This window comes from Leucopleurus acutus (assembly GCF_964270905.1).
Source record: "Leucopleurus acutus genome assembly, chromosome: 4".
Lineage (NCBI taxonomy): Eukaryota > Metazoa > Chordata > Mammalia > Artiodactyla > Delphinidae > Leucopleurus > Leucopleurus acutus.
In genome coordinates, this window is record NC_139146.1 from 156,783,974 (window position 1) to 156,928,152 (window position 144,179).

The following is a 144,179-nucleotide window of genomic DNA, read 5'->3' on the forward strand; positions in this document are numbered from 1 at the left end:
GTGCAGACTAAGGAGGGTGTGCGTGTGTGTGTGCGTGTGTGTGTGTGCGCAGACTGAGGGTGTGCGTGTGCGTGTGCAGACTAAGGGTGTGCGTGTGTGTGTGTGTGTGTGTGTGTGTGTGTCTATCTTGCAACGCACACGCCTTGAAAGGAATACGCCCTCGTGGCCAGCATCCTCCTGTTTAGTGTAGTGCTGCAGATAAACGTTTCCTCTGTGGCTTGTGCCCTCAACATCGTTTATAGCAAACTGAAAGCTAGTAAGACTGCGCTCATCACGTTTCACTTTTCGTCAATGAGACTAGTTGAGAGAGCTAAAATTGTCAGTAACGTAGTTTGGATGAGCATCGTGTCAACCAGATCTGCCCGTTACTCAACTGCCCTGCCAGGTCCAGGGGGCGCTGGACTCCATCCGGGTGGGACACCTGACCCCGCACCACAGCCAGGAGCCACGACTCCAGGGAGTCCGCAGCTGGCCACAATTTGGCCTCTGTTGCACTTTCTCCGAGGGAACTGCTGAACTGGAAAAGGCCGGGTACCAAACGAGCAGACTTTTAATTAATCTACTTCCGGTCTCCGTTCTACCAGGCACTTAGGTTAGTTACTGCCCCGAGCTCCACCGCGGGGAGAAGATGACCGAGCAGGAACTGTCTGCTGCTTAACACTCTGTGCCCGAGATGCATGGACACGGTTGACTAGTGTTAGGTCAAGAGTGAGGAAGGAAAGGCAAGCCGTGCTTCCAGGCACCAGTCTCACTGGAGCCAAGAAGCCAGGATGAGATTCTATGAGGAGAATAGAGAAAAATGTCAAAGCAATAAAAATTGTACTGGCTTCTGTACCCAGAGACGGATGTTGAAACGTAATTGACACAGAAATGCTATATAGCAGACAAATAAGACAACAACCTATAAAAGTACTAATTTCTATCGCTAATGGTGGATTTTTTAAATAAGTTAGAGGCTTTCATACCTTATATAATTATTAAAATATTAAACTGTTATTTAATATTAACTACAAATTTTTAACCATTAAAATAGCCCATTACTCTATGCAATCATAAAAAAGCTAGCTACATAATGATAAGAAAGATGCATTGTTGAATAAACACGTGGCACATGTATGTAATCACCTTCAATTTTTTAATATATAAAATCATTGTATAGAGTAAGGTGCTATTCGGATCACAAGAGCACACACATTGCTATAAACATAACCTTCTGGGAAGATGCCTAGGAAAGCTTTGAGATGACTATTGTCTGTAATTAGAACCAGTGGCTGGAGGAAACAAGATTTTTACTTTTTGTATCATGACCTTCTGTACCTTTTTATTTTTTTCTATGCAGATATAATATTTTATTTAAAAAATTTTTTGGAGTATAGTTGATTTACAGTGTTCTGTTAGTTTCAGGTGTACAGCAAAGGGAATCAGTTATACGTATACATATATCCACTCTTTTTTAGATTCTTTTCCCATACAGGCCATTACAGGGTATTGAGTAGAGTTCCCTGTGCTATACAGTAGGTTCTTGTTAGTTATCTGTTTTATATATAGTAGTGTGTATATGTCAATCCTAATCTCCCAACTTATCCCTCCCCTTCCCTTACCCCTGGTACCCATAAGTTTATTTTCTACATCTGTAACTCTCTTTCCGTTTCGTAGATAAGTTCATTTGTACCCATTTTCTATATTCCACATATAAGCGATATCATGTGATATTTGTCTTTCTCTGTCTGACTTACTTCACTCAGTGTGATAATCTCTAGGTCCATCCATGTTGCTGCAAATGGCATTATTTTGTTCTTTTTTAAGACTGGGTAATATTCCACTGTATATATGTACCACATCTTCTTTATCCATTCCTCTGCTGATGGACATTTAGGTTGCTTCCATGTCCTGGCTATGGTCAATAGTGCTGCAGTGAACATTGGGGTGCATGTGTCTTTTTGAATTATGAGAAAAGACAGCCTCTTCAATAGTGGTGCTGGGAAAACTGGACAGCTAATGTAAAAGAATGAAATTAGAACACTCCCTAACACCACAAAAATAAACCCAAAATGGATTAGCGACCTAAATGTAAGGCTAGATACCTTAAAACTGTTGAGGAAAACATAGGCAGAACGCTCCCTGACATAAATTGCAGCAACATCTTTTTTGATCCACCTCCTAGAGTGAAGAAAATTAAAACAAAAATAAACAAATGAGACCCAATTAAACTTAAAAACCTTTTGCAGAGCAAAAGAAACCATAAACAAAACGAAAAGACAACCCTCAGAATTGGAGAAAATATTTGCAAACATAGCAACCGACAAGGGATTAATCTCCAAAATATACAAACAGCTCATGCAGCTCAATACCAGAAAAACAAACAGCCCCATCAGAAAACAGATGGAAGATCTAAATAGACATTTCTCCAAAGAAGACATACAGATGGACAACAGGCCCGTGAAAAGATGCTCAACATCACTAATTATTAGAGAAATGCAAATCAAAACTACAATGAGGTATCACCTCACACCAGTCAGAATAGCCGTCATCAAAGTATGCAGATGTAATATTTTTGCAACGTGTTAAAAAGCCCTGTTGTTATATCTCAACCTGTCTTCCTCTGAACAACAGTTGTGTTGTGTCTCAGTCCAGAGCATGCTGCAGTGTCCTGCACCTTAGACTCTGAAAGTAAGAGGGAGAGCACATTGCTCTGTCGTGGTGGAAAATGAGGAAAGTTCACCTGGAGAAAGATGGGAGAGGAAGTGAGGGATGAGCATCCCTGCCAACTGTTTTCCCTCTCTGAAGTTCACACTTCCGCCCACATGGACCTTTTTGTCCAACAGCCATTTGCATTTGTCAGTATATTGTACTGTCTGCTTTTCTAATTATCTCATAGTCACCTGAGTGTAAAGGAAACTTTGCCGATGTTCCTTTGGCCCATGGATACTACAGAGGATGTGACATTTAGGGAGAGAAGGGAACCTGCCAGCCATGAGAGCCCCAAAGCGGGTCGCTAGGCTTCTGCCAGCGCCCTGCCCACTGTCGCCACTGCTGCCATGGGAGCGGAGCAACCGGGTCACAAGTAGATTGTGCTGTGTTCTCGGAAATAATCTGTTACTGGGCTCCCTTCTGGACGGCCAAACTGAGGAGAACCAGCTACAGAGGAAAAGGAGGTGCTTGGGGAACAGCTTAGCCTGCCCCCCACCCCGCCCCGGAGTTAATGCAAACTACTTGAAGATCAGTCTATGCATGAAAAATAAATAAGTAAAAAGGCAATATGTGGCTTTCCAAAATGTCAGCTGAAATGACTCACATTTTCAGCTGATAAAAATAAATGCGTTGGGTAAGTTAAATATTAAGAGTATTGTAAGCATTGTTCTCAAGGCTTTTCCAGTGATGGGAAGATAACGAACCTTAGGTTGGGGATAAAGAGGAAACCTTCGGGGGCTGTTTTCGGGTCTGTGCGTTGTTTTTCAATGCTTTGGTGTTTTTCCAGATTTTTTCCTACCAGGGAATTAGGGCTTCTATTTTTGGATCATGTCGTAGAGCATCGTGTGCTTTAATTTCAACAATTCCTTATACAATGTTTTGCTTGATATTCACATGCTTCTTTCATCTGGATGGCTCAGAGCCCGATTATTTTTTTTTTCCTCCATAAAGCTTCTGCTGCTTAGCGCTGGGTAAGCACAGAGTAATCACCCCTCCTGTGATTTTCACTAATACAGCCACTTCAATACTTCCAGCAGAGAATTCAGAATGCTATGAGCAAAGAGAAAAGTAAGTTCCGGATGGCATGTTATGTGATGGGGTTCTGGACCAACGGAAGAAAAGAGATTCAATAATTCAGATTCCCAAAGAGGTGGCGTTCAGATTGCCTTTTAACTTGCAAATTAACTGTAAGTTTAGTCACATGAAAAAGGTATTATTGAATATTAAAAGAAGCACTTTCTGAAGTTACTCTTCTGTACCAAATTCCTTTCGATGTTTATAGTGCCCTCAGAATTTATAAACAAACAAAAAAATGCAGTCACACACATATACATATATATGTTCATGTATATGTATATATATACGTGAATATATATATACACATAAAATGCTCGAACTCTGTAAATAAATGGAAAGAGATTTCAAGAGAATTTAAAATGATGCTTCGTATTGATGTTGTAATAATTAGAAGCTTAAAGGTAAGTCAACTCATCACCTATATTTATACAGAAATATACGTAATTAAATAAAATATATTTTATTTCTGAGAAAAGCTTATGAAAACCAGATTCAGCTCTCATATGCTTCTGCAGTCAAATTGATTAAAATAAAAACTCACTGAGCTTACCTTGGCCACAGTCCATACTTACAGAGTTTTTTAAATAAAAATAGATCTACCACGAACATGTCAAAGATTCATCTACTTTGAGCTCGGAAAGTTATTTTAAAGGCCATTTGGTAAAAACCTTCTTTCTCTATATCAGGAAAGCTCTATGCACTTTGCTTTGTCAGGGAACAATGAAAATTTTAAATGTCAGCCATTTATTTAAGAAGTAATAATTAGCAAAGTAATGAATTATTGTCCTCAGAAGCCCTGGAGGATTTTAAGATTCCCATGAAGCCAGAGCTAAATATACTTTCCTCTTTTCTCATCCACTAGTGGTTGGAATCTAGCACTTAAGCTCTGTGTGTCTTTTTCAAAACGGTCCACGCATTAAGAAGCCTCTAGATACCGCATTAAACTTTCTAGTCTGTGTTCAGTTACAACTGAGCATCACTGATACAAAAGGAAATAGGGGAGAATGAGAGGCACAAATTCAACTGTTTGAATACCTTACTTTTTATCTTTTCTTAATTGAAAAAGAAAAGAACAAGGTCAGCTCTGGGGACAAAATATAGTGTAGTAGTTAATTGCACAGATTCTTTAGTCAGACTGCTCGTTTCCCACCACTTAGTAGAGGACTGACACTGAACAAGTCACTTTATTTTTCGAACCATCGTCTTCTCTCTTATCAAATGGGGAAAATAACAGATCAATACACTCCAGTGTTGAGAAGATTAAAAGTATTACCAGCCTCACAGGTTTATTGTGAACAGCAAATGGCTTAATGCAAGTGTGATGCCTGAGCAGTGAAAGGCAGGTCTGAAGTGCTCAGAAACTGTGCTGACAGTGCTTTTGACATTGGCTGTTGCTAATATTGCTGTTTCTAGAATCAACCACTACTGTGGCGAAACTCATAGTGTCCACCTTATAGAGGTGTGATGTGTCCACTGGCACCAGATGCGCAGTGAAAAGAGCTGACACCTGGCGGTTTGAGCATCTGGATCAGCACGGCTGGTTTCCTGCTTGGCGAGTTAGCCGGGGTCTGCAATCCCCCCTTTTATAACCATGACCAAAGTGCCTGGCCCACTTTCCTCGGCTAAGGTGCCAGGGGGATCAAAGGAGACCTGTGTGAAAGCGTCTCACAAACTGTAAAGAGCTGCCCACTCTGTCCCTTACTGACTGGAGTTCGTAAGTGAGTGAGCCAAGGACTCAGGTCGGAAGCAGTGGGTGACAAGGGACAATCTGACGATCTCTCGGCTGCGTCTACCTTTCATCTCCTGAATTCTGTCCTTTTCTCTTGTGTTAAAAATTAAATCCAAACCTAACTAAAAGATACAATAATATTATGAATTTTCTAACAAACAACAGTTAAAAATAGTGAAGAGGAAGCAAATTATCCATTAATCCATTCATATAGAGCACGAGCTTTTTTTCTGGAAGGGGTGCTTTATTAGCAACGTAAAAAAATTGAAAATTATCCTCTGCTGATGTGATAAAAACCTTCCTCAATTTCACTGACATTTGAAGCAAAATAACTGTGTTGAATATACCCATTAGTATGTTTATCAAACATATGTATTTATTACAATGGCATTTAGAATGTATCTTGCAGGATCTTCCTTCACATGACAAAGAACATGAAACCTAAAAATGGGCAGAAGACCTAAATAGACATTTCTCCCAAGAAGATATACAGATAACCAACAAACATATGAAAGGATGCTCAACATCACTAATGATTAGAGAAATGCAAATCAAAACTACAATGAGGTATCACCTCACACCAGTCAGAATGGCCATCATCAAAAAATCTACAAACAATAAATGCTGGAGAGGGTGTGGAGAAAAGGGAACCCTCTTGCACTGTTGGTTGGAATGTAAATTGATACAGCCGCTATGGAGAATAATATAGAGGTTCCTTAAAAAACTAAAAATAGAACTACCATACGACCCAGCAATCCCACTCCTGGGCATATACCCTGAGAAAACGATAATTCAAAAAGAGTCATGTACCACAATGTTCATTGCAGCTCTATTTACAATAGCCAAGACATGGAAGCAACCTAAGTGTCCATTGACAGACAAATGGATAAAGAAGATGTGGCACATATATACAATGGAGTATTACTCAGCCATAAAAAGAAACGAAATTGAGTTATTTATAGTGAGGTGGATGGACCTAGAGTCTGTCATACAGAGTGAAGTAAGTCAGAAAGAGAAAAACAAATACCATATATTAACCCGTATACATGGAATCTAAGAAAAAAAAGAAAATGGTTCTGATGAACCTAGGGGCAGTTCAGGAATAAAGACGCAGACATAAAGAATGGACTTGAGGACACGGGGAGGGGGAAGGGTAAGCTGGGATGAAGTGAGAGAGGCATGGACATATATACACTACCAAACATAAAATAGATAGCTAGTGGGAAGCAGCCGCATAGCACAGGGAGATCAGCTCTGTGCTTTGTGACCACCTAGAGGGGTGAGATAGGGAGGGTGGGAGGGAGACACAAGAGGGAGGAGATATGGGGATATATGTATACATATAGCTGATTCACTTTGTTATACAGCATAAACTAACACAGCATTGTAAAGCAATTATACTCCAATACAGATGTTAAAAAGAAAAAAGAGTATTGATATGGAGAGAGTACCCAGGATTTTCTGAGCAGGTCCAGTGTCATCACAAAAGCCTGTGTAATAGAGAGTCAGGGATGTCAAAGCCAGGGAGGATGTGCTGGTAGAAGCAGAGGTCAGAGGTGTGGATGGCAGTGGAAGGTCTCCCGCGTGTTCCACATGTCCTGTCACTATGTGCATCTGTCTCTTTTCCCCTGTTGGCTGTGCTGTGATTCAGAAGTACATCTCAGTGATGTACCTTGTATATGATGTAGGACACCCACCCTGGAATGGACAGCCACAGCCTTCTCTGAAAGAAGGATGTTTCCCCAGGATTAACTGTCATGGAATTTGGTCTCTCCATCAGTCAGAGTTCTGTATGGCAAGCAACAGAATCTTTGGCTGACTTACATGTAAAAGAAATTTAGGAATAATGAGAATCATGAGGAAGACTATGAAAATAGTGGGGAAAACGTAAATTATGTGTAATTCTACTCGTTTCCTCCTTGAAAGGTGACCCAAAAGAGTCAGTTGTGTTGCATGTATTACATAAGTATGTGGATTGGGGGGGGTGACTTTTTTACAAGGATATAGCGTTATTTAATAGTTTTTGGTTTGGGGAGTTCTTTGTGCTGGTAGGTACATTACAGGGTCTAAAGTATTTTCCTGCCTGTCTTTTCACCATCAAAATCCTTGGTCTGTTTCCAAACACTGTTTTTTTTTATTATTATTATTATCACATTTGAACATCAGGAATATGTAAAGGGAGATGGCTCATCCCGAGAAACAGCCAGCAGTGAAGCTCGAAGGCTGGGAAAAGAGAAGGTCAGCAGCAGATGAAAGTCTTCATCTTGGGGGCAGAGAAAAAACCCACAGGAAATGAGTCACGTTTCAGGGATGAGCTTGGGAATACAAACCAAAAACTGATTTATCATGGATTGCGCTGAAGATACTGATTGTACAATTGAGAACAAATGCAGGAAGAAACCCCTGTGGACCCATTGGTTGGCATTTCTAGATCCTGGTTCTACTGTTTCATCTTTGGTCTGTGGCTTAGCGACCACCCCGTGGCACAGGTTCTTACTGACTGTCATTTTGTCTTCCTGATGGTGTGCGATCCAGCATGGGCGGTCTATCTCTTCTGCTCTAGTCTACTCAGGGTACTGGACCAGGCGGACATCCCTCTAACCTACTGAGCCGGGGAGAGAATCCCAGAAAGCTTGAGGTCCCTCCACCTCCGTGACTGTGGCCATGACCCAGGAAGCAGGGAACTGCGGGTTGCAGTGCTTACATAGCAAAATCCACGTGGCTGGAGAGGTATTTGCAGTTAGCAGACCCTGCCATCGGTGGGTAAACACTGGCAGAGTTACCCAGCCCTTTGAGGAGGGCTGCAGGGGTCTCCTGGAATTGAAAACTCTGATTAAAGAGATCTCTTGAGGCATTTGGTTAAAATGCAGATTCTGGGGCCCCGACCCTGCCATTCTAATTGACGGGTCTGTGGTTGTTTGTGCAAATCCGCAACTTTACCAAGCACCCCCTTCCTCCAGTGATTCTAAAGCAGGTGGTCCACATTTAGAGGTCCTCTGTCCGGTCCCCAGGGTACGTCTCATGCTCAGTTCTCCTGGCTTCTCTCCCTTGATGCCAAGGTTGGAAAACGAACGGCAGGAACTCCCCCTGGAAAACTACAAGAGGTTCTCAAGCAGGGCGTATCGGCGACCAGAAAGTTCTGTGCAGACAACATCCAGCCCTGGCAGCAATAAGCTTCCGTTAGCATAGCAGTCGCTTGGCAGGTCCCTGCTCTTCGCGTGACACTCATCCTGGGAAGACACTTCCCTCAGCGTGCAGCGTCCACGGCCTCCTGACGCGGGAGGGGGGGGCATCCAACTCCCTCCGTGGAGGAACGGGTGGGTTTGGCCACATTGCGATTCTCTCTCTCTGTCACCTACTCTGCGGGTGTCACCGCTCCTGGCAGCACTGACGACGGGCCTGGTCCGGCCCACATCACTCATCTCCTGGTTCTCTGGAAACTTCCAGTACCGTGTAGCACTTCTTCCTGGCGCCCCTTCCAGGGAGGCTGGCCACGCCCTAGGGTTCCAGCCAACGGAGGGGCATGTTCGCCTCCAGCCCTGGACATAACCCTCCACAGGGGCTTGCCCGTTTTCTTTCCCATCTGCCGACGGGGTGGGTGTCTGTGCCCGGGGGGACACTGCGGAGGAGAGCGCTTCGTCGGTCAAGCCCTGAATGGCTGGTTATGTGAGAACTAAACGGCTGCTGTGGGCCCCAGCCCTCGGGGGTCTGTTTGAGGATCCGCCTGTCTTAATGAACACGGCACCGGCTGGCAGCCTTGCCAAGGGAGGATTGCTTACGCTAGGGATGCTGCTGTTCTCTGTACCACACACAGCCTCCCCGGGGGCAGGAAGCTGAAGAAAGAGTTTCCCCCAGGCTTTGTCCGTCCAGACTCGGGTGGGCCTGTGCCTGCCCTGACTTTAGGGATCCAGACTGCAGTCAGGACGGCTACTCTTTCCGTAAGCAGGAAGCACAGGTGTGAGCTGGGACTTTGGTCTCAGTCAGAGTCGTCAGGCAGAGGGCTTGGGATGTGTCACGGCAATCGAGCAGTGGACCCTCTGAGGACTGAACCCAGGGCTGTTAAATCCTGTACTATGGCCAGTTCAGGATGCAAACCGACCACCACTGTGGCATCTGCAAAAGAGACACACACAGTTGTCTCCTGCCAGTACTAGGGCAGAACTGTGTTAAAGCGAACCTCACGGTACAGAACCTGTATTCTTGACAACACACACAGTTCTCAAGACCATGAATCAGGTCACATTTAGTCATGCCAAGGGGAGACGTTTAAGGCAACCCTAATATGAACTATGGGAGTCGACAGAGGAGGGCTGTTGACATGGTGAACAGTCCTTTTTTCTCATAATTCTCACAGAGCAGGTTTTGCTCTACTAGGGAGGTATGCACAGACCATGGCTCTAAAGCCCACGGGGCTGCAGGGGATGGAATCTGATGGGGCAGTGTGGGCAGGTCTGTTACCCAGTCCAAGCTCCTACGGTTCACCGCTGGACAGGCCAACAAATCGAGAGCCGAACTGTTGGCACGAGGAATAACGCTGTTACTGGGAGGACAGAGCAGATGGTGGGCTCGTCCCAAAGAACCATCTTCCCCAAGTTAGCATTCAGGCTTGTTTTACACTAAAAGGGGAGGGGGTGTGGCTAGTTGTTGCAAACTTCCTGGTGTCCGAATCCTTTGTTCTTGCAGCTGTTATGCTCTGCTCTGCAACTTTTTATCTCTATTTGAATGTAAAGTGTTACACCTTTAAAGGTCAAAGCCTTGAGAAGAGGCTACCTCGTATATTTCAGGCTGTAGGCAACATTCTTAACTTGTAGCAAAAGCAAAGGAATACACAGGTTACAGTAAAAGAAGCCGCTCCAAGGTGGGGTCTGTTCTTCCCTAGCACAAGTTTCAGACGACAGGGAGTGTTGGAGGCTGCAGTGGGCTGCCGAAGCCTTACCAGCCCAACCGCGGCAGCAGCGATTCAGGGACAGATATTCCTTGATGGGACAGTGATGCCAAAGGTACTGAGATTCCCAAGTGAGATCTGTGATCGAGGCTTCTGTGCAAAATGGTCTCATTTAAAAATGTTGGCACCCTATCCTAACCACATCCCACTTGCAAGCCAGCAAGTTAGCCTAAGGCTGTTTCAAGGATCCTGGCAGAAGACACGACACTCCTAGAATGGTGGTAAGCACTGTATTCCTCACAGCCACGGCAGTAGCCAGAGAGGTCAGTTTCCCAAGTCCCAGTTCCCACAGGGAGACAAAAAGAAGGCCAGAGGACAGCTGTGCGGGCAGCGGGCTTTCTTCCAGGATAGCAGCCCTGGGCTTAGGGAGTTGAATCCTATATACTGGATGGTAAGCATCCCTCCCTCTGCTCTAGAGGGAGATACTGTCTGCATTTCCAAGGCACTTGGCTATACACACACCCTTGGGAAGACAGTGTGGACCAAAGGCAGTCAGAGCCTCTGGTCATAAGATGTGCACACGTATGAGGGGCCCGTGGAGAGCTGTCTCGCGATGAAATCTACCCCTCGTTCTACACATCGCGGCATCTGGGGAAGTCTACCAGTACAGCACTTGGATCAATCTGACTGAAAGATCTGCACCTAGATTTGTTCAATTTGCCTCATACAGCTTTTAAGTCCAGGTACTGTCAACAGGACTCCAAGCAGCTATTAGGCCACCCTGCAGGGCTGACCCTAGGCACGCCCCGCCCCCCCGATGCTCTGGCCGGCGGAACAAGTCCCAGCGACCGCCAGGCCTGTCTTCCAAAGCCTGCGCTCTCCAGCCGGTCCAGCTAGTGATGGCTCAGACTCCACACTGACCGCAAGGGGAAAGTCCAGGGCAGTGTTAGCCATCATTCCTGAGGACCCTGACCACTGAGCTGAGCCTGAGTGGAACACCTCCAGGACCTGGGTGATGTCTCTGACGTCAGCTAAGACCGGGGAATATTTCATAGCAGCCGTCTCATCACAGGGGTAACAACCTGCAGTAGATGCATAGAGAATGCGTCAGTTGCCCTCCCTGAGTAGCCAAGGGTGGCCTCGCTCTGGAGAGATCCAGGTCCTCATGTCCAGGCCTCTTCATCAGTTCCTGGTGGTGCACCGACCACTTGAAGATTTGGTGTTTCTTCCTAATTCCTCCCTGCCCGGCAAGCTGGGGGGCGTGAGGGTTCCTGGTTTAGCTGGAATAAATGAGCCTAGTCTTTTCTGATGGAGGCCCTGCCCGAGGGCAGCTGGCCCTGCGTGCGTGCCCTACAGACCCACACCAGCAGCCGAAGACAGCCATTTGGCCCCGGAAAAGTCCAAGCAGCAGCTACGGGAGTGGGTGGGGAAGACAGACAGGTGTGTAGGCGCTGCAGAGCTGGAGCTACGCCCTGCTGCGCCGACAGAACGCGTCAGGTTAAGGGGAACGGGAATTAGATCACGTTCAGAGTTGCCTGGCAGGAAACGGCAGCCCCAGCAATCAATACAATTCAATGCATTTAAAACAGTTTGGGTAGCCACCTGGGGCCTTTTCCTTCGTGAGAAAGGCTCCAGGGTTGGCGATGGATGATAAAGGCCATGAATACCCTTCGCTCTGCCGTATCTCCTGGGGTCAAGGTGCTCCCCCCACAGGGGCCACTGACCACCGCGGCTGCTCCTCGACCACCCACCGTGAATCTGTGGTCCTATTTCAGTAGCCGTAACTTCAGCCTTTTCCCAGTTCTCCCAGACCACTCACCTGCAATAATCAGGTATAGGAAACACAAGGGCATTTTTTATAAAACCTAGAGACATGGGTTCTATTCCCCGCTCGTGCCCGGGCGAGCCACTGTACGGGGACTCGACAGGAGGAAGCTCAGTCAGGAGCCCTTCACCCTGTGATCTGGGGCCAGGTCACTCCCGCAAGGGAACCCAGGCGGATGAACCAGAAGTAAGTCTGAATTTTCTAGGTCTTCTTGTATCTGGGCTGCCAACCCAGAGGCTGTATAGCTGTGCTGGCCTGGTTTCTGCTGGGAGACAGAGGGAAGCATCTTGTGCGGAAAAGCTCAGAGGAAAATCCAAAATTTTCAGATGAGGTCTCTTTTTCCCATTATCCTTTATTGGAGTGTAGTTGATTTACAATGCTGTGTTAGTTTCAAGTGTACAAAGTGATTCAGTTACACACATACATATATATACACATTCTTTTTCAGACTCTTTTCCCTCATAGGTTATTACAAAATATGGAGTAGAGTTCCCTGTGCTATACAGTAGGTCCCTGTTGGTTGTCTATTTTATATATAGTAGTGTGTATATGTTAATCTCAAACTCCTAAGTTTGGTAAGTTTGTTTTCTATGTCTGTGGGTCTGTTTCTGTTTTGTAAGTAAGTTCATTTGTATCTTTTTTCAGATTCCGCATATAAGTGATAGCATATGATATTTGTCTTTGTCTGGCTTACTTCACTTAGTGTGATAACCTCTAGGTCCATCCATGTTGCTGCAAATGGCATTGCTTCGTTCTTTTTCATGGCTGAGTAATATTCCATTGTATATATGTACCACATCTTCTTTATCCATTCCTCTGCTGATGGACACTTAGGTTGCTTCCATGTCTTGGCTATTGTGAATAGTGCTGCTATGAACACTGGGGTGCATGTATCTTTTCGAATTGTGGTTTTCTCCAGATATATGCCCAGGAGTGGGATTGCTGGATCATATAGTAGCTCTACAGTTAGTTATCCTTTTCATCCTTATCATTTTCACTACCCAGGAAGCAGCCGAGGGGAGATGATTCCTTTCTTGAGACAACTGCACTTAGTAATCATGCTTCCTTATCAAAGTGTGTAAACCGGGAGGAGGTGATGGGGGTGGAGCCAAAAGAAATTTTAGTCAATTTCTGAGAAGGCTGTTCCCGTGGTCAGCAGTCCCAGGCGCTGGTGGGTGTAGGAAACAAGGAAGGCCAGCTGAAGAACTTACCTGTCAGCACATAGCTGAGTGGATTTTGCAACAAAAATACACCATTGTTAGACTGCAAATGTTCCCCAAACCTGAAGACGATATTCAGTTTACTTTCAAGGGCTATAATAATGTGACATCAGTGAGTTGATCTGCCTGGAACTTAAGCACTGTGACCTGAAAAGTGTCAACACTGGTGGTGCAGCCCAGTGGCTTCACGCGGGGTCGAAGTGTGACGTGGTCTGTCTGCAGGGAGGGGGGGTGCTCCAAGCCATTTGGCCACTCTCACCAGGAGACAAGTGGGGCCACTTTCGGTGGGAATCACAAGCCTAGCGGCAGGGGTAATCTCTGACTCCGAACCATATTGGCGCCTGGCCTGCGATGGCAACTGTGTTACGTTTGGTACAATGATGGATCCAGGCGGTGATGGCGGGAATGTGCATGCAGCCTCACTCAGCCCCGGGAGTCCTGGCGGCATCCTCGGAGAACAGGCCCTTGTCAGAGGCACCTACATGCGGTGCAAATAGCATCAGAAACTGTGACTTGTTTCCACCGTCAAGACCCCAAATACGGGAGCCTTTAGTCTGCTGGTGTGTAGTTTTTGAAGGAGCTAGAGTATTAGCAGCAACCCAAAGATAAGTGAAAATACAGCAAGACCCTGGGTTTCAGCTCAGCTGAACCGTCAGTGAACCAGGCCCGGACGTGTTGGAAACCCCTGTGAACCGAGGGCTCGGTTGAACCGGTAGCTTTGCTGTTAAGTGGCCGAGGGCGTGTAAAGCTGCCCCCAAGGTGACAGTTGCCACTTTTTCCTGTAAAGCCGAGAGGCCGAGGGGCCGGGCTAGTTGTGTTCCTGAACAAGCCATTTCCACTTCCCAGGGGAGGCTGTGGGCCCTTCCCACCCTGTTACTTGTTGAGACTGAGTCGAGCTGCCCCAGTGGAAGCGGAGGCTGGAGAGCCCCACGGCCCTCCGGGTCAGGCGTTCGGCTTTAACGGAAGACTCACAGCGGCAGACCAGTAAGGTGGGCAGTAGGGGCTGCAGGTCGCTGTCGGGGGTGACAGGTCTGACCCTCAAGGGGGACTCTCGCGGCGAAGGCTGACTCTCTGTCAGGGCGCTAATCACCAGTTATCAGACCAGAGACCTGCAGCCGAGGACCTGCAGCTGCGGAGTCGTGGTGTGCACGTCGCAGCAGGAGAAGCCCCTCGGGCGCTGAGGCCCAAGGAAGCAGGGGGCGGACAGGTCGACTCCAGACGGACATTCGGACAGGCGTGTAACCACAGTACAGTGAATGAGCCTAAAAGGCCCCCACGGGGCGCATGTGCGTCCCTTTTCCACTGCGATTCTTGCCTAAACCCGTTAATGTAATTCACACGCCCGTCGCACCGGGGAACCAGCTGGGTGGGCGACTTGTAAGCAGCACAGTCGTAAAACCTCAATTCCCTTCACTCTCCCCTCCCCACCCCCCAGTATTCAGACCCCTGACTCCACACACACGCACACACACACACACACCAGGGGCAGGGAGACCCAGGCCTCAGCCCTAACCGGCTCTCTCCCGAGAGGCGCGAGTAGCAAGGGCCAGGGGATGCACAGGGGGAGGGCCGCTCCAGCCCGCTGGGCAAGGAGCCTTCGCTTGCAGTGTGCCGCCAGCTCGTGGCTCCACAGAGGCCTCTGAAGCCTTGGGTCCGGCGCCCTGGAGCACGAGGCCGGGTGCTCGTGACTGACACCGTCCACCTCGGCCTGGGGACCCTGCTCTCAGCAGCCCAGCAACGCTGAATCCAGCCTGGGCCGTGGGGCTCGCTCGCTCCAGCTGATGAGGGGCTGACTTGCATAGCAGTGGCTTCTTTTTAAGGGGATCATTTTAATCTGGGGCACGAGTTGCCCTATTACTAAGAAAACATCCTGAAATTCTTGCCCAGCTGATGTGCAAGGTCTTCCAGGGCTGTGGGTCTGACCTCAGTCATTTGTCTTTGTCAGTCTGTCTAGTCACTTGAATCAGCAGCGTAAATCCAATTCAGGGCGTGAAAGGTCCAGACACTGCCTGCCTGACTTTGCTAGGGTTGCCAGAACAGCGTATCCAGGTGCTGCAACTGCAGGAATTTACTGTCTCCCAACCCAGGAGACTGGAAGTCCAGGATCAAGGTGTCGGCAGGGTTGGCTCCTTCCGAGGGCTATGAGAAATACCTGTCCTGGGCCTCTCACATAACTTCTGGTTGGTTCCGGCAATAATTGATATTCTGTGACCCGTGGAAACCTCAGCTAGATGTATGCCTTCAGCGTCACGTGGGTTCTCCCTGGGTGGCTCTGCGTCCAAATGTCCCCTTTTTCTAAGGACACCAGTCATATTGGATTAGGGGTCCAGTCTATATGCTCTGGGTGACCTCATCGCAACTAATTACGCCTGCTATGACCCTATTCCCAAATAGGGAATGACACCGTCTACCTCCACATACGGATTCTGGGGGGACACGGTTCAACCCACAGCAATGCCTTATCTGTGGTTTCCACAGGAGTTTGTGTGTCTCCGGGCAATCCCCACCACAGAACCAAGCTCCCTTATGGAAGCCAGGACTACGGAAAAAGTCCAAGACCTCTGACTGTCATCTCTGCAAAGATCTAAGGTTGGCATGAAAGTCTGCAGAAAGAGCTCAGCCTCAGACTCCCTTGTTGCCATCCTTTCCCCACAAGCACGATGCATCCGCAGGTGAACTAGCCAACGTTTCCGTTTCACCTGGTTTCTGCCCACAGGGCATGTGGATTGTCTTCCTTTTCACTGAGTGTAAATGTCCCTCTCCATTACTGTTGTCTGAAGACGGCTGGAACCTTGCTCTAGTCCAGGACTGTTCTTTGTACTGGTTATGACGATGACATACATCTAAGGCTGGCAGCCTGACTGGGGAGAAAGGCTCTCATTCAGAGGGTGTCAGCAACAACACAGCCACTGTTGAGACAGCTGAATTTGCACCTCCCGCCCGGTGCATGACATGAAACTCCACCCCCAGTCCTTCCTCACTAGCAGACAATAAAACAGATGACCACTTACTACCCTGTGGAACGTGAAACTTGGTCACCATCTTTGCTACCGAATCCCATGGACTCTTCCTTCAAATCCTGTCGATTGGCCCACAAGAGCCTCGTCCATCCTCTTCTATGAAGCCGTGCCTCCATCAGCATCCCATCCTTGCTGCCAAACCGTCAAGAAGTAGAAGAGTGAGATTTTACTCTACTTGTGAGGTAACAGGTTAAATTGCTGTAGTGTCGTGAATTCTGGCGGAAGACGCGAGATCCCTGGGTCAGAGGCAGAAGACTTCACCACTCAAAACGACGTCAGGAGACACACGGAGAACCAGCCTCATCTTGCACTGGCTTCCTGGGCCCTCACTTCCGGAGGACAATGTGATCTCTGCACACACAGTGGGCTGCATTATAGGACAGAAGCCCTGAGCTTAGGAATGCAAATCTTGCGTAACGGGCAGGAAATACGGCTGCGCTTTTGCTCTGCGGGAGGGCATTATCTCACTTGCTAAGGCTGCCTGCTGTACAGACGTTCTTGAAAAGACCGTGTAAAGCAGAGGCAGCCAGTCCTCCTGCTTCTCTACAAAATGCAAGGCAGTGATGGAAAAACGTCTCCTAGCAACCTGCGGCCAAAGCAAATGGACCCCAGAGCTCGCGCTACTCACCGTTACACTTGGATAAGCTGAGCGCAGTTTTATTCTCAAATGTAGGTTTTCAAAAAATGTATGGCTTTGGTTTTATTTGTGATTTGGAAAACTTGAATATGAGTTTTGTTGGAAATAGGAGTTTTACAGACTAAAGAAATGTATTTTGGTTATACCGGGACTGTATTCAACGTTAACTTTTTCAAAAGGGATTTTGGATACACTGACCTATACACAGCAAAGGCCTGAATTAAGAGTTTGGGCTCCTTTTTCTCCCCACTGTTGTGTTGGAGGTTCCCTCCGTCTGAAACGGCAAGACCCGCAACAGAACAAATGTATTAAATAGTTTTTACTTGATTCGATGGTTCATTTTCTTTTTAAACAGAACTCATTTTTTTTAAACACAATTCATTTTAAATTTTAAGAAGATTTTTATTTAACACTTTTATTACAATATTTATATGGCAACAATATCTAACAAGCTTCTGAGACACAGGATAAATTTTTGATAGACTTTGCGACTCTGCCAGAAGCAGATCTCAAAATAAAGTGTTATTTAAAGCAACTGTGAAAGTAATCAGAAAAGAAGTGTTGTTAGTATCAAGGTTTTCAACACGAGGTTCACCAGCTATCCTATTTCACGTAGAGGAAAAATGAAAAGAAGTACTTGAACTAGAAGAAAAAGTGGGATACCAAGAGCAGTGCACATTTACCAAAAACTTGAGAAAATGTATTGAGAGATATGTTAAATATTTGCTAAAAAGAAAACTTTAGTTGCTCATATGTGAAGCCCCATGAATCAATCATTCCATAGAATCAGGAGCAAAAGAACTTCTTCCCTTTTCTCCTCAAAAATCAAGGGGTCACATCTATGCCCAAACTCACAGACTTCTTCTAGTTCTTCGTTCTCTTCTCATTTCAAGTAGGACTTGCTGTTTTTTCCCTTCTAGATAATGTTATTAGCCTGAGGGTCTCTGCTACCTCCCTGCGGTGGCCTAGGAGTACATTCCAGGGAATCCCCTAACCTCTGGAAATACACATCAGTCTTGGGGTGTAAGGGCATATGCACATTTTTAGAAGGGTGATGGCCTATATCTTTTATCCAGTTCTCAAAGTGATTTGTGACTCAGTGAAGGTGGAGACCCACTGGCCTGTTGTAACAGTTTCTAGAGTCAAATATAAAGAAGATTCACTGGGGTAAGTGAAGAAAATACTAGAATTTCTATTCCTATTCATGCTTGCTTAAAAATAAGCTTATTACTATATTATTTCAGACTGAGAACAACATATTATATATTTATTAATCATAAATATTAATAATACTTATAGGATAAAATTTATTTTTATATACTTATAATAGATTGTCAACGTTCTAAAGATCTTACTAATGGTGTGCAGAAGCCAAACGTCTGGAGAACGCTGCTCTAGATTACTAACTATCAAGTTGTGTCCTTAAGCTCTTGCAGGGCATCTTTAATTTGTATGTGGGAGGAGGTGAAGGAACAGTACATTCTCAAAGACTAAAACGTTTTTATCCACTTCAATTTTCCGACACACAATTTATCTGGGGAAGAAAGCAGCTCACTGTGATCGAACAGCCCTGGATGCCACCTCGTGGGGCATCATTGTTTCCAAAGGCACCGAATTCTGGGAGCATTGTCACTGTAACTTTCCAAAAGGTTCAGCTTTACCTTTTTATTCAGGCGTGTAATACGATGGATAGTCCGACTTCTGTAACAGCATTTTGTTTTGCTGTAATTTTCCCTGAGATGACCTCATAGCTCTTCCCTCAATACGGATGGGTTTGGCAACCTTTCAGACTAAACAAACATCTTAGCTGATACTTTATAAGATTTGGGCATTATGCAAACTCGTTTTCTGCCAAGTGATCTTCTTCACGATCTGTAAGGTTTAGTTGCAATTTAATAGATTTTTTGTTATATACATGTTTGTTTTAGTTTTTAGATTCTGCATATACGTGATAGCACACAGAACTGGTCTTTCTCTGTCTGACTTACTTCACTAAGCCTGATACCCTCCGGATCCATCCACATTGTTGCAAATGGCAGAATGTCTCAACATTAAATACTTAAAAAAATTGAAAGGCAGCACAACCTTATCGAAAATCTTCTAATCTCCAAAATATCTGAGCTTAAGTCCTAGATCTGTAAATTAAATTTTGTCCTGATTTCGATCCCTGTGTTTAAATCTTAGATATTAACATTTTCCTGAAACTAAGCTTATTACGATGAAAATGAATTTGCACTGATAGTAAAAGAAGCCTAGCGTTTAGAATATCACATTTTTCCCCGTTTGGCTTAGTTTTAAAATTTGAAAGCTATGCGTTTATGAAACCTATGCTATCTTGGTTTTGCAGGCACCGAATACAGGAAGAACAGTTTTAGAAGTAAAAGTGTGTGGATTGTGTGTGTGTGAGTTGGTCAAAACAGATGCAGGTGTGACAGGTCAAGGGCAAGGCTGCTTCAGGAGAAATATAGGTGGCAATAAAGTGTAAAATGTTGCAGGTGGCTTAAAGTACGAACACCAAGTGAGTACACGTCACCAACACCATAAAAGAAGCATTAAAGGGAGCCGCACTTCTGCAGTCTGGAAGCGAACAGGCAAAGAGCAAAAGGAAACTAAAGGCAGCCAGGACTGCAGAGGGCTAATCCCTTCCAGAAGTTCTCGCCTCTCACAGTGGGACGATTATTCTTCCCCTCCTCACAAGAGAACACAGATTTCCCAGGATTTGAGGAAGAATTCCAGCAGAGAATGTAGGTCGCAACACTGTAAACTCTGGTTTACATTTACCTCTGGGTGTTCTCTGCTGAGTAAAGCAAGCTGTCCCTGCTTTTAGCCTCTGTTTGGACAAGGGGATCGCACTTTCCTATCGTCTCTGCAGCAACCTGAGGATTGGTTTTGCAGGAGTGTTATGTGTTACGTCCTCCATTACAGGATTTGCAAACCCTCTGGCCCAAGCCCCTCCGGACCGCCCTCCCCGCGCCCGTGTGTCACGTGTGGCACACCGCATCCTTCACCCTGCAAACCGGCCTTCACTTCTCTTGTTCCCACGCAGCCGGCTCCACGGGGAAACGCGCCCAAGCCCACCAGCAGGCACGACAGTTCTTTATGTTCTGTGGTTCGGGGAAGGGCCGTGTCCTGTAGAGTCCCTTCCACTGAGGAATGACGACTATCCAGGTAAAGCCCACCATTTACAGCCACAAGCATCCAGCGGCTCATTGGGCGTGGCTTTCCAGCCTCACGCAGCCTTAGGCATCGCTGGGGCTTCGCAGGTGGCGCTCGCGGGGCGAGGGCGAGTCTGCCCCCAGCCACTCCCCAGGTCACTCCTCCTTGCTAGCCCACCGGCCCCGGCCAAGCAGCCTGCTCTGTGCCTCACCATAGCTGCCCCGGAGGGACTGGCAACGTCAGGGAGGAGGGATTTGGAGGACAGGCCAGTAGAACGCTGCAACAGCCCTTCCCACCCAAGAAGTCACGGAAACAACAGAACCTGAAGAGCAGCTCCTGGCGTTCTTAGGAGGAACCGGTGGCTTGGGACCCACATTATATACATTTTAGGACAGTTCACTTGGCAGTAAGATTCGGAACCCTTGGCTCCCAACCCTGTCAGAGACCCTCTGTGTCCATCCTTTTCTGCATCCTCAACCCCACGCCAGCCTCAGGCCCCCGTCCGGGTCCCTCACTTTCCTTGCGAACATACCCTCTGGCTCCGTCCCTGCCTACCCTCAGTGGTCTGGCCATGAATACGTCTCCCTCACCTCCACCCGCCAAAGTGGATCAGACAGAGATGGAAAAGGGATTCCTTAAAGTTTTCAGCATCCAAGTTGCAGATTTTGAGTGCATTCCATCATGGAGATGTTGTATGTCCATCTTGCTGAAGGGCTCTGAGGTATCCCATAGTTAACGAGCCTTTGCAGGCTGGTCTGGGGAATCTATCACAGATGACTTAATGTTTTCGAGAAAATACATTTTTGGTAACTTTTTATTTGGATAAAATATCAAACTTATGGAAAGGTTGCAGGAATAGTACAAGGAATTCCCATGGAGCTTTTGCCCAGATTGTCCACATTTTCCTCCATTGGTTCTGTGTGTGTGTGTGTGTTTACACACACACAGAGAGAAAATATTTTTTGAATTCTAATTAATTTACAACTTTTGGAACATAAATTATTAGCAAATTTGGGTCTGCTTAAATAGGTGATAAATAAGACACATTATTTTATGCTTTTCAATTTCCCTTAATTCCTAATATTTTCCCTGTAATAAGGGCTCATTTCCAGAAAGAAAAATGTATTTAAGTCTTTACTTTCCTTTTAAATACTTTTATTAACTTCATATAATTGTGAGACTATGTTTTCCCGAGGCCTGTGATACTCTCCAATGATAGGATTGGTATTTAATGAGCCCTGCTCAGTACCTCGAGACACTGGAGCATCACTGAGTAAATAATAATTATTGTGATATGTATAGTAATACGCCAGGGATGCTAGAGGCCAGCCAGTAATGGCCTTTATTCCCGAGGTCACCATGGACTGGCCTGGGGGCTAGTGGAGAGAACTGTTAAAAATTCCAGCTGACTTACCCCTCAGATCCCCAAATAAGAGTTCAGTGTATCTACAGCTCTGCTAATACTGATTTAAACACTGTAATGTTCAGCTTTCTCTTGCTTCGAAGTTGCGTTCTTTTTAAAATCAGATCCTTATCTCCAACCAAACTCTGCACGTTACTTAGTTCACCAGAGATCTTAGACTAACATTATTAAAAGTTCACTTTCCAGAAAAATGTTTTGAAATTTCTACAATGAAATCACAGCATAATTTTCTTCATCCATATTAACATCCTCTTTAAAAATATCATTGAATTAATTTCACTAGAATAAAAAATTCACAGATGTGTACTTAAGACAAAGAGTCCTGATGGTTCCAAGGACATATATACACACCAAAGTGTTGAATACAAACACTTAAAAAGTAAGCTATCAGCAAAAAGAACAAGTCTTATTTCCCACTTCTGAACTTCAGATTTTCCTGATGGAACTTTAATACGGCTCAGCCTGGCAATGGAGGGCGTCTGCTGAAATAGGTCCAAATTACTGCTGTACGTTATGATTCATTCCCTGAATGCTGCCTTTACTCCATGTTGCTTCTGGGTAAAGTAAATTAGAATAATATTATTGCATTTTAATGTAGGCTGTAACCCTCTTTTATCCTGAAGGTTATGACACAAAAATGAATTAATAGAAATGAAATTGCTCTTATGAATTAAAATAGCCTTTCCCATATATAGACTTTTTAAAATGTCAAAAAAGGAGATATTTATTGTTACGACACATTACGTTGTGGAGAATATTTTTATAAAATCATCTTTGATATTTACAGAAGAACTACTTTAGATTCATATTGCATCTAACCCATAATGGCTTATTTTCTCTAAAAAAAAGAAAAAGAAAAAAGTGCAACAGAAGAAGCCTCAATCTGTTTTGTTATGTATGCTAACAGTTAAATGAAGAAATGTAACAAAATGCAGACTTGAAAGGTTCAAGGAGTTTGGGGTATCGAAGACTATGGTTTCTATTCAAGAAGCGTTTTTAAGGCAACCAACACTACGAGAAGCGCTTTGATAACCAGGGTGTTTGGCCAGGGCAGAAGGCAGGCGACTCCACCAGGCTGTACAGGTCACTACAATCGCCCGATATATGAACAAGGTGCTCAGTTCTGAGTATAGGTTATAAGCTATTCTTATATATCAGAAATACTCCCCCAAAGTCACTTTTTGAGGCTTCCTTCTTTCCTTCTTTCTTTCTCTCTCCTCTCTCTTTCTTTTTCACTGAAGAGTTGAACATTGAGGTGAATACATTTTTGTCATGTTAAGTGGAAGGAAAAGCAGGTGGTGACATAGCTCCCAAAATGTTACCACCCGCTCCTGAGCTCGCTGCCATCTCAGTGTGCTCTCAGAAGGTCCACACACGCTCCAAGGACTCAAACCCAGAGACTAACAATTGGGTGTGTATTTGGCTAATCTATTCCCGATGCTTTGCCTAAAAAATTGGCATTGGCTTCCTCAACATCTTTCTTCTGGAACCATGGCTTTGAAGTTGTTCCTTGTTGATAAGCTTCCAGAAAATGACAGATTCCAGGAATGTCACTAGGAAAGTTTGGTGGGAGTTCCTCCCTTGATCGAGGTGTAAACACAAAACCAGGACAGTCTTTGAGTAATCTGGAAATATTGAAACACAAATATTAATCATAAAACTTAAGACTGATGTAACTGTCTAGTCAAGAAAAGGTGACATAACTAAAGGAACATTCCTAAGAATATTTATAAACCAGCCATCTTCAGTGTCACTGACAGGAAAAATCCTAATGATGTTCATAAGCATCTTCACAGAAGAACGGCAAGGAGTCAATGCACAGTAACAGAAAGCCCTACCAAATAATGTAGTTCACTCATATTGGGAAAGATAACTATCAAATAGTCTTGTAAAGGTATCATCTATAATCTACAGAACAGTGCAATTCGCAGCAGTGAGCAAACAAAACCCAAACAATGCAAAAAGTCTAATAATAGCAAAAAATACATGAAAATAATGTTATAGAACTGGAGGAGTGGAAAGAGATAAGACATTGTCCATTCATTTTCTAAATATTACTGAGAAGTAAGCTTGGGCAAGACCTTGTGAAAGAAAATGCTATATAAGATATATATCTACATATAAAATGTGAGAGTAACTTTGGGATCACGCAATAGCATGTTTATGAACTCTAGGTTAGTAGGACTAAAGTGAGATTTAGTTGTATATATCGACACTCTACTTACTATCTGATATTTGCAATATATTTTCTTCTTAAATTCTTAAGAATTAAATTTCACCTTAAATTCAGATGTTCTACAGGCTTTTATTATTTGCTGCATTTGTCCATGATGATAAACTCATTGGAAACTCTAATCATTTTGATTAAGTTACTGTCTCCTCTTCCCACTTGCTTCCCTAGCTTTCTGTCAAATGCAAACTTAATAAGCATCTCTCTGATCTATTATTCAGGCCGTGGATGGAAACTGGCTGTAAACCAGCTTCTGCAGAAAATCTCTCCTCGTATCTCCCCTTCCACTCCCCAGTCTGCAGTGAAAAGAGTGACGATGCTGCACGAGACTTGGGGACGCTGACGCCCCTCTGTGTGCTGAGGAAACCGCTGTACAGAGGTGCAGGTCTCGAGGATCACAGACCTCAAGCAGAATACATGGGAGTGTTCAATCAACTAATTTTTATCAGTGCACCAATAAATATGTAGCCTGCAAAATCATAAGACTAATGAAATGATGTTTTAGTCATGGATTTGTAAATATTTTGAGTACCTATTATTTTTTAAGGCATAGTATTTGGTAATCTATAATGAAAAATTACAGAATTCCACACAATTGAAAGTATAAGCTTCAAAGTCTGGTAGATGTAGGTTTGAATAACAGCAAAGATGTCAGATTTCTAGCCTTTCAAATGGGGATTAAAATAATACATGTCTCTTAAGACAGCTGTGAAGATTAAATAAATTGAACAAGATTAATTAAACTCACATAACACCCGTCATATTGGCAACAATCAGTCTGATAATATCAGTCACTGGGACACAGAAACCTTCAGACACCGTGGATGCTATCGGTACATATTACCAATATATACCAATAGATTGGTGAAACCAATCTGGACAGCTAACGGATGCTTAGTAAAGCCGAAACTGGGTATAGCCCACGATCTGGGAATACCATTCGTAGGTATATTATCTAGACACATATGTTTAAGAATATTTATCAAATCACGTTGTGTAATAATGAAAAACTGGCAATCCTCTAATTACCCATGGATAGAAGACAGACTGGCTTATTTATACTCTAGAATACATATTGTGTCACATGCACATATGGGGACATGCTAGATTTATCTCGTACCAGCTTGTGAGAAACAGCTGTTAAACACTCTGGAATTCTGCAAGCCAGTTAAACCATCGGTAGCCTGAAACCTGCCACGGTGATAGTATTTACACCTTAAAAACTGGTAAAAGCTAGAAGTCAGGGAGTATCCACTTCACTCCGCAGGCTGGTTTACCAGCACACCACTGCGTTAGGAATACTGTAAATAAATGAACCAGATTTTTATGAACTGGATTTATATTTCATCAAGAAAAAAATCTCAAAAACATAGTATTGAGTGGATTGAAGGCAAGTTGTAAAAGGGAACGGGTGGAATCTATTTTCCTCTGGTTTTATTCTTCTATCTGGAGCATTCAGAAGTGGCTTTAAAGCAAATCACTTGAATGTATGAAGAGCCTCACTCCAGATCGCACATCTGGTAAGCCCTGTGCTGTCGGACATGTCTTCTGCCTACAAATCCCATGCTTTTTAAAGAGACTTACAGATGTTTTGTTCATTAAATCATCTTTTTAAAAAGATCCAAATCTGTAAGGAAAACAGGTTGGAAAAATAAAACCATTTAGAAGAAAGCTTGCGTAAGATCCAAGAATAGTAGCCACAGTCCCAGGGCAGATGCTCACATGTGGAGGGAGGTTTTCTTTACCCTCCTGACCGGATGCGGTTTCCTGCAAGCAGCTGCACCAACTCTCCTAATTCGGTCATCGTCCCATAATCCCTTGTTCTCCTTGTTCCCTGGTGGACTTCAAGTCCTGCTTCTGTGCCACTGGTCAACTTTCCCGCCCGCACGGGGCACCTGCCAGTTTTGTCTTTAATGATCCTGCATCACTGCACGCAACCCTCCCTTTAATCCACTGACCCCAAACTCAAACGATATTGAACCTAGTGTCTGCGTTCTCTGCACTTCAGTAAAAACAAACAAAAATGCGGGAACTGTCCCCTAGAAGAAAACTCCTCATGACATTTAAAAGAAAGGAATGTCTAATTGCCATTACATTCTAAATTACTGATCAGAATCTGGAAGTGGAAGTTTGAAGGAAATGGATAGTTTTGGTTGTGCGTATGCAGTCTGTGTCCTAAAGTTACATGTGCTTCATAAATATATCAAGGAAGTTAACACTTCCTAATATTATTGTATTGGGAAACGCCATCCCTGAATTCAGTGTACTATCAATAAAGCTCTGCAAAGAAATAATTACCTTTCATATTTGTATAACTTCTCATAGAATCTCCACTTGCCCTGATCTTAAGGAACACAGGATGAGCTGAGATGAGCACCTGAGGGTGTGCCCAGGGCGGGTGAGGAATGTGTCTGTGAAGACGCGGCCTCTGCCTTAAGGTCTGATGGGCGAAGGAGGAAAGCAGGGGATGACCCGGGAGAAAAACGCAAAGCACGCGTCCCCCATTCAGGAATCGGTTTGGCGAGCGCGACGCATAAAAATGAGGCCGGGCTGCGGGAGATCCATGAAATAAGGAGGGAGTGGAAGAAACCTTGGCGGCAGGGTCTGGCGGGACTCTGGTCAGAGGGAACACGTGAGTCCGTGGTTGCACGTTTAATTTTGTTCCGGCTTGTAAGGCCGGGGGACGGATCTGGCCTGTGCTTCACGAAGAGAACATGGGTACCACGTGGAGGGGAGCCTGGGTGTGAGTAGCGCTGCGTGCAGCACACTCATCTGCAGCGGGGGCGGGGCACGCACGGGGAAGGTGAGGGCATGCCAGGGTGCTGGTCCCAGGAACCAGGTGCACGGTGGCTCTCTACCACCCAGTCAGGAGACTGATGGAGCTTGGCCGGTGGGAAGTGGGTGTCTTCGGGGTGGGGGGGGAATCAGCTGTTCTAATAGGATCACATTGCCTGTAATGGGCCAATTAGTCACCCGAGCAGAAATACAGGTCAGAGCTTACGAGTGGAGATTCTCAGTGGAGAATCATGGGTCGGGCTGGAGATCAAAGTTCCCATCAGGCTGACGCGCAGTTTAAAAAAAAAAAGTTAAAGTGAGGATGATACAAGTTACGGCTTTTCTCTTCCTTTAAGATGATCTAAGCAAGAACAAGTTATGAAGAATGAAACAAACCAATAGACAAACACGACGACTGCGTATGAATGAAAATAGACTCCAGGCACTGAACGGGATCCATACCTGTAGGTGGTAGGGCTGACGTTGATTTTCCGGGGGACACTGCAGGACTCGAACTTGTTAGCCAAGGTGACGTTATTTCCAAAAAGGCAGTAACGGGGCATCTTAACTCCGACTACTCCGGCAAAAACCGACCCAGAATGCAGTCCAATGCGCATCTGAAAGCGAGAGCAATGCAACGTTCCGGTCATGGGTGAACACTGCTGCTAGCCAGCGCCGGCTGCGTGCCTGTCCAAACCACCGGGCTCCTGGCTCTGCCCACAAGCCCTCCTTCCTCCAAGCCTGCAGCCCATCCCCTCTCCTCGCCACCTCCTCAGCCCCGCCTCTTCACGCTGCTCACAGAGCATCCCTTATCTCAACTGTCCTCCGCATCTGAATCGAAGCCCCCCACGAACGGACCACAGTCACCATGGTGACCAAAGTGCCCGTGGACTGTTGACGTGAACCTGCTCTGTCCGTCGGTGAGAGAGACCTGACTTCCGGCGCCCAGAAGTTGTTTCCCAACACGGTCGGAGGGGGCCAAGAAGCCAGTGCTCAGGATGCAGAGGGCGGGTTTTTAGGTGTTTTGCTTTAAAAGGGCCTTTGTGCCAAACACTACCTCACTACTCAAATGACCGGGTGCAGAAAGAGAATTGTAATATTTAGGCAGAAAATGACGGAGGAAGCGGAAAGCTGGCATTGCTGACGCCTGCGTCACAGTGACGACACACACGTCAGTCAAAAACATCTGGACCCGAGGAAAACCAGAGAGTCCTGCCGCATCAGGATAGGCTGAGGTAAACGCTGAGGCACCCTGAAAGCTATCAATGATCTGGAGAGCAGTTAAGACAATGTTTTAAAGTGGGATCTTCCGGAAGCTCCAATACCGGCCGATCTCAGAGGAGGTACAGATTTTAAATTACTGCTGCAACGAAGCAAGTTAAAGGGGGGATGTTTCAAATGACAGTCAGATACCCTGCACGTTACTTTCAGTTCTATGTTTAGCTGACCATTTGAAACAAGTTTTATTAGATGTGCGTATTGTACACAGAGGCCAAGTACTCAGTGACTTAGATGTCCTTTAGAATCCAGAAGACTCCAGATCTCCCTAGTTTTACAGCTAATTTCAGATCTCTTCTAGAAACTTCTGAGAATCATTGGCTTATAACATGTCAAATCATGAATTCTGCAAAATTTTCAAACAGAAGCCCTACATCATGAATCAGGATATTTGTATTAGAAACCAAAATTGTGCTGATAGCTGGTGCTCTGACCTACAATATTATATTAGTTTCAGGCGCACAACACAGTTATTCCATATTTTATAGATTACACTCCCCGCAGAGTTGTCATAAAATAACTGTACTCGCTGTGCGGTCCATGACATCCTCGTAACTTACTTATTTCACACCCAGTTGTCTGTACATCTAACCCTCACTCCCACGTTCCCCTCCCTCCACCCGCTTCCCTCTGGGACCACTGGTTTCTTCTCTGCACCTGGTAGTCTGACTCTCTAAATCTCCAAATCTCCCTTGTACTCTTTCCTCACCTAAAAAATGCAGGGTTGGATTCTTTTTAAAGTTCCTTCTTCATCCAAGTTTTACTTTAAGCAGAAAAACATAAATGTCTGTTACATTCTGGCTTTTTCTTCCTTAGGAGACTACGGTTCTATATGTAAACACTATGACAGTGAACAATGTAGACACATAAAATAAGGTGACAAAAGGCTATCTTCTGCTTACAAATATCAGGCAGAATTTTAGAAGTTTTTACTGACTTTGGGCACTCTTCTGGTTAAATCAGTTTCTCTCTTTGTACCTAGTCACTCTAGCTTTTTTTTTTTTTTTTTAACATCTTTATTGGGGTATAATTGCTTTTCAATGGTGTGTTAGTTTCTGCTTTACAACAAAGTGAATCAGCCATACATATACACATGTTCCCATATCTCCTTCCTCCTGCGTCTCCCTCCCTCCCACCCTCCCCATCCCACCCCTCCAGGCAGTCACAAAGCACCCAGCTGATCTCTCTGTGCTATGCAGCTGCTTCCCACTAGCTATCTACCTTACGTTTGGTAGTGTATATATGTCCATGCCTCTCTGTCGCTCTGTCACAGCTTTTAATACGACAAGTTTACCATGGCGTTTTACTGTTTCTTTTGCATAATTAATATGGAAATGCGTAAACATTTCCTCTTCGTAAACATCCAAACAACGCAGACAAAGCCAGTGTCTCTGCTTCCTCCCCTGTGCCCCAACTCCCCTCCCCCAGCCCTGAATCTCACTCTCAACCCCAAAGCTTCCTTATACGGGAACTTTTCAAATTTACAAGCACAATAATGGTCCAAAGTTTAACAGGCCCGTCACGCCCCCAGTGGAAACCTGCTGGGGAGTCTCCCCTTTGGGGCCACTTTTGATGTAGCCCCTCTGCACTCAGGTTCTGGGGCTGGGAGGGAGGCTCCCAGAGCCTGTGTCGGAGTTCACTCTGCACCTTCTGACTCAGCCTGGCCCTGGTCTCCATCATGAGATAGCGTCCACCCACCCACCGTCTTCCAAGCCTCAGTGGGTGGACGTTAGTGAGGAAGTTGGTAGGAATAAGTGCATAGATGGTTTGTACATACGACACGCTGGAGAAAACAGAGTTTGTAAAGAAAAAAGGGAAATATTTCCTATTCTTTCACTGTGATTCCATGCCGTGGGGCAGGAGGGTAAGAAACACATGACTCCAAATCTGGATCCGTGAGAGACTCGACTACTCTTGTCTAGCAGTGAATTGTGGATGCCTTCTCATAATGTTGTTATACAGATTTTAAATAAGATGATGTTTAAGTCACAATCTGCTTCCTGTGATACACATTAGTGCTTCTCTCTCTACTAAAACTACTCTGCACTTCTGCGTCTGTGATATTTCATGAGTAGCCCCTAAGGCTGTCAGGTATTTCCTAGGACTGCAGGTCAATACAAAGAAAAAGGTGGTTTAACATCTGACTTTACAGCTCAGTAAAGCTAAACTATTATCACCCAGGTAATTATCTTTGAAACTAGCTATAAATAATTCTTGCAATTGCGAAACTCTAAAAGTGTATTTCTACAAATATCAAAAACCCCCCATGCCACTAACCCCCCTGCCCCAAACATACACATCTTATTACAAAATCCATTTATGTGGAGATCACTGGTTTTATTATTAATCGGGATATTTTAAGCATTTACTTTGATGCTATGAGTTTCCTCACCAAAAAAAGACAAAACAACAACAACAAAACACAAAAAAACACATAATTCTCTTCTAAAAAAGTATAGAAGTTAAGCATCTGGAAAAGTCAGATACTGTGAAACTTTTAAAGCACAGTGGAAAATTATGTCTCGCTCTTCCTATTGAAACCTGGGGTCTCAGTCTTCTCCCCTGTGGGCAGGCTTAGGGTTGCTGTGACCATTAGGACAAAATGGATGTGTCACAGTGTATCTCCTCAGGCCAGGGCATAAAGGCCATGCAGTGGAGGCAGACCTGTTCACCGGGACGTGGCCCCTACGTAAGAAGTGGGACGGCCCTGAGGCTGCCCCAGCAGAGCGTGACAGGTGAGCACCTGGGCTGACAGTCCCAGCTGGGCCCCGCCCTCCGCCAGCCCCACCCAGGGAACCAGGCCGGCGAGGGAAGCTCTGGTTCAAGTGGTGTAATCCCAGCTACCTGACGCGCCCTCGACCGCTGAGGTGCCGGATGCTGTGAGAAAGGACGAGGTATTCCTGCTTTGCCTCATCCAAATTCCGACACACAGAACCAGTGCAAAATCAAAGCTCTGTGGTTTCACGCCACTAATTTAGGGAAGTGTGTCACACATCGGTATATAACTGGGATGAGGGTTGACTTAGAAGACAGTTGTGAAGGCTTACGCATACGGCTTCTAGTAACGGTGCAGAAAGCCCTGGCTAAACTTCCAAGTTTTTTCCTCCTTCTCTCTCTATTTTATATCATGCCACGTAGGATTCCATATTACTTCAAAGACCCATTTCTGAAGGTCATCAACTGAGACTGTTCTATGGCAGACTCACTTCAAGTGGGACAAATAAGGATATTCCACTCACGTTTTATCTATTAAATCAATGGTTAGCATGTTAATTTTATTTTCTCATCTGCTATAAGACATTATTGTTCTGGGATATGGCTCGTCTAGAAATTTTGGAATTTTATGTGTCCTGGAAAATATTGGTGGGTTAGCAGCCCACTTCATTCTCGTGTAATTCCTCCCCTGCAGGGCTCAAAAAACTAAACATTCCATTTTCCAAAGTCCCTTGAAGGTTCTAGATGTACTTAGGTGTGGTGAATCGGAAGCCCTTGCCTGAGCTCTGGAAACCTGCATTTCTGCCTGCGCTCCCGGTGTGAGCACGGTTGGGGAAGCCTTTGTGTTTTCTCTCCCCTGCTTAGCAGGGAGCCCAGTGGCCAGTCATTCGTTTTGGAAGAGTCGTGATGCGGTATTTCCACGTTGCTGATGCAATTACAGTAGCTGCAACTTTCTTCTGCAGCCAGCAGTGGACACAGCTGCTTTCCGAGCACAGTGGTTCCCTGCCTGGCTGTGGCTGTGTGGTTCTGGAACCAGCTTCCAGGTCACGGAGGAAGCTGTGGTTCTGAAGTGCAGGTTTGGGAACCATGTTTTCAAAGCTCAAGCCATGGATGGCGTCTTTGGTCTCTAAGTGACCTGTAAGCCATTTAACACCGCGTAGTAAAGCAAGAGGAGATTCGCTCTCTGCCACTAAACCCTGAGGGATGCACCATTCTGTTGGGATCTAACTAATCAGCATTTACTGTCCTGACATCTCCTGGCCAGGACGTGATACGCCTCACCTTGATGGGCTCTCCGTGGGGAGACACCACTTCATCAGACAGCTCCATCATCTTCAGGGCCATCAGTGCGATCCGAACAGCGTGGGTGTCGCTCTCTTTGTGCAAGCCCCCAGCCACACAGTATGCATCACCGATGGTCTCCACCTACGCACAAGATTCTCCACGTTACAAGCAGAAGCTGAGGAAGCACCACAGGGCATATCATAGAGCAGAAATTAAGAATCATGCAGCAGACACCTGAGCGCTCAGGGCCCATGGAACATCAGAGCAAATCACAGACTCTTGGAAAAGGCTTTGCTTCCCAGGAAACGCACAAGGTGAGCGGCAGTGCCGCGCTGTGAACACAGTTTCGGGAGGGCTTCTACTCCCAGGATCGCCACTGACTCGCCTCCTTCTTTCCCCACCACGTGAAAGGGCTTTGTAGAAGCAAATGACGTACTTTGGGTTTATACTAAACTGTTTAAGATACGGGGTGATTTTATACCCTCTCAGCGTAAAATACAGTGTTCTGAACAAAGTCACTACTGAGTCAAGGCCCTATGAATTTATTAAGGATGTGCCTGGTTAAAACTGTCATTTTAGCTTTTCAAAAGGACATTTGGGGTTGTCATAGCAACGCTAATCGCAAAGTGTAGAAACCAAGGTGTCAAGCCCAGAGGCAGACAATGGTGACTGGAAGCTATTGGAAATCAGGCTCTTCTGTAAATTTCATGTACATTACTATCATTGTCATGATTGCTGTTGCTACGCGTGATTTTTATCTGTCGGTGACCCTGAGTACAGAAAGCTAATGGTTACCTTAAATCCACAAGTAAGCCACCAATTTGTAATAGGTACATTTTTCTCCTCTAAATATTAATTGTAACTTATCAGATCATATCACTGTTCTGATCCAGAGCTTCCAATCTAGGGGGACGGAGACGAGAGAGGAGAAGAGAACGGGGACAAATTTCAGTGACTCCCTATTTCATGCAGAATAAATGCCGGGGCCCTTAACATGCCCCCCAAGTTCTTGCCCTGCCTTTCTGCTGCCCCCAATCCATCTCCTAACTCTCCCTCTTGGGCACTGTGTTCCAAGCCAGCGGCCACCTGTTTCCCCTCAAACATACCAAACACTTGCTACTCCTTGGTCTGGAACAGTCTTCCTGCCGGTGGCCACCTGGCGTGTCCCTGGTCTCCTCGGGCCCTGCTGACACCCACCTGGCGAGGAAGCCCGATCCCGCCCACGGCCCGTACCTGCTCCATTTCCTACCAGGAGAACACACCAACAGGGATGCTGTTGGAGTTATGCCCGTTTGTTGGCTTTTCTCCCAGTAGGACACAAGCTCTCGGAGTCTGTCTCATCAGCTCCTCCATCACTGGGGCCCAGGCTGTTCACCAAGGACACAGCCCGGCGGCCAGGCATCCCGAGAGCATCTCCTCAGCACTACAGGCAGAGAAGCGCTCAGGCTAACGGCTCACCTGTCACAGGGCTCAGGAAGTGTTACTAAGTAGGAGAAGGGCACCCTCGCCCCTACTGGGTGTTGGGTGCTGTCCTCTGTGCTGCTGCAGCCCCTGCAGAGGTGAGAGTGGTATCGCGTCCCCAGTGTCACAGGGAATCTGCCCTGTGCGTCTCTGTGTGTCCCTCCTCTGCCCGCCCCCTGCCGTGGACTCTTTTCACAGGGACTGTACCCCCTCCCACGCTGGCCAACGCTGGAGGACCAGTAAGGATGTGCTGAAACAACAGACAAATACACACTCAAATAAGCAGAAAATGACCGAGAGATTGAGACAGAAAGCAAATGTAACTGAATGAAGTCCTGGTCCAGCCGGGTCCTGGAATAAACAAGCCTGACTGTTCCTTGGAAGCCACCACGGGCACAGGTCAGCCCCTGATGAACACTTTCTATATCTTAAGGTTATTCCGAGGTGAGGACCCTCCCCCGTTTGTTCACAGCATCTCCAGGTGTTTCCACGTGGAGTCGGCATGAAGAGCCGGTGAAACGAGGATGCAGGCTCTCTGGCTGGGGCTGCGGCTGGGCCCCCAGGGGTCTCTGCGCCCGCACCCTCATCGTGAGGTACAAGACTCTGACCACTGGGGAGAATGACCCATATTTTAAAGTTTCAACAGGGCGAACCGCGCAGCAGCGGGCAGCTTCTGCGAGCAGTCACAGCAGTTTGCAGAAGACAGGGAGGCCTCCCAGTTCTGAGAGGAGATATTCTCAAGGCATAAACTGTCTACAAATAAATACAGTGAATTCCACAAGGGGCCATGAGGCTCAACCTAAGTGAAGCCAATCATTTTATCTGTAATTATGCATGGACCTCTTTTTTCCTAAGGGAATCATAGCTCTGTCTGGAATTTCCTGTTACAAATTTTTTAAAAGGCAAGTTTGACTCGAGCATCTAGATTGGAACAAAGGAGGGGCTTATAGAGTCCCATAAATCATTTTTGTTTCCTCTTTAATCATTTATTTGTTTTCATGTTGCATTAAGCTCTGAAATGCCAGAATTTTACGTGGCAAATTAAAAGATGATTCAAGCCACATAAATGAGAAGCATGCTTTATTCCTTATGCCAGTATTTAGGACAACGTAAAATACTTTAAATCAGCAAGAAAATATGTTTTACTTCTAAAGAAATAAGCTGAACACAAAGTGTCTTCATTGGTTCTCTTAGTAACAAAAGTTACATTTAAAAAATAGTTTATTATGTTTCAGGGACAATCTCCGTGCAGCCTCGGAGCCTAGAATGATGGCTGCTACCCTGTCGGCACTCAGTGCCTGCTGGCTGATGAAGGACAGATTATTTTTTTTACCGTAATCTTTGTAACAGTCGTGTTCACGAAGATTACGGGACATAATGCATGTTATTCATGCATATAAACTCTGTGGGTGGGTATTATATCCTCTGTTTCAGAAATGAGAAAGGTTATTTAACTTTCTCTGCTTACAAAGCCAATAAGGCAGTAAAGGAGATTGGAAGACAGCCCTCCTTCTGCCCTCGGCCTGGGTACAGTAACCCCCCTAAGCCGCTGACTTGGGTTTCTCTTCCCCGGCTGTGAAAAGGATCCCGTTACCCTGTACTGAATGAATCCGTTCGAAGACAATTTGTGCAGTCCTCGTGCTTCTTTCCTTCTGCAGACAGAAAGGATACGTCCTCCCTGTGCAAGGCTGACCTTGAAATATCTCACCTTAACAGTTCATCTTGGGTCTCACAGTCGAGTCTCAGGCTCACTGTCTTTTTTTTTTTTTTTTGCGGTACGCGGGCCTCTCACTGTTGTGGCCTCTCCCGTTGCGGAGCACAGGCTCCGGACACGCACGCCCAGCAGCCATGGCTCACGGGCCCAGCCGCTCTGCGGCATGTGGGATCTTCCCGGACTGGGGCACGAACCCGTGTCCCCTGCATCGGCAGGCGGACTCCCAACCACTGCGCCACCAGGGAAGCCCAGGCTCACTGTCCTTTAAACTTCCCCTCTCTGAGGGTCCGAGGCCCGCCCCCTCGCTCTGTCACCCCTGCACTCTGTGCTTGTTCTTTGGCACAAGCTCGTCCTTTCTGGAATGCGCGGCTTCGGAGCCCTTTCGGGCCGGAGGCCACGCGCACGGCCGAGGCACGCCGCCTGCTCCCGGGCCGGGGCCCCTGGCCTCGCCCTGCCCCCCCGCAGGCCCCTACCTTGTAGACGTCCAGCTCCCCGCACTGCCGGTCGAAGCGGGTGTAGAGCGCGTTAAGCATGGTGATGACCTGCAGCGGGGAGCACTGAGAGCAGATGGCCGTGAAGCCCACGATGTCCGAGAAGAGCATGGTGACGTCGCCAAACCGCTTGGCCTGCACGGCCCGGCCCTGCCACAGCTGCTGCGCCACCTCGCAGGGGAAGATGGAGCACAGGAGGTCCACCGTCTTCCGCTTCTCCTCCTCCAGGGCCTGGTGGGCCTGCTCCAGCGTGGCCTTGAGCTTGCCCAGCCTCTTCTTCAGGCCGTCCTGCGCCCTGGCCTGCTCTCCGATCAGGACCACGTCCCGCAGTGCGTTGTGGATGGGGATGTCCGAGAGGTAGAGCCCCCGGCCCGTGAAGTCCTCCAGTCTGTCCACGCAGGGCGAGCCCAGGAACAGGATGGCGCTGGACTCCACCATGTAGATCATCTGGCCTTTGAGGTCCATCACCTGCGTAGGAAGAGGCACCAACCGTTGTGGCCTATTCAAGTTCCCAACACCTTTTTGAGACAAAAGGTGAGGCGGGTACAGGGATAATCCCCTTGGTTTTTGTGGCTGTACCGTGAGGCTTGCGGACCTCAGTGCCCCGACCAGGGGTCGAACCTGTGCCCCCCCGCGGTGGAAGCGTGGAGTCCTAACCCCTGGACCGCCAGGGAAGTCCCTCCTTTCATTTTTAGACTTGATTTTTTTCTACTGGTCAACAAAAACAATATGCTTTCTTATTGTTGCAATTTACTATGAATTCTAAAATGCATGCAGACATTTGGAGAATACACTGCAATACAGGCTACACAGAAATCATGATTTTCGATCAACAGAGCCCCAAATTCTTGCTTCAGGGCTCTCTCACTGTGTGGCACGCTGATGCTTCTGCTACTGCATTCTGTGGACAGCAGCAGAAAGGATGGCACAAGGAGCCCTGAGCGAGGGGGCTTCGTGTGTTTGTCCTGGATGACAGGGTTACTTGTGTGAATGAGACAAACGTGTACATGTGTGTTCACGGCAGCAAAGTGGAAGGCAGCCGAGGTGTCCTTCAGTAGTGAACGGTTAAACGGAAAACCACACGACGGGATACGACACAGCCTTTGAAAACGTGGAACAGACAGGTATCTAATGACATGGCAGGAGGCCCATAGGTATCGTTTAGTGATTAAAAAAAAAAGTTGTAAATAGTATATTTTGTTTTAAACAAAAATGTGTAAAATTAATGTTTTTGAGTTTGCAATGAACATCTTTAAGTATTACCTATTTTTTAAACACTTAGCTATACTACTTTTATGATAAAAAGTAATAAAGCTGTTTTCATTTGGGGGGGACAGACAGCATGTCTGCTGGTTTACGTGTGTCCAGAAGTTAGATGCGTCATAAGCCTTTCTTTGAGCTCGCTTGTACTATCGGCTGTGATTTCCCAAACATTTTTCTAAATCATTACCATGGTTATCTGTTATGAGAGCAGAACACTTTTCCCCACATTCTCTAACAGTTAATCAAACAAGTTATGGATTTTTTTCCATGTCTATTAAATACTGAAAAAATCCATTTAGTTGCCTCCTGTAAGAAACAAGTTGTTTCTTTGTTGTAGAATCCCTCTTATCATTCCATATTAAGTCAGCTATTTCATGATGACTGCAACCATACTTTTACATCAATATTTTTCTAATTCAGTTATAAAATACTCCATAAAGATTGTAAAAGGTAGACTGCATTCAACAAATATCTGTGCAGTGATGGCTTAAGTGAGCAAAAGCAAATGAATGCAGAAAGAATCTTGTCTTAAATTTATCCCACCCTTAGAAGTGTTTTAGAATCGTCTTAAACAGAAATGCTGTATTAAAACATCTCAAGTAATGCGTACATTTTCACCTTTTTTATTTCTAGTCTTTAAATATGAAACAACGGATTCCATATTCACAACAGTGTAACGTTCTTCTTACCCTGGAAGATTTCTTCACGGCGTTGTCCCACCTCCTCACGCGGACCACAAACTGCATGTTCAACATGGTCATGATTCCGCTGAAGTTCTGGCTGATCTTTGGAGTGAGAATCTCGAAGTACTCGTCAAAATGAGGCTTCCCTTGCACGTCTCTCCTGCTCATCAGCCTTCTGATGCCGTTGCCCAACTGCAGGATGGTCATGTCTCTGTCCAGCATGAAATGGAAGGGGAAGGTCTTGCAGAAGAGCGAGGTGGGGATCACCAGCGAGGACGGGGGCTTCCCCGGGGGTGGGGCCGGCCGGGGGGTCTTGACGTGGACGGAGTAGAGCAGGCAGGGCTGGTCCATGAACTCGCTGCAGTGCTGGTGGAAGCAGGGGGGCGTCGAGGACACCTCCACTTCGGTCTCGTACAAGATGCGAGCAGCTGCCTTAACGATGCCGGGGAGAATCAGGGAAGTGATCCTCTTGGGGAAGAAATAGTAAACATTTAAGAAATTGGGATCTTTATCCAGGCACAGGATGGACGCGTCCTCAAACCTGCCCTTCTTCTCTGCTTCCTGGCAGTGACTGCTTTGTCTCAGAAGGGTGCTGAAGCTGTTTAAGAAGTCTTTCAGGGTTCCTCCGACCACCCCTAGGATGTATTCATCTTCTTCGTAGCATATTTTAAAAAGCTCCTCACCGAGAGATTCTCTGATGATCTCCACTGGGACTCCTGAAAGCACATAATACATTTTCTGCCGTATCAAATGCGCCATCTTAGCAGAGACGTGTTGTTACTGGTGTTAATATTGTTCTATCTGACGAGTTAGTTTGCTTTATATCGGCTAATAAGATTTCCAACCAAAATTAACTACCCGTGTTTAAATTATCTACATAAATTAGTTTCTAAAATTTGGACAACTCCTAATATGAATCCCAAGTCAGTTAATTATGAAAGAATGATCAACTGAGTATAATATATGACTTTTTATCTCCCCGAAGCTTAACTATAAAAGAGCAATTGGAATCACAGGACCAAGTCCATTTCAGAAAAAGCTCTCCCACCTTGTTAACAACGGAAACAGTGGTACATGTTGCTGAAGGGGTCTTGGCCCCCTTGGAGTATAAGCATCAGATACAGGAATTAATCTAAATCACTGGTGGTGAAACTCAATTTTGTCATTTTTCCTTAGAGATGATATGAAGTAATTTTTTTCCAGTAAAACAGCATTCTTGTTTGATGTTACCTGACTGAATAGGTGTTTGGAATATATTATCTACTTTGCACAGCTTCTCCCTCTAATGTCCTTTGTTCTTTACACTCTGTGTACCACATTCTTCTCATCTGTGACTTAGGGAAACCCGAGTGCCCTGTCCACAGCACTGCCATGGCAGGGTTGGCGGGCACGTTAGGATCGCGCCTGACCCGGAGGAAGGGCTCAGTACAAGTCAGCCATCGCCACCGTCATCATCATCATCATCAAGTTCTTCATATCTTGTACTTTGAGAAACATCTAACCTGTTGGTTCACGTACTCAAACTTTGCAAAGGACAGTATGACAGAGTCACTCATCTGCTTGTTTCCTCCAAACTAGGATTAATATGAGAGCGCTGCTCACCTTTTTTCCCATGATTGCTTCCAACCTTTAAAAAAATTACTTCTTTTACTTTGCTGAGTAGAATTTTTCATGCATAAATGAGGAACACTTAAAGCTCAAGACCAAAGCCTGTGAACGCCTATGAGTCAGCCTCCCACGCAGCTTTATCTACTTCTCAGCAAATAAACATTGTAAGAAGAGGAAATGTTTGAGGTCAAACAAAGACATATAGTGCAAAAAAGTTATTCTTTGTGTTAACACAAAACATGATATTGAACATTTCACACTGGAAGCTACCAACAAATAAATAGGAATATTTTAAAGAAAATATTTGTTCTCCAGCTAAATATTTTCTAGGAATAGAAAATCTTTGTTTACAGGTAAAACATTAGTTCTACAAGTATAATTATTTCCTAATTGCATATACTTAATTCTATTACCTGCTGCAATCGCTTGGTCTGCCATTATTTTTTCAAAGTCTTCTCTTTCCAAAGATTTCCTGAAATTATTTCAATATCTTAAATTATAAACTGACAAGTGAATGCTAAAATTTCAGATTATAACATACAGGAATGATGACAGAAAATAATTTAAATTACCTTTTACTTTATTATCCACTCCTGAGGCAAATCTTGACTGTCAAGTTTACAGGAAAGGAGCAGTGACATGTACAAACCCAAAACAATGTTGGAAAAACCCCGAATATACCTGATTTAGAGTGTTTCATCATTTCTTATAAAGTACATTTACCTTTGAAGCTAACTTCATATTGGCTAATAGTATAGAGGCTGTACTGGCAGAAAACCAGTGGTATGAAATGGCCAGGAAAAGATGATAATAAGTCAGCATGGGGTTTTCTGATAACCCAGCGAAGAAGAAAAATCTCTGTACTGAGGGATTTCACTTTTAAGTAAGTTCTTAATTATTTTCTAAAGCAAATACATAGTACATCCTGATTTTGAGTTTTTGGTTCTATATATTTAACTCTCAGACATCATTGCATTAAACTTTTATCCTTGATCTTACATAAAAATTAGTAACTAAAGAAACCTATTCCTTATTCAATTTCTGCGCTGCTTTATGTAGCGCAAAAGTTGATAATATAACAGCATACATTTTGACTGATAGAAGGTTTTTGTAATTTCAACTGTTTGCCTAATTGTTTTTTGATGATTTCTGACAGTGAAGACTGATTATGGCCAAATTTGCCAAACTACTGAAGTGATTAAAAGACACCCAAGTTCTACTTGTGGTTCAGCTTGCCATTAGACAAGCCAAGAGGAAACAGGCATGAATTTAAAATGTTAAAAAGGTTTCAGTAACGCTCGATACATGTAGAGAAGTTTCAAAAGGAAATCTTTTTGAGAAGGAAATTGCTCTGTTGGCTACTTGATTGCATAAAGGTATACTGCTTATAATTATTTAAAGTACTAGGTTATTAGAAATATATATTTCTGTATGTTCTTATCTAAATAGTTTGAATTACATCTAGTTTGAATCTAGAGACCCCCCAACCCTTTGTTATATATTATGTTATGTTTTCAGTCTTTACATTTGCTCCTTCTTCTCCCTTAAGCAACTTCTGGGTTTTTTTCTAAAGAATGAGAGCAAAGCTGCTCAGAGACCTCTTCTGCTAACTCCCAGCAAAGCTTAGCTAATCCAAACAACACATAGTGCGATTCAAAATAAGCTCCCTGGGACTTCCCTCGTGGCACAGTGGTTAAGAATTCGCCTGCCAATGCAGGGGACACAGGTTCGAGCCCTGGTCTGGGAAGATCCCACATGCCGCGGAGCAACTAAGCCTGTACGCCACAACTACTGAGCCTGTGCTCTAGAGCCCGTGAACCACAACTACTGAAGCCCACGAGCCACAACTACTGAGCCTGTGCGCCACAACTACTGAAGCCTGTGCGCCTAGAGCCCGTGCTCTGCAACAAGAGAAGCCACCGCAATGAGAAGCCCGCGCACCGCAACGAAGAGTAGCCCCCGCTCGCCGCAACTAGAGAAAGCCCGTGCGCAGCAACGAAGACCCAATGCAGCCAAAATAAATAAATTTATTTAAAAAAACCTAAAAAACAAAATAAGCTCCCTCTCTTTACCCTCAAAAAACAAAAAAACAAAAAAAAAAACGAGAAGCTGTAAGCCTGCATGGACACCAGCAAATGTGCATATATTGTACACAGAGACACACACACCAGCCACAAGTTCACACGTGATGCTGTGATGTGATCTAAAGGTCCTAGAAAAAGAAACACACCCAAAGCTCTCTGTGCAACCAACCTAAAGAGGTATCATAACGGGTTGTACTAAAACTCATTCACTTAACAGAGGTGGCAGACGGGGCATTTAAGGTACCCTCAGCGGGCAGCAAACTGACTGCAGTAGAAACAGCAGCTGACCTGCCAGAAAGATGGGGAGAAAGGCCCAATGTCCCGAAGAACTAAAGAAAGACAGCAGAGAGAAGCCATTTAGCATATCAGCAGGCAGTCTCATAAGAAAAAAGGTCCTTCATCTTATTTCAACAGTGGAATAGTGATGAGGACAATTTAAAAGTGTGAGCAGCTCTAAGAAGTCAGGGAAGTGGTAATAGATTTTTTTAAATTTCCAAATAAAATAATTTTTTTAAGTTTTGAGAATTTCTTTTTAAAGAGATACGTCTCTGGGAACACATCCTAACGGAATATCTGCATCTAGCTGAGGCACATTTCAGGACACAAGGCCCTGAGAATAAATTCTGAGTAAACTGTCTGGCAAAGCCCTAGGCAGACAGACATAGTAGCACAGCTACAGGACTTGTTGGCTATCTTATCAGCCTGCCTGAGAATTAAGGTCAGAGGCGTTCTGGAATGCTTTCCGTATCACTCTGTAAACACAGCTTCTGTCAGACACATAGGTTCACACTCTCTCTTTTTGGACCTGTCTCTGACCCCTTCTTGCCTTTGCCTGCTGCCTACAGTGTGGGACCAGTTAGTCAGCAAGGGAAATTCAGCCCTGATGATCCGCAGAGCCGATCAGCCACTCCTGAGCAGCAGACAGATGAATGAACTCGTAAAGTATTCCCGACAATGATACTGGCTTGCAAAACTTCCAAGTTCGGGTCTGAAAATTTGAACTCAAGTGTTTATTGTATTATTTGCACATGAAATAAGTCTTTGATTTCAGGAAAACCAAAACAAGGCCAAATCAAGTTGTCCAGCGGCAGGAAATGAGCCGAGATGTACTTTTAAAATGAACTCTAAAAGTCAGGTTGTTCTTTTTAAAAAAAATTACCTTATATATGAAACGGCTACAGAAAGCTTTCTTAAAGAAAATTTCAAAGACAGAGTAGAAGAACAAATACAAACGGAACTGGTATTCGCACACCAGTATAACCGAACCAGTTAGGAAAATACCGAAACACGTCCCTGAGTACTGCCCCAAACCCCTGAGTGGTCCTCCTCTTGCCCCTGTATCCTTTCCCGTCCTCCTGATGCAGGAGCTGAAAGTTTAACCTGTGGTCGAGGCTACGGGGGAGGGACAGGCAGGCCCCAGCCTCTCAGTAGTGTTCTTCAAGCAAGGACTCTGCTCTGACCCACGCCTTACCTTTGTAACATTTCAGAATATCCCTTGCTAGGAAAGAACAGGCCTTCTGGGAGCTTTTTAAAAGCAACAGCACAGGGCAACATGGTTAAACTCATGGGCTCTGAAAAACCCGGGCTTGAAACTCAGTTCTGCCTTTGCCTGAACAGCTCTACGAGCCCAGATATTTTATAGGAACCTGAGCTCAGTGATATATAAAATGTGAAAAATGAATACACTTGCTTTCATATGAGTGTTAGCCCAGTTCCCGGCACACCAAAATGATTCAAAACACACGCATACATCACTCAGTGGTGGTTATTAGTCGCTGTGTCAGCGATTGCAACCGGAGATTCATGCAACTAAAGTGATTCAACTTACCTGCTTTCCTTTATTTTGTGTTTTGCCAGTGTTCTCTGAAGGGCAAGGTTCAGCCGCTCAAACTGAAAATTGAAAGGAAAAGTTTTAAACATTCCCTTAAATAATCATATTCTTGAAGATACATACTTTACAGAAAATTGGTGCTGAAAGCTCCTTATGAAGAAGCAGAAGCAGTTACTTTAATAAGTGCAGTGAATTGACACTGTGAAAAAGGGGATAGATTCTCTACGGGCTTTTCACACTTGGGCAGAAGCAAAGCTCTCAGACTCACTTGAGTCTGGATGTGGGCTTTGCCCTCAGTGGGCGCTCACTGACAGCCACAGAGCTGGAATCAAACAGGAGACCTGGTTTGGTGAAGTCAAGCCTTCGTGGAGGAATCGCGGGCACCCCTTCCTCGGGGGCCGGAAACCCCTTGGGTGTGTGGCCAGGACTTCAGTCTCAGGGGCGCTCAAGCCAAGAGACTCACACTCCTTCCACAGACCCACGCCAGCTACCCCAGTGACCGCCACCCTTCCCACAAACCCGCATTTCTGTCTCATGTACGGTTTACGTGTCGTGCTCTAGAAAACTCCCGAGTTTGTCTCTCCCCTTTCTTTTTTTTTTTTTTTTTTTTTTGCGGTACGCGGGCCTCTCACTGCTGTGGCCTCTCCCGTTGCGGAGCACAGGCCCGGACGCGCAGGCTCAGCGGCCATGGCTCACGGGCCCAGCCGCTCCGCGGCATGTGGGATCCTCCCAGACCGGGGCACGAACCTGCGTCCCCTGCATCGGCAGGCGGACTCTCAACCACTGCGCCACCAGGGAAGCCCCTCTCCCCTTTCTTTTATCCCTTAAATCCAATCTGTCACCGAGGTCGGTTGATCACTGATTGAAACAAATCTCAGATTTCCCCGAACTTGCACTCATTTCCTTTCTTTGAACGAATAATCTTCACCAAATACTTGCAGTGTTCTTCTCTTCTATTGATTTCTGAGTATCTCATGAATCTTCCTAGATTGCAAAATAGTTGTACATAAGCCTGCATAGTTTTAAACACTGGCTTCAATACTATTAATCTCTCTTAACAGCTTGTTGATAAGTGGGAAGTAAAGCACTGGTAATTTCTTTGCATTCCGTAAGAAATCATATGTATCTATGTGTGTATATAGCCACCAGTGCTTTGTGTAGTTTATGCAGAGGACAGTGGCGAATTCCCTGGCTATATCCCAAGTTGTGAAATTCCTTTTTCCTTGAGAACTATTTATATTTCTCTTGGAATTTCCACTGGTCAAGTGAGACAGTAAAGTTAAGCAAAATAGACCAAGCTTCTGTTTTAATAAAATGAGTCATGAAAATAAATTTTGGTGTTTTTTTAAAATTTATTTATTTATTTTTGGCTGCGTTGGGTCTTTGTTGCTGCGCGCGGGCTTTCTCTAGTTGCGGCGAGCGGGGTCTACTCTTCGTTGCGGTGCGCGGGCTTTTCATTGCGGTGCCTTCTCTTGTTGCGGAGCACGGGCTCTAGGCACGCAGGCTCAGTAGTTGTGACACGCGAGCTCAGTAGTTGTGGCTTGCAGGCTCTAGAGCGCAGGCTCAGTAGTTGTGGCGCACGGGCTTAGTTGCTCCACGGCATGTGGGATCTTCACAGACCAGGGCTCGAACCCATGTCCCCTGCATTAGCAGATGGATTCTTAACCACTGCGCAACCAGGGAAGCCCCAAAACTTTTGGTTTTTAAAGAGCATATAGAGCTTAGAAAAGAAATGTGAAATTTCTTGAAAGAAAATGCAAGGGCTGGAAAGAAACGAGAACTTAGATTTACCACGTAGAACCATTTATCTGACGGTTCCGGTAAGGAGAGAGAGGACACATCTGCCTCAGGAGGAAAGAAGGGCTGGAACAGTGGGCAGATTCCGACCAAGGGCCATATGCCTGGCAGGTGGGGAACGGCTTTGGCAAGAGAAATGTGGGCCTGTTCCTCAGAGCCCTTGAATCGGGGAAGGAGGAAGGGAACATTAAACCCGAGACCGTAAACAAGGCAGCTCAGCCGGGGGTGCTCAAGGATCTTCAGTTTCTCAAGGGCCTTTTTTTTTCTCTCATATATTGCTTTTTATGTCCACAAGCTATATTTTTTTCCGTGAAACCCTTAAAGTCTGTGGATTTTTAATTTTCAGTAGCTCTTTCCAAATTAATTTCATAGAAGTTTGTAGCAATTGGCACTCTTATCAGTTATATATGCGACTGCCAGTTTCAGCTCCGCCCCATCCATCTTTCCGTAAAACCTATTCATACGGGAAGAGGGGTCAGCCGCGTTAATGAGGGTCACTGCCTCTGCACGAGCCTGTCTTTCAGGCATTTGCTGCCTGACATTTGTTTCTTATTTTCTGTCTTCTCCACTAGAATAGAGACTCCAAAATGGCAGGGAATACCTGTTTTGCTCACTACTGCATGCCCAGCACCTAGATAGTACCTGACCACGGGAGATGCTCACTACAGTGATGGGAGAATGAATGAATGAATGAATGACCATCACCCCCGTGCCCCCATCAGCTGTTCAGTCTTGAAGGCTTGGTCTATAACATTTCCATCAATGAGGAGATATAAGCCAGTACAGAGGTGTTGCTCTTTCAGCTTGTTCAAAAATGGATTTAGATTGTTTCCAATTTAAAATAGTTTGATTACATTTGTTTACATATGAATTGCTGCTCTGACCAGGAACTTCGCATGAGCAGTGAGAAAAGAGAGTCCATCCAATTCTGGCACCAAAGACGTTTTCCTTCCTCACCCCGAGCGCTAGTTGAGACACCACCCTTCTCTCTCCTCCTCTCGACCTTTCGGTTAAAACACCAAGTACATGGTTTTATCCTTGCCAGTCTGTATTCTCCCTGGTCTATCATTTCCTTCCCACTGCCACCAGGAACTTCTTTTTCTAGTCCTTTCCTCCTAGCATATATGCTGCCATTGTAAGCAAGGAGAAATGGTCCCTCTCCCATTGCTGGGGTTTGTGGAACAGGTGTCTTCCAGACTTTCCATGTTGAATCAGAACTTAGGCCCTGCTGTACAGCACAGGGAACTCTACTCAATACTCTGTAATGACCTATACGGGAAAAGAACCTGAAAAAGAACGGATCTATGCACATGGGTGACTGAATCACTATGCTGTACACCTGAAACTAACACAACATTGTAAATCGACTCTACTCCAATAAAATTAAAAAAAAAAAGAATTTGCTTTTCTAAAGAAGAAAGTCCCAAAGTCCTAGCCAAGCTGCAGTAGCATAAGCTGGTGATACTGTGGCTCACCAGGCTTTCCTGTCTACTTTCATCACCCACCACTGCACCTCTGGAAAATTGTTATACATTCAAAACAAGACAAAACAAAAGCAACAAGCTTTTCAGACAAAACATGCATTGGTAAAGGCTGCTGGTGCATGGTTTCCTACCTTGGTGCGAGGGCTTCTACAATACAACCTGAGCCTACACCCTGAGATGACGCAGCTCACAAGAAATCCACGAACAGGACTCAACGTTCCTGAGACCTCAGGCCTCATGAGACAGAATCAACCACTGCAAGACAGCCCCCGAGGATACTCATATATTAATACCTCAGGTACAACTGCTGTTTGATGCCATATTGTCGGGAAGACTCTGAATGGAATTTCATTGGTCTGGTTTATGGATATGTTGCTATTTCAGTTGGTTTTTAACTTTTCTACAGTGTTTCTTTTTTTTGGCCTGGAGGCTATATTAAGAAAGTTTATTTTTATGTTAGAGCAATGAAAAGTCATTGAAAGGTTTTAAGTATGGCAGGAGCTGGGATGGGGTGTTTTCTACAGCTTTTAATGATTTTCTAGACCAAGGATATTTCCCTCATAAGGATGTTGTACAACTGCTTCTCTTTTTTTCTTCTTGCAACCCAATATTTTGCAGCACATTTAGAGACTTCAGGAGGGCCCTCAGACCCTCTTAATCTCACAAGGTCTTGGATTTGGGATGATGTCCTTTATATAAGCATATCTGACTCAATTGATTCAATTCAGGAAGTGGGTTCTGATTTGCTACAACTGTGGCTAATACCACATCATAATTTCTTTAAAGACATTCTGCCTGAGGAGCTTACAGGATTACTGGGGAGAATATTCAAGAAAAATCAGCTAACAATGTAAGAGAAAGAGCAACAGATTAAAAATGAGGTGCCGAGGATATTCCAGTCTCCTCAGTTATCTTTTACTTAAAGCAAGTGGCCTTTTATGTGTCAATTTCTTCAAACTAATGAAAAGTTTGCATTAGATGAGCAAAAGGACTTCTGTAACCTACGATTCCACAACTCCGGAAAGCCATCTCCCACCCTAAATCTGCTAAGGATATCCTTGTCCCCCCATAAAACATAATTGGGGAGTTAAATCTGATTATCGAAAGCAAGAACTAGGGTACCATCAAATACTATTTGGAGTCTCTTCCTTTGGGTTACTGATAGAACTGAAACTGAACAGTAGGCTAAGCATTAAATCTGTCCCCTTGAAAAGAATCGGCTTAAAAAAAAAGTCCTACTTAATCAAAGACACGTAGATGTTCGGACAGGGGATGAAGTAATCTACACGGCCCTGGGACGTTCCCTGTTTTAATGAAAATGGCCTCAGTTGTGGGAAAAGAGTCCTGGTCCTTGATGCCAAGGGTCACCTCCTGCCTCTTGGAAGGCCTACGTCCTCGCCTTCCCTGCTACATGACAGCGCACTCAAACCTTGATGATTATTCCTGTGAGCTCACGAACAAACAACACAGATCCTTCTAAGTAAAGAAAAGGAAAACAGGAACATATATGTTTGGTGTTCAGAATGTTTTGAAAAGAGGTTCCAACATGTGTATGACTTCTATTGTAGGAACTCAAAACTTATCAAACAGAATAATGACGCCAACATGGTAATGACAAGACCCAGGGAAAGCATGGAAGGTCTCCAGCCGTCCATCCTCACCATCTGTTCATCCCTGTGCATCACGCTCTGTCCTTGAAAATGAGAGTACCAACCGCTTCCCAGACTGTGATGCCAGCCACCTGCCTGAGAAGGACTACATCCCTCACCCCAGCCAAAGCTGGCTGGCTAGTGACTGGAGCAGAGAGAGAATAATTAAATATTTCCATCTCAAAGGCCACAAACCAAAGGACTACTGTGTTTTTTTATATTTGACATAAGTTCCCTCAACGTCCTGCTAATTCTAATTTATCCATCCTTCAAGCTTCCATTCAAGTCTCTTCTTTGCCACTCAAGTCCATATTGTTGACAGCAGTAATGGCTCTATCCTTCCAAAGCTGTGTGACTTTGGTCAAGTCACTTAGCCTCTCTAGTCCTTCTTGGGAGTGAAACAAGTTTCTCTCTGACGTCCCTTCCACTCCTAAAAGTCCCCAGTCTGTGGTTCTTCAGTGCTCCACACGGGCACAGGGGTGGTGTGGAGTCAATTGAAACTCATCCGTGGACGATGAGAGCTGGAGCCTGATCACATCAATCCCCAGCCTCCCAGTTGATGCGAATTTATATAAAACCGTGAACACTGACAGAGGGAGGAAGACGCACCATGAAGCCTTTCAGCAGCTCTTCTCTTTGACCCCAAGGGGCAATGCACCCTCCACATGCCCCATCCATTGCAAAGATATTTTACCTGGTCTGTGCTCTGTCCCCAGGTTCTTCCCCCCCCACCCCCGCGTTTCATTGGGAACTAACTGACATACATCACTGTCTAAGCTTATAGGGCACAGCACGACGGCTTGATTTACATAGAGTGTGAAATTACCACGATAGGTTCAGCTAACATCCACCTTCTCCTATAGATACAGTAAAAAGAACAGACAGAAAAACAAAGTCTCCTTGTGATGAGAACTCACAGGATTTGCCTAATGACTTTCCTACACATCACACAGCAGGGCCAGGTAGTCATTTATCTTATAACTGCCAGTCTGTACTTTCTACGAGTTGTTGCTGTTGTTCTTAAGATTCCACATATAAGTGAGACCTTACAGCATCGGTCTTTCCAGAATTCCCTTAAGGGCTGCGCTCCACATCTCAAAACGGCATCAGGCTGTGCAGCCCAGCCCACAGAGCTACATCAAGATGTGTCTGAGGGCTTCCCTGGTGGCGCAGTGGTTGAGAGTCCACCTGCCGATGCAGGGGACGTGGGTTCGTGCCCCGGTCCGGGAAGATCCCACATGCCGCGGAGCGGCTGGGCCCGTGAGCCATGGCCGCTGAGCCTGCGCTCCGCAACGGGAGAGGCCACAACAGTGAGAGGGCCGCGTACCATAAAAAAAAAAAAAAGATGTGTCTGAGCTGAGGGCAGGTGGGTGTCACGGGCAGGCCCGTGACCCTGACTCAAGGAAGCAGGCCAGGCCTGGCGTGAGTGGAGGCTTCAGACTCTGAACCAGCAGGATGTGGCGGTCTCCCCAGCTCAGCAAGTTGCCAGGGAACAGATGGTGCTCTTAGGAAAACCCAGCAGGGAATAAGTTATTCTTCAAGGAATTCGGTTCTAAAAATGTAGCTAACGGATCCATAAAAACTAGCTTGGCATCCATGAGTAGAAAATGGGTCCTTGTGGGTGGTGAGAGCTGTGGATCGTTTCACCGAATGCCCGTGCAGACTCTAGGTGTGAGCATTTCCATTTTCAGGTACGGATGCGGAGGCCAGAGGGTGAAGCAGCGGCTCGAAGCCATAAAGCCTGTCAGAGTGCAGGATGCTTTGGAAAAGCACGCAAGATTTTAAACATTTTCAGGTTAAACACAATTTAAGAAAATGACTGCTTTAAAAAAATGTTTTTAAATGTTTCCAGAAAACAGTCTACATCGACTGTAGCCTTGAAAGTGGAGGGCAAGCGTTCACATTTTCCTTAGGAAAACGTCCTCTTGCCATTTTCAAAATCTCAGTAAAATCTCGAAAGGCCAGGGACTCACCTCCGGGAAAATCAGTTTGCAGATACTCTCGGCCAGCGTGTGCAGGTAGACGCGGCTGCGGCTACTCTTCCTCTGAGGAAGCCCTCCGGGCGGCTTCTTCGCGGGGTCACCGGGACAGAGGCCCTGCCCTCCGGCCGGAGCTGCGGGCCCGCCCCCTGCCGCCTCGCCCGCGGGCTCTTTGGGGACAGGGCCCGGGGCCAGCAGCGAGAAGGGGCAGTCCCCCGTGATCTGCAGGTCTTTCAGCTTCGCGCAAAACATGGTGATCACCTCCTGGCGGCTGTTTTACGGGGACCGACCCACAGAAGCCACTACGGGACCAGGGACACTGGTGACGGGAGCGTCCAGGGGCAGCAGAAGGTCAGAACAGAAAGAGGGGCGACTCTGGATTCCTGCGGAAACAGAGAAAGGCAGGTGTGAGAAAGCAAAGACCATCCAGTGCTATGTCACTTTCAAGTAAGAAAAATTCTGGTGCAAATGTCAATGAATGGACGGAACATCTGGTAAAGACCTTGATTTAATACGGATGCATCCTAGTATACTAGTACTTCCTTTTAGTATTTTAATATTGTTCAGACGGAATGCAATTTTCTCCAAAATGTCTTTAGCACGAACTACTGATTCTCATTTTTATAGCCCAATTGGTCCTGTGTGATTCCACAAGAGTGAAACACTAGGGTTTTATGGCAGACGCTGAGTCTCCATCTATGTCATGTCACTGCTGGTACTGCTACGTTCTCATTGTGCCGTCTCTTCTGAAAAATCAGAATCGCATGTCTAATGTCTCCTAAACATACCTAAAGAAAAAAATATATATAATGAGGCCCAAGTATATGTGATTAGATCTGAAACACTGACTTTTACATGAAAAGAATTACATGAAAAAAATTAATTGAAATGATTACTGGCAAAGAAGATACTTGTCTCTTTAAATAGTAAAATAACTTAAAAATATCACCAAAATGAAAAACACGTAATAGTTTTTCAAAGAACTCCTGATTCCTAAGACCATGCCATTGGATTTGCCAGGGTCTCTGGATCCGAATCCAGACAACACCGGGGTAAACTAAGAAAGCCTCTCTTCCTAGGGGTCCCTGAGGTCACCCGCACGACCCTTCTGGCCGACTTTCCCTCTTACTTTTGTTTTTGTTGATGTTCTGACTGAGTCTCCACACAATTCGCAACCCACGTCTCATTAGTTACTTTTCAGTGGAACCGTGTGGTTGTAAATTCAGCTTATCCACAGTACAATGATCTTGGGCTTCCCTGGTGGCACAGTGGTTAAGAATCCGCCTGCCGATGCAGGGGACACAGGTTCAAGCCCTGGTCCAGGAAGATCCCACATGCCGTGGAGCAACTAAGCCCGTGCGCCACAACTACTGAGCCTGCGCTCTACAGCCCGCAAGCCACAGCTACTGAGCCCGCGAGCCTCAACTAATGAGCTCGCGTGCCACAACTACTGAGCCCGCACGCCTAGAGCCCACGCTCTGCAACAAGAGAAGCCACCGCAATGAGAAGCCCATGCACCGCAATGAAGAGCAGCCCCCACTCGCCGCAACTAGAGAAAGCCCGTGAGCGGCAACGAAGACCCAATGCAGCCAAAAATAAAAATAAAGAAAATAAATTTATTAAAAACAAAAGCAGGGCTTCCCTGGTGGTGCAGTGGTTGAGAGTCCTCCTACCGCTGCAGGGGACACGGGTTCGTGCCCCGGTCCGGGAAGATCCCACATGCCGTGGAGCGGCTGGGCCCGTGAGCCATGGCCGCTGAGCCTGTGCGTCCAGAGCCTGTGCTCCGCGACCGGAGAGGCCACAGCAGTGAGAGGCCCGCGTACCGCAAAAACAAAACAAAACAAAACAAAACAAAACAATACAATGATCTTGATTAGCTTGGGTCCACCAACTCTTTCCATACTTGGAAAATCAAAAAGCACAAAAAAGGTGAAAAAGAACCCATGGTTACTTAACCCCACTAAGTGCCTGGTACAGGGCTGGGAACTCTGTATTTACATTTAAGCCGCACAGCAACCATTGGGAATAGGTATTATTATCTCCAATGGGCCAGAGGCTCAAAGTTTAGGTCATTCCATTTGAGATGCTAGGAAGTGCCAGAACTAGGGTTCAAATGTGCGTCCTTCTGCCTCCACGGCCAGTGCCTTTCGATGAACCCAAACTCACTTTACCAAGTGAGACTGGCTTCTAAGTAATCAGGCTTAGTTTATACAGTAGGATTAGTTTATCTTAAAGATACGGGTTTTGTTTACATTAGAAAGCAAACAAGAGCATAATTCTCCTGCTCACTGGCTCGTGGTACTTGAATCATCCGGGGTAAAATCTTATGTCATGGGTATGTATAGCTGCTTCACTTTGTGTAGAGCAGAAACTAGCACACCATTGTGAAGCGATCATACGCCAATAAAGATGTTAAAAAAAAAAATCTTATCTTTCCGTCTTTGGAACTGGAGTTCGATTATTTTTTCGTCTTTTCTATGCCCCTCCGTGCTCTCAATATGTTCCTAATATGTATAAGCATCAGCTTGTAACTTGTCACAGATAAGTTACTAACAAGCTTAAAACAATGGACAATTCACTTCCTAAACTGGGACAAATAAGGAAGCTAAATTCACATCTGACAGCCCCTGGGGTGTTGCTGGGTTATCGGGTTTGAGGAGGATGATGGATGCTGACTGGCCAGAAGAAGCTGCCAGGACTCTCTGTTTCTTGTTCTTTTTTAAAATTTTTATGTTATATTGGACTACAGTTGATTTACAATGTTGTGTTAGTTCCAGCAAAGTGACTCAGTTATACACATATATACCTATTTTTTCAGATTATTTCCCCTTATAGGTTGTTACAAAATATTGAGTAGAGTTCTCTGTGCTCTACAGTGGATCCTTGTTGGTTATCTATATAGTAGTGTGTGTATGTTAATCCCAAACTCCTAACTTATCCCTGTCCCCCGCCTTTCCCCTTTGGTAACCATAAGTTTGTTTTCTATGTCTGTGAGTCTGTTTCTGTTTTGTAAATAAGTTCATTTGTATCATTTTTTAAGATTCCACATATAACTGACTCTCTGTTTCTTAAAGTCAAACCCCAAATCTGTGATCACACGTCATTCTTTTTTTGGTTTTTTTTTTGCGGTATGTGGGCCTCTCACTGTTGCGGCCTCTCCCGTTGTGGAGCACAGGCTCTGGACGTGCAGGCTCAGCGGCCATGGCTCACGGGCCCAGCCGCTCCACGGCACGTGGGATCTTCCCGGACCGGGGCACGAACCCGTGTCCCCTGCATCGGCAGGCGGACGCTCAACCACTGCGCCACCAGGGAAGCCCGATCACACGTCATTCTTATTCTGCGGGCAGAGAAGGGCACTGTCTCCGTCAGTGGGCTGCCGAGTGGCCCAAAGGTAATCTGGTGATGCAGGAACGGTTACTTGGGTTCTGAAAAACCTACAGATCTAGGGCTCTCAACCAGGCTTCGTTTAAGATTCAATTCTACAAGTGTCTGCTTCTCAGTCTTTAATGTATCTCAACATAACTGTTACTGTTTACTAATTCCTGTCCTCACACACACTGTAGATTAGGGTCAAACCTTCCCGTAAAGAGCCACAGGTCACTTCAGCTTTGCAGTCAGTGGCTCCACTCCCCATTGCTGGCAGGAAAGCGGCCACAGCAGAGACACAGAGGGCCGGGCATGGACGTGTTCCCATAAAAACAGGCTGCACTGGGCCCACAGGCCACAGTGTGCTGACTGCTGTTTGCAAAAAGCTGAGCAAATTAACTGAAGCATTTAAATCCAAATATAATTTTGACTATAGGGTCAGAGTTACTTCCTCACCTCTTCTCCCCATCCCGCCCCTAAAATAGAGAACCTCTGTGGAGCCAGTTCTGTACAACTTGGAGATAATAAAGGAGAGTATAGTAGATAATATTAAGTAAATATTCATTCATAAGAATTATAATACCATTATTTCATATGAATTTTTAGGAAGAAGAACCGTATTAACTGAATGCCATGGTTTCAGTTATGTAAACGTATAATACGATAACTAGAAAAGAGGGCACTCAAAAAAAAAAGAAGGCCACAAAAAACACAAGATTATATGTTGGAGCCGATGCAGGTCTGGAATTTCTTCCTCAAACAAGTTATCCTGGTACCTATTAGAATTTTAGTATTGGACCTAGGAGTTTGACATAATGTAGTTTATGAAAATTCTTCCATTATGCTTAATCTTCTCATTTAAATTGGATTTCAACCCCTGTCCCCAAACCCAATATTTTACCCTCATCTTCTCTTCAATCTCACTAGAGCAGGATACAACTGACCAGCCAACGTTCCTGGAAATTCTTTCTTCTCCGAGATGGCGCGATGCTCTAATTTCCAGCCAATGTGCCTAACGTGGTTTTTTTTTTTTTATTAAACTAAAAACAGCGACAGGAAACAAGTTGTGCATACTTCAAGATCACTTAAGTGTTTAGTCTCATTAAATCACATACGTATCAACAAACTAATTAGCATCCTTCTCTGCTCAGCTGATGAGATTACACTATGAACAGATGCACCCAGTGCTGATACCTTGGAAACCCGTGTTTGTCTTGCGTTTGCCGGGAAGACAGACTACGTTCTTCAACAGAACGAACGATGATTTTCACGTGTAACATTAGCAGCAACTTCAGAAACGGTTGGGTCAGTTCCTGAATCCAGTACAGAGCTGGGTGTAGAGATGGTAGTGACAGGGGAAGGAAAAAACAAGTGAATCAAAGTGATAAATTTGGTGACAAGGCCTTGGCAAGCAGTGGGAGAGAGATTCTCAGAAACTCGGAGAGGTATTTGCCATCCCCAGGGTTGATGATTAAACGGCCTCCAAGTCCATTGACTGCTCTCTCCCTTTACTGGTAAGTGATTAACTCCACTAGCGTGAGAATAAAGACCCATGTACTGGCCTCAAATTAATAACCGGGAGGCAGAAGGAGTGGATCTATGTGTGTGTATAACTGATCCACTGTGCTGTGCACCTAAAACTAACACAGCATGGTAAAGCAACTAGACTCCAATAAAAATTTAGAAAAGTGATGAGGATGCCTTGCTGTGCAGGTAACGGGATTCTCCATCATGAACCTCTAGCAGAGAATGAAGCCCAAAACCCTTGTTTCCACATGTAAAAAGAAAACCTGAAGAAAGCACCCTATGCATACTCCATCACACAGAAAGCCTGTTTTCCAACAGCAGGTCATATGCCAGACTTAGCGCCCAGCCATGCCGAAACCTGTGATTCAAGAAATGAAAGTGTTTTAAGATTAAATTCCAAAGTCCAGCTTTTGAAGAGTAGCTGAAAGAAGGGAGAACTTCAAAACAAACTGCCTCGGTAAGGATAAAGTGTACCAACCCCGGCCCAAGCTGTAGCAACCATTTTCATAAATAAACGTCAAGGAGACAGCTTCATGTTCAGAAAATCGAACGTCTTCATTCCTTAAAAGCTGAAAAATTATCAAATAAAAATCCAAAAATCAGGCCTTTAAAATGTGTTTCTTTTCACCTGGCAGTAAGCAATGTTTATAGAACTTTCCCCTGCGATAGATCAGGACAGCAGGACAAAGTAGTAGAAAAGCTGGTGAGAACTTCCAAGTCTGTGCAGTGCTGGGCAGAGGGAGGGCCAGCGAAGGCCCCACTCCCAGCTGCCCAGTCCCCTCTGCTTCCCCTTCTGGTCACGGCCCCTGGGCTGCGCTCACCCCCTCAGACGAGATTTATTCCTGTGCCTACGAGGCCCTGGCTTTGCTTCTACCGTGTCACTCAAACCTCCGTTTGCTAAATTCAACCGTGCGCTCCTGAAACTTAAAGCTCTGCACACACCTGACTCCCCGTGCTGCTGGCATTTTGCTTTTCATAACCTCCGCTCCCACGGATTCTCTGATGCACTGGGTTGCTTCCTGCTTCATTACTTCATTCCTCCATTTGTTCACTTTCATTCTGTTCAACAAGCGTTTATGGACGGCCTAACTGTGTGGGACCTTCTTCCAGACGTAAGGGCAGAGCCACACACAAAAGACATCACAGCCACATGGAGCTTACAATCCAGTAGAAAAACTATTTCTTTTTTTTTTTTGTAACTCCTAATTTACCCCTCCCCCACCCCTTGTCTCCTTTGGTAACCCAAGTCTGTTCTCTATGTCTGTGAGTCTGTATCTGCTTTGTAAATAAGTTCATTTGTACCGTATTTTCGATTCCACATATTAGCAATATCACGTGGCATTTGTCTTTGTCTGTCTGACTTACTTCACTCAGTGTGATAATCTCTAGGTCCATCCATGTTGCTGCAAACGGCATCATTCCGTTCTTTTTTATGGCTGAGTGATATCCCATTACATATTCGTACCACATCTTCTTTATCCATTCCTCTGTCGATGGATAATTAGGTTGCTTCCATGACCCGGTTACCGTAAATAGTGCTGCTGCAAACACTGGGGTGCGTGTGTCTTTTTGATTTATGGTTTTCTCCGGATAGACGCCCAGCAGTGGGATTGCTGGGTCATAACAGCAACTCTATTTTTAGTTTTAAAGGCACCTCCATACCGTTCTCCACAGTAGCTGCACCGATTTACACTCCCACCAGCAATGTAGGAGGGCTTCCTTTCGGAAAACTCCTCCTGACACGACAGTTCCCAGTGTGATGTGTGCTATTAAAGGACAGGCACACTGCGATCTAGGAGGGACACTAGGGATCCAAACCCAGTCCCAGCAGGAAGAGACCGCGAGCTGAACGGGGGCCACGAGCCAGGTGAAGAGAGCCCCAGAGAGAACAGCGCGCTTGGAGGCCAGGACGGACCCAGTCACATTCCAGGAACTGAACCAATCCCGGCCCGGCTGGAGCAAGCGGTCGGGGAGCTCCCGGGGAGGCCAGGACGGTGCAGACGCGAGCGTGTAATGCACGCCGCGTAAGCCACCGCTCTCTTCTGAGGGCAATCAGCCGAGTGACTAAGAGGTGAGATCGGGATCTTATTTTTAAAAGATTATCTGAAATGCAGGATGAGGGCTGCATCAGAGTTGGGTGGGATTACGGAGACACACTGAGGATAAAAAGTGGATCAACCCCTGCAGTGTTTCAGAGACAGAACCCACAGGCTGTGTCTCCTGGGGGGACGTGGTGATGAAGGGAAGGGAGCCCAGAGTCCCCGGACTCACCTTCTCAATACCCCAGCCCCGCGGAGGGGAGACCAGGGTCCAGGGACGGCCACCAAAACGGTCTGCGGTTCACTTCGCAGGATTTGGTCATTAGGCCATCACTAAGCCCAGATGTGCAGTTTTCAATATTGCGTAACCCCTCGTGGGGGCTGGATGCTTCAACTCTCCTACTGAAACCCCCTTTAGGGAAGCAATTCTTCCTTCTTCAAAAGCCCAGACGCGGGCAAGCTGACTGCCGTTCAGATTCCAGGCCAGGGACTCACCCTACTGGGGCAAGGCGTCTCTAGCTCTCAGCAAGAGTAGAGGTTGCTTTTCTTAAATATTTTTGTTCCTAAGAGCCAGTACTGGTCAACCTCCCCCAAACTAAGTGGTCAACTCTAAAGTCCACGGCGACCTCAGCTCTGGGGACCCAAAATTCCAGCATCCCCCACTGGAAACAACTGCCTCACTAAAGCTACACTACGGGACATAACTTATGTTTAACACACTACATTAATCCTTTCTTGAAAAAAGGCGGCTGTGATCCATACCTTTCTTATTGCATTCAGCAGGCAATTCAGTGACAAGTTTGAAGTAAGAGCGAAGTTTAGTGCACTCCAGAGTAGGGAGGTTTTTAACTCTAAGACTGATCATTTTTTGATTCTCAATTGTTACAGCAAAATGTCTACAGGATGCTTTATAACTAATTAAAGAGTAAAACCTTTGGGACTATAAATCCTGAATATCTGTGCTTTTAACGATCACCACTGAAATCTGAATGCGTACAGTTACTATCTCTTCAAATTAAATATCATTCCCACTTATGGCAGGTCACGAGGAAATCAGATAAACATTTCGATATTTTGTTCCCCTAACACATGAAATAATCTCCAGCTACTCCTCTAATCCCTATCATAGTTATACTGCTCAAACAGTTCCTTACAAAGACATAGTCATCTAAAAATACACTTACAGGGGCTTCCCTGGTGGCGCAGTGGTTAAGAATCCGCCTGCCAACGCAGGGGACACGGGTTCAAGCCCTGGTCCGGGAAGATCCCACATGCCGCGGAGCAACTAGGCCCGTGAGCCACAACCACTGAGCCTGCGCTCTAGAGCAACAAGAGAAGCCACCGCAATGAGAAGCCCACGCACGGCAATGAAGAGTAGTCCCCTCTCTCCGCAACTAGAGAAAGCCCGTGCACAGCAACTAAGACCCAATGCAGCCAAAAATAAATAAATTTTAAAAATTAAATTAAAAAAAAAACATTTACAGAAAATATAGTGATTATTATGAAAAGGGTTAAGGGAGACGAGTAAGGCCTTTTTACTCTATGAAAAGCCATCTTGTTTTCATCTATTTGCAGATAAACACTGTGTATTTCTGTATTGTGGTTTGGCTCATACTAATAAATAGGGGAATAATGTCAGCGTAAAGTAGCGGTCACATTTGAAGACGCCCACCCACCCCTGCAGGTCCCCTCATCTCAGTCTGAACACACGCCCTGTCTTGGCAAAACCTGTTACAGAGTTTCCTTTATTGGTTCCTTGTCTCAGCAGGCTCTGTGCTTTCCTATAATATAGGCCCTTCCAATCAAGCTACCTTTTTTCCCTTAGATCAGTCCTATAATTACTGGAGCGCGGTATTCATCAGAATTCAGCTTGTCTTTTAAACTAATCTTGTATATTTGTTAGGACTGTTATAGCTTTTGTTAGTGTCCATAAGTGCTGACTGGTTTCGCCCCAACATATTTTCTTCCCATAAATCCTTTCATTTTTAGTGTGTAGTTTTGCAACATACAGCTTTTTAGGAAGTTATGTTGTATAAGAAGTGCCTATATTCTCAGCAATGTTGTTTGTTTTTTTTGTTTTTTTTTTTTATTTTTTGCAGTACGCAGGCCTCTCACTGTTGTGGCCTCTCCCGTTGCGCAGCACAGGCTCTGGACGCGCAGGCCTAGCGGCCATGGCTCACGGGCCCAGCCGCTCCGCGGCACGTGGGATCTTCCCGGACCGGGGCACGAACCCGCGTCCCCTGCATCGGCAGGCGGACTCTCAACCACTGCGCCACCAGGGAAGCCCCTCTCAGCAATGTTTGATTTAAACTTACAAGTAAGGTGGGAATTCCCTGGTGGTCCGGTGGGTAGAATTTGGCACTTTTACTGCCCAGGGCCCAGGTTCAATCCCTGGTTGGGAAACTAAGATCCCCCAAGCTGTGCAGCCAAAAAAATAAAGTAAAATAACAGGTAAGTTGAAAAGCCTACTTAACTACACGGGAGAAAACCCAATAAAGTACATTCTCTAAGGCTCTACAGATCCCGTTATGACTTAGGTCGTAAACCCTGATGAAACTTTCCAAATGGACCCCACGTGAGGAGCTGAGGCTCCGGGACCAGAGGCTCCACCTTTGCTTCTTCCTCTACCCTTTACCAGCTCTGTGACGTGAGTCAAGTTCTTAGTCTAACTTCACCTCCACTCTCTCCATGTGGAAATAGGCATCCTAATAACAACTATTTCATCCACGTGTTGTGAAGGTAAACATATAAAGTACTTAGGAAAGCACCTAGCACAGTACGTGCTGAATAAATGTCAACCAGCACATTTCCTTCTCAGCAGTCGTGTGATACTGAACCGTTTTCTTAACTTCCCTGAGCTTCTGTTGCCTCACCGGTAAAATGGTATGAAACAGGGATATACGAGGGATCAGAGAAAATATATGTAAAGGCCTTCCACAGAACAATCACACTCACAGAAGGTCACTAAATACATGATTGACAAATGTATTCTATCTTCTCAGAAAGACAGGTAATATTTTCAAGCTACGACATTTTTTCTCTTCACTTTTCAAAGCCAAGGGAACTCTGATTTATATCAGGTGCTTGGTGTCCCACAAATATAAAAAACATTCTCCACTTGAAGAACACGACTGCACACCAAGAAAGTTGTTATCTATGTCAATAGTTAGGGCTCCTTTCATTGAATTACCAAATAGTAGAGTTTACAGCACAGCCCAGGGCACTAAGATGCCATTCTGGTTTCATCTTATGTAATTCTATCAGCTAATAAGTTGCATGCCAAAGTTCTTTAATAAAATATTAGAATAAACATCGAAGAACTATGCTAGATTTTAAATCTCTTTTTCCACTCATTAAACCAAACTCGTTATATCAATCGAGAAAATATTATGTCATTGGAGTGCATACTATTTTCAATAAATACACATTATTCCCAATGTGGCAATTTTTTAAACAAAATAAACTCATAACAACCAAGGTAAAATAGAAATTCCATGGTATCTGATTTTCTTTTCCTAGAAGTGCATTCTGGGATTGACTGTCATATCTGTGCAGCATCTGATTTAACATTTTGAACAACGAGGAGGCAGTAAGGTGGCTTCTCCTTGATGGGAAGGAAGCGTGACCCTACGAGCACAGAATTCACTCTATGGGGGAAGAAAGTCAAATCATCTGGGCTCTAACCTGTCATATTTGGAAGGAAGATGATGGAAGAAGACACAACAATGACTCTGGATTCTTCTAATCCAGCCCTTGGAACTTTTCCCAAGATCCTTGAGAAGAAAGACCACAAACTAACAGAGTCATAAAAAAGTAAGATCTGTGAGCATTGCTGGAGACAGAACCTTCCCAGCCTCACCACGAACAAATCAATCAAGATGCGTACGCCTGGCCACACAGGCACCAACAAAGAGAAAACCAAGGAGACCCGAAGAAATGCACGGCAATGGAGGCGCGGGTGGTGAGCCAAGGGGAGGGTCAGATGAAGCTAAGCCAGCCCTGAGCAGGCCGCTGGGCACTCGTGGGGTCGGCCTGTGGGTCAGGTCCAGCCTTTGAGCTAAGAATGGTCTTCACATTATGTAATGGAAGCAAGCCAAAAGAACGTCTCATGATGACCGAGCACGAAATGAAATTCAAATTGCGGTGTCCACAAATACAGCTTCACTGGAACACAGCCCTGTTCTGCCGTAATAAGAAACATAGTTGGTCTCTGCCCACTCTCGCCCTTTTCTGTTTCCTGGCTCGCAGCTCCGCAAACCCTTGGAATCTCCAGAGGGATGGTGTTTTTTACGCAAACAGGTAGCTGGTGGCTGGAGGCCCCTGGGCAGCCTAGGACGGGGCCTCCTTGCCAGGGAAGCCAACCTGAGATTAGAAGGTTGGAACTTTGCATCCCTCCCAGATCTCTCGGGGGCGGGCAGGGGGGGTTGGAGGTTGAGTTAATCACTAATGGGCAATGAGTTAATCAGTCATGCCTACATAACGAAGCCTCCGCAGAAAACCCCAAGCGCAGGGGCGAGCTCCGGGCTGGGGAACACGTGGAGGTGTAGAAGGATGATGCGCCCAGAGCTCACGGAAGCTCCGGGTCCTTCCCCACGCCTGCCCTGTGCACCTCTTCCATCTGGCCGCTCTTGAATTGTATCCGTTTACAATCAACGGGTAATATAGTAAGGAAGCTGCTTCCTGAATTCTGTGAGCTCCTCTAGCATAATGTGGACCTCAAGGGGTGGGCCGTGGGAAGCTTCCAGTTAGAGTTGGTTGTGGCATGAATTTGAGATTAGGCTCTGAAGTTGGGGCGGCCTTGTGGGGCTGAGCCCTTAATTAATCTATGGGATACGGTCTCAGAACTGAATGAAACTGTAGGACACCCAGATGGTGTCGGGAAATTCCTGGGGAGGAAACACACACAGTTGCTGTCGGAAGTGAAGTACTGATGAAAGAAGGAAGACGGGGCTTTTCAATGTTTACAAGTTCATCCATTTACCTGTGGCCTAAGGCTGCTGCTTTGGAACAACAGTGGCAGAGCTGAGTGATTGCGACAGAGACCCAAGGCCAGCAAAGCCTAAAATATTTACTGTCTGGTCCTTTATAGATTCCATTTGCTGACCTTATAAGACATCATATACATTATCTCATCGAATCTTCACAACCATCTGACGGCGAGCGAGTGTGTATATGTTACACAAGAAGAACCTAAAATGTAGATTAAGGAACTTGTGCTCGGTCATTGCTAGTGAGTGGCAGAAACAGGAGGTGAACCCAGGCCCATCTGGTTATAAAGCCAATGCTCTGGGGTGACGTTGAAAAATGGGGGACTTTTATATACCATAGTGATTATTACTCAAATTGTTCTGGCAGTACATACGGTCGGGGAAAACAAAGGTTAAATTTATCTGCTAAAATGGAAGGTCAGACTTTTGGGCCTGGGACCGAGGGAATGAAGACATCCCAGAAACGCAGGTGGGAGGGGCCCTCTTGGGACCCCCGTGAACTCTAAGGAGACCCCGTTGTGCAAAATTTCACTTTGAGCCTCTTTGGTTTTAGGAATCAAAGTAGAATCAGAAGACAACTAGAGGGGCTTCCCTGGTGGCGCAGTGGTTAAGAATCCACCTGCCAATGCAGGGGACACGGGTTCGAGCCCTGGTCTGGGAAGATCCCACGTGCCGCGGAGCAACTAAGCCTGTGCGCCACAGCTTCTGAGCCTGCACTCTAGAGCCCGTGAGCCACATACTACTGAGCCCGCATGCCACAACGACTGAAGCCCGCGAGCCACAACTACTGAAGCCCGTGCGCCTACAGCCCATGCTCCGCAACGAGAAGCCACCACAATGAGAAGCCCGCGCACTGCAATGAAGACCCAACGCAGCCAAAAATAAATTTATAAAAAAAAAAGACAACTAGAAAGACTGTGGTTGTCTCTGACACACTTAAAGCATCTTTATTGTAAAGGAGAGGAATAAATTATGGGAAAGTATATTTTTCTGAGAAATTTTCTTTTAAAATCCTAGGGAAAAGGCTAATAACGGTGAAAAAAAACCAGAGCTGGATTAGAGTAATGTTGACACAGAAGAGAGTTAGATTTTTTGAGTTAGATCTTCCCTCTTCTGTGATTCACCCAAAGCTCCCGTCCTGGAGACCTCGGGCGGGGGGAGAGAGGTTTCTCTGGCAGCTCCGGGGGAGTGGGGTACACAGGCCACTGACTGGTTAGAGGCTGCCGGGCAGTCACGGGCCTTCTAGAGTTTTCCGTTCAGCTCTTTCTGATTCTTGAGACAGAAAATGGTCTTCTGTCACTGACACTGAGACACAGTCCTTGAAGCTAATGCTGGAACCAGGCCAGCCGAAGAAATGCAGCAAATTCCAACAGAAATTCACTTCTTTCTGAGTTTCTACATTAGGATCAGTTCAGAAGAAATCATTACCAGAAATGACACCTGGCTTCTGAACACGGATTTGCAGGTGTGTGTCTGGACACCCCAAGGGGCATGTTGAGAGAGCAGGTTCTTTCCCATTAAACCCCAAACCACGACTACATTGTTTTAAGGCCTTCTCATCTCTGACCAACTGAAAACAGGGAGGGTCCGAAGAAACTTTCCTGTTCACAGCGAACACGAACAATGTGTCTCCTGCATTTCAGTATCTTTTACACAAGAGTCAACATAAGGACACAGGCACTTACATGATACAAGTTCAGAACTTGAGGAGACCTTAGAGGCTGTTAACTGCAGTCCTTCCCCCTCGCAGATGGCGGAACAGAAATCCAGATTCTCGTGACTTGGCCCAAACCCCAAAGCTCCTGAGGGACAGAGGTCGCTCAGCAGCTGACGCCACGTGATCACTCCACACACTCTGGTCACCTCCTCAGCTGAAAGGCAGAGACGCCCCTCCATCGTGGAGGCCCCGCAATGGCTGCGATGCTTCGAGAATACGTCCACGCTCCGTCCTCTGAGTTCCAGTCCCACCCCTGTTGATCTGAGAGTTACCACACGTGCTCCACGTTAGTCCAGTCGGAGGGTCACCCGTGCTCTCACCTCGCACCAGCATCAACACTCGCTGCTGAACTGGCTTGGCTGTCTACAGTTTCTGAAACATTTCCCCAGGCTCTTTTCCACGATTTTCTCACCACCTTTTGCACTTTCTCAAGAAGCTATCTTTAGTCCTTTTTTAATTCTCTAAACATATTTTCTAAATAGCCTGACTTACTCATTACCCTGTCTTTGCCACTTAATTGAAAGTTAAGTATGTTTCCAGCCTTAATCTAACTAGCCAACGTAGATCACGATTTAGCAAACTTTAGGCTCCTAGTAAGTTAATTTTATGCTGAAATTAAAAGACAGGACTACCGGCTTGGAGTCATCTGGTATAAATGTGGATGGGATACAGATATATTAAGTCCTTATTATATGGTTCACTCAATCTTTTCCCTGGATCCTTCTGTACGTGCAGCACAAATACACATATGTAAGCAACACACAACTGGAGAAGAAATCATTTTCAGAAAGTTTTCCTACGTATTTTCCTTTTCTATCTTATTATTTTGTATGAGCTGTCCTATTCGTTTTTACTATTTTTGTCCAATTATTTTCCTTTTCTTTTTTATCACTTCCATTATTTTATTATTTAATGTTTACCTTTTTTGGAAAGGAAGAATCTCACTACACATAGAAATGCATGAAATTCACTGAGCTCATTTGAAAATGACAAGAGATTGGACATGAAGCCATGAGCGAAAGGGCACCCCATGGAGGAAGTACAGCGAGGTGAACGGGGCAGGGGGAATGCAGGAAGTTGTGGGAAAGGCAGGAAAGGGTGGTGCTAGAGATACTACAAAATTAAAGTTGGCATCAGTGGCAAATGACTAGGTCTGAGAAGCAGGATGACTCAGGTTCTGTCTGGAAGGATGTTGGGCCATTGATAGAGGCCCCAGAAGCCGGTTTGACAAAGTGATGGTCAGCTGTGCTTTGTACACGTGGACCTTGAATTCTTAGCGGGACATCTGGGTAGAGATGCACCTGAAAACTGAAGTCTTTAAGGAGTGTAAAACAGATTAGAGATATGAATCTGTGGTCCTCTAGATAGAGGAAGCCGTTTAAATCTGGACTTTAACTCAAACCGTTCAATGTCAAAGGGCCGCAGAAGAGAGATAAGACAGCCACACGGATGACTGGGGAATATTTGTACTTAAGAATTGAAGAACGATGTTAGGACTCAGATGGAGAAGCAGAGATCAGAAAAGTATGCTGAGAATGAAAAAGAAGAGGACACACGTTCAAACAGAGGGGTTTGTTGGGAGACCGAAGAGGGTCGGGGGGTGTGGTGGTCAGCGAGGCCTGCTGTAACTCAGCACCACAAACTGGGTAACTGGGTGCCCGCGACAACCTTAACACGTCGTCTCAGGTTCTTCAGGCTGGAAGTCAATGGCAGGGTGTTAGCATGGACGAGTTTTGGTGAAAGCTGGCTTTGTGGCTTGCAGATGTCTACCTTGTCACATGGAGGGGGGCAAGAGAGAAGAAAGAGAGAGAGAGCGAGCGACAGAGGGAGAGCGAGGGAGCGAGCGAGCGACAGAGGGAGAGGGAGACAGAGGGAGAGGGACGCGATAGTTCTCAGGTATCTCTTCTTAAAAGGGCACTTAAGCCCATCATGAAGTCCTGTAACAGGGAAGAACAAGTCTGACTCCGCTTTGGAGCTGCTTCTTTTACTTTAACCTTTGTGTTCTGTTGCTTTTTGCTACAAGGTAATCGCTATAATCAAGTTGCCTATAAGCTTAAATTATCCATAATGGCCCATCTCCGGGAACCCGGCCTCCCAGGTCAGGAGCATTAAGCTAAAATAACTTTGTTCAGCTCGCAGGCCCACCTGTGAACGTCTGCAGCAAGGAAGAAATTCGTACATCCCCTCCGGAGTCTGAAGCGGAAATATCTGCAACAACCTATTACCTTTTTCATTGTACTTTACCTCCTCACCTCCCTCTCCTTGTTCTATAAAAGAAACTAGCATCCAAACCTGGTGAAGATGCTTCCTCAGGACCCTAGTCCACCATCCTCTCAGTCTGCAGGCTTTCCGAATAAAGTCCCTATCGCCTGCGTCCACACCGCGTCTTTCGACGTATTGTCCCGTTGTGTGGCAAACGGAGCGAGCTTGGACTCGGCAACACTCCCACCCCCACCTAAACCTAATACTAGCCAATAAACATCTCTTTATGTTCAATAATATTAGTCATGAGACAAAAACCCATTCGAATGTCTAAAATTTAGAAGTCTGACAATGCCAAGACTTGATGCTGATGCGGAATAACGGGAATTTTTTGTAAACTGCTGGTGGGAAAGTAAAAAGGAGCAAACCACTTTGGAAAGCAGTTTGGTGGTTTCTTAAAAGGTTGAACACACCCTATCATACCACCCAGCTATTCCATTTCTAGGTATTTACTCATGAGAAAGGTAAATACATATACAAACAAAGACTTGAACACAGACATTCATGAAGCAGGTTTACTTGTAACAATCAAAAACTGGAAACAACTGAAGTGTCTTCGATCACGTGAATGAATAAGATGTTGTATAGCCATATGTGCAAAGGACTGTTATCCAGCAGAAACGTGCAACAAAGAAGATAAATCTCAAAATCATCATCTGAGTGATGGGACTGCACACACAAGAGTCCACACTGTAACAGTACTTTGTATAAAATCAAGACACTGCAAGCAAACCCGGACTTACGGACAGCAGATCAACGATCGCCTGGAGATAGAGGAGGGGTGCTGATTGGGAAAGGACACAAGAAATTGTTTAGGGGTGACGGAAACGACTTCTATCTTGATTGTGGTGACGGGTTAACGGGTGTATACACCTGTCAAATCTTATCCAACCGTATATTTTTTGTATTTGAGGTTTATTTTAAGTGTCATACCTTAGCCAGGTCATTAAAAAGAAAAAAAAAACCAACTCAGTGGAGGACTAAAAGAACCTAAATGAACTAAATTCCAAAATAAATAAATAAGAAGCCATGGAAGAGATGAGACCTGGGCTATTTTCATCCCAGATCAAGTGGTGGAAGGTGGCAGAATCTCCCACAGGCCGGGGTCAAGAGTGGCTGCTTAAATGTCTATCAGACTTTTAGCTGCTGGAGGAGAGATTAGATCACCAAGGACCCCGAAGCTAAGATGGGCTGGTCCTCCACCTCGCAGCCTAATATGTGTATGTGGTACATGACACACACACCTGATAGACGACATGAGAAGAGGAAGAAAATGTGACCCACGGTCAAGAGAAAACAGTCAACAGAAAGAGACCAAGAAATGGCCAAGATGTTGTCACCAGACAGGAACTTTACAACACCCGTGATAAACATACTAAAGAATCCAGTGGCCTAGTTGAATAGCAGGCATAAATAGGGAGCTTCCATTAAGAAACCGAACATAGAGAAAAAGAAGCAATCGGAAATGCTAAAAATGAAACATCACAGCAAGGGAAATAAAGAATTCCATTTACCATCAGAGGAAAGGATCAGTGAACACGAAGTCAGGTTAACAGAAGTGACCCCAACAAAAACACAAAGAGAATAAAGAGTGATAAAATGGAAAAGCATCTGAAATCTGTAGAACAATATCTAAAGGTCTAACATACATGTATCGAGAGTCCAGGGAAAAAAAGAGAGGAAATGGAAGCAGAAAAATATTTGAACAAATAATGTCTGGGAATATTCCATATTTGATGATAGCATCAAACACAGATCCAAGAAGTTCATTAAACCCCACACATGATAAATACAAAGAAAACTACACCTAGGCATAATGTTATCAAACCTCTGAAATTCAAAGATAAAAAGAAAACTTTCGAAAAGCATCCAGAGGTGAAAAAAAGAAATATAATAAAGAGGGAGTAAATGATTTTTGCTTACTTTTCTCCAGAATAGAGAATAGCAGGTAATGCAAAGAAACGTATGGGCTGAAAGAAGAAAACTGCCCTCTTTACCTTAAATTATAAATCCAACAAAATCTTCTTCGAGTTAACATGAAAAAAAAGAAGTTTCCTAAACACTACAGTCATAACTTTGGTGGAGAATTTAGATACTTTAATTTAACTGAATTTCTATCATTTGTATTAAATGTATTAATTTTTTTCTGGTTTTATGTGTTTCATTTGGAAGTTCATAGATCATCAAAACCTAACTCTAAAGCTCATAATGCTACAGAGTCTAATCTATTTCAAAAACAAATGCTACTGATTCTATGTAAAATCATATACAAACCAACAGAAAAACTGATATGTAAGCCATTAAGGTGGTAAAGCATAGTTTTTTTTAAATTAAATTTAAAATTAAATTTAAATTAAATTAATTTATTTATTTATTTATTTTTGCTGCATTGGGTGTTTATTGCTGCATGCCGGCTTTCTCTAGTTGCGGCAAGCGAGGGCTACTCTTCATTGTGGTGCGTGGGCTTCTCATTGCGGTGGCTTCTTTTGTTGTGGAGCACGGGCTCTAGGCTCATGGGCTTCAGTAGTTGTGGCACGTGGGCTCAGTAGTTGTGGCTTGCGGGCTCTAGAGCGCAGGCTCAGTAGTTGTGGCTTGCGGGCTCTAGAGTTCAGGCTCAGCGTCTGTGGCGCACGGGCTTAGTTGCTCCGCGGCATGTGGGAACTTCCTGGACCAGGGCTTGAACCCGTGTCCCCTGCATTGGCAGGCGGATTCTTAACCACTGAGCCACCAGGGAAGTCCTAAAGCATAGTTTTTAGAGGATGGATCCTGCCTGGCTAAAAAGACTGGTTCCACCACTAATTCAATGTATGACATTTAGGCAAATTATTTTTCTACTCTTGACTTTGTTTCCTGACCTTAAATTAAATGATAAGGGTAGAACATTCTCAAGGGTTTCAAGAAAGGTAATTGCGTTTTAACAATGCTTGGAATATAGTATGTACTTAATGAATGTTGACTATTATGACCTGAAATTAGGTTTACATTAGCCCCTTTATGCTACTTTGTTCAAGGCTTGGTTAACAAAGCAGTAGTTGTCAAAGGGCTCCAAGTTCTGCGCACCCTGGGGTGCCCCGAGAGCCTCTCCTAGGAGGTGCAAGGTCAGAACTGCTTTCATAACAGCACTGGGATACCATGTGTCCTTTCCATCCTCATTCTCTCTCAAGTACACAGCAGCTTTCTGGAAGTTAACACGACATCTACAAGGTCGTCATTATGCAGCTAATGAAATGCATGCCCCTACTTCTACACAGTAGGTTAGGGTATGAATGTGTATATTCAGGAATTAACCCGTTTGTTCTCCGAACTTCTACTGTGGTCTTTCTCCCTTTCATGCGTTATACTTGCTCTGATCTCTGTAACCTCATTATTGCCCCAAAAATCATTATTTTGAAATTCCCAAGTTCTTCTTATATCTACATGTAAACACAAGAAGTAACTACCCCTTGGGATTTTGTTTTGCAGTGATATTATATTATATTAGCTTTTCTAAAGTTAAAAATTTTATTTTAACAGTTATTTTAGAATTCAATAATACTTATTCTAATGTAAAGAAAAAATTATTTATACTTTTCCTTTACTTAAAGACAGACTTTTTTGCTTAAAAAGAGGGAACTGGAAAATTTCCTCAACCCACAGCTGCACCATGTACATCTGCCATGGTAGCCTGACAGCTTCCCAGTACTGATGAGATCAGTGGTGATGTTAATTAATGTGATTATTTTGATACTGTATAATATAAAATGTAAAGTTTGTCAACATTTGGAAGACCTGCAAAACACGGGGAGCCAGTATTTTCCAGTGACCACGATGTTCCAAATTCATGCAGGAATAAAGGTTCCATTCACAGAACAATGGATTTTAATGGTTTCAGATCCCATGTGGCAAGTAACCTTTATGAAATGATCACTTCTCAAATTTTGAATTTTTTATACCAAAAGAATATCTACAGTTGTCTTAAAACATATTAAACGCCTCCTCTCTTTTCAACTATGCATCACTGTAGGGCTGTTTTTTTTCATACTTCCACTAGAGCAACCTGAATGTGTTAAATATAGAAAACATATTCCTTTTCACTTCAAACGATTGTATATTGACTGTGGGTTCTTCTACCAAATGCATAGTTACTGCTCACAGATATTAAACTTTAAGTTTCAATCTCACTAACCGTGTGGACACACCACCGCTTTACCTTCACATCACACTGCTCTCCATCCGGCAGCGCACACTTCTCTCCAATGCCGGACAAGACCATAGCTTTCTCCTTTAAAGCTGATATTCTGCTCTGGACTCCATCACAGATGCTTTCTTTAAGACCTTTCTTTCTAATTATTCTACCTATGTAAAATCTTTAATCTTTCTGTCTACCTGAATTCCTGAATTTACCCATCCATCCAACCATTCGTTTATTCATTTGTTCATACATCCTGCAAATTATTTATTAAGCACCTATTACTACATTCTAAGGGCTGAGGTTTCAGGAATTAAAAACAAACAAATACAAGGAAGCCAACATTAAACCCTAAAGGAGGGTCTCATGTAGGGGTTGGTGGGTGAGCAGGATAAAAACACACAAATTCAGTGAAGTGTGAACTACCATGACATGTTGTGATGGGGACACAGAAAATCTGCATCAAATGCTGACACGGTACATTGGTAAGTGCTTCCTCAAATGAATGACTCTTAAGCTGAGCCTTGTTGAATGAGTAAGAAATAACAAGGCATAACAAACAAGAAAAGCTATTCCAAGGAGCAGAAAAGTAGGCGCAAAAGAGAAAGACAGAACAAGAAAGAGTTTGGTGACAAACTGCAGCTGTGACAACATGGCTGTGACACAGTATTCTAGTAGGAGGGTGACTGAGACATGGGAGCAGAGTTAGAGGTGAAGTGCGGCCGTCAGATCACCCAGTGGGAGCTGTGAGCGCTGCGCCGTTTCTACACCGCTTTACACGCGTGTGACACGCAGCGCGCAGCAGCGCTTCTCGGTACCCAAGCAGTGACCAACGCTCATTTGTCAAAGACAGCTAACGCAGACAGCCACAGCCGAACGCCACTTTACTGTGTGTAAAACAGACTGACGGCACACAGCTCCCAACACCCACTGTGCACTGAAACAGAGCCAGGACTAAGACAGGAATAACTAACAGATTTTACTCCAGTTGGATTTAGACAGATGATCAAGGCTGGTGAGCAAAAATGTTCTAACCATCCCCAGCCAAGACGCTTCTTCACCAGCGACGAAGGAGACTAGCAGGGAAGGAGACGTGTGAAAAACAGCCCTTCCCAGGGCTTCCCCGGGCCTCCTCGCTATTTAAGCGCCCTGCTGCCCAAGGCACCCGACTCACCGGCCTTTCTTAAGCCCCACATGCGACGTCTACCACTTTCCTTTTTCTCTTGACTTTGAAAGTCTATATTCAGGAAACCATGGTCTTGATTGAAGGCAGAAGGCAACATAATCAAAGTGACGTCTGCTCTTGGGCAAACAAGCTTGTGCTGCTTTTCTGGGTAAAACAGTTCCCCGTGGCCTCCAGAGATACACTCCGCGGGACCGCATCAATCCAACTGAACTGGCCGCAGGGCAGGGCTGATGGGAGAGAAACCTTTGTGGGGTGTGGCCTCACGATACCTGCGGTACACAACCTTCTTGCTCCTGGCCAAGCCGGCAGGTGAGCTGCAGGTGACAACGCAGCCTAAGTCAGGATCAAGCCTTCGAGCGTCAGAGGGAGCGGGGAAAGAGAAGCATCGGAAGAGAGCAGCTTCACTTAGGACGGCCTGCTGTGCAACAGGCTCTGTCAACATCGCGGCCCTCTCACACACCACCGGGAACCTTTTCCAGCACAAGATGGCACAAGAAGAGCTTAAGAATATTACTCTAAACCGTCCCCACAGAAAAGATCCACAACAGAGGCTGTGGCACATTGTTACTTGGACTAGAGACGAACAAAGAAGAGTGTTAGTCATTAGTGACTGCAAATATTTTAAGACACTGAAAAGTGAAATTTTACCCAGAGTTTGCACTGGGAGGATTGCCTGTTGCTAAGCACATTTGGAAACGTACAGCGTTGATCCAGCGTAAGAATCTCTTGCCTCAAATCTTGACCTATCAGGTCTCGACTATGTGACTGTGTTTATCCAAGTATCTTCCACGTTACATTTGTAATCCTCGAAATTCTGAGCTAACCCATATTGATTCAGTTTTATATTCACCAATACACAACTTAAAAGTTCATATTATACCAGTGAAACGTTGAAATTCTTTGTCCTATGTTGAATTAAGTTAATCATATGAGCCAGGTGTCATTTAACTACTTGTAATAGAGGATATCTGAAGCTGCAAAATGAAAGAGAAGAAGCAGCTAGCAATTTCAGTGCGTTCATATAAAATTAGACTAGTAACATAACCAAACTCCTCTAATAAAAATATGCATCATTAAAGTCCTAGGGTTTGTCAGCCTCATGGATGGAAACTCCTGATGCAGTGTGAGGACTCAAACAATTTCCCTAAGTCTAGAGATGCAGCTAAAACCCTGAAGGGTTGGAATTGACCATGAAGGTCTAATGAAAAGTAATGCAGATGCCACACAACCTTTCCCCAAAACTCTGAACAACAAAATGGTTCCGAGTCACCTAACAAAGAAAGGTTCAGTGGACATCCTGGTCTAGGTGTCACCTAACCCCTTTTAACCTTAACTCTGTTTATCGGTATTTCCCAGCACTCACTGCTCTGAGATGCCCACTTCACATCACACATTCCGACCGAACGCTCGTGATCCCTGGAGCACTTTTATTACGTGTCTGTGAACAGAATGGGAGCTAAACTGAAATGGCATCTCCTCCCATTGGGGAGAAGTCAATTCAGCAAGTGATTACAGCGGAAGATAAGACGGTGAAAGACAAGTACCATATGACATCGCTTATAGTGGAATCTAGAAAAGTGATGGAAATGAGCTTGTCTACAAAACAGAAACAGACGCACAGACACAGAGAGCAAACTTACGGTTGCCAAAGGGGAAAGGGGTGAGGGATAAACTAAGAGTTTGGGATTCACAGATACACACTACTGGATATAAAACAGACAATCAACAAGGACCACTGTATAGCACGGGGAACTCTACTCAGTATCTTTTAATAACCTGTAATGGAAAAGAATCTCAAAAAGAGCATACATATATATACCTGCATATATATATATGACTGAATCACTTTGCTGGACACCTGAAACTAACACGACACTGTAAATCAACTATACTTCAATAAAACAATTATAGCCAAGGATAAATAACAGCATAGGGGATGAACAGGGAGGTGCAGGGAAACATAACAATGCCCTCGATTCAGACCCGGAAGAGCAGGGAAAGTTTCTAGGAAGTAGAGCCTAGCTTGAGATATAACGTCTGAGTAGGTACCGGCCCCTCGAAGGCCCAGCAAGGGGCCAGGGAATCGGGAAGAGGAGGGGAGGTGGCCGTGTTCCCCACAAAGGGATGCTGCAGAGTGTGCGGTGAGAAGTGGCACTGCCGGTTCTCCACCCATAGGTTCGTCCCCCCCCACACACACACACACACGCACACTCTCACACAGGCCCTCACACACGCACTGACAACCTCACACCCCCTCACACTCATACACTCACACAACTCCCACACACTCACCTTCACACACACCCTCATACACACTCACACACCCCTCACACTCACACACGCACTGACCTCACACACACTCTCCTACGCACACACACTCACATACACTGACCTCACACTCACACACACTCACCTTCATACACCCCCTCATACAAACACCCTCACACAGACACACACTCACACCCTCACACACAGTCACTCTCACACACCCCCTCACACTCAGACACAGGCACTGACAACCTCACACACCCTCACACGCCCCCTCACACTCACACACACACTGTCACACACACTCACACCCCGCTCTTCCCACTCTTTAAATCCCACAGGTCCTGCAAAGTCCGGCATCCTCATCCTGTTGTCGAATCTCTGCTCAGCGCCAGACCTTCCCTAGAAAGCCTTCTTCAGCATTTCCCTCCTGTGGGACGCTGGCTTTTCAAGTTCTTGAGAAGTTTCTAAAACTGCAGCACAAATATTAAGCTCCTGGTAACGTGCTGACATATGTAATTCCAAGGCTGTTTCTGGGTGGTTATCTCCACGCACAGACTTTAAGCCCCTTCAGGCAGGAATGTCATAAACTTTGCATCTTCCTCAGTAACACGCAAAATCCATAATACACTTCATCCTGAGAGGTACAGAAAAGTGACTAACCTCTGAAAAGTGTGTCACAGAACATAACGTAAGCTGAAGCTTTCAAAGACTACAAATTGAAAACAAATTCTTTTAATTCTTGTTACTACTGCCAGGCACAGCGGTGCTCACGGCGTTTATTAGCTATAGAGGAGAGCAGGCTGACTGCGGGGGGCGAAGAAATTCAGATGAAGGTGACTGACTGGACCAGCTGGTTTGGCTTCATCTCAGTTCCTCGAGAACGTATCATTATAACGGCAAAAGCAAGATAAAAGTCAAGTAACAAATTTAAGGCCCAAGCCATAGTATGATGTTCAATACCCTAAATGAGTTTAAATCCATTAATTGGGAAAAATTTCATCACAAAGTACTGAAAGCGCGTGTGGATGTGATAAGGGAACAGTTACAATCATCTTTTAAAATGTTCCCTGAAAGGAGGGCTGACAGGGAGCAAAGAAGCCAGCCATGGTCTCAATTTTCAAAACAAAGAAGGTGGATTCCAACTTTAGCCTTGAGAGCTAGACACTGATTCCAGGCACGCCTCCCACGAGATTCTTAACATTATCATCTGTAAGCGCCCCAAATGTGAAGTGTTGTTACCTACCAGCTAGGGAGAGGTCAAAGGAACCCATCATTACAAAGGAACCCAGGGCTATTTCTTTTTGTTTTCACAGGGTTACTTCATAGCTCTTCTGCAGAAAGTGGAAATCCAGTGCAGCAAGGAACCTGACTGAGTCTGTCACAGAATGCATGCGCCCCGCCCACAGGAAGGAATGTAAACGCTGAGGAAGGAGAGTCGCTCGACTATAACGCTGCCGGAATGGCCTTATAAAGACCACTCATTTGTGGGCTCCTGCAAAGCAAGGGAAGGCGTCTAGGACCAAACGTCCTGCCCGTTCTCCACTCGGCATAGTTATTGGATGAAGATATTAACTGCATCCTGATCACATCTGCTCATGCCTCTAAATGGGGAAGAATAGCTAATCTGTATCATGGAACCAACATCCAAAAATATCCTGACCTCCTGGAACAACAGGCTAATGAAAGGTGAAGGTTACATTTAATTGCAATAAGTATTTTTTAAAGTCCCAAATCTAGTAGCCAAATGTACAAATCGAGGAAAAGAAGTATACTTGCAGAGAAGTATGCAAAAAGATGCCTCATTAAACAGTGCAGTATGGATGCCAAAAATGTAGAAGGGGAGAGGACAGATCTGACTTTAGAATGATTTACTATGTGGTACCCAGAGGAGACAGCCAGACAAGTCCAATGATGTTAGTCCGTTCCTGTTTGCTCAGCTCTCAGGACCACACTTTCAGAAAAACAGGAATTCATCCAAAGGAGAAATTCCTTGATGATAATGGGATTCTCGACCTATGCCAATTAAGGACAAGTTGAAGGAAATGAATATTACCACAGAGATCACAGACATATTATATCTCTGTTATGTAGAAAAGCTTTCTGTATAAGTATTCTAAGAGGTAAAAATTGGGATATGAATATTATAGAGGCAAATAGTACAGTTCACTATAAGGAAAGAGTTCTCAGGCTCAGAGCAGGTCAAATAAAGGAATGCCTCCCGCGTTCAAGATGAATCTTGATCAACAGCTCGCCTAAATTGATCTTAACATTCTCCTTGAATTTGGAAATAAGATCATCTGCTAAAAGTGAAAAAATAAAGATAATTTGGACTGGAAAACCTGGAGAACTCCGGAACATGTCTTATGGGGAATTTGATAGAAATTATCCAGGAAAGAATAGAATAACTTCCGAGCAATGTTAACCATCCCTGAAGCTGAAGGTGGAGTGAATCAGGTGCTGGTAGGCCTAGTGGCAAGAGATGAAGGGATGGAGCAGAGCTGACGTGGCTGTCCAACGTCAGTGCGCTGAGCAAAGAGGAAAACCGGAGAAAATCGGGACTGGCCAAGGTGCAGAGTCACAGGACAGGAGGGTGTGCGCGGTGCTGAGCGAGGGGCTTACTGGAAGGACAGGAGGTGGGGTCAGAACGAGAATACGGAAGGCTCAGCTTTTTCAGCTGGGCAGCCCTGAGTGATGGGAAGGCCCGGAGGGCGGGGGGCGAACACCAGTGGATTCCCAAAGTGAAGCAGCGCAGGCTGAGGTCCTGGGGACCCAGCGCGCAGATGCTGAATGAAGTTCCCAGCAATGGCAGCTGATCAAAGTGTGGGAAGCAAATCCTCTGTTGGCGTAGGTTCCCAAGGGAAGTGGAATATTCAGGAAGTCAACAAGCACTGGTCACAGGGAGAGGGTAACACCCGTGAAGCGTGTAAACTTAGAAAGACCCGGGGTAGCTGGGCGATGCTGAAAGGATTAACAGTTAGGAGCAGCTCTGAACAGCCTGCAGGCCCCATGGGAGAAAAGCACAGGCATGTGTGTAGGACCAAGACCACAACAGTCCACGTAGGCTCCTTGCAAAACAGATACTAATCCTGACATGGTATCGTCGAACAGAATACCTACAGCACCAAGGCATCAAAAAACTAAAATCAATAACTAGGAAGACACCCACTATGTGCCAGGTACTGCGAATCCAAGGATGAATACCCTGAGGGAGATCTGGGTTTGGTAGCAATACAGACATCTGAACAGGTGTTTGTTTTTCCACTGCAGTATGTTGATTTACAATGTTGTGTTAGCTTCAGGTGTACAGCAAAGTGATTCAGATGCACACACACACACACACACACACACACACACACAAATCTTTTCAGATTCTTTTCCCTTATAGGTTATTACAAGATATTCCCTGTGCTATCTAGTAGGTCCTTGATGATGATTTGCTTTATATACAGCAGTGTGTATCTGTTAATCCCAAACTCCTAATTTATCCCTCCCCGCCCCTTTCACCTTTGGTAACCAGAAGTTTGTTTTCTATGTCTGTGAGTCTGTTTCTGTTTTGTAAATAAGTTCATTTGTATCTCTTTTTCCCCAATTCCACATGCAAGTGATACTGTATGACATTTATCTTTCTCTGGCTTCCCTGTCTGAACAGGTATTTTTATTTTTAATTAATTAATTTTTTTGGCCGCACTGCGCGGCATTAGTATCTTGGTTCCCTCACCAGGGATCAAACCCATGCCCCTTGCATTGGGAGCGTGGAGTCTTAACCACTGGACCACCAGGGAAGTCCCTAAAAAGGTATTTTTAATGTAAGGTAGCAGAGTGAAAGGGGACACATAGCTATGTCAGACCTGGAAAAAATTCAGGATTAAGAAGCTTTCCTGGGGGTGCCCAGACCCCTTTCCTGGGGTGTTCACTCCCAAAGCCACTGTCTTCTGTTGGCTTCTTGCTAATTCCTACTGTGGTGAGAAGGAAGAAGTGGTACCCGAGTGAATTAACTTAAGTTGCCTTTGATTTTCTGAAAGGGAGAGTTTATTTTAATAAAAAGATTATTAACGGCCAGAAAGGATTCCAGGCAAGCATCTACACGCAGTTGATAATCACATTTCTGTGGCTGGGCCTGGGGGAGGGGGGATCATGGCCCAAAGCCTCTCAGGGTTCATAAGGGCGTCACTCTCCTACTGCTGCTGGGCGGGGACTGGCCTAAAGCTCAGTCCTGGCAAATAATTCTGTTCATACCCTGTAAGCCTGAAGGCTGCAGAAGAACAAGCCTGTGGGCCTAGCACTCAGGGGAGAGAGAAATAGATGAACTAGGTCAGATGCTTCCAAACTGTTTGAGAGAAACAAAAGAAGCCAATGTGAGTCAGGATAGCCAAAAAATCACTCCAATGCCAAACGAGTCAACTAATCTATGCGCGGCTGAATTGGTTCATCTAAAGACCCAAAACTTGCCAGAAGATTTTCTTGTATCAAGATGGAGAGCCCCAACCAAAACTGCTGCACAGGCCCCTAACGAATGTTTACTGAAAACATCTAGATGGCCTAGGGACTAAAAACAAGTGAAATTATTGATATTTTAGAAAGAAAAGCAACTGTTTCTACAAATATGCAGAAAAGTAATAAACTGTAATGTTTAAGAAGAGTTGCTTGGGTAAATATTTATAATTAAGTGGTATAAAAATCAATGATACAGAAGTTATATATCCTAGCAAATAAAAGGAAAGTTAAGCAACTTCCTGGAAAATCTAACATTCCTAATGGAAATAACAATTTGAGTTATCACTTACTTCTTTAGTCTTTAGTCCAATATTAATTTAAAAAGTTTTTTAAAATAATGCTTTAACACAAGATCATTTTATAAACCATAGTTATATGAGATTTGAGGACCACACCTTGTGAAGCTACGTCTCCTTCTACATTCTCAAGAACGACAAAAAAAAGTATCTTGGACATGTTATTGTATACCCGGGTACCTAGTAGCAGGGACTTAAAGGGGCTTTTTATATTCATACACTATGAAACACCACACCAAGCATAAGTACTTTCTATTTGTGTTGGGTCTCAAAGAGAGAAAAATAAAATTCTTATTTTCTCTGTCATACATTAGAAAAAAGATCCTACAGCACAAGGAAAAACAGAATACCCATCTATTCATTACAAATTTCTATTAAATAAACTCCAGCTACTTAAGTTTCCTCGCTGATACATTTAAAAACATACAAGTGGGTCTGTTTTATATGAGATGTTTAATTGTATGTTTAAAAACATACAAGTGGGTCTGTTTTATATGAGATGTTTAATTACTGTACCAATAATTATTCTAGAATTTTCCCTACTACTTTATGTCTACAGGCTTTATGTAAAGAGCCTACTGTTTTGACGTGAAAAGTACAGCTTATTTATTTTAACTCCGTGCTTCTTATTTTTCTGTTGGGTCATAGATCCCTTTAGATATCTGAGGACTCTGGATTATCACCCTAAAAATGCAGAGACTCAAACGTTTAAATACAATTTCAGGATCCCCGGGAGCAATCCACAGACCGAGCTGTGTAATAACTGAACAGAGAGCACAGACTGCACGGGCAAACTCCACCAAAAGCATAACACTGTTAACATGGCTTTTTGACAAATTAAGATTTGCTTCTAAATTTTAGACATCATATTTCTGTTAATTGCTGTTATTATTGATTTTTGTCACTCTTCATAATATAGTACCTGAAATGACAATTCCCAAAGAAAACAAAAAAACATAGCCGTCTTAGGAAAAGCAACAGATTAGCTCCACACTAGGAACCAAGGTATAAAAATCTACATCCACCACTGAAGGCTCTAACGCTTATCCACGTGTCATCAGAGGGTCAGCGATGTTCCTCCCAAGAGCAGTTCTAGTTAGGAGGTAAGCATTTGATGAAATCACTATCACAGGGCTGACCCTGATATGTTATAAGTCAAGCTCTAATTTAAAACTGTATATATGACCCGTTCTACTTAAAATTCCAGGGGGTTTCAGTGTGTTGGAAACCAAGACGCCCCGGTCACAATTAAGCGACACGTTCAACCTTCTGGCTTACTTCAGAAGATACACACTGTCCACCAAGTGCAAAATGAAGGCGCATCCCTGGGAAACGAGGGAGTAAAGGAAAGACGCACGGAATGCATAACCTGAAATCACATGACCACTCGCAGCGGAGCGGCCACACAAGTGCCGCCGCGAGGCTGCTCGGCCCACCCCGGACAGGCTGAGGGCACCGGCCCGACGCCAACCGCTCCCCAGGGCGCCGCGGTCACAGTGGGCATCGGATCCCCAAGCAGTAATTAACACGCGCGCACACACACACACAGACACGCGCGCGCGCACACGAACACACGCACAGGCACACGCGCGCGCAGGCACACACACACGCACACGCGCGCGCAGGCACACACACACGCACACGCGCGCGCAGGCACACACACGCACACGCACGCAGACACACGCACACTCCCCGGCGGAGCCCGGCAGCCCCCCTGGAAGTTCGCGGCGGCCCCGCTGAGCGATCCCGGGGTCGCAGCCGCCCGGCCCCCAGGAGCGCGAAACGCTCACGCGCAGCGTGGCCGGACGAGGCTGCGGTGACGCCGGCGCGGCCTCACTCCCCGCGGGCCCTCCGCCCTCGGCCGCCGCGGGGCCCCGGGGCGCGGTGCTGCCCCCGGCGTGGGAACCGGGCCCGGTCCCGGGAGCGCAGGAGGGCTTCCTGGGGGGCACGCGAGGGCCCGGACTGGGGGCCGCGGAGAGGGCCGCCCCCCGGGAGCCCGGGCCGGCGAGGGCGCGCGGCGACCACTTACTCGGGGGCGTCTCGACCTCGGGCTGCGTTTCCGGCTCGCCGGCAGCTCCGGGCGCGCCTCGCAGATCCGCGCCGCCCGCCCAGGAGGAGAGTGGGCGGCGGGCGGCAGAGGGGGGCCCGGCGGCGGCACCTGCCGGTCCCTGCACCGGTGTCCCCACAGCCGGCGGCCGCCGCGCCTCTTCCCGGCTGCCGCTCAACAGGCAGGGCGGGCGCGGCGCGCAGCAAACCCGGTTCCCGCGCGGCGCCCACGCTCAGGCAGCCCCGGCCCCGGGCTCCCGCTCTCTCTCTCCCTCTCTCCCTCCCTGTCTCCTCCCCCCGCTCTCAGCCCTAAGGATCCCTCGCAGCGCCTCTCCCTGCGGTCTTTTCGGAACCCCTCCCCTTCCCTGCACCAAAAGACTGAGAAAGAAAGCAGCGGTTGAAACGCACCGTGGTGAGGTTACGCCGGGCTCCTGTCCGCTCGCGGCGCGCCCTCCCCGCAAGTGTCGGTCGCCTGGGGGGGCGGGTGTGCTCCCGCGGCGGCTCCCTGCCTTCTGCGTGGACTCTAGCAGCCAAAGTGTAGGGAAACTACACCGAAATCTGCTCCTGGAAAGCCAGCTCGGGGCTGAGTGTCACCCACTGCGACCATACTAGGGCAGGGGGACTGAGTCCTCCAGCCGCCCAGTCGCCTTCCCAGCAGTTCCTGTGTGGAGACGGAGACCAGGGAACAGGGACAAAGGAAGAGAAAGGAGAAAGAGGGAGGGAACGCAAGGAAAATTTGGCCGACTTAAAAAACAATGTTTTCCACTATGCACTGGGCCGGAAAAACCTCAGTTCTCCGTAGTTAGAAACTCCAGCATTTCTGCTGGGAAATTGATGTCTCTGCATGGATGGTTTTCGTGCCCTGGTTCTCAGGTTAAAGCCAATCTGCTCCTTTGCAAATGCAGTTCTATGGCTGCCGAGCATTTACATCTTTCCAGTAAGGTCCTGATTCTGCTTGCTTCGGTACATTTAGTTCTGTTTGTTGGATGTGCGGTGTGTGTGTGTGTGTGTGTGTGTGTGTATTCCAGAACAGAAAAATAAGTTCTTATATAAGCGTTTTGAGTCACCTTTCCGACCTCAAAAAAGCTCATTATGCTGTTTCATTTTGAATTCATAATTAGTCATGATTATTATGCGATCTTTCTTCAAACCCAGGAACTCTGAGATACATTGTTCGTGGTTATCTCCAATTCGTATATTTCTCCCCAAACTTACCCACATAAATCTCTCCATTTTAGACTCATCTCGCAGCCTTGACAACTATGCTGTCCTCCAGACAAACATCAGTCAGAATAAACATACATTTAAATAAGAAAAAATACATTTAAATAAGAAAAAAGGGCGTTTAACTAAAATTTGCCTTAGTATCGGGCAACTGGTCCAGAGCTATAAGTGCATTTTTTGGCTCTGCCATCTCTGAAACCATCTGTTTCTCTACATCTGATGCATGATAATCTCTTAGGTCAAAAGGGCTTTTGACTTCAGAGAATTTAAGTGCTAGGAGGAAACAAATAAGTAAGAAGTACCCAGTATCGCATAGTTGAAAGAGGATTTCATAGTATTTTAAGAAAGATAAAGCTAATGATTTGAAGCTCAGAGGAAGCACAGATACCGTCTGACTGGAGACTATTTCATATCAGGATGGCAGTAGAGTCAGGCCTTAAAGCACGGATCATATCTGGGAAAACATAAAATAGAGGAAGTTTTTGTCTTTTGTGTTTTTCAGGCAGCGGCGAACTTGTGAGCAAAGGCTTGGAGGTGGGAGGGTAGGACCCTGCTGTTCAAAAAGGGAGTGGTGATCACAAGGGTCGGAAAGGCCACTGTTTCTGCAAATAACAGACGCTGGAGAGGGTGTGGAGAGAAGGGGACACTCCTCCACTTTTGGTGGGAATATAAACTGGTGCAGCCACTGTGGAGAACAGTATGGAGGTTCCTTAAACTAAAAATATTGATAGAGCTACCATACGATCCAGCAGTTCCACTCCGGAGCATGTATCCGGAGTGAGCTGTAATTCGAAAAGATACATGCTCCCCTATGTTCGTAGCAGCACTATTTACAACAGCCAAGACGTGGACGCAACTTAAATGTCCATCAGCGGATGAATGGATAATGAAGATGTGGTGCATGTACACAATGGAGTACTACTCAGCCATCAAAAGGAATTAAATAATGGCATTTGCAGCAACAGTGGATGGACCTAGAGATTATCATACTAAGTAAGTCAGAAAGAAAAAGACAGATACCATGTGATATCACTTATATGTGGAATCTAAAATATGACACAAATGAACTTATCTATGAAAGAGAAACAGACTCACAGACATAGACTTGTGGCTGCCAAGGGGGAAGAGAGTGGGGGAGGGATGAATTGGGAGTTTGGGATTAGCAGATGCAAACTATTATATATAGGATGGATAAGCAACAAGGTCCTACTGTACAGCACAGGGAATTATATTCAATATCCTGTGATAAACCATCATGGAAAAGAATATAAAAAAGAATGTATATGTATATATATAACTGAATCACTTTTCTATATAGCAGAAATTAACACAACATTGTAAACCAACTATACTTCAATAAAATAAATTTAAAAGGGAGTCATTTGCAAAGTACACCAAAAAAAGTGTAAGCAGATGAGGTAGAAAGGTAAGTTGAGTCCAGACGGCCTCATCTGCCCGCCTTCTAGTTGTCCTGCATTGCAGCCTCATATAAAACCTGCTGTTTCCTTTTTTGTTTTCCTCTACTGTCATTACTCTTCTCAACATACCCTTCGTCCTGGATCATGACTTGCTTGACCCATTCATTCTTGCCTTTACTGGCCTCAAATTCTAAGGCACACAGACTCCTTGGTAAGGACTACATTGAACCTCAGTGCTTTCTACCAGGACCTACCCAGGTTCACCAAGGGGAGCTCTCAGGTAGAGAGTCCTGTGCAGACACTTCCTCAGAGACATAGTGAGTTCAGTTCCAGGCCACCAAAATAAAGCACATATCACAATAAAGCGAGTCACACAAATTTTTTGTTCCTAGTGCATATAAAAGTTACATTTACACTGTAGTCTATGAAGTATGCAGTAGCATTATGTCTAAAAAACAATGTATCTGCCTTGACTAAAAAAATACTTCGTTGGGCTTCCCTGGTGGCGCAGTGGTTGAGAGTCCGCCTGCCGATGCAGGGGACATGGGTTCGTGCCCCGGTCCGGGAGGATCCCACATGCCGCAGAGCGGCTGGGCCCGTGAGCCACGGCCGCTGAGCCTGTGCGTCCGGAGCCTGTGCTCCGCAACGGGAGAGGCCACAGCAGTGAGAGGCCCCCGTATCGCAAAAAAAAACCCAAAAAACTTTGTTGCTAAAAAATCCTAACCATCAATGAGCCTTCAGCGAGTCTTAGTAGTAAGTCAAAGATCACTGATCACAGGTCACCATAACAAAATACAATAATGAAAACGTTTGAAATATTGTGAGAATTACCAAAATGTGACACAGAGGCATGAAGTGAGCAAAGGCTGTGGGAAAACGGCACAGATAGACTTGCCCGATGCAGGGTTGTCACAAACCTTCAATTTCTAACAAAAATGCAATAAAGGGAAGTACTAAAAAGGTCTGCCTGTGGCCCTCCCCTGTTCTCTATAGGGTGTGTGGGGAAAGCAACCAGCCTGGGGCACAGGAACCACCAAAGCGTGATTGTGAGAGACATTCTCTAATCTGGATGACTGATATGCCCTGAAAAATTACTAAGAGTTCCTTGATGTTGGGAAGTAACCTTTCCAGCCTCAGTGCTTAGCGATGAACATGGATCACAGGAGGGATTCGGTAAGATCATTGACTGGATAAATGAACGCCTGAATATTTCATCACCTTTGAGATCTGTTCTGTCTTACAGATGACGTGTAGGTTAAAACCTACCTGCCTCCACTTTACTGAGAATAGGAAAGTTGTCATGACAACTTCATCAAAATGTTAACAAGGACAAGTATTCAGTTTAAAGCGACTTGACTTTCCGTAACTTTGTCTCTCAGGCAGAAAAGCTCAAGTTTTTCTTCTCGAGAGGCTTCGTTTTTCCTGTATGCACAATTGGCAACAGCACACAGGCATTCAACTGTGTATTCTGTTCGCATTTGCAGATGACAGTGGCAATCAGAGGTGCGATCTGACTCCTTGCTACTCAGAGTGTGGCCTGTGTGTCTGCAGCAGCAGCGTGACCTGTGATCTTGTCAGAAGTACAGGCCTCAGGCCTCACCCCACACCTACCGAATCAGAACTTTATTTAACAAAATCCTGGTTAACTCGTATGTGTATTACAGTTTTGGAACCACTGGTCTGCAGTCGGCTCATTAAGTGTGCTCCACCTGGAAGTGGGTTTTATGAATCTGTTTAAACCTGGGGATTCTTAGAGCAAGGCTCGCTCTTTTTTTCTGGGATGTTATTACCGTATCAGTTCAACTAATGGAACTAATGGATTCATCCTTTTGGCTTCTTGGTCTAGTTCATAAACAAAAACCACAAGTTCACAAGCCAAGGGAATTTAGAAAAGGGAGAGGGTGGGAGGGAAGGAATGTGAGGAAATTGTACGCTAGTGTACAGGGACTTTTTAAAAATATGTCAGGGGTAGAACGTCTCTTTACTTTCTAGCAAACAGACCATTACCCTTACTGTTTATCCCATCAAGGTAACTTGTCAAACTTCATGATCTTTGTTTTTCTCTTTATTATTCTCTTTTCCTCCTTAAGGTCATTTACTTTCAATTTGTTTGAAACGCACCTAGTTAGATGTCTTTTGCCCTGGTAACCTGTGATCAATCATTGGGACCACATTAGCATCCCACGTCTCTTTTGGAACGTGAGGTTTTAATTAAGAAAAGCAGAACGCAGGAGGTCGGAGTCCCTAAGTTTCTGGTCCTGACATACATGTTCAGGAAGCAACGTGGGCTTTAAGAGATTCCAGTGGGGATGGAAATAGAGTTCATTATATTTTCTCAAAACAGATGGTGTTTGTCAGCGTTCAGTACGGTGGTTGGCAGAATAATGCCCTCACGCCCTGCACCCCGGCCCCAAGATGCTGTGTCCCGATCCCTGAAAACTGTGAATAGCTTATGTTTCGTGGCACATGGCGAGGGGCAGTTAAGCTTGCACACAGAATTAGGATTGTAACCGGTGGACCTTGAGGTGGGAAGATGACCCCAGATTACCCGTGTGGGCCCAATCACAGGGTCCTTATAAATGAAAGATGGAGGCAAGAAAGTCCGGGTCCGAGGCAGAGAGAGTCACAGGGATGCAGTGTAAGGAAGACTTGCCCAGCGATTGCTGGCTTGCAGGTGGAGAGGGGCGAGTAGCCAGGGATGTGCGCAGCCTCTGGACAAGGGTGAGGCTAGAAAGCCCTTCTTCCTGAGCCTCCAGAGGAGAGGCAGCCACGTGAGCGCTCTGCTTCTGGTCCAGCGAGACCCATTTCAGACCTCTGACTCCCAGAATTGTGAAGCAATACACGTGCGTTGTTTTAAGTAAGTAGATTTGGGCAATTTGTTACAGCAGCGATAGGAAATTAATACCGATTTTGGTCCTGGGAAGTGGGGTGTTGCTCTAAAAAATACCTTAAAATGTGAGAGTAGCTTTGGAGGGGGCAGGCCGGAAGAATCTCGTGGAGAATAATTTTTTAGAAAGCCTAGGTTGCTTTGAGTGTACTGTTAGTAAACATACGGCTGTTCGCTCTTCTCTCAACGAGTCAGAAGCACGGCAGAGAAAACCTCCATCATCTTAGAGCATCCCTAACAGGTCACAAATGGTCAGCTGGAAGAAGCAGGGGTGGTGAAAGCACTGCCAGTGAAGGCACAGCTATTGGAAAACGGGGGAAAGGAGATCCTTATACAGTGGCAGAAACTCAGCAGAATTGTAGTCCGCAGGTATGCGGGAACGGGGGATATTTAGGTATTTACCAGAGGCCAGTTCTGAGCAATGTGTTGGAGACACAGGCTGGTTTCCTCTTGCTGCTTCTGGTAAAAGGTGAGAGGAGAGAGAGAGCGTGAAGGAAGAGAAGGAAGCAAAAAGGAACCAGGACTTGGTGAGTTGGGAAATCAAATCGTCAGCTTATCTGGATGCTAAGGCATGGCATGCCACCCTTTTCTGGGTAAACATAACGTACGTGTGCTTTGGCGATCCTGAGAGGTTTTAATTCTCATATTTGAAAAATCTGTTAAATATATTGACTCAACAGATCCCCATATTTTAATTTGATGTCCTAGAGTAATAATTATAGTGACATTTTTGGCCCTGATATCACTACATAACCCTGGTATTCATAAATTGTTTGTGCTTCAAAAGGAGGCCAAGGGGCTTCCCTGGTGATGCAGTGGTTAAGAATCCGCCTGCCAATGCAGGGACACGGGTTCGAGCCCTGGTCCGGGAAGATCCCACATGCCACGGAGCAACTAAGCCTGTGCGCCACAACTACTGAGCCTGCGCTCTCGAGCCCGCAAGCCACAACTACTGAGCCCGTGTCCACAACTACTGAGCCCGTGCGCCTAAAGCCCTTGCTCCACAACAAAAGAAGCCACCGCAATGAGAAGCCCACACACCACGACGAAGACCTAACGCAGCCAAAAATAAATAAACAAAAATAAAAAAAAGGAGGCCAAAATGGTATTCTATAGATCTCAATATATTTAATGCTGCTTTTAAAGTGCTCCCCCCATAGGAATAACTTACAACTGCATTGACTAGAGGAAATTGAAAGGAAAGCATAAGGTAGAAACAGTGACATGGAAAGTTCCGAAGATGAATGGGTTAATGGATACTGCAAAATAAAGATCTGACAAACTACTTCAAAGGTATTTATTACGTGTAACTATGTTTACTCTATCCAGTAAAAGATATTTCACACGAGCAAAACTGACAAGTTTAAGAAAAACAGGTATGTTTTCTGTAAAGAGAGAAGAAAAAAAAGAAGTCCACAGCTAAGGTTAAGCGCTCATTCTAACTTAGTTAAAAAATACACGTAGTTTTCAATGTTGCTTTTTCTTCCCCTGCATCTTGCTCTTGCAAGACTTCTAGGCTTTCCAGAATTGATCATATGAAGACAGATTCTGTTTTCTGAGTCCTTGGCTTTACTCTTTCTTAAATAGAAAAGCTATACTAGATGCCAACAAAGAAGTCATCTGAGTTACTTATAATAACTCCAAACTGGAAGCAGCTCAAATGCCCAGCCACAAATGAGTGGCTGAGCAAATTATGCTACATGCATACGATGAAGTAGAACTCAGCAGAGGAAAAGAAGAAACTACTAACCCACGCGGCAACACAGATGAATCTCAGAAACATTGTGCTGAGGGAAAAAAACCAGACACAAAAGAGTACATATGGCATGTTTCCATTTACATGACATTCTAGAAAGGGTAAGACCAATCTGGTAGTGACAGAGGGCAGACCCCTGGTTGCCTGGACCCAGGGTGGGGAATTGCTGGTAAAGGGACAGAAGGGACTTTCTTGGTGCTGGGAATGTTCCACATCATGATTGTGGTAGGGGCGATGAGGGTGTATGCATTTATCGAAACTCATCGAATATTACACTTAAAATGGGTATGTTTTATCGTATGTACGTGTATCTCAATAAAGTTGGCTTTAAAATGAGAGCTGAAAACATCAACAACAAGCAAAGTTATTAAGAGAAGGATGAATGAATTTTTTTCTGGGGTTCTAAGATGTTGTCAGGAAAGAACCATAGTAGTTGGCACTGCAAGATGTAATTATGTATCAGACATTATTCCAAGCACTGTATGTGTTTGGTCACTCCTTTCCTCTAATAATCCTTTGAGGTGGGCTCTACATTCAAGGAAATTGAGGTATAGGGAAATTAAGCAATCTCCCCCAAATCACACAGCTAGCAAGTAGCAAAAGCAGGGCTCAAACTCAGGTGGCCTGGTTGGGAACCCTGGGTGGGAATGCCTCTGGTCATTCTGCAAAGAGCTTGCTAATTACGCAAAACAAAAAACCCCAGCTCAGGCTGATTAGATCAGATTCTTTGGGTACTGGCAGGTCCCAGGAACTTACATTTTAACAAGCATGTGTAGATCATTCTGATATTTGAGGATCACGATGAGAAACCCCAAATATATCTTGGTAGTAAAGCTGTCTTAGTGAAAAAGTGCCTGGGCGGGGACACATTCCCGACACCGTTATGCAGTGGGATTCTCAACATTGGCACTCCAAACTGTTTATATACTCCTTTAGTTTCCTTGTCTGACTTTAAGCTACATGTGAGCAGTGGAGAACATGAGTTTCAACAGCTTTATTTCCTAATGGCAAGGTTAACTAAATTGTAGTAACGGATTTCCATTTATTTATGCATTTATAGAATGAAAGAGAGGGAGAGACTGAGGCAGAGAGACAGGGAAGGAAGGAAGGGAGGAAGGAAGGGGGGAAGGAAGATTCCTGAAGCAGGTAGGCAAGGCATTGGAAGTATATTCGTAAAGCTGCTTATAAAAGAAAATATTAAGGAAATCACACTCAGGTAACCTCATCCCAATTCTTCAAACGTCATAAAGCTTGACAGGTCCCTGCTTCCCTTCATGGCAAAGCATATTAGAAAATAAGCATCAATTACGTGTATGCCTTTTACAAAGAGCTGAAAATCCCTTAGCACCTGCCATGTCTGGTCAGTGGACTTGGAAGTAACCCCAGAGCTCCTGCAGGTGAAGCTCCCAAGCATCTTCCTCGCCAGGATGCGAGTCTCCTATTTCAGGTGGTCCTGCATTAGCTGAATTGAAACAGAGTTAAAAACATCACAGCCTTAAAAGCATATCACTTTTAGAAGAATGCATTTAATCCAAATGAGGAGAGTTTTTATATGCGAATCCAAATATGGGAAAATCTATGAGCCCTTAAGTTTTAAGAGAAACATTTCAAAGCCACACGACCTACTGACCTACGGGAAAGAGCCAGCTGTGTAGAAAGACACGTTTGCAACTTTTCAGATACCGGTGAAAGGAACGAAAAGTATAGTCTAGTCAATAAAGTGCCCTCTCTCCTTTCAAATATTGTAACAGATAAACATGTTTCTGCTTCCAGTATAATACTGCATAATTTAAAGTTGCAAAATGGTATGAGAAAAGTAAGATGCGTCTCACTGAGCAGTCCCCGGGAGGGAGGCCTGCTAATCTCCATTGTTCACTCGCCCTGATGATGCGCTCTGCTAGCGAGCCAACGCGTCTGTGCCAGAAACGTCTAACCCACGGGTGCCACTGTCGCTTTTGTTTTTCTCTTTACTTCCAAGGACAAGATGTTTCCTTTGATCCCTGCTCATAAGTGTTCCAGGTTTGCTTCTCCTTCTGGCAAACACGAAGCACATAGACCTCAAAACTGCCAAGGAGACTAAGATGGTCTTAAGGGATCACCTTGCCAGACGGGGCCCAAAGGCATATCCTGAGCCCTGGTTCAAAACAAGAAACTGACTCAAGTTTCCATGTAGAGAGAACTCTGTTTTGACATAAAGGAAACACAAATTATGCAGAGGCAGACTTGTTGAAATCTCGCTTTCTGAAAATGACAGGTATGGGTGCTTCTCTTACATTTATAAAATACTGTGTTTGAACGGTCGACAATATGACCTAGGGGAAGTAGTGTCTTACCAAACTCTCCTTCCTTTCCAGAGGATCTACTTTGGTCTGATTATAAAAGTGATGCAAGTGATAAAAGGGGCTTCCCTTTCCAACACCTCAGGAGATGTACAGAGAAACCATCCCCAGTACGGAACACCTGGCAGGGCTGGATAACATTTAAGCACGATGTTAGGGCTGAAGCAGGCCGGATGTCCAGGAAAGGGAACAAGCTGCAGCCAGGAATAGAGAGAAAAAAAGGCTTCACTGGTAGGAAGCAGAGTAGCTGGAATTCCTCGGCTGTCATCACCTGTAGCTGGTGGACAGAGGACTGGGCCAGTGGAAGCAGGTACAAGGGGACAAGACAGAACCAGCAGGGACAGGAAATGATACCACAGTAGAAATCCTGCAGGCGTGTTTTCTCTCTTCAGTGTTGGCTCAGAATGGGGAGAACACAGTCTCTCCCAAGTATTCCTGCACATGCACGGTTTTGGCTCAGAAACGCATAGACATTCAGTGGCTTGAAACTCGCAGGAAGAACCCTGAGTTTAAAGTGGTCCTGTGTTGGGAGCACTGCAGGAGCCTGGCAGAAGCAAACACAAATTCTCACCAGAAAAAAATAACATTCCCTCAGAATCACTCATTCATTCAAATATTTTTATTGAATACCAACCCCGCAGCAGGCACTGTTCTAGAAACTGGGGACTTAACAGGTGTAAAACAAAGACTTTTGTTGTCATGGTGCTTCCACTGTGGTGGACAACTAAAAATATGAACAAACAAAAATATAGGACATCGGATGGTGGTATGGGGTGTGAGAAAAATACAGCAGAGAAGCATGATGGGCCGGGGGTGGGAAGGGGGGAGGGGAGGGAGTTAACCGGCTCTAACCAACAAGTCGTGGATGTTGTTTTAATATCTCAGTCTTATTATGACCCCTACGTCAGATTGTGTTTCTGCAGGAAAACAGACATCACTTGACCCTTGATGCATTTTAAACAGAGCTGTTGGAAGGCCTTGGCGAGGAGTGTAGGGACCGGAGGAAGATATCAGTGATGCCAGGTGCCTGCTTCTTCTCTCTGCCGTCTAAGCCTCAGTGAAATCACAGGCCGGTCTCAGCCCTGTTGCTGAAGGATTCTGGGAACCGTAGTTCCCATGCTCGCTGTAATTAGGATTCTGGGAACCGTAGTTCCCATGCTCGCTGTAATTTGGAGTCTGGGAACCGTAGTTCCCATGCTCCCTGTAATTTGGAACGCTGCAGGCTAGTGCCCTCCTCAGACAGTCATTAATTTCCAATAAATCGTTTGTGCTTTACTTTGAGCTGCTCAGTTACTTTTCCAAAACTTTTACATTTTCCTTGTGAGCCCTTCTCTACACCTATTTCATGGTTAGCGGCTCGACACACAGCAGTCACACCAATTTGTCAGAGACCCACTGTTAGCATATTATACGCTTTCTAACACCCCGTGTCTAGCTTCCCCTTCACATGGGGCGAGGGTGGGCCTGCGCCATCTCTGCAGCTCTTCCTGTTACAATCTGTAACCATATAAGCATCGTGGGAAGGTTAGGGTGTGGGATAAAATTCAGAAAACAGTCTTCTCTTTCCTTTCTCCCATATGTACTAGAAATATGCTTGCATAAACCAAAAGAAGGAGTCATCTATTAAGTAGAAATTAAAATTCTAAGCTCACATACCTGTAACTTAACCTTGATTAAAGTTAGGTTAAGAAAAGAGGGTAAAACTTCAAAAACGACACCTTTAACAGAAGAATAACACAGTTATTGATGCTAGTTCTTTGAGAACAGGTAAAGAAAGCACTGGATAAACATTGCCTTTTGTTCAGGCTAGAAAATATTTCTATATCTGTGTGCATATAACAAGTTTCATTTATATTTATTCTGTATTTTATGTCAAAAAGCTATTTTATTTTAATTGTATTTTCTAAAACAGGCAAAGAGCATTCCTATTTTTTCTAATATTTTCAAGGGCTTCGAGCTGTACCACTTGACCTTGTCCCACAGGTCCTTTAAGCTATCCTCACTCTTTCGTGCTTTTTTCTTTTTGCCGCTCTAACTGGATGAGTTCCACTGTCCCACCTTCCAGCTCACTGGCCCTTCCTTCTGTCTTATCTAGCGTGCAGCGGCCATGGCTCATGGGCCCAGCCGCTTCGCGGCATGCGGGATCCTCCCGGAAGGGGGCATGACCCCGTGTCCCCTGCATTGGCAGGCGGACTCTCAACCACTGTGCCACCAGGGAAGCCCCGGGGTGTCAGTTTTTTGAAATTTATTCTGCTTGGTGCTCTCCTAACTTCCTGTATCAGTGATTTGGTGTCTGTCATTAATTCTGGAATGTTCTTCACCATTATGACTTCATATATTTCTTCTGCTCTGTTCTCTCTTTCTTCTCCTTCTGGCGTTCCAATTATACATACGTTACACATTTGAAACCTCCCCACAGTTCTTAAAAGTTCTATTCTTTTTGTTCATTCTTTCTTTGCCTTTACATTGTGAAGATCCCGTTGACCTAGTCTTCACATTCCCTGATTCTTTCCTGGGCTAAGTCATATTCTACTAATAAATCAGTCAAAAGCATTCTTCATTTCTGGTACACTCTTTTGGATTTCTATAATTTCCTTTTATTAAAGTTTTTATTGGAGCATAGTTGATTTACAATGTCGTGTTAGATTCAGGTGCACAGCAAAATGAATCAGTTATACTTACATATATATCCACTCTTTTTTAGATTCTTCACCCATATAGGTTATCGCAGAGTATTGAGCTCTACAGTAGGCCCTTATTAGTTATCTATTTTATATGTAGTCGTGTGCATATGTCCGTCCCAATCTCCCAGTTTATCCCTCCCCACCATCTTTCCCCCTTGGTAACCGTAAGTTTGTTTGCTTCATCTGTGACTCTCTTTCTGTTTTATAGGTAAGTTCATTTGTACCCTGTTTGACTCTGTCTTAGAGTCCCCACTTCTCTGATTACATTACCCGCCTGTTCTTACATGTTGTCCCCTCTTCATTAGACACCTAAACGTCCTAATTTTAGTTATTTTAAATTCCTGCTCTGATGACTCCAACATCTGGGTCATATCTGAGTCTGCTTCTGACACTTCATTTGTTTCTCCCGACTTTTTTCTTGACTTTGGCATGCCTTGTGATTGTTTGGAGAAAGCTGGACATGTTGTACTGAGTAATAAAAACAGAAGAAAACAGACATTTAGTGTGAGGATTTATGTTATGAGAAACGTTGGGGTTTTCTTGATGTTTGCTTTAGCTGTAGGCGCCAGAGGCTTCAGATTCCTTGAGCGTTCTTGTTTTTATCTCCTCTTGATTCTGGGCTGCATGTTGCAGCAAATCTCAACTGTCATCCACTCTTGCTGTACAAGAGCCCTGTTGGTGTGGTGGTGAAGTGGGGGAGAGGAGAAGTGTTCTATAATCTCAGGGTGAAATCTCAGCCCCGTAGCGGGATGGGACTTGCACAAGTGTGTCTCCAGCAGCACAGCTTTTGTTTGCTCCCTTGGGTTATGCCGGAAGGTGGAAGTCAGAGGAATGCCCTTCCTCCAGAGGAGATAAGGAGCAGGAGAACCCTTTTCCCTGGAGAAGACACCGGACGTGTTTCACAGCCACGGCTGGGAGGCATTTTCCTCGGAACTTCACAGGATTCCTAGATGTGAAATCCACAAAAGCGTGGGGATCCTTTGAAGACCGTGGACTCACCCTGGTCCAGTTCAGCATTTTCTTCTTGAAAAGACGGGAGTGATAACTTTTAAGTTCTTTAGAGCTGTCAGAGCTGAGACTGAAAGTTCTGCTTATGTTACGGTCAAGATAGTCAATATACAAAAGAAAAAAATACCGTTCTTCTTTGGTTTGTCCAGATACGTTACTTTTAATTTAAGAAGAAAATGTTTTGAAAATAGACATCGTTTGAAAAAATACATATCTCCATAATATACAAAAGTTGTCTTATTAGAAAAAAATGAACAATTCAAAAGTTATATAATTTCAGTTATTTTTAGTATCCTCTTGCACTCTCAAAAGTGCTTGGTTTGGACTATAAGTTATATGAGAAGACTCAAGCACCTGCAGTTACAAAGCCCTGGAAAAGTGTTTGACTTTAATGCCTTCATTTCGTCTGCAGAGACTCACTATCTATTATCATGACAAGATCCAAATATTTGATAAATATAAAATCGTGTCCTTGGGTTACCAGAAAATAACATAGTCTTGTCAATAAGTAAATTATGCTTGTCTATCTTGTGTGCAAACTGCAAATATCCCCATCAAACTGTTGAGACTGTGGTTTAACATCTGCTTCTCTAGATGGAGCTAACCAATTTCTGTGATGAGGAATTTTCTTGGATTTGTATTAAATCACTTTTATTCCTAGGTGAGAATAGATGTTAACAATAATAATTTTCTTAGAAGTTATGGAAAAGGAAACATCTGACTTCCTCTGTTTATGACAGAGATTTCCTACGCCCCACATTAGAAAGGCCTGCGCTTCAGAGCGCTTGTCTTTGTCAGAAGAAAATTTTTATCACTGTCAAGTTAGATACATCAAAAGAACGGCAAAGATGAAAAAGTGGACACTAAGGATTTTTCTCTTAAGTCTTGCTCTTGAAAAAGCCAAGATCGCTCCCCTTTGGGTATTTGAGATTATAGAACAGAGGGTGCAATGGAAAAGGCCTAAAACATCTGCTTTGAGCATTCCATGCTGAGATTCAGAAACGGGGAATATCACAGGAGACACAGGGGAGGACTGTGTCAAAGATAACTTTTTCAGGTTGAGTCAGTGATAATTTTTATTTATTAAATAAAGTCGAGACCAGGTACACATTAACAAAATACAGTGGTGAGCAAAACAGTTCAATACTTTGCCAATTGCTCCATAGTTAGTGAGATGGGAAGCAACAGCCATACAATTAAAAACAGCTCACGTGCTATGAAAAAAAAGTGCAGAGAAGTATGAGAAAAGGAGAACCTGATCTTTGCAGGTGCAGGTGGAAGGTGGAGTAGTGGTCAGAGGGGGTGAAGCTGGAGCTGAGATATGGAGGGTGTGTGGGAACAGAACAGAGTGTCGGGGAAGGAAGAGTGTTTCTGACAGAGGGAACGGTATACGCGAGCGCCCTGAGGACAGGAAGTGCAGCATGTCAGAGAACTGAAAGCAGATGAATGTAGCTGGCGTGGAGGCTGAAAGGAATAAAGAACCGAGACTAGAACGGAGTAAAGAATAGAGACAAAAGACCGAATGGAGAAATGGTGGCCTAGGCAATGCACGAGAACAGCATCCTCTGACTTTGATCTGTGGTCCAGGGAGAAGTCAGAGACCACACTCTGTTGTCCCCACACCCGTTTTGGACCCTGCTTGTACTCCGTTCTCTTGTACATCTGTACTTCTCCCCAGAAGGCATCTCCACCTCCTAGATGTGTTGCAAGCAGCCCCAGTTGCAGCGCCTTGCGGACCCTTCCATGGAGGCTTCTTCCCACCCTCCAGAGATCAGACAGGCCAAGAGTGGTGCTGACACTGTCCTGGATCCCAGCTCCCTCGCCCGCTCTCACTTCCTTTCATGTGTGAGGTCTTCCCTTTTGAAGCCCAAAGCCTGAACACAAGTTGAGCCTGCGTCTTGTCTGTTTTGTTCATGTGAGTTTTTAGGACTTAGATGCTTTATTGCAGCATTTTGTGTACCCCTGTCTGCACTATTTGACTACAAGTTCTTTGAGGTCTGAGCTCCCTTGACTGGTCTGAATTTGAGCGTGGAATTTATTCTTCGGAGTAGAGATGCTTTTCCTTGTCTGCCCCACACGGAGAATGACGTGCCCCGAGCCACACACTCGTGGTCTAGGAGGGATGAGGTTGAGACCAGCGAGGGCACGGTTCACAGAGCCTTATGCCACTCATGGTGCTGTCATTCCTCATCTCCCGCTCAAGGAAACACTGCCACACGAATTAAGGGACACCGCTGTAGGGAGAATCTTGACTCGGGTCTATTGTCACTTATTTTTCAAGAAAATCTTGCACATACTTGAGTGCTTTACTAAAAAGTAAAATTTTGAACACACTTCAAGACTGATCTTCACATGCATACTATTACCTATAGGATGGATAAACAGCAAGGGCCTACTGTAGAGCACAAGGGAACTATTCAATATCCTGTGATAAACCACCATGGAAAAGAATATGACAAGGAAGGTGTATATATATGTATAACTGAATCACTTTGCTGTACAGAAGAAATGAACACAACATTGTCAATCAACTATACTTCAATAAAATAAATGTCTTTAAATTTTTTAAAAAAATAAAAAGCTGATCTTGACAAACCGTGACTTAGAAGTTCTCTGAATGAGACTGAGTAAATCTTCTCTTAACAAACTGAGGGACAATCTTGACATAAAAATTGAGAGTCATATCATAGTCATACTATCCCATTTTCAAATCTTCAAAACTACTGATCCAAAGATTGATATTAAGCCCTTTACAGGCTCTCAGGGCTCCAAGCGTCGTGAGAGTTGCACCCTGCACAGCTCCAGAACCCCAGTCACACGTAGCCTTCAACTGTACGGTTTAACTCAGGGTTGAAGAGTCTCTGTGGCTTCTTCCTAGGGGAGGATGTGATGTGTCAATTCCAGGTTACTGATCACTGCTTTACCAACAGTGCATTCCAGATGTTTCTAAGTCCATTCATTAGATTAGTTTTCTATGGTCTTTTGATGACAATATTATTTGAGAGGAAATCAAATTGTCAGCTATGGTCTACCCATATATATCTGTGAATGTATTAAAACTTCTAAATTTTAAATAGCTCTTTGTTTAAATGATTGCTGTGGAGTGACATTTTAATAGTTCTATTGTTATCTAGTAAAATCTTAACAGCATGTCATATAATTAATTTAGAAAACCTCAAATCATTGATTTCTGGTTCCAGGGGCAGAACTCTCATTCTCCCCGACCAGTACGCTTCAGTCACAGAGGTTACGCCTCTTAAGCTCTCTGGTGGTCAGCAAGGCCACACAATTATAGCATAAGTCATTTTAATTCTCATTTCAAATATGTCGTTATTCAGGAGAGATTGACAGTGCTATGGTCTAGCTCGTGAACTGGGAGCCTTTCTGGGCCAGCAGAATATTTTCTATGGTAGAAACTACAAGTTTATTCAAGGTGTGTAATCAGTGATTTGTGTAGCCTAAATATATTTTAATGACTATACAGTCACAATTATACCACATGTACAATACAAAATCAACAAATAGCAATTTTTTTAACATAAAGAGGCTTTTATAATTAGCCGTCAAAGACTTATTAACTTGATTCAAAGTGAGTTTTAAGTGTGGACTCTGCAAAGAGACATATTATGTGCCGGTACCAAACACGCTTCTGAAGCCAATATTTTCAGATGTGTTTTATTTTAAATAAATAAATTTATTTGTTTGTTTATTTATTTATTTTTGGCTGCTTTGGGTCTTCATTGCTGCACGCAGGCTTTCTCTAGTTGCGGCGAGCGGGGGCTACTCTTCGTTCCGGTGCACGGGTTTCTCATCGCGGTGGCTTCTCTTGTTGTGGAGCACGGGCTCTAGGCGCGCAGGCTTCAGTAGTTGTGGCTCGCGGGCTCTAGAGCGCAGGCTCAGTAGTCGTGGCGCACAGGCTCAGTTGCTCTGCGGCATGTGGGATCTTCCCAGACCGGGGCTCGAACCCGCGTTCCCTGCATTGGCAGGCGGTTTCTTAACCACTGCACCACCAGGGAAGTCCTTCAGATGTGTTTTTACCGGAGCTGTAGTTTTAAGATCTCACATTGTAGTGCTATAGACAATGAGACATTACTGAATTTTTCCATGGCAGTTGGAAATCGATTCCATGCTGTTTGCTAAGAACTGTGCACCACAGTAAAGCTGCCAAAGGCTCCCAGCCAGGGGATACAGTGTAATACTCACCAAGCAGCTTATGACAAGTATCAGAACTGGGGCCGACCAGACACTGACTATTACATGATAACTAAGATGAATCTGTTGAAAATGTGACTTGAAAAGGGGGCAGATATAAAATGTGGTCCAACAGACGGAATGTATAAAACAGAAACAGCTGCTTACTGTCAACTTGTTGACTTGAACAAATCTCCTTTCCTAGTCATTAAAACACTTTTTTCAAGGTCACGTACAAAGTTTGAAATAGCTATTTTGTCAACACACATCTGCATGGTCTCAAAAAGCTACGTGGTGCGATTTTACGATACAATTAGTGAAGTTTCATCTGGAAGAGTCCAAAAGAATGCGAAAAAGAGGAAAATGCCTTTCAGTAAGAGGCAAAAGGATGTGTTCTAGAAGAATAATGATAACTTTCCACATTAGTGCACAATAAACGTCCATTTTATTACTGCTTTACAAACAGTGATGAAAAGATTAGCTGAGATATGAGAAAATAGGCTGTAGTCATGGAAGTGATAAAACAACGTTTGCATAAGATTTAAAATCACCTTACTCCTTCCTTCCTAAATTAACAGTTTATTTGAAATGAGTGTAGGAATAATTGCTAAATAAGCATTTAGTGATTCACAATTAGCAAACACTTCATTATTCTTGGATGGTAGTGAAGGGTGACAGAGAGAGTACTGGTAGGACAATAATAATTTATCATTCCATAAGTAGTGTTAATACCTGTAAAAAAATAGGTTGTTGCCTATAGCTTTAGTGCTTATAGCATAAATTAAGTTCTGAGGAAGATTTTTTACGTTCAAAGATAAAATTTATGGACAAGATTCATCTACTTTAGATAAAGTAGGATGAAATACATTTGATTATTGGTATTTATCACCTACGTAGACTGCTGGTCTCAGGGTGGCAAACAGGTAAGTGATTTGAAGGGGCTTCCTGGGGCGTTGTGTTGAGAAAGATTCTGAGGACTGACTGAGAAAGTATATAATGATAGTGATGTTTGGGGTGAGTGTGGTGATTGATGGCCCATATACCTAATATTTATTACCCCTAGAGGTTGTATAGCTTAGAAATTAATTCAAAGACAAAACTAATTCTATTACTTATATATCCCTGAACATATATTCAACATTTAAACTTAAAGAAATTTAATTAAGTGTGCAGTGAAGGTTTAAGTTCTTTTAATCTCTAAATCATAGTTGGTACTTTCTGTGGTATATGATAAATTTTATAACATTTTCGTGTTTGGGGTGCCTTTTGGTTGGGAAGATAAAATGAAACAAACGTAGTAAAGCTGAAAGCACAAGCCCCACTCTTGACAAAGTATTTACAATAACACTTGACATACAACCAATAATCCAAAATTTCCCATAAGCTGCTGGGATAGAGGGCACTAGAGTGATTTTAAATTGGAGTTTACAAGAGCAAGACACATAAGCAATGACGATGAAGGTTGGCTCTAATCTTAAATAAGTAAGAACTGTTTGAAAGGGGATCATAATTACTGTCTGAAATTGTAAGGTATAGAAAACAGAGTCACTGGACCGTTGGCAGTGTCAACGCTCTGATTCCTGGCTTCTCATCTCTAGACAAATCTTCTAGAATTAATGTTCTTGTAAGTATGTGGATGTTCAGAACTTTTGGTTAATACCGAGAGCTCCATAAAAAAGATCACTGAAATCCATTTGGAAAATTTAACTATTTCTCCACCATTTAAATGTATCTGCCTGAAGGGAAAAATACATATATTAGGGTTAGAGTTAAGGTCACAGGCTAACTCATATGTTAATAATGACAGACACCTTGAAAATGATCAATGTGAAAAACAACAGTCTCACTCCAACAAGTTCTATTTTCCTTAAGTTTCTTTTTGAAAGGAGCTGACCCTTATCTGATAGCTGGTTTTCAAAGGGAGAATGAGTCATGTCAAAAATGTTGTCAATTTTGCTTTTATGAGATTTGGCAAAGGGCTTTCTATTTTCTTCATATTTTATGAGATCTCAAAATAGATTTTGGAATTTCCCCTCCTAGGGTGAACACTGTAATACCAACTTGTGTTTAAAAGATACTTTCAGTTTTCAAAGAGCTTTCACCCATAGCATGCAGCTTTCCCAGCCCTGACAATCTCCTAAGGGAGGGAGTCGAGGTGTTAGCACCCCTGTTTCAGGGTGAGAAAGTTAAGACACGGCTGATTGAGGGGTTTTCCACAGACACATGGTTGCTAGGAGTGAAGGTGGAAGTTGAAACCCAAGCTGCCTGACTCATGATTGAATTGTTCTTCTGACCATGTTATGTTGAGGGCGGTGGGAAAACCTGTGATCCTTCCTCGGGAACGATCGCCCTTCCTCTAGGACAGAGTAATAAAAATAGGGGGAGGTATGCGCTTAATAAAGGCCGAAGAAAATCTCGGCAGGAAAAATGGTTCTGTTGTGCTGCCTTATCTTTTCAGCTTTTCCCCTCTTCTTTCACACATCGCCCAGATGACATCAATCGTTCAGCTCAGTTTGATCCTACATCCTGATAAGTCCCGGACGTACAACTTTAGCTCAGATTTCCCTTCCTTCATAACTTTAGACCTAAGTATATACTCATCTACCGGATGCCTCTGCTGGAATGGCTTCCAGGAGAGCCAGACTCAAAATTCCCCAGATGGAATTCACCATCTTCTTCCCCAACCTGACCCTGCTCTGTATTTCTATGTTGGGATTGACACCTTTCTTCTCGGAACTAAACAAGACTTGGGAGACTTCCCTGGTAGTCCAGTGGTAAAGAATCTGCCTTCCAATGAAGGGAACGCAGGTTCAATCCCTGGTCGGGGAATTAAAATCGCTCATGCCTCGGGGAAACTAAGCCCGCGCGCCACAACTACTGAGCTCGTGTGCCTCAACTGGAGAGCCCACGTGCTGCAAAATACTGAGCCTACACGCTGTGGAGCCCAAGTCACAACCAGAGAAGAGAAAACCCACATGCCACAACTAGAAAGAAGTCCGTACCGCATCGAAAAATCCCACATGCAGCAACAAAGACCCAGTGCAGCCAAATAAATAAATATTAAAAAAAAAAAAAACTAAAACTTGGCTGCATCTTTACATCTTTCCCTGTTAATCCCTCATATACAAGAATTCCCCAACCACTGCTGATTCAATTTTCCAGACACCTCTTAAATTCTGTTGTCTTCTTCCTCCTGCCTTTATTCAGGTCTCATAAATTTTCACCTGGATTAAGGTCCACACGTCCTTCAATCTGGCTTCTCCCCAATCCAGTTTCCACACTGCAATCACCCAGCACATCTTACCCGGCGCATCTGTGATGAAATTCTCCCTCCTTAAGGTGGCCTGTAGAGCCTACGTGACCCGGCTTCATCCTTGTCCCTTTCTGTTTCACCATCTGAGATCACTCAACACTGCAATCAGTGTAAGTCTGAGGCTGTTCCAACTTCTATCCTCGTTCTATTGCTTTGTTTACAACATTGATGGGTGGTCTCACTCTTCTGCTACCAAGTCCAGTTCACAATGTGGTGTCCCTCCCTGCCCTTTGGAAATTACACACCCTTGCCTGGTGGACTTGGCCGTATGGTTTACTTTGCCTGGTGAGATGTAAGCAGAAGTGGCACGTGTCACTTTGGGATGACAGCTCTGTGCTTCAACGCGATGTTTGCCTTCTGCCACAAGACAGGCGATGTCCCGGATGAAGAATGACCTGTCAACTTGTGTCCTGGAGAAGAGAAGGCAGGGAGCACAGCAGAGCTGATACCGAACGGGGTACTTGGCCTCCTTAATCAATAGAAATGGACTAGATGTGCACTGCCTTGTGTAAAACAGATAGCTAGTGGGCACCTGCTGTATAGTGTGGGGGGCTCAGCTCTGTGCTCTGTGGTGACCTAGATGGATGGGATGGGGGTGGGATGTGGGGAGGGAGGGAGGCACAAGAGGGAGGGGATATAGGTATATGTATAGCTGATTCACTTCACCGAACAGCAGAAACTAACACAACATTGTAAAATAATTATACTCCAATTAAGCAAAAAAAAGAAAGAAAGAAGGAAATTGACTAGAGGCCAGACAAGAAATTCAGGCAAGGCTTAGCTGGGGCCCCTGCTGCAGGAGCGGGAGCCTGAACAAGCAACAGGGGCCCCTGCTCACCCCCCGAGGCGGGGCGAGCTGCCTCCTTACGTGGGTGAGGGCAGGGGCGTGTCCAGGGGTTGGGCAGGAGGCGGGGCTTAGGTGGTCCGCCCACCCCTTAGGTGGTGCTGAGTGCAGGGGGCGTGTGCAGTGCCCTGTTTTTGCTCCTGGCTCTTCAGAAGTGGCGGCTGGGTTTTTGATCTTTTTGTATCTTGTTGTCCATAATTTGCCCCAAGTGCACATGCACGCAGTTATTTTTAGTCCCTTATGGTTTCTTTGTGTTTTGTTGCTCCAGGAGAGGTGTGTCCAGGTGCCAGCAGTGCAGCAAAGGGTCCCAAGTCCCAGGTCCCAGCCTGTCTCAGAGCTACAGCCAACCCATGATGGACACATAAAGCCAGGAGACCTGGAGGTCTTTTCTGTTATTTCAGTATGATTTAGCCTCCTTGACTGACGCACGTGTCTGCAAGAGTCTTCTCCTTTTGGCTCAGCTAACTCCCCCCATTCACTGTCTCACTGAAATGTCATTCTCTTCAAATCTACTTCTAAGTCCTCGATTGGGTACAGCTTTTGTGTTTCCATAGCACTCCGTACTCCGCATAACAATAACACTCACTGCATCGCAGTTATTCTGTCATTGTTTGTATCCCCTCCTAGATGGTGGACTCCTTTCTTTTTCACATCTTTATTGGAGTGTAATTGCTTTACAATGGTGTGTTGGTTTCTGCTGTATAACAAAGTGAATCAGCTATACATATACTTATAACCCCATCTCTCCTCCCTTTTGCGTCTCCCTCCCACCCTCCCTATCCCACCCCTCTAGGTGGTCACAAAGCACGGAGCTGACCTCCCTGTGCTATGCGGCTGCTTCCCACTGGCCTCTTTGTGGGAACAGCTCCTTTCTTGCTCTTAACCACTTTATTTCCACCTCTTAGTACCTAGTGCATAAGTGTTCCACAATAGCTATGTTGTATGAATGAATGAGAAATAAATAAATGGAGGAAAAGTAGTCAAGAGTAAACCAGTTGTGTGGGTCTATTTCTGTTTTGTATATAAGTTCATTTGTATCATTATGGTTACCAAAGGGAAAGTGGGGAGGGGTAAATTAGGAGTTTGGGTTTAACACATACACGCTACTACATATAAAATAGATATCCAACAAGGACCTAGCCAAGGGAACTCTGCTGAATATTTTGTAATAACCTATAAAAGAAAAGAATCTGAAAAAATATAGATATATATGTATGTATAACTGAATCACTTTTCTGTACACCTGAAACTAACACAATATTGTAAATCGACTATACTTCAAAAAAAAAAACAAACCCAAAACAACAAAAAAAGAGTAAACTGGTTCTCACATGCAAATCTTGTGGAAGGTTTTCAGCTTCAGAGCTGCCTGAGCAGCAATGATACTCGGGGATTTTTGCTGCAGTGACAGACAGAACGCTAAAAGAAAACCTGTCATCACTGACCTCTCACCTGCACTAGCCTCACTCTCTGTTCTCACACATTTCAGAGTACAGAGCTGGGAGGAAAGCTTTATTCGTAGACTATAGCCTCAGCTACGCTTTTGTCCCATGAATCCCCTGAACGTGCTCGGTGTCATTGTTGCAGTCACGCCCCGTGATGACCCCACGGCCCCGGTGGGCAGTTTATCCTCCAGCACAAATGCCAAGGCAGACCTACCGGAGGCAGGCAAGGAGGCTCGGCAAATCGGTCTTCCTTACCTAGGCTGAGGGACACACCTCCTTCTTCATCATGTGTGTTTTTATCCAAGATGGTAGACAGTATAATTTTAGTCTAGAACTGTGACAATTTTAGTTTTACATTCAAACCACTGCATAGCTTGAGGTGCATATTTGCGTTATATGTTGCTGACTCTTTAGTGACATACAGGCAGTAGGTTCGTAACACATATTTATTTTCAGTCTATACTCTCCTCTGACTATTGTTTAGACTTTTCCTTCACTATCAAACGTCTTGAAAGCATTAGCAGAATAATTTACATTGTTCACATTCATTCTCTAATATCTCATTCACATTTTAGCCCATCGCTTTTTTATTTTTTACCTTTCAGACTCCATTCAAACTGACATTCACACACAGACACACAGAGACAGACAGACACACACACACACACACACACACACACACAGCCAGGTCACAGTTTTAACGTGAGGTCATGATCATCCCATGACAAAATTCTATTAAGAGAAATTTCCTAGAATCTCTCTCTGCCTCATTGATATTTTTCTCGTCTGCATAAGCCCTTTATTTTTTAAAATTGAAGTATAGTTGATTTACAGTGTAGTGTTAACTTCTGCTGTGCAGCAAAGTGATTCAGCCATATATATATATATATATATATATATATATTCTTTTTAATATTTTTTTCTATCATGGTTTATCACAGGATATTGAATATTGTTCCCCGTGCCATACAGTAAGGCCTTGTTGTTTATCTGTCCTATATATAATAGTTTGCATCTGCTAACACCAAACTTCCAGTCCAACCCTTCCCACCCGCTTTGGTAACCATAAGTTTGTTTTCTATGTCTGAGAGTCTGTTTTGTAAATAAGTTCATTTGTATCATTTTTTTAGATTCCACATATAAGTGATATCATGCAATATTTGGCTTTCTCTGTCGGACTAACTTCACTTAGTATGATAATCTCTAGGTCCATCCATGTTGCTGCAAATGACATTATGTCATTCTTTTTTATGGCTGAGTAGTATTCCATTGTATATATGTGCCACATCTTCTCTGTCCGCTCGCAGACACTTAGGATGTTTCCATGTCTTGGTGCCTAAGCCCTTTAGATTGTTGATTTGTTGGGTGGTCTAGTCAGCTTTGATTCAGTCTTCCTAAGATGATGTCTTGGGTTACCCTTCTGCACCACACCTTGTAGTCCACAAGTGAGAGATGCCCTGCACTGTAGTTGACCCAGGCTCCCAGATACTGCACCTGGACCTGGCTCAACATTTCAGGTCCTGATTTCTTAGGAGGGGAAATTGGAGAATCACATGCTCATGGCTCCCCTCCAGGAGCCTTGAGCACCTCTGGAGTCCTGCTGGGATCTCTACTTGACTCCAGGGCTCTCTGATAGTTTAGCTTGAATGTGACAACCTGGAAAACAGGCATTTCTGAAGAAAAGTCATAAAGTGTCAGGAGTAGGAAAGACCTCATGCCACACAGACAAATACCTCATCTCATAGGTGAAGACTCTGAAAACCAAGGCATGTTTAATGGTTTACTGGAGCTAATTAGTGGAACGTGTGCAAGTAGAAGCCAGGTCTCCTAAGTTTTTATTGAGTGCTCTATTATTTACGCCATCTCATCTTTTCTTTTCTTCCTTTCCTTCCTTCCTTCCTTCCTTCCCTCCTCCTTCCTTTCTTTCTACTAACAGTGACTATTTCTCAAATAGTTTCTGAGCCTCATTAGACTCACTGCTGTTGACATTTTCAGTGAAGCCTAGCAGGGGACCTGTTGCAAAGCCCGGGCTTTCTGTACACGGGGTCGCTAGTGGAGAATCAATTAAATAAACTGATACCTCAGATGGACAAGTTGGATGGGAACATAGGAACCAGAGTAGGAGTTTACTGAGAATTAAAAATAACTCAAGGTTTTCAGCCTGGAAAAAGGCTGACGGTACAGATGTGCCTGGGATAATGTGGCATTAAGGATTTTTAGGAAAGAGGAGAGGGAAGAGTATGCATTTCCGTTTAAAGATATTGAATTTGGGATGACAGTAATTCATCCAAGTGGAAATATCTGTCAAGCAGTGGAGATTAAAAAAAGAAGAGATGAGAAGAAGAAGAAATGTCCGGGTTGATAAAAGACGTAGACTGGGAGAGGTTCGCTCTTATTTGAAGAAGGAAGACTTTGCTGTCTTCCTGCAGAAGATTGGAGGTGGAACTGTGCACAGTGTCTGCAGTATGAGCGCAGCTCTAGCCACAAGGACTTGTGCTCGTCAGCTTCCCATTGCCTATGGGGCCCCTGTCTGCTAAAAATTGACTGTTTTTCCTTAGGATAAGACTGATAATAATCTGAGTTTTGTATTGAATAGTTCTCTACTTCTGCGGGACTTAATATTCTGGTGTGTCTCCGTAACTTGTAAGGCAGATTACAAGTAATGCATATGAATGATTTATCTGTTTATTTTATCTGACCTTATCATTATTACTTTTTTTAAACCTTTTGAACCCCTTCACCTATTTCTCCCATCCCCATCCCAGCCTCTGGCAGCCCCCAGTCTGTCCTCTGTATCTAGGACCCTGGGTTTGTTGTTGTTGTTGTTTGGTTTAAATTCCACATGTAAGAGATATCTTAACGATATTGGTGTTTGTCTCTCTCTGTCTGGTTTATTTCACTTAGCATAATGCTCTCCACGTTCATCCACGTTGTCACAAATGGCAAGCTTTCATTCTTTTTTACGTCTGAATAATATTCGATTATATCTATATACACCTCATCTTCTTTATCCACTTATCCATCGAATGGCACTTAGGTTGTTTCCATATCTTGGATATTATAAATAGTGTTATAGTGAACATTGGGTGCATAGATTTTTTCAAATTAGTATTTTCATTTTTTTCAGGTAAATACCCAGAAGTGGATTTGCTGAATCACACAGCAGTTCTGTTTGTAATTGTTTGAGGGGCCTCCGTACTGTTCTCCACAGTTGCTGCACCAATTTATATTCCCACCAGCAGTGCATGAGGGTCCGCTTTTCTCCACATCCTCACCAACACTTGTTATTTTTTGTCTTTTTGACAAGAGCCATTCTAACGGGTGTGAGGTTATATCTCATTGTGGCTTGGATTTGCATTTCTCTGATGATGGATGACGTTGAGCATCTTTTCATGCACCTGTTGGCCATCTGCATGTTGGTCTTTGGAAAAAGGTCTGTTCGTATCTCCTGCCCATTTTAAATCAAATTGTTTATTTTTTTGCTATTGAGTTGGATGGGTTCTTCATATATCTTCTCCATTCAGTAGGCTGCCTTTTCATTTTGTTGATGGTTTCCTTCGCTGTGCAGAAGCTTTTCAGTTTGATGTAGTCCCACTTGTTTATTTTTGCTCTTATTGCTTTTGCTATCAGATTAAAAGAATTATTTCGAGACCTATGTCAAGCAGCTGATCACCTATGTTTTCTTCTAGGAGACTTATGGTTTCAGGGCTTATATTCAAGTCTTTAATCTATTTTGAGTTAATTTTTGTATATAGCATAAGATAGTGGTCGAGTTTCATACTTTTGCACGTGGCTGTCCAGTTTTTCCCAATAACGTTTATTGAAGAGACTGTCCTTTCTCCATTGTATATTCTTGGTTCCTTTGTCGTAAATTAATTGACTGCATATGAGTGGGTTTATTTCTGGGATCTCTTTCTCTTCCATTGATCTATGTGTCTTTTTTTATGCCAGTAACATACTATGTTAGTTCCTAGATATTTGGGTTTTTTTTTTTTTTTGGTTTCATACAAAGTTTACAATTATTTCTTATTTTTCCATTAAAAATGCAACGTTGGAATTTTGATAAGGATTGTATTGAATCTGTAGATCGCTTTGGGTAGTATGGACATTTTAACAATGTTAATTCTTCCAACCCATGAGCATGAAATATCTTTCCATTTATTTGTGTCTTCTTCAATTTCTTTTATTAACGTCTTTTAGTTTTCAATATAAATGTCTTTCACCTCCTTGGTTAAAATTATTCGTAGGTATTTTGCTTTGTTTTTTGGATGTAAATGTAAAGAAGATTGTTATCTTTTTTTCTCTGATACTTCGTTTTCAATGATGTTAATGGTGGACTTGTCACTTATGACAGCTGGGTTGCACCCCGCAGGCCTGGAAGCACAGCTTTGAGACCAATGAAAGAGTCCAGAGTCAGCGACAGAAACATCAATGGTTTATTGGACAGGGGATCTTACACATATGAAGCAAGGTCCTGGAGCGACACCCCCCAGGTTGCTGTGGACGGGCTGGCAGGACAGGACATGGCAGCAGTCTTTGCTACTGGGGGGAGAGGGAGGTTACCAGTTATAAGGGAAGTTGACATCAGGTTGGCTCATGGGTTTCCAGGGAAACCAGCAGAGGGAAATGTCCCTCGTAGCCCTCACAGTAAGGACCAACATAGGCAGATATTTTCCCTTTGATAGACTATCACAGTGGATCAATAACTAGCTGGGAGGAAGGGCGGGGCGAGCACACAGGCAGTTACTGATTGGGCTCTGAGATTAAGAGGGAGGGTCGGGCATGTGAGTGGGTGTGGATCAGACAGGGACTGGTGGGGCAGGGGATGCACAGAGAACAAGAGCAGCCCTCGTGAGTGGCCTGGCCATGCCATGGCCTCTATGATGTGGAGGTACCTGCCCTCTACACCTGCTTTATTAAGAGTTTTTATCATCAGTGTATGCTCAATTTTGTTAAATGTTTTTTCTGCATCTCTTGTGATGATCATATGATCTTTACACTCTGTTTCGTTAATGTGGGGCATCACATGGACTACTTTGCAGATGTCAACCCACCCCAGCATCTCTGGGATGAATCCCACTTGATCACGGTGCACAACCTCTCTGTTTTATTGAAGATGGCCAGCACCAGTTTCTGTTGCAACAAAGCATCTTGTCTGACACGCAGGGTGACTTCCTGTTATTTCCGGGAGCCTAGAGAGGTATGGTTTCTGCCAGTAGCACTGGGGGTGGCAAGGATGGAGGAGGGGATATATTTAAAGATGAAGAGGTATTTGAAGATCTTAAGGGGGTCAGACTCAATGGTCTGTGGAAGGTTAGATGTTACATTGTAGGGGTCAGGGAATGAGTAGCTGGTGAATTAAAGGAGGCCATAATACAGACGAGTTTGAAAAGTCTGAAATTATTATTGTCTTCAAGTTTGGTTATGGAGAAGGTGTGCATGTATGAGTGGTGGGGTTCAAACATCACTGTGAGAAAATCAAGCACGGCGGAGTTGGGGTAAATCAACCGAACACATAACGAAGTGTGTTGGTGGGAGTGGGGTGACCGAAGGTGGAGAGAGAAGCATTATAGCCACTGAAGCAAATAGAATAAGTTACACACATTAAATTTTAATGTGATGGGTTTTACTATCATCTTCCTCATTTGTACTAATACCACAACAGAGATAAATTACTTTACACCAGGAAAAAAGTCAACTAATTGCTCCCATTAACCTATTTTTGATATAACCCAAACATCAATGAAAGCAGGATAATTATTGTTTAAGAGGGTAATTTTTACCAGTTCTTCCAGATACCTAAACTGTGAAACACTTTTGACATCTGGAAACCCCCTGTGTGGGATTAGGGAAATATGCCCAACTAGTGTATGAAAATCATTATTTAATGCAATGATTAGGTTTCTTGACATTTTAGCAGACCTCATTTATTTTTCCATGAGAAATCATATTTTAGTCACATATAGCATTCGAGGCAATATGATTACATATAGAATAGCTTTCATCTTCTTCCTTTGCTGTTACCACAGCTAAATCAGCCATATTGTGTGTGGGATCTTGAGCAAACTTCAGCTTTCAACAAATCTGTGAAACGTTGCTGTTAATTCCATGAAGAGCCTTGCTCGCTTTTATGTTTCAAATATAGTTTGAATTAATTTGAAGTAAGGACACTCTAAAGTCCAAGGAATATAAAAAATTAAGTTATCAAATGTAGAGTCTACAAGAAAGCGAATCCTAAAAGGGGACATTAATTCTTTCAGCTAATTTCTGGACAAGAAAGGTTAACATATGTGGACATAGACACAGAGTGGATTCCATGGCTTCGTGGAGCCCTAGTCTTTCTGAAAGGCTCACCATTCTGTCCTCAGCACACGTGAAATTCTCAATAAATATTGGTGAGTAAGTGAATAAATGAATGGGTAGATGGTAGCTTTAGAAAATAACTTCATTACATGACTTATATGTAATCAGTTTCTATAATTTCTTTTTTTAATGTATTTTTTTATTTTTTAAAATTTATTTATTTTGGGCTGTGTTGGGTCTTCGTTGCTGTGTGCAGGCTTTCCCTAGTTGTGATGTGTGGGCTTCTCATTGCGGTGGCTTCTCTTGTTTCAGAGCACAGGCTCTAGGCGCGCGGGCTTCAGTAGTTTTGGCACATGGGCTCAGTAGTTGTAGCTCGCGGGCTCTAGAGGGCAGGCTCAGTAGTTGTGCACAGGCTTAGTTGCTCCGTGGCATGTGGGATGTTCTTGGACAAGGGCTTGAACCCGTGTCCTCTGCATTGGCAGGCAGATTCTTAACCACTGCACCACCAGGGAAGCCTCCTTTTCTATAATTTCAACTCATTATACAAAAATTCCAGGGATGGAATGAGTATGATCTCTTTATCTCTACAAAACTGTGAAATTTGTTTACCAAACAGACTAACATTAAGAATCTCTGCATCTAGCATGCATTGCTAATCTTTTAGCAGGATGCTTTGGGCATTTATATATATATATATATATATATATATATATATATATATATAGTATCACACACACATAATTGTAAATATATTTGAAGCTAAAAAAACTTGCTTAAGGTTCTTGTAGGCTCTTAATAAAATTAGCCATGCTTTTTTTAAAAAAAAAAAATAAGAAAAGCTTATCTTAGAATAAGCCTAGTTTTTATAATAGCAACTTGTTTTTGTACGTGACAATTACCATTTAATGACCCAGGACCCTATACCTAAAGAAATGTGTGACTTTGAAGATTTTGAGACTGAACACATTTCTTTACATCCTTTAAAAGCTTTTATTCTCTGAGAACTGAATATTTTAAAAACTGTGCTATCATTTGACCAAACTAAGTCAAGAGATATACTGGAGAAAAATGGAGGGAAAGGAAAAAGTGCCGTTTTGTGTGGTTCTAAACTTGTGGAAGAGCCATGATTTAATACTATCTTAAGAAATATAGAAACTTGCATTTTTCAAAATATGTTTCATCATGATGAAATTTCCACAGACCACATGTCCTAAGATGGGAGATATTATCTCTAGTCCAGAAAGAAAATGTCAGAATGTCAGAAGGATTAATTGACCTGATATCAGTTGCAGAATTAATAGAGAAACAAATCAGGGGCTAATACTCAGAGTCCTACTAAATAAATGTTCGTTATATGCACCTTATTTTCTTCTTTTATGCTGTGTAACCTCCTAGCACCTTCCAGCAATGGAATACAATCGTAACAGTATCATTAAGGGACTGCTGTATTCAGGTCATCATATTAAGTGGAGAAAGACATTAAGTATGTTTCCCCTGGTTTCCCCCAACACCAATAGAGAGTGGATACTTTTGTTACTAGTAAAAGAGTCGTCTATTTCCTAGACACACTGCAGATCTTCAGAGTATGGGGATCACATAAAAAATAAAATGACCCCAAACAATAGCTTATGAGTGTGTTATTTCATAACTGTTGGAAGCTACAGGATTGAGCAATAAAATATTTTACTTCCAAGTCAGAGGTGTCCTTCAAAAGGTTTCATGGGTTACACTTTTCCTTACATCATAATATTTTCAATATCTTTCCAATTCTGCCTTCTTCAGACATTTACTCCTCCTACAGTGTGTAGGAAGAGGCAAGGTTTATCCAATAAATCTTTCTAGGGCCGGGTTTTCATTTTTATGTCCTCTATTAAACAAAAAATGCCACTTACGTCAATTGCATTCAAGAATATTCATGACTGAAATAAGGGTTAGGTTTTGCTCTTATGGTCCTATCTAAATGAGAAAAATTAATTTTCTATGGGAAAGAAGAGGAACTACAGTTCTAGAAAGTATCTAATGCCTGAGGAGATCTTAAAGTCAACTAACTATAAAAACAAAGGAAGGAAGAAAAGTCTTTAAAGACTGGTCCCCATGTCTACTCAACCTTGAGTAAGAATGTTAGATGCCTGTTTTAGATACACAGAACGAAGAAAAAGATTCCATTTTCCTGCTGGTCGGCACAGACTACTCTAAATGATTGAATGTGAAGCTCCTATGTGATTCATTTTTCAGTGCTTTGAGCTTAGCCTTCATCAAGTGTTAGACCACTGAAAACAGTCTTCCCTCGGTGTACACAGGGAATTGACTGCAGGAACCCCATCAAATACCCAAATCCATGGATGCTCACGTCCCTCCTATAAAACAGTGTAGTATGTGCATGTGACCTACACCCGACCTCCGTACACTTTAAATCACCTCTAATTACCTGTAATACCAAATACAATGTAAATGCTACGTAAATAGTTGCCAGGTGTAAGGTAAATTCAAGTATTGCTTTTTGGAACTTTCTGGAATTTTTTTTCCCCAAATATTTCTGATCCACGGTTGGTTGAATCTGAGGACAAGGAATCCATGGGTAAGGAGGGCTGAATATATGTCCCGGGAGTTCCAAAGTCCTTGGCATTTTCAAACATCCTTCACCAATATGCCCAACCCTCTGTTCAGACAACTGGTAACAGTGAAGACCATCGTTGACTAAAACGCATTTTTTTAGGACACCTATGTCCTCTGGTTTGTGAAAGATGATGTGTGTGTGCGTGTGTGTGCATGTGTGTGTGTGTCTGTTGCGAGGGACAGAAGGGAAAGTTCTTTACTGAAATCAAGGTGGGCAGCACTGGATTAGATGAAGTTAAAGCATTTATTTAACATTGAATGTTCAAGCCATGAATGCATCAGTCGCATTTCTAAATCGTATGTAATCACTAATGCTGCTACCCCGACCTTCCGTCCCTACCACTGTGGCCATCCTGTAAATGCTTGGCGGGGCTGTAGTGCCCCAGTGACCCCTGGCCTAGAAAACGTGGATGCAGAGTAGCCAGCTGCTGGCCCAGTGTCGTGTGCAGTAGCTCTGCAGCCCCTGGAACGCCCTTGGCCCCGGGAAGGGAGACTTTCTTCATATGTCCTGGTTCCTGCTTTTCTGTCAGATGAACAAAGCTGAAATAACCTGTCCCTATGGTCACGTCCACCCCCTCACATAGGGTGAAACTGGCTTATTCTTCAGCCCCCAGCTATTTAATTTCTATCAAAAGCATCGCAGATTTTTTGTTTTACTTTGTTCTTTCCTGATTTAGAAAACAATTATTTCTCAAATCTGTATATTTTCTCTCTAAAGCCTACAAAATCAGCAACACGACATCTGACCCTCTCAAATTTTCCCTGGAAAAATGACCATTTCAAAGGTTTGTCTGTGGCCCATTTTCTAGCATTCTATTACTTATTGGTTACTCGGGAAGGGAAAGGTATATTTTTCTAGATCATTTGATATTATCTCCCTCATGATTTTTTTGTTAAGATCTCTCCATGACTGGAAATTTTTGCTCAAAAGCAATGAAAGAAAAAAAAGGAAATTCAGTAATAAGAATACAAGTCAATCGTAGGTTGAAATTCCCAATTACTTTCTCACCTAAAAAGGAAATGATGTAATGTTGGCCTTTCATCAGGTTAACTGGCAAAATGACAGAAATAACCACGGTAAGGGTATTGTTAACATTACAATTTGTTTGGAATTAGGCTGTGGGAAAGAGGAGTTTCTACGGAAAGTTAAGCCAAGTTAAACAGAGAAGGGAAAAAAATACTGTTATTCCCTTTACTCCAAGTCTGGGTTAAAGGGTTGATTATGTGGGAAGATGCCAGAGGGTCAGATATTCAAAACCAATGGAATCTGCCTTCTTGACGAATAGCTAAATATAACTTATGGCTTCAAGTTCTTTTTTCCTATTTTGTTCTAGTAATTTGGAAATTCTGATATAGATAATTACAAAACACAAAGAAGTTTTTTCTTTCTTACAAATGGTTTAGATACTTACAAAGTAAAAAAAGTTAATGTTAGAAGATATTTTTGCAAACATTTGTATGGTTTTTACAGACATCATATTTTTCAGAAAAAACGTAAGATATCCATTACACAAAGAGCCCCTAATGCATTTTTTTTAAGATTCTTTTTTTTGACGTGGGCCATTTTTAAAGTCTTTACTGAATTTGTTACAATATTGCTTCTGTTTTATGTTTTGGTTTTTTTGGCGTGGAGGCATGTAGGATCTTAGCTCCCTGACCGGGGGTCGAACCCTCACCCCCTGCATTGAAAGGCGAAGTCCTAACCACTGGACCACCAGGGAAGTCCCCTAATGCATTTTTATACATGCACAATATCATGGTTTCACTGGATCTTTAGAGACGATTCAAAAATAAAATAAAATATGTAATATGTTCTCTACTTGAAATTACATTAATTTGATAGTCTTGTGTAGTAGGAAATTGAGTTAAAATGGAACCACTTAATATGAAATTATTGAAGCCAGACTGTGGGAACGATTGCTCCATTTACGTCGAGTGTCAGTTTGATGATATGCATGTATGTTGTTATTAATGGAAGCTTACACTGTAAAATAACTCCTCTGTGGTCAGACATGTGCTGTGTTGCCTTATTTTAGCACAACTTTGGTCCAGTATATACACTGTTCCATATTGCAACATCAATATAGATATTATTGGATTGTTGGTATAGTAGATCGCTCAGATGTACTGATTATTTTATGAAAAAAGTCTTGATTCTTTGCCAAGAGTTGTAATGCTGTTATTTTTGGTTAAGCTTTGCATTCTTCGGGTTGTGATTTTTAGACTTGAGAGAAATCTCCTAAACTCTCTTGAAACATAAAACAATTTTTTCTTTTCCTTTTCCTCTTTCCAGCCCAATGCCTTACAGCTGCCCTGATTTAAATCTGTTTTGGATTAATTGTTCCTTTGACCAACAGCAAATAAATTTTCCCCATGGACCATTCAGCCTACTTTAGGAAGTTCAGGCTGTTTCTGGAAAGGATTGGATATGTTTTCTTTCCTTGCTAAGCGCGGGTGCCTGTCATTTGTTCTCCATGAGTTAGGAAACAGAAATATCAGTGAGTGTGGAGCTGCGACTAGACCCTAGGTCAACAATTTAATGCGAATGAACATGCCAGGCACTTTCGTACTAAACATCTTCCTTCAGTATGTTTAATTTTGGCTTCACGTGTCACTGCTCTGGAAAAGGTGCAAAAAGATCTGACTTTTTACAATTAGCCTCAAATACATATAGCACAATTTCAGGGTGGACTCATTGACTCTGGTATAAAGATGTTTTTAGATGTAATTAATAACTTCAGTTAAGAGAAATGGAAGAAACAAAATTTTAGTTAGGTGGAGAGAAGAAAAGTAATGTGGTGAATTCTATAGTTAACTGTCTGGAATCTGTTTTTCTCTTATCAAGTAGAAAAGTACAGAAGGTGGGACTGTTTTCATTCTAAAAGGAGAATGCTGCTTCTTCTAGCAGGTGTGAAACTCATAAGAGAATCTGACTGACAAATTCCTTTTTGTGTGTTGATTTTGTACAATTCATTTATATACACTTCATACATAGGGTTTAAAAGATAATTGACTTCTAATTTTGTCATTTTTGTAAAGATAGAAAGAAATAATAATCCTCAGTCAGTATAAGAATTTAAGTCTCAAAAGGAAAAATGTACTTTGAATGATAGTCAAAGAAAATTAAATCAGTCTATATGGTTTGCATTCTTACTTCGTTCTTGTGAAAAATATAATTTCTTTAGAAGGAAGTATAAACAACTCTTTGCCACCTGAGTAATATCTATTCCTCATTAAAATCTCTGCCAAGACAGAGTTAAAAAACATTAACTTTGGGCTTCCCTGGTGGCGCAGTGGTTGAGAGTCCGCCTGCCGATGCAGGGAACACAGGTTCATGCCCCGGTCCGGGAAGATCCCACATGCCACAGAGCGACTAGGCCCGTGAGCCATGGCCGCTGAGCCTGCGCGTCCGGAGCCCGTGCTCCCGCAACGGGAGAGGCCACAACAGTGAGGGGCCCGCGTACCGCAAAAACAAACAAACAAACAAACAAAACATTAACTTTAACCAAAAAACTTTATAACAACACAGAGTAGGTGTTATATTGAGGCAGGTGACAGTGCTAAAACAGGATATTCCTTAAATGGAAAATTTGAGACAAACATGAAGCTGTTATCTTGTTCTTGAATACACAGAAGCCGGTAAAGGAAACTATTCACTTAGAAGCTTTGAACTTGCAGTCTCTGAATCTCATTTCTGACCATACACACCGATCCTCTTCCAATGTCAGTGCCAGATGGAACTACCATACAGCTGCCCCTTGAACACACCGGGGATTAGGGGCTCTGACCCCTCACAGGTGCAAATGTGCAAACTTCCGTGTCTGCCTCAAAAGCAAAGGAATTGATAAAGGACTCGCCCCAGGGCAAGAAGCTGAAACGGTTTGGATAGAATCAGGACTCAAACCCTAGTTCTTTTGATTCCACTTACTGCGATCTCTCATCAGATGCAGACTACCCCCCGCCACTTTGTTAATCTAAAGATCTGTTTTACTTAAAAAAGTCCACATATAAGTGGGCGCCTGCAGTTCAAGCCCATGTTGCTCAAGGGTGAACTGTAGTTTAATTTTTCAGTGCATTGTTGTTGGAAATACCTTGACTTGTTAAGCAAAGGTATCAATGACAATGTGCAATTTAAAGTTAACAGACCGGGTCAATTCTTCTTCTGACGGATGGGTCTCTATGACTTGCCTATTGGTGGAAAACCTCGAGACCCTCAGAAACAGTCATGGCCCATGTCCTTCAGACTTGCTTCTAAGGTGAAGGTCCCATAGCATCGGGTGGAGAAAACTTTAGTAACCTAATGGAGTAAGAAGGACAAAGCACAGGGAGATCAGCTCGGTGCTCTGTGACCACCTAGAGGGGTGGGATAGGGAGGGTGGGAGGGAGACGCAAGAGGGAGGGGATATGGGGATATATGTATATCTATAGCTGATTCACTTTGTTATAAAGCAGAAACTAACACACGCTTGTAAAGCAATTACACTCCAATAAAGATGTTAAAAATAAAAAAGGACTAAGCAAATTCCTAGCAGAACATAGCAGTTAGAACCCTACCCTTTACATCCTCTGACTCCTACCGTTAATTTTCAGTAGCCACACTGAAACATCAGGACACCCTAAGCATGTCTTTTGGGCATGTTGCGCCTGCTGGGAGGAGCCACAGGTCTCTGGAAAGACATAAGCTTCTCCACAGTGGGTGAAGTGAGAAGAGAAGGAAAGGAAAGGGAAAATTGGCTGTGAGGGAGAAAACTAAGCTGGAGCAGGAGTAGAAAGAGAGAGGAAGCGCTCAGGAGGTGTGCCAGAGGAAAGGGACGAGTGCTCAGGAGAAAGGGAAGGGAGCCGGAAGAAGAAAATGCATAGAAGAAGAAAGGAAAGGAGAAAAGGAAAGGAAAGAAAGACGCATAAAGAGGCCGCGCGCGGTTAGACGCCAGTGGTTAGCTGTCTGTGGGCTGAAGTTGTGCTCTCTCCCCTGGGGGCTGGTCCCTTCCTGTGATGACATGGCTGCTCCCAGGCCCTCTGGGTGTCTCTGCCTGCGCTGCCTTCCCAGGGGCCTTCTGTCCTGGGCCCCGAGGTCTGGGCGCCTACCTCACAGGCATGTTTCAAGCTGAACAGGTATGCTGCAGCACTGCTGAAAGATTGTGCTCCGTCGCCAGGAACCTTGCTGGATTGAGAAGGAAACCTCTCGTATGGCCAAGGAGAGCGCGAGCTGAGACCTGAGCCCTCCCGTCTGCCCTCACGTGTCCGGTGTCCCTTTCCGGAGAAAAGCAGAGGAGAAGGCAATTGCAAACGAGCGGCAAAGGTATCTCATTTTTACTGTGGTTTGTGTAATATTCATAATCATCTTAAAAGGATTTAACAGTAAAGAACTAAAAACACACTTATGGATATCCATAATCTATACTTCTGTGCTGTAGGCATTGCAGTGTCCATAAAAGGTCTTTCCAAATTCAGGAAAACACATTAGATCCAAAACTCATCATCGGCAAGTTGCCTTTATTCTTGTATGAAGAACTTGGCCTTGATCAGTCTGAGAAAACAAAATAAACAGAAGATTTTCAAACTCTGGCATAAGAACATAACAGTTGTCATGTATCTACGATCCGGAATTTTGGCACTGGCGAGCAAAAAAATGACATTCTCTTCTAGTCTGATTTACTGATAAGCATTAACACAAGTTTCTCACAGTAATTAGTTCTTGCAAGGAAAAATATTTTTTTTTTTTTTTTGCGGTACGCGGGCCTCTCACTCTTGTGGCCTCTCCCGTTGCGGAGCATAGGCTCAGCGGCCATGGCTCACGGGCCCAGCCGCTCCGCGGCATGTGGGATCCTCCTGGACCAGGGCACGAACCCGTGTCCCCTGCATCGGCAGGCGGACTCTCAACCACTGCGCCACCAGGGAAGCCCCGGAAAAATATTTTTAATGACATTAAATTATAGTCATTACATGGGGCCTTTTTTAAATTAATAAATCTTAAGCAAATAATATGTGGAAAAGTAAACATGTACATTTTTAAAGAATCTGAACTAAAAAAAATATATATGTGTATATATATATATATATATATATATATATATATATAAAACCAAATCACTTTGCTGTACACCTAAAACTAACGCAACATTGCAAATCAACTATACGTCAATAAAAAAATAAAATTAAATAACATTTAAAAAAAGGAGAAAGGTAACAGCTCATATGCATGGCAGTGTTGAATTCGGTCTGTGCCCGTGTTCAAACTTCAGCGAGACATTGCGACCACCCACGCAAGCATAGCCGTCTGGATTTCATGGACAACTCATATTAGGATGAATTTTGTGTGTGTCTCCTAAACTATACGGTGTTTACCAGGACTTACAAATCGTCCCCAAATCATTTCCCTTCAAAGCCTTTTACTGACAGGTGCTGATCTACCTTCTTGTCCTCTCTGCATACGCTGTACTGCGAACAACAGCTCTCTTTCCTGCATGGACCTACAGGCACAGAAAAGTGAGGCCAAGTGTCCTTTGCTTTCCAGCGAGTAACGTGAGCACCTTCAGTCTTTCCCATTAATTCTGAGAACAGACCACATAAACGGATACCTCACGTTTCCTTCACGATAGTCATCTAAGCCCAGATACAAAATGCAGCTTCTGATAAGCTTTTCATAAGATCAGGCGGATCACAGAGTCATGGTTACATGGGAAATGTGGATTCTCTTTCTTTATCTTAAAAGTGAGGAAACTGAGAACTAAAGATGTTAAATAACATAAACGTCTACGAACCACAATTGCTCCATGATTTTGGATTAGGTCCTCAAATTGTGCATGGAGTTACTAAAAATTCAGATGGATGGCTCACCAAAAATACATCCCTGTACATTCTTTTGATTATTAATGATTCCACATCTGAAATTTGTATTCAACTTAAAAGCTTAGGATGATATTTAAATATTGTGAATTGCTTATTTTTTTATTAATTCCAAGGACACAGAAGCTATGTTCAAAATCATCTCTGGCCAGAAGTGTCACCTCTGAGAACAGATCCATTGGATTAAGTTCATTATTTCAAAATAACCAGTGATGGACACAGAAGAAGACGGTAAGAGTCGGGTGGGGGAGCAGGGCGTGACTTAAGAATTCTAACGTCAGTGGTGAGACGCTGGATTTATGTTCTCTCCTGTCAGAAGCACTACTCAGAAAAGAATGCTGTCATCTCGTAAACGGTGTTCTAGGTCCACGTGAATCGGCAGTTATGAATGACAGGGATTGCATCAGAAAGAGACACTGGGTCCTGTTAGGACAAAAGGAGTCTCACTTTTCCCGACAGCTGGGGCTAAGGCATGATGGAAGTGTATTTCCACAGATGAGGGGAGGCCTGCATTTCTCATCTCCGTCGACGTGGAGATTTTGGAGAAGGGGAAATCGTACCCATCACTGGGTCCCATTTGGGCTTCAGGGTTAGACTGAGGTGCCCTCCCAAAGGGCCAGCAGAGTGCGGGGCTCCTCTGATGAATGCGTCACAGAATGAGGGCGGCTCACAGGGAGGTGAGCATGTTTAAGCCCTCTCTGTTTACTCAGCTCTTCCATAATCCTCTATTCTGCCTGCTTTACACAAAGTTACCGCGCCTCCCGCCATGCCTCAAGACCTCAGGCGTATTGAGGGGTACGCCCAGCTTCTGTGGCTTGAGTCAGAGATGTGACTCCCTGGGGCTGCTGGGTGGGCCGCAGTGGCTTCCCTGGAGTGGTGGCCATAGGGGTCTGCTTAGTCAAAGGACCCGGGAAGCACCCACTGCCCCGGGCCAGTCACCTGGAAAGCACGAAATTCTAAGCTTCTTCTGCTTTTCCCCTTCGAAAGGTTCCAGTTACCAAATAGTACCAGTTGCTGGTTTGCTTTTTTTTTCTTTTTAAAGTATTCCAACTAATAATTGTGAAAGGAACGAGATACTTAGAAAATCAAGAATTTGGGACTTGTAATGAAATAAATGTTGCAAGAAACAACACATATCTGCAAGCTAAGGCCCAGAGGAGAAGTCCTGATCGTGGGAAAGCAGCTATGACCTGACGGGCCTGCGTGTGGCCCTGCCTTGGGTTGTGCTGCCCGAATGGTTCTGCCAGGCTCTCCCTAACTCTCCTCGCCACAAGTCCTCGTCCATCCCTCCTGCCTTCCTTTCTTCCTTCCTCTTCTAGTGGCTGCTGACTGAGACCATGTTGGCGTCGGCACTGAGGACATGAAAATCCAACCTCCTTTCTTGGTTCCGTTCCTGAGAGACAGTGTTGAATAGAGAAGCACAAGACCAGATTGGAACACCCACTGGATTGGAACACCAGCTCCATCACTTTCAGCCTGGGGGATTTGAAACAGGTGACTGAAGCCCTCTGAGCTTGAGTTTTCCATTTCTCTGCGTTGCTGTGAGGATAAGTGAGAGAGAACTGTATAGCACCTAGAATAACCACGGCAGGTAGCAAGCGCTGGAGAACGGTGAGCTCAGCACTTTCCCACCCCTCTGCACCTCCGCCCACGAGGGAGTTCAAACACAGCTTCTGTGCTCACGCCCTCCAGTCTGGCCCTTCTGCGCCTCCTGGACCTGGGACCTGGACCTCCCGTTTTACCTCGGCCTGAGCCGCTCCTTTTTCGTCACCCACTGCCCCTCGAATCACCTGTCTGTTCACCCGTCACTGAGAAAATCATGAGAGTGGACTCTGGTCCAGCGATTCCAACTTAGCCTAATTAGGCAGAAGTCTTGAATGACAGGAATCAGCGTGTGCACCACTTCTGAGTTTTATTTTTATTTTTATGAAAGGTTGAAGCTGTGATACTTGATATACCTTGCAAACACAATATACATTTGAAAATATACTTGCTTCCATGACCTGATAACTCTATTGATTAAAAATAGTTTTTGGTTGGTTACTGGCAAGGAAGGAAACTTCTCACCTCTCTCTTGGTCCCGACCCTCTCCTTCTTCCAGTCTGACGCTGACAGATCTCTGTAACTCCTGAGGTCTGTGAGCACTCAGATCTGGGGCAGCTGGCTGTTTTCCAGTCTTCATATTTTCTTTAATATCATTTGCATGATCTGCAGTTTTTAACAGTCCTGAGGGTTTTAATCCCTCCCTTTCCCCTAGTTGTACAGGTTAGAGGATTCCTAATAGGGTAAGTAGTGTCTGATGGGTTTTGGGTGGGTGTTCTAAGTGCCAAAACTGAAGAAGAAGCAGAGTTTACATCAGAGGCTGTTTCTCCTTTTCTCCCTTTAGAGCAGCTTCAGTTTCTTCGGCGCTTTCTGTACGAAGGCGAGGCAGCAGGCTGGTTGCTGGTCTGACACTGACACTGACCAACAGAGTGAGGTTCGATTACCTACTTACTTCTGCATCTAGGACTTTAAGATTTGTGACCTGACACTGAGGTCTTTGATGTAGATAATGTCTTCCAGCTCTTACATTTTGTGACACTGTTAGGACCTTTTGCTACTCCTGGGAAATATTGTGAAAATTTGCTGTAAAGAATTGTTAAGAAGTCAGGTGTGGTGAAGGAAAAAAACTGGGCAAGGTAATACAAATAATGGTGGGATTCTCTGGGTTGCGGTCAGGGATGGCTTTGCTGAGTAGGTGATGTCAAGGTGCAAATGGCAAGACGGAACCTGCCTTACCAAGATCCTGGAGAGAGCCTTAGAGGCAGAGAAAACAGCCTGTGAAAAGTCTCTGAGGAAGAAGGAGGTGGGAGAGGGAAAAGGGCAACCCCGGCTGAAGCCTGGTAACGTGGAGACAGCAGTAGGAGAGGGGGTACAGAGGGTCCGCGGTCATGGTGGGCTAGGGCAGATGTGTTTGAGATGGCCCCTCCAGGAACTGTGAGTTGAGCCAGGGTAGAAATCGATTCTTTAAATCTGGAGGAAAGTTCACCAGGAATATCTTCAAAAACAGTCCTAGAATTCCAATACTGTGATACGCTGCTAGGTTGACTTTTCAGAAGACTTACATCCAAAATTCACCCTAGTGCCTTTTATCTAAGGATGATTCATGTAAAGAAAATCAGAGTAATATTCAAGGCAGTCTTTTTTTTTAACCTGGATGCTTTTGGTAAAAGGCTATTGCCTAAAAATTCCTAATAGAAATAAATTACAAACTTCAATTCGTAATATAATGTAATTCTACCATGCCACTGAATATGAATGTCCTCTAGGTAACAATACTGGTTTTACATAGAGAAGTGAATATCATATTATTATTTATTTATTTTTTATTTAAAACATGGCAGGCCATATCAACTTTTGCTACTGGAGATGTCAACTCCAACTCCAATTTGTGGTTTTGTAATTCATGATATGATAGGATGAGTCACTTTCCTAAGTAAGGAAATTAATGAGCCTACATTTTGAGAGTTAAATGGTACTGGCCGTATTTCACAATGTAGACCGAGGGACAGTATTGGATATTAATAACCGTGGCTTGATAAGAAAACGGTGTTTCTTAACGTCCTAAGTGTGATCTGGTAAAATGGGTAAGTGCAAGGCAGAGAGTTTTGTGATCCAATCCCTCTCACAGAAGAGTTCCCTGCACTGCCACATCTTCTGATTTCGCTTACCCTTGGTAACTTTATCAGTAAAGCGGGAATGATCTCCATCTCTCAGAATGAGTTTTCTTTCGCAGGTGAGGCGGTGGTTGGCAGGGTCTGCTGGTGAATTCGTAACTAGTGGTCCTTCCACAGTTCATCCTGTAGGAACCCAGCCCTCCCTGCTGTCACTTCTCTCACCCCCACCCTGGCCACCAGTCACGTTTATGGAAGGCTTTGGGGACCAGTATGGGTCAATAATGTGGTTAGTTTCATCTGAGTTTGGCGAGTTACTTTTTGTCAAAATTTACGATGCATAATACTGCAAAATAGCTTTGTAGAAATAACGAATTCAATGCCTGTGTAGTCCTTTCCTGACAGAAAAGGTGCCATCACAATGATATACGAGGGTTTGTCTTATACCTGACAAAATAAGAATTCCTTGAAAACTTTAGCACAATCTAATACTAAAATTGGCTCTGCACCCAAATTCCAACATGTGGGCGAGGGGGAACTTCCAACAAGCAATGGTCTGGACATCAGCTGGGTGTCCTACAATTCAGCTCAATTCAGGCACTATCTACCCAGAGAGAACATCGAATTCCACAGGTTAAGGGTTCAGTCCTACAAGGCCTCCCACCCCCAAAACACACACAGTTCAGCCACCAACTGCAAGCCCAGATCATCACCTGTTTTCTGACCAACTGGCTACGGACTGGAGGTTCCCACAACGCCATCCAACTCAGGTTGCCAGCTGCAAGCCCAGGTTGTTACCTGTACTTCTGACCGACTGCCTACAACCTAGAGCTTCCCAGGGGCTTAATTAATTTGCTAAAGCAGCTCACAGAGCTCAGAGAAACATTTCATTTACTAGATTACCAGTTTGTTATAAACGGATACAGCCTAGGGCAACCAATGCGAGAGATGCACAGGACACTCGGGGAAAGGGCATGGGGCTTCCACACCCCTCCAGGCATGCGCTCTCCTGGAATCTCCACACGTTCACTGGCCTGGAAGCTCTCTGAACTCCGTCCTTCTGAGTGTTTAGGAGGCTTTGTCAGATAGATATGATTGATAAGATCATTGGCTGTTGGTGCCCTCCAACTCTGGGCCCTCTGTCCTCCCTGCAGGCCAGGGTGTGGGGCTGAAAGTTCCAGTCCTTGAAGCCCAAGGTGGCTTTCTTGGCCACCAGTCCTCACACTTAGGTTACCTAAGGTCAGTCCAAAACCCACCTCATCAACAAATAAAAGACAACTTTGTTGCTCTTATCACTTAGGAAATCCCGAAGGTTTTGTGACAAAATACTAAATATATATTTCCTCTTATAAGTCACCATATCACAAATATATACCCCGAAACAATGGGAGAGAATGGACCATGTACCAGTGTATATACTAAGTATCAATATAGCAATGTAACAAGTACTGATGTACATTATATGTAAAACAGCTGCTGAGGTCATTGATGCTATTACACTGAAAGAATTGATGAAAGAAAGTAAACAGGTAATGAAAATAACCATGGATATTTAAGGATGAGGATAAAGTTTCATGGAGAGGAAGCTTTGACTGTTTCAGGCTCCCAAAACCAAGAGCAGGACACATGCTCTATAATTCATGAAAACAGAAATCTTATCGTCTGTCTGCCAGACTGAAAGAAATGACATTTAATGAATTTGTCTTCCTTGTTCTTTTGCAGTGTTTCGAAGCCTTATCTCAAGGACCATACATGCGCTTGCTTTTTAGTCAATCTACTGATTAAAGGAAGGAAAGCTCAAAGCGTGTGTCCCCAAATTTGGCAACTCATTTCACATTACACAGATTAGACCCTGCCCTGCTCTGCACCAATGCTGTTATCCACACAGCTACTTCCTTGCTGGAAGAAAAATCGGCTACGCTCTTCTCTCTTTGTATTATGAAGTAAAATGCACTTTAAAAAATAAACGGGAGCAAATTTTAACAAAAACATTACCAATCACTTATTAATTACTATATTGTATATCGACATATAATTATTAAAAGGGCTGGAATGGAAAACAATCTTATGTAAGGACGAAAATGTAGGAATAGGTAAGGTTATCAAAGGGTCAAAAAATACCCAAAAATCCTCAAACAGGAAAAGTAGTGAATTGCAATCGGGAATTACTGGGCTTGCCTGAATTGTTAGTAACCAGGCAACCTAGCAACAAGCTGTTCCAGATTTCTGGGCTGCTGGTGCGCGATATTCCAAGGCCACCATCTGGGAGCCTTAGAAGAAGACAAATTTCTCCCGGGAGAGAACATTTTTCCTGTGTTCTTATTGTACATATTCACTATTGTGAGGTGTTTATCTCACAACAGGTATTTCTGTACCTTTCCCTTACCCTGATGGGCAAATCCTTTTTTTTTTTGCGGTACGCGGGCCTCTCACTGCCGTGGCCTCACCCGTTGCGGAGCACAGCCTCCGGACGCGCAGGCTCAGCGGCCATGGCTCACGGGCCCAGCCGCTCCATGGTACGTGGGATCTTCCCGGACCGGGACACGAACCCGCGTCCCCTGCATCGGCAGGCAGACTCTCAACCACTGCGCCACCAGGGAAGCCCCGGCAAATCCTTTTTACTTTCCCTCCCACTGTCTCCATCCCTTGGTAAATCTGATTATGGTGTTCTCTTCAGGGGTTCCTTATTTGATAGAGAAACTGGCTTTTCCCTGAAGGAGTTTTGACTCCAGTCAGCAAGAAAGTAATGAGTTATTTCATAAGAAATGGCAGGAATAATTGAGATGGTAAAGCAAAATGCATGCTTCACATCACTGCTGCAAATAAATGTACACAAGCTAACTTAGAGCTTGATAACAACCGTGCTTTGCTCACCATCAAGTCAAGTGGGACAGCTACAGGACACCCCAAAGTCACCTGAACAGTATTTTTACGTGGAATTTCTATTAAAAATATCTGGTGAACAGGACACTCTATTTCTTATAACCTACAAAATTCCATCATAATGTATGTTCTTTTTTTTATTGTGGCCAAAAGACACGTAACATAAAACACATTCTTGCAAGAGTTTTGTAACGTGTATTCTTAATGCTGCTCTTAGGAATCCAGCAGGATTGTGAAATGCCTTTTCTGGCTCAGCAGAGATGAATGCATTCAGTACAGCTCAAGGACGACATTATTTGCTGAAGTTTAATACTTTGAGAAAAGCAGATTCATATAGAGTGCTGCTTCCCCCCCCAAACTGGCCACATCTTTAGAATTGCCTGGGGAAGAATCTGTTAAAGGTAGAATCTTCCCTGGAGACTTGGATTCAGTGGTTCTGGAACAGAGAGGGATCTGGATTTGTAACAAGGGCCCCCAGCTGACTACTTAGGTCAGGCTGATTGGGAAACACAGAAGCAAAAAATGTGTATTTCTCTTTATGAGAATACCTCATTCTCCATCTGTACTGGAAAGCACGTCGTGAATACTGTCTTCTTTCACGCATTACCGAGTAACAGGAGTTTTCTTCACTCCTGTAAAGTCGGGACACTTATGGGCTCTGACAGGCTTTGCTGCCACCCGGATCCTGCCTCAGTCCTCGTGACACTTGGCACTCACAGCGAGAGCTGTCATTATGAGTGACATCTCCCAGGGCCCTGGCAGGCCTAACACATTTACCAGCCCCTTGTGAAAAACCCAAAAGGGCAAGTTCCTGAAACAAAGCTTTAGAAAAATTGTCCACCACAAAGAGGTTCCAGAAATAACTACCCAAAGGTAAATATTCATCCCGAATGTTTTATGTGGAATGCAGACGAAAATTTTGGATATTGTGTCTGTTTCTTTCTTTGTAAATAAAAATGACTTTTCTATTTATAAACTTTTGACTTGCTCCTTTCAGTTGTTAGGCTTAGTAATATTAGCCAGTGATAAACATCTAGCTTTTAAACAGGAAAGATGTTTATGCAAGCATAACTTCGCTATTAAATTATAAAAAGGGAGAATTGAAGCTATTAGAAGCCTGTTAACTGAGTTAAAACAGAAAAAGAAAAAGCAAGTTTACAAAACAGGTACAATTTAATTACATTATTTTATAATAAAAGTACACATACAAAGACCTATACGATAGAGAAAAATAGACTGGAAGGAAATATACCAAAATGTTAGTGATAGTTTTCTGATTCTGAAATTATGGGTAATTTTCGTCTTTTCTCCTTTTTATTTTGTATTTTCTAATCTTTTTAACAAGATGCATTGTATTTATAATAATTTTTTTTTATTTTGTTGAAAAAAATCACTTGCTTTTCCTGAAACATTACTGAGGATAATATTTTGGCAAACTTACTTTTCAATTCCTCCTTTAAAATTGACCTTGGAAATTTTGTCTGATTTTTGTACATCAACCATAGCAGTAGATTTATACACCAAAAATCCAAAAAATAGCTGCAGAAAGTTCAGAGTGAACGGTGTGTTTGATAAGATGACATTAATAACATACTGTCAATTCTATATTCATATATCTTCCAACTCATTTGGAAATTTTTAGCTCCAGATGAGTATGATTCAATCTTTGATGTGAAAAGAAAATGGGAACAGTGTTTAGAAGAAATAATTTAACAAAAGCATTAAGGAAAAGGTTATGCATATAATCACCTCATATATAAATGATTTTTTAAAAAGATACAAAGCTATTTACTTTCAAAGTACAAGTGCTATTTTTTGACATGGTTGTCTAGAGAAAACATGTGGTTGGATGCAGAGAGCTGGGTTCTAGAGCAGGAATTTCCACCAAAGGAGTGGGGTGATCATAGATAGTATGGATTTCCTCAAAGGTTCAATGTGAATATAATTATGCTCCCTTTAAACACCTTATAGAGGTCGGATAAAGTGAAATATGGAGCGATTACTTCGAAGTGTTAAAAACACACTCTGAAAACCATACATGGTCCAGCCAAATTGAAATAAGATGGTCCAGATTTACTCTCCCACCAGAAATGACCAATACACAGAAGAGAGTATATGAAATACTGGCAATCAGAGGCTAAGATCAGACAGCACAGGGAGTGATTTCTGGAAGAAGGAGAGGGTCCTGTGGTCTCCCCAGGCTGGGCAGACAGGCGGGCATCTGGGGATGTCTTGGAAGGAATGAGAATTACAGAGGCTGGAGGCGTCTCCTCATTTTTGGCTGAATACTCATCAGGTCATGCACGTGAGGGCTTTACTGGATACGGGGAAATAACCACTTCTGACCCTCAGAGCTCCCAAATTGCTGAGAAGAGCTTGTGTTCTCAGCTGCCAGAGAAGGGAGGCTTTTTCATCCACAAGGTATGTTACTGAGGAGAGGATTGCCTCAATACTAAGATAAATTAGCCTTAGACTATAGGCTACCCTGGGCCCACCTAAGAAAACTGAAAGTTTAAAATTGTTTTGGAGGACCTTATCTGCACTGCAGAACACATCTCCAGAATATTGATAGAAATACAAAAATATCTAGCACAGAAAATAGTATCAATAATAATTTTTGGCACCAAAAAAGTGAGAGACATACAAAGTAACAGAAAAATATAGATCCATAGCTAAGACAAAAATCTATCAATAAAAGTAAACTGGGGCTTCCCTGGTGGCGCAGTGGTTGAGAGTCCGCCTGCCGATGCAGGGGACACGGGTTCGTGCCCCGGTCCGGGAGGATCCCACCTGCCGCGGAGCGGCTGCGCCCGTGGGCCATGGCCGCTGCGCCTGCGCATCTGGAGCCTGTGCTCCGCAACGGGAGAGGCCACAGCAGTGAGAGACCCGCGTACCGCAAAAACAACAACAACAACAACGAAACTGACAAATGCCCAGATGATGGAATTAGTAGATGTAAACTTATAATTCTGTTTCATATATTCAGGAAGGTAGAGGAAACATGTTGAAGAGAAACCAAAAACATATTTAAAACTCACAAAAAAACACCCATATAAAACTTCTACAGAGGAAAAAACAATATGAGAGATGAAAATACACTTGGTCTAAAATATATTTAATTGGAGTCCCCAGAGGAGAAGAGATAGGTGGGGAGCAGAAATAAGGACAGATCATTTTCCAAATTTAATGAAAACTATAAAAATGCAGATCTAAGAAGTTCAAAGTACTAAGTACAAGAAACATGAAAAAAACTCTCTCAAGGAACATCATAATTAAATGGCTTAAAACAGTGATTAAAAGAAGAACTGAAAAGCCTTCAGTGAAAAAAGAAAATTAGGTACAGAGGAGCAAAGAATGGCAGAACTTTCCGTTGGAAACCATGTAAGTCAGAAAAAGTAGCACAGAGTCATTAAAGTTCTTAAAGGGGAAAAATAAAGAAACCCAAAAACAAAACCCAAACTGTCAAACTAGAATTCTATATCCAGCAAAAATATCTTTAGGAAATGAATGCCCCCAAACTGACTTTTCCGGATATATAAAAGTTGAACAAATTTTTCACCAGTACACGTGAACTATAATAAATTAAAATGTTAAAAAAGTCCTTCAGGCAAAAGGAAAATGATATCAGATGGAATCTTGATCTACACAATGGAATAAAGAGCAGAGGAAATGATAAATATGTGGATGAAAATAAAATATTTTTTCTAATTCTAAATCTCTTTAAAATATAATTGACTGTTTAAAGCAAAAATAATAGTTACACATCATTGGGAGCTTTATAACACACGTAGAAATAAAATGTATGACAATATTAGCCCAAGTTGGGAGGAGAAACAGAAGTATTTTGTTACAAGACTGTACTTTAAATGAAGTTTTAGGTCATTACTTAATGGTGGACCGTGATAAGGATGTATAATATAGACTAGAGTTTGACAGACTTTTTCTGTAAAGGACTACACAGCCAATCTCTCAGGCTTTCTGACCAGCATCTGCTGCAACTGCTCATCTCTGCCATTGCAGCAAAGATGATACTGAGTAAGTTGTGACTGTGCTTCACCAAAACTTTACTCACAAAGACAGAGAATTAGGCCTATGTGCTATAGTTTGCTGACCCCTGATACAGGCATTAAAGTATCTACTTAAAAAAAATGAGTTAAGAAGTTTGTTGGTTACAAGTCAATACGTAATAGTCAATTGCATTACTACATAGTAGCAATGATAATCATTCATTAAAATTAAATTTAAAAAACAGCAATACTATTTACAGTAGTCTCCAAAATATAAATTATTTAGGGGTAACTTTAAGAAAAAGTGTAGAAGAATGAAACACGAAAACTAAAAAAATATTGCTGAAGAAAATTAAAGGTCTAAACTAATGGAGAGATATACTGTGTACATGAGCTAGAAGAATCAATATTGTTAAGATGTCCATTTTCCGCAAATTTATCTGTAGGTTCATCATGAATCCCAATTGAAATTATAGCAGGGTTTTTAATAGCAATTTATAATCTGATTCTAAAATTTATACAAATATGTAATGTACCTAGAATGTATGAAACAACTTTTAAATAAAGAGCAAATTATTGGATATAAACTGTGTGATTTCAAGGCTTATAAGCATACAGGGATCAAAATAGTGTCATGTTGGTGCAAGAATAGATAAGCAGGTCAGTGGAACAGAAGAGAGGTCAAGAAATAGATCTAAATAAGTTTGTTTGTATCATTTTTTTAAGAGTCCACATATAAGCGATATCACATGGTATTTGTCTTCCTCTGTCTGACTTACTTCACTTATTATGATAATCTCTAGGCCCATCCATGTTGCTATAAATGGCATTATTTCATTCTTTTTCATGGCTGAGTAATATTCCACTGTACATAAGTACCACATCTTCTTCATCCATTCGTCTGTCAGTGGACACTTAGGTTGCTTCCATGTCTTGGCTATTGTAAATAGAGTTGCAATGAACATAGGGGTTTATGTATATTTTCAAACTATGAACTTACGGTTACCAAAGGGGAAGAGGAGGAGGGATAAATTAGGAGTTTGGGATTAAAATATACACACTACTATATATAAAATAGATAACCAACAAGGATTTACTGTATATCACAGGGAAATAGACTCAATATCTTATAATAACCTATAATGGAATAGAATGTTAACAAGAATATATATATATATTTATATATAACTGAATCACTTTGCTGTACACCTGAAACTAACACAGCATTGTAAATCAACTATATTTCAATAAAATTTTTAAAAAGAGAAATAGACCTAAATGTAAGAGTTTAAAACTATAACATTTCTAGAATACTACATGAGGAAAAATATATGGACCTTGGGTTTAACAATAATCTCTTTAAAAACACACAAAAGGCACAAAATATACAAGAAAAAAATAAGATTCTCAAAGTTGTTAGTAAATGCAACTTAAAATCACATTGATTAGACCACTGAATGTAGAATACAATGTCTAGAATTAGGAAGACTTACCATACCAAGTATTGGTGAGGGTGTGGAATAATTAGAACTGTCATAAATTGCTGGTGGTAACACAGAATGGTATGATTACTTTCGCACATAATTTAGACATTTCGTAAAAAGTAAAGTATCACTGAACTCCTAGAAATGAAGCCCATGTTCTCACAAAGACTTTTATGCCTTTGTTTGGAATAGCTCCCAAATAGAACCAACTCAAACATCCATCAAGTAGTGAACAGAAAAACAAATTGTAGCTTAGCCACAGAATGCTATACTACTGTGCAATATTCCCATACAAAGATATGAGCTACCATTACATATTTTGTGATCTACATAACCAAAAAGCCAAGTATCAATATATAAACTGCTTCATACTTACAAGGGCTAGGTGAAATACTTACATTTTATAAGTGAAGGACTGAAAATAAATTTTGAAAAATGACTTGCTTCAAATAATAAAGCTATTATAAAGCAAATCTGAGGTTTGAAGCCAACACCAACAAGGCTGAATCCACATTGTCCTATTCACTATGCTGTCTCCTAACTGTGTCCGCATTTCCTTTGCTCCTGTTAGAGTTTCTGCCAGGCAACCAGAGATACTAAGTCCCTTCATTATGTGAGTTTCTTAATGACTATTAGAGGTCATTAGCGTGACTACTTTTTCAATTTTGGTAAGTTCGAACAAGTTGTAAACTTTGAGAATCATTTTCAATATACGTGTGTAGACTGAGAGATAGAGTTGCAGACAGATACGCAAGGACCTAAAGTAACTGAAACAAGCTTGAAAAACAGTTGTTGAAAAAAAATTAATGAGGGATACACGTCGTTTGACATTTGTCCAGATGCATAGATTGTACAACAGCAAAAGTGACCCTGATGTCAACTAGGGAGTTTGGGTGATGCTGATGTGTCCATGTAGATGCATCCGTTATAAAAAATGTACCATCTGGTGGGGATGTTGATGGTGGGGGGAAGCTGGACATGGGTGGGGGGAGGGCTAGATGGGAAATCTGTGTACTCAGTTTTGCTGGGAATCTAAAAGGGCTATAAAAATTAGTCTTAAAAAATGCACACGTACACCCCAACACATACATATCTTTTAAAAATAATTATTTGTTTTTGGCTGTGTTGGGTCTTCGTTTCTGTTGCGAGGGCTTTCTCTAGTTGCGGCGAGCGCGGGCCTCTCACTATCGCGGCCTCTCCCGTTGCGGAGCACAGGCTCCAGACGCGCAGGCTCAGTAGTTGTGGCTTACGGGGTTAGTTGCTCTGCGGCATGTGGGATCTTCCCAGACCAGGGCTTGAACCCGTGTCCTCTACATTGGCAGGCGGATTCTTAACCACTGCGCCACCAGGGAAGCCCCAACACGTGCGTATCTTTACCTGCATAGTTTAGCGGTCTTAGCAGATAAGAGGAATTTCCATAGTTATGTTTATAGCTCTTAAAATAACCAATTTGGAATCCTTAGAGAAATTATAGAATTAAATTTTATGAAATAAACTCCTATCGTAATCATTATTGTAATTAATAAAACCCATGTTTTTTTTTTTTTATAAGGGATGTGGGATATATACATAGTGAGACTACGATAACAGAGATAATGACAACTCAGAAAAATATGATGTTGAAATCTCTTCTAAAACAGCGACAGGCATTCCTCTGGGGCCTTTTTTTTTTTTTTAATGTTCTCCTTTTTTATTGAGAGTTAACTTACATACACTAAGATGCATTATTAGTCTTAAGTGTATAGCTCCATGAGTTTGACAAATGTATACACCCCTATAATCACCATTCAGATCTTGATGTCCCACCCCCAGTCAATCCCCACCCCAGAGGCAACCATTGTTTTGATTTCTGTCATCATAGATTAGTTTTGCTTAAACTTGAATGCCATACGAGTGGAGTCATAACCATGTACTTTATTGTATCTGGCGTATTTTGCTTACCCTTCTGCCTGTGAGGATTGTCAGGTCACTTCTTTTTTTTTTTTTTTTGAAAATTAATGTTAAATTTTCAGTCAACTATTGTGTATTTTCCAGCTCCTTATTTATGTTTGTTTAAAAATCTGTTTCTTTTCTTTTGCCTGAGTTGGGTCTTGGTTCCTATTTTCTCTAGTTGTGGTGAGAAGGGGCTGCTTTTCCTTGTGGTGCACGGGCTTCTCATTGCAGTGGCTTCTCTTGCTTTGGAGCACGGGCCTTAGAGCGTGCAGGCTTCAGTAGTTGTGACTCGTGGGTTCGGTAGTTGTGGCGCACGGGCTTAGTTGCTCTGTGGCATGTGGGATCTTCCCAGACCAGGGCTCGAACCCGTGTCCCCTGTGCGGGCAGGTAGATTCTCAACCACTGCGCCACCATCCTCTGGGGCCTTTTGTGCACAGCCCAGAGTCAGGGGCTGGGAGGCAGACCCCAAGATGGTGGGCCCATCAGGCCAGCTCTCTGAGGCAGGTCTCAGAGGAGCCCTGCTACGAGGGGCACAGTTTTGAAATGAATCCCATGTCAAGGACTGAAAGAAAAGTTGTACAATGAGGAACAAAGTAGAAGAGGATGATCTTGAAATATCGTTCCTTCAAGATGCCAAAAAGAGCAGGAACCAATAATAAGAAGAAGGAGGTGAATCCAGAACAAAGAGAAAAGTTGGTCTAAACGTGATTCTGCACCAGGAGCCGCTTTGGGATGAATCTTACAGATGCCAAGTTCTTGCAGCGGCAAACCTCTGCAGAAGGGATTATTATCTCTCTCCCTTCAGATGAGGTGAAGGTTCTCAAAATGGTAATCAAGACCACCTGGACATAACGAATCATTTAACACCGTCCTAAATCCAGGGGAAATGGAAACACAAAGTATTACTTAATGGTTGTTGCTTACCTCCTTTTCAAGCTGTAAAAACAGATTTGCCGGATTTACCAGGTGGAATCTTATGTAAAAGACATGAATAATAGACCGTGCTTTTTTAAAAGGAAATGAAAACCTGTATATCTGTGATCCACAGTTCTTTTTCATACTTTTTTAACCCTACACATTTATCCAGACTAAAATATTGGAGCAGGTTGGTGTTCAAAAACTGTAAAATATTAAGGTTCAGAAATCAGTGACTCTTTAAGTCTCATATACAAATAATGCATCTATTCCTGGTGTCAGTGATATAACCCGTGTCCACTGGTAAAAGCTATCTAACCTGTAATCAGGTGAAATAAATGACCCGTAAACATTGTGAAGAAGAAATAAATCTTAGTCCTGGATGCAGATTTTCAAGAGATTCAATTTTACTGATATTTCTATAAGTTAATTAAATTTCTCCTTTGAGTTTTTCATTCTACTGTGACAAAAGAAACTGAATTTCAGAAAATTAAGACTTTCCCTGCTTTACTTTCTCTGGGACTCTGGCACCATAGGAATTGTCAGGCGTTGGTCTAAATGTGTGATAACATATTCCACCCCTGCTTGGGCAAATCCAGCCGCCAGATCATCATTAGAGTCCACATAAACCTAAATATTTCTTCTAAGATTTAAACAGCAGCAACATCGGTGCTTTGTGACCACCTAGAGGGGTGGGGTAGGGAGGGTGGGAGGGAGACACAAGAGGGAGGAGATATGAGGATATATGTTTATGTATAGCTGATTCACTTTGTTATAAAGCAGAAACTGACACACCATTGTAAAGAGATTATACTCCAATAAAGATGTTAAAAATAAATAAAAGAGCAGCAACAATGATACTGCAACCCGGATGCTTCCAAATTCCTGGTGTCTTTTAGATAGCGTCCGCAAAAAAAAGGAAGGGGGTTGGAGCCTCCCTTCCACATATAAGTGGGAAGTCCTGCACTTTTCCCTTTGAGAGTATCTTCAAGAATTCATTAATCACTTATTATTGTTTTGCCTGGGTATCGTATTTCTGCAGCTCACCTACATCTCCAATCTCCTCCCTGCCTCAGTTTTCACTTACTATTGACAAAATGCTCGCCACACAGTACAAACTAAATGCTTCTTTGTTACATAACAAATTAGCTTTTAGCTATTTGACTCTCAGGAGATCACAGTGGAACATAAAGCTTAAGTATCTCTGTGATTCCTTTTATGCATCGTTGGAAAGGCATCAGACGTCTGTCCTTCAGTGGTTGCCTGTGACTCTGCATGTGCGCATTTCCTGATAATCGTTTGCCATATTTTCTACTGCAGATGACACTTGGACTAGGTATTCTGGGTTTGCATTTTCTGAACTACATAAATTCACAAACAATTCATTTAGATAAAACAAATCTTGACAATAGGGACTCAGAAAAGTACGAACCTTAAACCTGAACTTCGTTTTTATACTCGAGACTACTATTGGAAATACTGCTGTAAGGGGAAAATGATACTCTTCTTTTACATGGACCTTTGTTATGAGGGAAAACTGATTAAGTTCCCTGGTTTGCAAACAATTATTTGCTTCTATAATGTGAGGCGGAAAAAATCCATAAATAAGGTACAAGAATCTCTATGGGGCAGCTGTCAGGAAACCTCTCCCTTCATTTCACCCATTCGATATGACTAGTTTTATTTCCTGTTTTGTTGGTTTGTTTGTTTATTTTACTGGAGTATCATCGATTTCCAAGGTTGTGTTAGTTTCAGGTGTGCACCCCAGCGTTCACTGCAGCCCTGTTTACAATAGCCAAGACAGGGAAGCAACCTAAATGTAAGGCTAGTTTTAAAAGTTCCATATCTTCCCCCATGGAACTCTTCCACTCAATACACGTGACTAGCTCTTTCACAAGGCCCGGCTGCCTGTTACCTGGGTTGCAAGGCCAAACAACAGATCCTTAATAGCAGTCCAAGCTTGAAGTTTTAGAAAGAAATATCGGCTTTTTTGTTGCAAATTAAAAAGTTCTTCAGTGGAGAAACTCATTCTGTCTTGCGTTGGTTCTACCTTAGTGGTGCACAGGAGGCTCCAGCAGAAGCCCCCCCCTCCCCCGCCCCGCCCTGCCATCCACTCCTCACTGCAGAGACGCAGACCCATCTCCTTGTGTCTAAAAGTGGCCTCCCCTCCCCTCTGGGAGAATAACAGAGAGGATGATGCCCAGTGGAAAGATGCTCCCACCCGCAAACTGACTTAATTCTGGGGGAAAGAAAAAAATCTCTGCTTAGGACTTACTGGAAAGAGATATTTCATCACAGCAGCAAATGTTCAATCAATTTTCCTTTTCTCAGTCTGCTAGAAGACTACAATGGAAAAGAATCTTTATTCACTTTATTCAAGTAAGGGCAGTCTGTAATTCCTCAGAAAGGAACTACAGTTACATGGAAACAGAAATCCTAGATATCTTTTCCCTGGAAGATACAGAAGTACAGCCAGCAGTGGAGAAGAGATTCATAGCAGAGATCTAAGGAATTGAAAAAGGCCAGCAAACATTAACAAACAAACACATAATCTGAGAATGCAATCAGAACAGCATACACAGCCTTGGCATGAAAAAGCCGAGAAAATTCTGACAATTTAACCTTGTTAGGAGGGAAACCAATTCAAAATAAGAATGAATATTTCCTTTGAAGCATCAGGAGACTTGGTTAGATGAGATGTCCCAAACCCACCCCAGGCAATTCAGTTAAGAAGTGAGTATCCGGTGGGTATGCAATTTCATAGAACTCATACAAGGATCGTTAAATATATAGTCCACTAAGCTATATCACATAATAAAATGAAAAAAAAAAAAAAAAAACCTTAGGACTTCCCTGGTGGTGCAGTGGTTAAGAATCCTCCTGCCAATACAGGGGACACAGGTTTGAGCCCTGGTCCAGGAAGATCTCACATGTCGCGGAGCAACTAAGCCCATGCGCCACAAATACTGAGCCTGTGCTCTAGAGCCCGCGAGCCACAACTATTGAGCTCGCGCTCCACTACTACTGAAGCCCGCATGCCTAGAGCCCATGCTCCGCAGCAAGAGAAGCCACCACAATGAGAAGCCCGCACACCGAAACGAAGATAAGTCCCCACTTGTTGCAACTAGAGAAAGCCCGCGGGCATCAACGAAGACCCAGTGCAGCCAAAAATAAATAAATTAAATAATAAATAAATTTATTTAACAAAACCCTAACATGTTAATACAGCAAAACTAATCAATAAATTGAACTATACTAGTTCTTATGGCTGAGACAGTTTTTAGGAATGGATCCCAGATCAGATCGCTCTAGATCCAGCATTAAAACTTTGAGCAGAAGAGGGGTTAATGCTGTTTGGCCAAGGATGCTTTCCTTTTCAGCTTTATTTGTACACAGGCCAGAGCTCTGTCTCTGAGCATAGACTAGGGGTCATAAACTCAGATTCCAGGAAATGTTAGTTAGCTCAGAGACTACTAACATGAGAGGATATAACACATCTGAAGACACTCTAATTAAAAACAGACAAACAAAAACAAGCCAAAAATACTGTGCAATCCAACCAAACACGTGCCCACCCTACAAACAGTGGGCACCTCTGTGCCTACAGCTGTATCTGGCTCAGAATGGCACGAGGTGAGTATTTGGTGTGGACGGTCACCTCCCCACTGGTGAACCACACAACATGTTGGGGCTTCCTGAAACAGCTTAATTTCTAGAGAGCAGGAATTGCACTTCGGTCCACAGAGAATTAATAATATACCTCAAAGTGATTTTAACATTTAATGACATTCTGAAGTCTATTCTCTTATGGAAGAAGATGAAGTCTGCATAGAGCCAGCACTCATCCTCGAAATCTTCCTTGTTTTTGTTGAGTCCCTTTGGGCTCATGTTTTGAACCCCTGCCAATGCCTAAGCGGTTCTACTAAATTACAGATAGGTGCCAATTAGCCACTTAAAATAAAAAACTACTGACCACAGCATGCTAATCACAGATGTATTGGAAGGGCTGCCTATAGAAGTTGATTACACATGCCATGAATCTTACATAAGCCTCTCAAGAGGCCCTTCTGAAGGAACAGGAGTAAATCCAGCTATTATGGGGATTAAGAACGCTTACTAGTCACCCTCAGTGGTCCATCCAGCTTACCTGAATGCTTGGTCCCCTGTCCAGGTGGACAGTGAACTTGATTTGGAAGCTGTGCTGGAAATGCCCCATTGGCCTCTTGAGATCCACTCTCTACCATTTCCACATTGCTCTGCGTACTGGGAGCCTAGCCTGTGAGAAATACACCAAAGGTCTCCCTTGCTTTCTGGTGTCTGGTTGGATCATCCGATGAAGGACACTGAAAAAAGATCAGAGGATGGAGAAGCATGAAGTCCTGGTATTGTTTCCTTGGATCCTCTTGTAATGGTGGACATGAGTGGGTCATATCCTTCAAGTTCACATCCCTCACATCCCTCAGCATCCCTCAGAGATACAACTCCCCTCATGGGACCTTCCTTCAACCAAAGACAGAACTCCCCTCGGGGACCTTCCTTCAACCAAAGACAGAACTCCCCTCGGGGACCTTCCTTCAACCACAGACACAACTCCTTTCAGGGGACCTTCCTTCAACCACAGACACAACTCCCCGTGGGGACCTTCCTTCTCCACACAACTCTCTGGCTCTCTGGATCCCGGGAATGGCCCCCTCTCCTTGCCCCTTGGAGAATAAGAATAGTTATGGCTCCATGGTTACCATCCTGGAGCATCCCTGTTGCTTCTCCTAAGGGCTGCCCACGTCTTTTAAAATAGTCCTTATTTACTGCTTGTTCCTCAGTTAACCAGCTTGCGGCTGCCATCTATTTCCTGCTGGGAGTCTAATTCACGTGCAGAGTGAGGGTGAGAAGCATTTGGTACACAAGCAGGGAGAGGGTTGGCCTGACGCTGTGGACAAGGCTTTTCGTGCATTGATCTAAGTAATCTGCCATGTAGCACAAGAGTGTGTGCAGTTGAGGGTACACATTACCAAAAAGAAAAACTGCCTTAAAAAGAGTCCTAATTACTCTCTGAAACTTTTAGTTAAATTTAGTTAAAATCACATGGTGATGTACAGCTTAATTTGATTACTAAGATAGTCTTAGTGAAACTTAAAGATATTCTTTAAAGTGCTTCTTCATGTGTATTATCCAATACAATAATGGACGAAGAATTAGCAGAAAAAGATAGTGAGAAAGTAGATTAATATGGAAAAGAAGAGGAGCCGGGAATAAAAGGCTAACATTGAACTAGTCATGAACTTATTAATTGTTATAGCTTTATTTTTTTTTAATTTATTTATTTTTGGCTGTGTTGGCTTTCCGTTGCTATGCATGGGCTTTGTCTAGCTGCGGCGAGTGGGGGCTGCTCTTCATTGCGGTGTGCCAGCTTCTCATTGCGGTGGCTTCTCTTGCTGTGGAGCACAGGCTCTAGGCACATGGGCTTCAGTAGTTGTGGCACACGGGCTCAGTAGTTGTGGCTCACGGGCTTAGCTGTTCCGTGGCATGTGGGATCTTCCTGGACCAGGGCTTGAACCCGTGTTGCCTGCATTGGCAGGCAGATTCCTAACCACTGCGCCACCAGGGAAGACAGATATAAATTGTTATAGCTTCTTACTGAACATGATTTTGCTAAAACTTCCAACAAAAACAAAGCCTTAACAAAATGCCTTTTTTGAAGATTTTATATAGGAACCAATTTAGCTCTGTCCCAGTGTACTTTTACTGAGGGGATAAACAGAAATAGTAAAAGTGTAGATTGTCCATAAACCGTGAAGACCATGTGTTCTAGGGGAATTACAGAGTGAAGGTTCTTATACGGCAGCACCAAAGGACCTTATGCCCACAAGCAGGAGCTTGGGTGGGGTGAAAGGTAACGGTGGCCATGTAGCCGGGCCGGCTTGGCGTCAGCTCACTGTATCTTAGGGTGTCTCACTTCTGGAGTAGTATTTCTCTGGTTGAGTTCTTCTCGTCTGTTAGTTTTGCAATCTTCTTCCTGTTGAGCAGCTTCATCTGATCAGAGACTATATTAATAGCTAAGCAGAGCCTCTGGTCACTTTTCCAATGAGTAGAGCATTTTCTTGACAACAGCTTCTCAGGCAGCAGAGGAGAGAGACGTTTGCGTGTCATTGACTTCACGTTGCATTCAGCTTGAACTCGGAAATCAAAGCCTCACGTGCATATCAATACTTCGAACGCTGAAGTGAGCGCAAGAAGATGAGAAGGTCTTACCAGGGTAATCAGCTGGACTTTTTCACTGCTCAAAATGTGGTTTTCATTATAAATGAATTGGCCTTCGGGGGAGAATATTCACAAGAATAGGAACTCGGGTTACTTAATATTATGAGTAAACACTCTAAACAAAGTGATCTGCGTAATGAAGGCGTGAAGGCTGGGATCTGCTGGTGAACACATGTCACAGAGACAGCTTTGTGTAAGACTCACGAAGGTCTGCCCCGCGTTACTCAGTGGGGATGTGGGCAGGTCACACTTAGGTCCACCGTGAAGAGATAAGGAGGAAACATTTTACTTCCCTGCAGCAAAAGTGTATCCCATGAATTGGTGGCGAGTTCTCTCCCAGAGCTTTCTGAGAGATGGACAATTCTGTCTCTGAGAAAAAGCTAGTGTGGGCTTCCAAAATCCAAGGAGCAGAATATGGGTATATTTTGATACCTGGGTCACTAGAGCCCCACTCTCAACCTTTAGCCTTCACCACATTTTACTACCAGTTTAGGGACTAAAGTCATAAAGTCCCTCCAGTGATATAAACACCTTATGTCACTCTTCTGCTGAAAGTCTCGTTGAGGTCCCGTGTTTCTTTCAAAGCAAAAGTAAAGCACTTCCAGTGGGTCTCAAGGCCCTAGCCCCGACGTTTGCCTCTGATTTAGCTCCATTTCACGGCCTCCGTCTGTCCTCGCTCAGGGCTCACTCTGCTCTCACCACATGGCCCCTGTCTGTTCACAGCCTTTACTCTGGCCTCTCCTCCGCAGGGCTGCTCTCCCCAGGCATCTGCGCGGCCTCTTCCAGTCGGCTGGAATTCATTTGCACGAACTCTGTCCTGCCCACGCTACTTGATGAAGCAAACTGCAACCATCTCCCACTTCACCCTCTTCATCCCCTTTACTCTGTCCCACTTTTATTCTGCTTCCAAAGCATGTGTCACCTTCGAAAATACTGTAATTTATTTATATGTTTATTTTTGTCATCCTCCTGTCTCCCACTGGGATGTAGGTAGCATGACGCAAAGGTCTTTGATCCTTTTACTCACTAGGGCGTCATTAGCACTTAGAGCAGTGGCTGGCTTGTACTCAGGGGCAGATAAATATTTGCCTAATTTTGATAACTGCATGTGTAAACAAGAACAACTTATTCAAAATGCATTTAAAAAAATCTGAAACCTAAAAATATCTCAAACGCATGAGTTCTGCTAGGAAGTAGACGTACCACTTAAAGAATTCGTAAGTCCTTAAAGTATACAACTTGCTATTCAGAGTAGTGATCAGCAACTATGGCCTGGGCCGAATGTGGCTAGTTAGTTAGTTTGTTTTGTTTTGAATCAGAGTGTTATTGGAACCCAGCCCCTCCCATTCGCTTATATTGTCCAAGGCAGCTTCTCATCCGCAAGAGCAGAGTTGAGCAAACCTTAGTTTGCTGACACTGACTTGGATCAAAGTTACAGGCATACATTCCAGCAGTTATCTAAATAAATGTTTTCACCTATATGTTAGGAGAGTAGAAGGAACCTAAGGGCGGGAGACTGTCTGAAGCATCTTTGCTTCTGCACTGCAGCTGCCTGTCCGTCCCACTCACTCCAAAGTACCTTAAGTGTTTGAATTCTCCAGTGGTCTCTGACCTTCAGTTGAAATTGAAATCTGCCAGAATTCTAAAGTAAACAACTCCTTGAAGTCCCATCAGAGTTGGTTTATTACTCAGAATTGTCTATTTTCCATACTATTATTGGGCATCTTTAACGTATTACAATAACCTGGATTATTCAGTGCCTGTGTCCTCAGTGATCTCTTTCCCTTTAAAAAGCAGTTCCCTTGATGTTCTCTGAAAGGTATTCAGACACTATTATACTACATTTATACTTCAATAATTTTCTTGAAGGAAGATATAATTTTCCTTAACATTTAATCCTAATGTAAAATTAGTGTACCCCATATAGCAGTAGCATTGTTACCCTAATAGCTGCATTATAACTAATGATAGAGAAAGGCAGATTAAGATGACAGATTTATCATTATGCTTTACAAAACATAGGATGCTAGTACTTTTAAGGGGATTCATTTAGGTGCTATTTTAAATAACACTTAATTGAATACATTCAAAGAGCTTCTCTTAGCAGAAATTGCAGTCAACCTGAGGCAAGTCTCTGGATAATTCAAGAGAAAAATGATCTTTCCTTAATTCTCTAGATACTTTTAGATGATACTTTACATGTGTCATGTGAATGTGTGTGTTAAGATAGATAGATAGATAGATAGATGATTAGATGGATGGATAGATAGGTGGATAGATGGGTGGATGGATGGATAGATGGCTGGATGGATAGGTAGGTAGGTAGGTAGATAGAAAGAGAGATAGATGATAGGTAGATGGAAGGATGGATGGATAGATGGATAGATGGATAGATAGATAGGTAGATAGATATATGGAAGGATGGATGGATGGATGGATAGATAGACAGATGATGGATGGATGGATAGATAGATAGATAGACAGATAAATAGGTAGGAAGAACAGAGTGTTTGCCTGGAGGTTGGCCTATAGAAAGGCAGTCAATAAATATTATTGTTCTTTTCCTGTACATTCTTTTATTTCTCACCAATAAATATCAGAAGTTGAGAAGAGTTTAGAAAATTCTTATTAATAGAATGCATGGAAATAGCCAAGTTGGGTAATTGTGACATTACAGTTTTGGTGTTAGACCTGAATTATCCAGCTAAACTTTTTATTGGAAACATCCAATCAGACAACTGACTGATTCATTTGGAACTCTGTAAACATAGGCTAAAGAAAACATATTTGCAGGGCAATTACACCTAGCAGCATTGTTGTCCTACCACCTTAAATACCATTCTTCACGTCATTACAATATTAAAGGGTATGCATGCACATTTGATTCACAACCAATATTTACTTAGCACCTACCAAGGTCAGAAGATAGCTGCTGAGAAACGTGAGCACTGCTGCCTCATCTGCTCCAGCGCCGTCTGTCATTATTGATGGATGTTGTAGAGTGGCGGGACTAGGGACACACTACCACACTGTCAGCCACGGAGTCCAACACGGTAGGATTTTGAGGTGCGTAGAAGGAAGATCAGACCAAAAAGGGGAGGCTCGGATGAGACATTTCTCCCCTGACTTCAACTGGGAAGAAGATGCGGATGCAGGCGGCATCCAGCGTAGGTGCACCTTCCAGGAGCTCTTCAGTACATGCCTGTACTGAACCTGCAGGCACCCTTCCATCCGTGCTCCACTCTCATCAGTTGCGAGAACCAGCTTGCTCTTTCTTTTCTCGGTGTTTGCTTAGCAAGTCCTTTCCTCGTCTCCTGCTTGCCCAGCTAGTTCCCACACCCTCTTCAGGTCTCAGTTTTAAACTTTCTTCTTGGGACTTCCCTGGTGGTGCAGTGGTTAAGAATCCACCTGCCAATGCAGGGGACACGGGTTCGAGCCCGGGTCCAGGAAGATCCCACATGCCACGGCGCAACTAAGCCCGTGCGCCACAACTACTGAGCCTGCGCTCTAGAGCCCGTGAGCCACAACTACTGAAGCCCGCGTGCCTCGAGCCCGTGCTGCACTACAAGAGAAGTCACCGCAGTGAGAAGCCCTTGCACTGCAGCGAAGAGTAGCCCCTTCTCGTCGCAACTATAGAAAACCCGCATGCAGCAACGAAGACCCAACGCAGACAAAATTAAATAAATAAAATTTTAAAATTTATTAAAAAAAAACCCTCTTCTTCAGAGTGACCATCCTCAACTCTTAGAATTCATCTGGTGCTCCAAATTGTGCTCCCATAGAAGCCTTTTTTCATTGCACTCGTAATTATTTGTTTAATGTAT

At 43.8% G+C, this 144,179-nt stretch overlaps 1 protein-coding gene across 2 annotated transcripts; it reads right to left on the reverse strand.

The window, feature by feature from the left end:
- Nucleotides 1-20,417: 20,417 nt before the first annotated feature.
- Nucleotides 20,418-80,597, reverse strand: GUCY1A1 (guanylate cyclase 1 soluble subunit alpha 1). Of its 2 annotated transcripts, XM_082838526.1 has the most exons (10): nt 80,333-80,597; nt 54,550-54,685; nt 49,984-50,372; nt 43,078-43,139; nt 39,579-39,637; nt 37,564-38,273; nt 35,594-36,079; nt 31,943-32,086; nt 27,131-27,285; nt 20,418-23,288 (listed from the first exon to the last, which is right to left on the reverse strand). In XM_082838526.1, exons 3-10 carry the CDS (start codon nt 50,239-50,241, stop codon nt 23,087-23,089), a joined length of 2,076 nt encoding a protein of 691 aa, XP_082694652.1. In that variant the 5' UTR covers nt 50,242-50,372; nt 54,550-54,685; nt 80,333-80,597; the 3' UTR covers nt 20,418-23,086. The 2 variants fall into 2 exon arrangements, with proteins under 2 accessions (XP_082694652.1, XP_082694653.1); XM_082838527.1 differs by lacking the exon at nt 54,550-54,685.
- Between the last annotated feature and the right edge of the window lie 63,582 nt (nt 80,598-144,179).

Coding starts and splice junctions, on each gene's coding strand:
- GUCY1A1 (XM_082838527.1), bottom strand. CDS start 50,241: ATGTTTTGCGCGAAGCTGAAAGACCTGCAGATCACGGGGGACTGCCCC. Junction 36,080..37,563: donor CCGTGAAGAAATCTTCCAGG/GTAAGAAGAACG, acceptor CTTCCTACGCAG/GTGATGGACCTCAAAGGCCA. Junction 32,087..35,593: donor GGGAGCTGGACGTCTACAAG/GTAGGGGCCTGC, acceptor TCTTGTGCGTAG/GTGGAGACCATCGGTGATGC.